Source organism: Lissotriton helveticus, chromosome 6, assembly GCF_964261635.1.
Source record: "Lissotriton helveticus chromosome 6, aLisHel1.1, whole genome shotgun sequence".
Lineage (NCBI taxonomy): Eukaryota > Metazoa > Chordata > Amphibia > Caudata > Salamandridae > Lissotriton > Lissotriton helveticus.
Genome location: NC_136067.1, coordinates 288,360,839 through 288,505,017, shown reverse-complemented (window position 1 = coordinate 288,505,017; position 144,179 = coordinate 288,360,839).

Here is a 144,179-nt window from a genome sequence, read left to right as displayed (position 1 = left end):
AGTGTTCTCAGGCCTGCACCCATTTTGCCTAGCTTTCATCCATTATGCCAAGGGGTACTCAGTGGTGCATGGGCCTAGTCTTTCTGTTGGATTTCTTGAATTTAAACATCATTGAGGGCATGGATGGCATGGGATAGTGGTGATTTTTATGTGTTTTTCAATTTTTGGGGGTGTTGTTGGGGACTGGGCATGTGGGTGGGAGCCATTTTGAGTGCTGGTACAGGCAGGGCCTGGCCATGTGCTGGGGGTGCAAGGGGCCATTTTTAAGGCAGGCACTGTTCTCAGGCCTGCACCCATTTTGCCTAGCTTTCATCCATTTTTTCCTAAGGGTACTCAGTTGTGCATGGGCCTAGTCTTTCTGTGGGGTGTCTTGAATTTAAACATCATTGAGGGCATGGATGGCATGGGATTGTGTTGATTTTTATTGTGTTTTTCTATTTTTGGGGGTGTTGTTGGGGACTGGGCAAGTGAGTGTGGGCCATTTTGAGTGCTGGTACAGGCAGGGCCGGGCCATGTGCTGGGGGGCAAGGGCCATTTTGAAGACAGGCAGTGTTCTCAGGCCTGCACCCATTTTGCCTAGCTTTCATCCATTATGCCCAGGGGTACTCAGTGGTGCATGGGCCTAGTCTTTCTGTGGGGTGTCTTGAATTTAAACATCATTGAGGGCATGGATGGCATGGGATTGTGGTGATTTTTATGTGTTATTCGATTTTGGGGGTGTTGTTGGGGACTGGGCATGTGGGTGGGGGCCATTTTGAGTGCTGGTACAGGCAGGGCCTGGCCATGTGCTGGGGGATGGAGGGCAAGGGGCCATTTTTAAGGCAGGCAGTGCTCTCAGGCCTGCACCCATTTTGCCTAGCTTTCATCCATTATGCCCAAGGGTACTCAGTGGTGCATGGGCCTAGTCTTTCTGTGGGGTGTCTTGAATTTAAACATCATTGAGGGCATGGATGGCATGAGATTGTGTTGATTGTTATGTGTTTTTCAATTTTTGGGGGTGTTGTTGGGGACTGGGCATGTGGGTGGGGGCCATTTTGAGTGCTGGTACAGGCAGGGACGGCCATGTGCTGGGGGGCAAGGGGCCATTTTTAAGGAAGGCAGTGTTCTCAGGCCTGCACCCATTTTGCCTAGCTTTCATCCATTATGCCCAAGGGTACTCAGTGGTGCATGGGCCTAGTCTTTCTGTGGGGTGTCTTGAATTTAAACATCATTGAGGGCATGGATGGCATGGGATTGTGTTGATTGTTATGTGTTTTTCAATTTTTGGGGGTGTTGTTGGGGACTGGGCATGTGGGTGGGGGCCATTTTGAGTGCTGGTACAGGCAGGGACGGGCCATGTGCTGGGGGGCAAGGGGCCATTTTGAAGGCAGGCAGTGTCCTCAGGCCTGCACCAATTTTGCCTAGCTTTCATCCATTATGCCCAGGGGTACTCAGTGGTGCATGGGCCTAGTCTTTTGTGGGGTGTCTTGAATTTAAACATCATTGAGAGCATGGATGGCATGGGTTGTGTTGATTGTTATGTGTTTTTCAATTTTTGGGGGTGTTGTTGGGGACTGGGCATGTGGGTGGGGGCCATTTTGAGTGCTGGTACAGGCAGGGACGGGCCATGTGCTGGGGGGCAAGGGGCCATTTTTAAGGCAGGCAGTGTTCTCAGGCCTGCACCCATTTTGCCTAGCTTTCATCCATTATGCCCAAGGGTACTCAGTGGTGCATGGGCCTAGTCTTTCTGTGGGGTGTCTTGAATTTAAACATCATTGAGGGCATGGATGGCATGGGATTGTGTTGATTGTTATGTGTTTTTCAATTTTTGGGGGTGTTGTTGGGGACTGGGCATGTGGGTGGGGGCCATTTTGAGTGCTGGTACAGGCAGGGACGGGCCATGTGCTGGGGGGCAAGGGGCCATTTTGAAGGCAGGCAGTGTCCTCAGGCCTGCACCAATTTTGCCTAGCTTTCATCCATTATGCCCAGGGGTACTCAGTGGTGCATGGGCCTAGTCTTTTGTGGGGTGTCTTGAATTTAAACATCATTGAGAGCATGGATGGCATGGGATTGTGTTGAATTTTTAAGTGTTTTTCGATTTTTGGGGGTGTTGTTGGAGACTGGGCATGTGGGTGGGGGCCATTTTGAGTGCTGGTACAGGCAGGGACGGGCCATGTGCTGGGGGCAAGGGCCATTTTGAAGGCAGGCAGTGTTCTCAAGCCTGCACCCATTTTGCCTAGCTTTCATCCATTATGCCCAATGGGTACTCAGTGGTGCATGGGCCTAGTCTTTCTGTGGGGTGTCTTGAATTTAAACATCATTGGGGGCATGGATGGCATGGGATTGTGTTGATTTTTATGTGTTTTTCGATTTTTGGGGGTGTTGTTGGGGACTGGCCATGTGGGTGGGGGCCATTTTGAGTGCTGGTACAGGCCGGGCCTGACCATGTGCTGGGGGCAAGGGCCATTTTGAAGGCAGGCAGTGTTCTCAGGCCTGCACCCATTTTGCCTAGCTTTCATCCATTATGCCCAGGGGTACTCAGTGGTGCATGGGCCTAGTCTTTCTGTTGGGTTTCTTGAATGTAAACATCATTGAGGGCATGGATGGCATGGGATAGTGGTGATTATTATGTGTTTTTCGATTTTTGGGGGTGTTGTTGGGGACTGGGCATGTGGGTGGGGGCCATTTTGAGTGCTGGTACAGGCAGGGCCTGGCCATGTGCTTGGGGGGCAAGGGGCCATTTTTAAGGCAGGCAGTGTTCTCAGGCCTGCACCCATTTTGCCTAGCTTTCATCCATTTTGCCTAAGGGTACTCAGTGGTGCATGGGCCTAGTCTTTCTGTGGGGTGTCTTGAATTTAAACATCATTGAGGGCATGGATGGCATGGGATTGTGTTGATTTTTATGTGTTTTTCGATTTTTGGGGGTGTTGTTGGGGACTGGGCATGTGGGTGGGGGCCATTTTGAGTGCTGGTACAGGCAGGGACGGGCCATGTGCTGGGGGGCAAGGGGCCATTTTGAAGGCAGGCAGTGTTCTCAGGCCTGCACCCATTTTGCCTAGCTTTCATCCATTATGCCCAGGGGTACTCAGTGGTGCATGGGCCTAGTCTTTCTGTGGGGTGTCTTGAATTTAAACATCATTGAGGGCATGAATGGCATGGGATTGTGTTGATTTTTAAGTGTTTTTCGATTTTTGGGGGTGTTGTTGGGGACTGGCCATGTGGGTGGGGGCCATTTTGAGTGCTGGTACAGGCAGGGCCTGGCCATGTGCTGGGTGGCAAAGGGCCATTTTGAAGGCAGGCAGTGTTCTCAGGCCTGCACCCATTTTGCCTAGCTTTCATCCATTATGCCCAGGGGTACTCAGTGGTGCATGGGCCTAGTCTTTCTGTGGGGTGAATTGAATTTAAACATCATTGAGGGCATGGATGGCATGGGATTGTGTTGAATTTTTAAGTGTTTTTCGATTTTTGGGGGTGTTGTTGGGGACTGGGCATGTGGGTGGGGGACATTTTGAGTGCTGGTACAGGCAGGGACGGGCCATGTGCTGGGGGCAAGGGCCGTTTTGAAAGCAGGCAGTGTTCTCAAGCCTGCACCCATTTTGCCTAGCTTTCATCCATTATGCCCAATGGGTACTCAGTGGTGCATGGGCCTAATCTTTCTGTGGGGTGTCTTGAATTTAAACATCATTGGGGGCATGGATGGCATGGGATTGTGTTGATTTTTATGTGTTTTTCGATTTTTGGGGGTGTTGTTGGGGACTGGCCATGTGGGTGGGGGCCATTTTGAGTGCTGGTACAGGCAGGGCCTGGCCATGTGCTGGGGGCAAGGGCCATTTTGAAGGCAGGCAGTGTTCTCAGGCCTGCACCCATTTTGCCTAGCTTTCATCCATTATGCCAAGGGGTACTCAGTGGTGCATGGGCCTAGTCTTTCTGTTGGATTTCTTGAATTTAAACATCATTGAGGGCATGGATGGCATGGGATAGTGGTGATTTTTATGTGTTTTTCAATTTTTGGGGGTGTTGTTGGGGACTGGGCATGTGGGTGGGAGCCATTTTGAGTGCTGGTACAGGCAGGGCCTGGCCATGTGCTGGGGGTGCAAGGGGCCATTTTTAAGGCTGGCACTGTTCTCAGGCCTGCACCCATTTTGCCTAGCTTTCATCCATTTTTTCCTAAGGGTACTCAGTTGTGCATGGGCCTAGTCTTTCTGTGGGGTGTCTTGAATTTAAACATCATTGAGGGCATGGATGGCATGGGATTGTGTTGATTTTTATTGTGTTTTTCTATTTTTGGGGGTGTTGTTGGGGACTGGGCAAGTGAGTGTGGGCCATTTTGAGTGCTGGTACAGGCAGGGCCGGGCCATGTGCTGGGGGGCAAGGGCCATTTTGAAGACAGGCAGTGTTCTCAGGCCTGCACCCATTTTGCCTAGCTTTCATCCATTATGCCCAGGGGTACTCAGTGGTGCATGGGCCTAGTCTTTCTGTGGGGTGTCTTGAATTTAAACATCATTGAGGGCATGGATGGCATGGGATTGTGGTGATTTTTATGTGTTATTCGATTTTGGGGGTGTTGTTGGGGACTGGGCATGTGGGTGGGGGCCATTTTGAGTGCTGGTACAGGCAGGGCCTGGCCATGTGCTGGGGGATGGAGGGCAAGGGGCCATTTTTAAGGCAAGCAGTGCTCTCAGGCCTGCACCCATTTTGCCTAGCTTTCATCCATTATGCCCAAGGGTACTCAGTGGTGCATGGGCCTAGTCTTTCTGTGGGGTGTCTTGAATTTAAACATCATTGAGGGCATGGATGGCATGAGATTGTGTTGATTGTTATGTGTTTTTCAATTTTTGGGGGTGTTGTTGGGGACTGGGCATGTGGGTGGGGGCCATTTTGAGTGCTGGTACAGGCAGGGACGGGCCATGTGCTGGGGGGCAAGGGGCCATTTTTAAGGCAGGCAGTGTTCTCAGGCCTGCACCCATTTTGCCTAGCTTTCATCCATTATGCCCAAGGGTACTCAGTGGTGCATGGGCCTAGTCTTTCTGTGGGGTGTCTTGAATTTAAACATCATTGAGGGCATGGATGGCATGGGATTGTGTTGATTGTTATGTGTTTTTCAATTTTTGGGGGTGTTGTTGGGGACTGGGCATGTGGGTGGGGGCCATTTTGAGTGCTGGTACAGGCAGGGACGGGCCATGTGCTGGGGGGCAAGGGGCCATTTTGAAGGCAGGCAGTGTCCTCAGGCCTGCACCAATTTTGCCTAGCTTTCATCCATTATGCCCAGGGGTACTCAGTGGTGCATGGGCCTAGTCTTTTGTGGGGTGTCTTGAATTTAAACATCATTGAGAGCATGGATGGCATGGGATTGTGTTGATTGTTATGTGTTTTTCAATTTTTGGGGGTGTTGTTGGGGACTGGGCATGTGGGTGGGGGCCATTTTGAGTGCTGGTACAGGCAGGGACGGGCCATGTGCTGGGGGGCAAGGGGCCATTTTTAAGGCAGGCAGTGTTCTCAGGCCTGCACCCATTTTGCCTAGCTTTCATCCATTATGCCCAAGGGTACTCAGTGGTGCATGGGCCTAGTCTTTCTGTGGGGTGTCTTGAATTTAAACATCATTGAGGGCATGGATGGCATGGGATTGTGTTGATTGTTATGTGTTTTTCAATTTTTGGGGGTGTTGTTGGGGACTGGGCATGTGGGTGGGGGCCATTTTGAGTGCTGGTACAGGCAGGGACGGGCCATGTGCTGGGGGGCAAGGGGCCATTTTGAAGGCAGGCAGTGTCCTCAGGCCTGCACCAATTTTGCCTAGCTTTCATCCATTATGCCCAGGGGTACTCAGTGGTGCATGGGCCTAGTCTTTTGTGGGGTGTCTTGAATTTAAACATCATTGAGAGCATGGATGGCATGGGATTGTGTTGAATTTTTAAGTGTTTTTCGATTTTTGGGGGTGTTGTTGGAGACTGGGCATGTGGGTGGGGGCCATTTTGAGTGCTGGTACAGGCAGGGACGGGCCATGTGCTGGGGGCAAGGGCCATTTTGAAGGCAGGCAGTGTTCTCAAGCCTGCACCCATTTTGCCTAGCTTTCATCCATTATGCCCAATGGGTACTCAGTGGTGCATGGGCCTAGTCTTTCTGTGGGGTGTCTTGAATTTAAACATCATTGGGGGCATGGATGGCATGGGATTGTGTTGATTTTTATGTGTTTTTCGATTTTTGGGGGTGTTGTTGGGGACTGGCCATGTGGGTGGGGGCCATTTTGAGTGCTGGTACAGGCCGGGCCTGACCATGTGCTGGGGGCAAGGGCCATTTTGAAGGCAGGCAGTGTTCTCAGGCCTGCACCCATTTTGCCTAGCTTTCATCCATTATGCCCAGGGGTACTCAGTGGTGCATGGGCCTAGTCTTTCTGTTGGGTTTCTTGAATGTAAACATCATTGAGGGCATGGATGGCATGGGATAGTGGTGATTATTATGTGTTTTTCGATTTTTGGGGGTGTTGTTGGGGACTGGGCATGTGGGTGGGGGCCATTTTGAGTGCTGGTACAGGCAGGGCCTGGCCATGTGCTTGGGGGGCAAGGGGCCATTTTTAAGGCAGGCAGTGTTCTCAGGCCTGCACCCATTTTGCCTAGCTTTCATCCATTTTGCCTAAGGGTACTCAGTGGTGCATGGGCCTAGTCTTTCTGTGGGGTGTCTTGAATTTAAACATCATTGAGGGCATGGATGGCATGGGATTGTGTTGATTTTTATTGTGCTTTTCGATTTTTGGGGGTGTTGTTGGGGACTGGGCAAGTGGGTGTGGGCCATTTTGAGTGCTGGTACAGGCAGGGCCGGGCCATGTGCTGGGGGGCAAGGGCCATTTTTAAGGCAGGCAGTGTTCTCAGGCCTGCACTTATGTTGCCTAGCTTTCATCCATTATGCCCAGGGGTACTCAGTGGTGCATGGGCCTAGTCTTTCTGTGGGGTGTCTTGAATTTAAACATCATTGAGGGCATGGATGGCATGGGATTGTGTTGATTTTTATGTGTTTTTCGATTTTTGGGGGTGTTGTTGGGGACTGGGCATGTGGGTGGGGGCCATTTTGAGTGCTGGTACAGGCAGGGACGGGCCATGTGCTGGGGGGCAAGGGGCCATTTTGAAGGCAGGCAGTGTTCTCAGGCCTGCACCCATTTTGCCTAGCTTTCATCCATTATGCCCAGGGGTACTCAGTGGTGCATGGGCCTAGTCTTTCTGTGGGGTGTCTTGAATTTAAACATCATTGAGGGCATGAATGGCATGGGATTGTGTTGATTTTTAAGTGTTTTTCGATTTTTGGGGGTGTTGTTGGGGACTGGCCATGTGGGTAGGGGCCATTTTGAGTGCTGGTACAGGCAGGGCCTGGCCATGTGCTGGGTGGCAAAGGGCCATTTTGAAGGCAGGCAGTGTTCTCAGGCCTGCACCCATTTTGCCTAGCTTTCATCCATTATGCCCAGGGGTACTCAGTGGTGCATGGGCCTAGTCTTTCTGTGGGGTGAATTGAATTTAAACATCATTGAGGGCATGGATGGCATGGGATTGTGTTGAATTTTTAAGTGTTTTTCGATTTTTGGGGGTGTTGTTGGGGACTGGGCATGTGGGTGGGGGACATTTTGAGTGCTGGTACAGGCAGGGACGGGCCATGTGCTGGGGGCAAGGGCCGTTTTGAAGGCAGGCAGTGTTCTCAAGCCTGCACCCATTTTGCCTAGCTTTCATCCATTATGCCCAATGGGTACTCAGTGGTGCATGGGCCTAATCTTTCTGTGGGGTGTCTTGAATTTAAACATCATTGGGGGCATGGGATTGTGTTGATTTTTATGTGTTTTTCGATTTTTGGGGTTGTTGTTGGGGACTGGCCATGTGGGTGGGGGCCATTTTGAGTGCTGGTACAGGCAGGGCCTGGCCATGTGCTGGGGGCAAGGGCCATTTTGAAGGCAGGCAGTGTTCTCAGGCCTGCACCCATTTTGCCTAGCTTTCATCCATTATGCCAAGGGGTACTCAGTGGTGCATGGGCCTAGTCTTTCTGTTGGGTTTCTTGAATTTAAACATCATTGAGGGCATGGATGGCATGGGAAAGTGGTGATTTTTATGTGTTTTTCGATTTTTGGGGGTGTTGTTGGGGACTGAGCATGTGGGTGGGGGCCATTTTGAGTGCTGGTACAGGCAGGGCCTGGCCATGTGCTGGGGGGGCAAGGGGCCATTTTTAAGGCAGGCACTGTTCTCAGGCCTGCACCCATTTTGCCTAGCTTTCATCCATTTTGCCTAAGGGTACTCAGTTGTGCATGGGCCTAGTCTTTCTGTGGGGTGTCTTGAATTTAAACATCATTGAGGGCATGGATGGCATGGGATTGTGTTGATTTTTATTGTGTTTTTCGATTTTTGGGGGTGTTGTTGGGGACTGGGCAAGTGAGTGTGGGCCATTTTGAGTGCTGGTACAGGCAGGGCCGGGCCATGTGCTGGGGGGCAAGGGCCATTTTGAAGACAGGCAGTGTTCTCAGGCCTGCACCCATTTTGCCTAGCTTTCATCCATTATGCCCAGGGGTACTCAGTGGTGCATGGGCCTAGTCTTTCTGTGGGGTGTCTTGAATTTAAACATCATTGAGGGCATGGATGGCATGGGATTGTGGTGATTTTTATGTGTTATTCGATTTTGGGGGTGTTGTTGGGGACTGGGCATGTGGGTGGGGGCCATTTTGAGTGCTGGTACAGGCAGGGCCTGGCCATGTGCTGGGGGATGGAGGGCAAGGGGCCATTTTTAAGGCAGGCAGTGCTCTCAGGCCTGCACCCATTTTGCCTAGCTTTCATCCATTATGCCCAAGGGTACTCAGTGGTGCATGGGCCTAGTCTTTCTGTGGGGTGTCTTGAATTTAAACATCATTGAGGGCATGGATGGCATGGGATTGTGTTGATTGTTATGTGTTTTTCAATTTTTGGGGGTGTTGTTGGGGACTGGGCATGTGGGTGGGGGCCATTTTGAGTGCTGGTACAGGCAGGGACGGGCCATGTGCTGGGGGGCAAGGGGCCATTTTTAAGGCAGGCAGTGTTCTCAGGCCTGCACCCATTTTGCCTAGCTTTCATCCATTATGCCCAAGGGTACTCAGTGGTGCATGGGCCTAGTCTTTCTGTGGGGTGTCTTGAATTTAAACTTCATTGAGGGCATGGATGGCATGGGATTGTGTTGATTGTTATGTGTTTTTCAATTTTTGGGGGTGTTGTTGGGGACTGGGCATGTGGGTGGGGGCCATTTTGAGTGCTGGTACAGGCAGGGACGGGCCATGTGCTGGGGGGCAAGGGGCCATTTTGAAGGCAGGCAGTGTCCTCAGGCCTGCACCAATTTTGCCTAGCTTTCATCCATTATGCCCAAGGGTACTCAGTGGTGCATGGGCCTAGTCTTTCTGTGGGGTGTCTTGAATTTAAACATCATTGAGGGCATGGATGGCATGGGATTGTGTTGAATTTTTAAGTGTTTTTCGATTTTTGGGGGTGTTGTTGGGGACTGGCCATGTGGGTGGGGGCCATTTTGAGTGCTGGTACAGGCAGGGCCTGGCCATGTGCTGGGGGCAAGGGCCATTTTGAAGGCAGGCAGTGTTCTCAGGCCTGCACCCATTTTGCCTAGCTTTCTTCCATTATGCCCAGGGGTACTCAGTGGTGCATGGGCCTAGTCTTTCTGTGGGGTGTCTTGAATTTAAACATCATTGAGGGCATGGATGGCATGGGATTGTGGTGATTTTTATGTGTTATTCGATTTTGGGGGTGTTGTTGGGGACTGGGCATGTGGGTGGGGGCCATTTTGAGTGCTGGTACAGGCAGGGCCTGGCCATGTGCTGGGGGATGGAGGGCAAGGGGCCATTTTTAAGGCAGGCAGTGCTCTCAGGCCTGCACCCATTTTGCCTAGCTTTCATCCATTATGCCCAGGGGTACTCAGTGGTGCATGGGCCTAGTCTTTTGTGGGGTGTCTTGAATTTAAACATCATTGAGAGCATGGATGGCATGGGATTGTGTTGATTGTTATGTGTTTTTCAATTTTTGGGGGTGTTGTTGGGGACTGGGCATGTGGGTGGGGGCCATTTTGAGTGCTGGTACAGGCAGGGACGGGCCATGTGCTGGGGGGCAAGGGGCCATTTTTAAGGCAGGCAGTGTTCTCAGGCCTGCACCCATTTTGCCTAGCTTTCATCCATTATGCCCAAGGGTACTCAGTGGTGCATGGGCCTAGTCTTTTGTGGGGTGTCTTGAATTTAAACATCATTGAGAGCATGGATGGCATGGGATTGTGTTGATTGTTATGTGTTTTTCAATTTTTGGGGGTGTTGTTGGGGACTGGGCATGTGGGTGGGGGCCATTTTGAGTGCTGGTACAGGCAGGGACGGGCCATGTGCTGGGGGGCAAGGGGCCATTTTTAAGGCAGGCAGTGTTCTCAGGCCTGCACCCATTTTGCCTAGCTTTCATCCATTATGCCCAAGGGTACTCAGTGGTGCATGGGCCTAGTCTTTCTGTGGGGTGTCTTGAATTTAAACATCATTGAGGGCATGGATGGCATGGGATTGTGTTGATTGTTATGTGTTTTTCAATTTTTGGGGGTGTTGTTGGGGACTGGGCATGTGGGTGGGGGCCATTTTGAGTGCTGGTACAGGCAGGGACGGGCCATGTGCTGGGGGGCAAGGGGCCATTTTGAAGGCAGGCAGTGTCCTCAGGCCTGCACCAATTTTGCCTAGCTTTCATCCATTATGCCCAGGGGTACTCAGTGGTGCATGGGCCTAGTCTTTTGTGGGGTGTCTTGAATTTAAACATCATTGAGAGCATGGATGGCATGGGATTGTGTTGAATTTTTAAGTGTTTTTCGATTTTTGGGGGTGTTGTTGGAGACTGGGCATGTGGGTGGGGGCCATTTTGAGTGCTGGTACAGGCAGGGACGGGCCATGTGCTGGGGGCAAGGGCCATTTTGAAGGCAGGCAGTGTTCTCAAGCCTGCACCCATTTTGCCTAGCTTTCATCCATTATGCCCAATGGGTACTCAGTGGTGCATGTGCCTAGTCTTTCTGTGGGGTGTCTTGAATTTAAACATCATTGGGGGCATGGATGGCATGGGATTGTGTTGATTTTTATGTGTTTTTCGATTTTTGGGGGTGTTGTTGGGGACTGGCCATGTGGGTGGGGGCCATTTTGAGTGCTGGTACAGGCCGGGCCTGACCATGTGCTGGGGGCAAGGGCCATTTTGAAGGCAGGCAGTGTTCTCAGGCCTGCACCCATTTTGCCTAGCTTTCATCCATTATGCCCAGGGGTACTCAGTGGTGCATGGGCCTAGTCTTTCTGTTGGGTTTCTTGAATGTAAACATCATTGAGGGCATGGATGGCATGGGATAGTGGTGATTATTATGTGTTTTTCGATTTTTGGGGGTGTTGTTGGGGACTGGGCATGTGGGTGGGGGCCATTTTGAGTGCTGGTACAGGCAGGGCCTGGCCATGTGCTTGGGGGGCAAGGGGCCATTTTTAAGGCAGGCAGTGTTCTCAGGCCTGCACCCATTTTGCCTAGCTTTCATCCATTTTGCCTAAGGGTACTCAGTGGTGCATGGGCCTAGTCTTTCTGTGGGGTGTCTTGAATTTAAACATCATTGAGGGCATGGATGGCATGGGATTGTGTTGATTTTTATTGTGCTTTTCGATTTTTGGGGGTGTTGTTGGGGACTGGGCAAGTGGGTGTGGGCCATTTTGAGTGCTGGTACAGGCAGGGCCGGGCCATGTGCTGGGGGGCAAGGGCCATTTTTAAGGCAGGCAGTGTTCTCAGGCCTGCACTTATGTTGCCTAGCTTTCATCCATTATGCCCAGGGGTACTCAGTGGTGCATGGGCCTAGTCTTTCTGTGGGGTGTCTTGAATTTAAACATCATTGAGGGCATGGATGGCATGGGATTGTGTTGATTTTTATGTGTTTTTCGATTTTTGGGGGTGTTGTTGGGGACTGGGCATGTGGGTGGGGGCCATTTTGAGTGCTGGTACAGGCAGGGACGGGCCATGTGCTGGGGGGCAAGGGGCCATTTTGAAGGCAGGCAGTGTTCTCAGGCCTGCACCCATTTTGCCTAGCTTTCATCCATTATGCCCAGGGGTACTCAGTGGTGCATGGGCCTAGTCTTTCTGTGGGGTGTCTTGAATTTAAACATCATTGAGGGCATGAATGGCATGGGATTGTGTTGATTTTTAAGTGTTTTTCGATTTTTGGGGGTGTTGTTGGGGACTGGCCATGTGGGTAGGGGCCATTTTGAGTGCTGGTACAGGCAGGGCCTGGCCATGTGCTGGGTGGCAAAGGGCCATTTTGAAGGCAGGCAGTGTTCTCAGGCCTGCACCCATTTTGCCTAGCTTTCATCCATTATGCCCAGGGGTACTCAGTGGTGCATGGGCCTAGTCTTTCTGTGGGGTGAATTGAATTTAAACATCATTGAGGGCATGGATGGCATGGGATTGTGTTGAATTTTTAAGTGTTTTTCGATTTTTGGGGGTGTTGTTGGGGACTGGGCATGTGGGTGGGGGACATTTTGAGTGCTGGTACAGGCAGGGACGGGCCATGTGCTGGGGGCAAGGGCCGTTTTGAAGGCAGGCAGTGTTCTCAAGCCTGCACCCATTTTGCCTAGCTTTCATCCATTATGCCCAATGGGTACTCAGTGGTGCATGGGCCTAATCTTTCTGTGGGGTGTCTTGAATTTAAACATCATTGGGGGCATGGGATTGTGTTGATTTTTATGTGTTTTTCGATTTTTGGGGTTGTTGTTGGGGACTGGCCATGTGGGTGGGGGGCATTTTGAGTGCTGGTACAGGCAGGGCCTGGCCATGTGCTGGGGGCAAGGGCCATTTTGAAGGCAGGCAGTGTTCTCAGGCCTGCACCCATTTTGCCTAGCTTTCATCCATTATGCCAAGGGGTACTCAGTGGTGCATGGGCCTAGTCTTTCTGTTGGGTTTCTTGAATTTAAACATCATTGAGGGCATGGATGGCATGGGAAAGTGGTGATTTTTATGTGTTTTTCGATTTTTGGGGGTGTTGTTGGGGACTGAGCATGTGGGTGGGGGCCATTTTGAGTGCTGGTACAGGCAGGGCCTGGCCATGTGCTGGGGGGGCAAGGGGCCATTTTTAAGGCAGGCACTGTTCTCAGGCCTGCACCCATTTTGCCTAGCTTTCATCCATTTTGCCTAAGGGTACTCAGTTGTGCATGGGCCTAGTCTTTCTGTGGGGTGTCTTGAATTTAAACATCATTGAGGGCATGGATGGCATGGGATTGTGTTGATTTTTATTGTGTTTTTCGATTTTTGGGGGTGTTGTTGGGGACTGGGCAAGTGAGTGTGGGCCATTTTGAGTGCTGGTACAGGCAGGGCCGGGCCATGTGCTGGGGGGCAAGGGCCATTTTGAAGACAGGCAGTGTTCTCAGGCCTGCACCCATTTTGCCTAGCTTTCATCCATTATGCCCAGGGGTACTCAGTGGTGCATGGGCCTAGTCTTTCTGTGGGGTGTCTTGAATTTAAACATCATTGAGGGCATGGATGGCATGGGATTGTGGTGATTTTTATGTGTTATTCGATTTTGGGGGTGTTGTTGGGGACTGGGCATGTGGGTGGGGGCCATTTTGAGTGCTGGTACAGGCAGGGCCTGGCCATGTGCTGGGGGATGGAGGGCAAGGGGCCATTTTTAAGGCAGGCAGTGCTCTCAGGCCTGCACCCATTTTGCCTAGCTTTCATCCATTATGCCCAAGGGTACTCAGTGGTGCATGGGCCTAGTCTTTCTGTGGGGTGTCTTGAATTTAAACATCATTGAGGGCATGGATGGCATGGGATTGTGTTGATTGTTATGTGTTTTTCAATTTTTGGGGGTGTTGTTGGGGACTGGGCATGTGGGTGGGGGCCATTTTGAGTGCTGGTACAGGCAGGGACGGGCCATGTGCTGGGGGGCAAGGGGCCATTTTTAAGGCAGGCAGTGTTCTCAGGCCTGCACCCATTTTGCCTAGCTTTCATCCATTATGCCCAAGGGTACTCAGTGGTGCATGGGCCTAGTCTTTCTGTGGGGTGTCTTGAATTTAAACTTCATTGAGGGCATGGATGGCATGGGATTGTGTTGATTGTTATGTGTTTTTCAATTTTTGGGGGTGTTGTTGGGGACTGGGCATGTGGGTGGGGGCCATTTTGAGTGCTGGTACAGGCAGGGACGGGCCATGTGCTGGGGGGCAAGGGGCCATTTTGAAGGCAGGCAGTGTCCTCAGGCCTGCACCAATTTTGCCTAGCTTTCATCCATTATGCCCAAGGGTACTCAGTGGTGCATGGGCCTAGTCTTTCTGTGGGGTGTCTTGAATTTAAACATCATTGAGGGCATGGATGGCATGGGATTGTGTTGAATTTTTAAGTGTTTTTCGATTTTTGGGGGTGTTGTTGGGGACTGGCCATGTGGGTGGGGGCCATTTTGAGTGCTGGTACAGGCAGGGCCTGGCCATGTGCTGGGGGCAAGGGCCATTTTGAAGGCAGGCAGTGTTCTCAGGCCTGCACCCATTTTGCCTAGCTTTCATCCATTATGCCCAGGGGTACTCAGTGGTGCATGGGCCTAGTCTTTCTGTTGGGTTTCTTGAATTTAAACATCATTGAAGGCATGGATGGCATGGGATAGTGGTGATTGTTATGTGTTTTTCGATTTTTGGGGGTGTTGTTGGGGACTGGGCATGTGGGTGGGGGCCATTTTGAGTGCAGGTACAGGCAGGGCCTGGCCATGTGCTGGGGGGGCAAGGGGCCATTTTTAAGGCAGGCAGTGTTCTCAGGCCTGCACCCATTTTGCCTAGCTTTCATCCATTTTGCCTAAGGGTACTCAGTGGTGCATGGGCCTAGTCTTTCTGTGGGGTGTCTTGAATTTAAACATCATTGAGGGCATGGATGGCATGGGATTGTGTTGATTTTTATTGTGTTTTTCGATTTTTGGGGGTGTTGTTGGGGACTGGGCAAGTGGGTGTGGGCCATTTTGAGTGCTGGTACAGGCAGGGCCGGGCCATGTGCTGGGGGGCAAGGGCCATTTTGAAGGCAGGCAGTGTTCTCAGGCCTGCACCCATTTTGCCTAGCTTTCATCCATTATGCCCAGGGGTACTCAGTGGTGCATGGGCCTAGTCTTTCTGTGGGGTGTCTTGAATTTAAACATCATTGAGGGCATGGATGGCATGGGATTGTGGTGATTTTTATGTGTTATTCGATTCTTGGGGGTGTTGTTGGGGACTGGGCATGTGGGTGGGGGCCATTTTGAGTGCTGGTACAGGCAGGGCCTGGCCATGTGCTGGGGGGTGGGAGGGCAAGGGGCCATTTTTAAGGCAGGCAGTGTTCTCAGGCCTGCACCCATTTTGCCTAGCTTTCATCCATTATGCCCAAGGGTACTCAGTGGTGCATGGGCCTAGTCTTTCTGTGGGGTGTCTTGAATTTAAACATCATTGAGGGCATTGATGGCATGGGATTGTGTTGATTGTTATGTGTTTTTCAATTTTTGGGGGTGTTGTTGGGGACTGGGCATGTGGGTGGGGGCCATTTTGAGTGCTGGTACAGGCAGGGACGGGCCATGTGCTGGGGGGCAAGGGGCCATTTTGAAGGAAGGCAGTGTTCTCAGGCCTGCACCATTTTGCCTAGCTTTCATCCATTATGCCCAGGGGTACTCAGTGGTGCATGGGCCTAGTCTTTCTGTGGGGTGTCTTGAATTTAAACATAATTGGGGGCATGGATGGCATGGGATTGTGGTGATTTTTATGTTTTTTCGATTTTTGGGGGTGTTGTTGGGGACTGGCCATGTGGGTGGGGGCCATTTTGAGTGCTGGTACAGGCAGGGCCTGGCCATGTGCTGGGGGCAAGGGCCATTTTGAAGGCAGGCAGTGTTCTCAGGCCTGCACCCATTTTGCCTAGCTTTCAACCATTATGCCCAGGGGTACTCAGTGGTGCATGGGCTTAGTCTTTCTGTGGGGTGTCTTGAATTTAAACTTGATTGAGGGCATGGATGGCATGGGATTGTGGTGATTTTTATGTGTTTTCGACTTTTTGGGGTGTATAACTGATGTTCCTCTGTCTTCCATTGCTTTTAAGTGCACAAGAGAACCACCAGTGCCAGGAAGAAGTCCTGCAGTGGTGTGTGCAGCATAACGTGACGCGACGTCACGTGTGGCCACAGACAAGACAACTCTGCAACTCGTGCAACTGCGGCCTGCTGTTCTGACCTCTGAAGAAGATGGGCCCAAAGAAAGGTGGCCGTAGCGCCTCAGCGAAGAAAGTTGCCAGTGCCACTGCCAGTAAGAAGGAGCAGAAGAAGCAAGTGGCACCACCTACCAAGGAGACGGGTGTGCCCACCGACACCTTTTTTGGGAGAAAAAAACTACGCAGCAGCAGCGGTGTCCGCCGGGGACCAAGCTGGAAGCAGCAAGTCCGCCTCATTGGGGTCAGTGCCACCACGCCAAGTTAGGCCCAAGCCCATGAGTGCCGCAAAGGCAGCCACTTTGGTAGTTCAATCACCATCGACCAGTGATGTTGGCTCATCACAAGAAAGTACCATCCAATTAACGCCGGGTGTAACTCAGCTGGCGAGTGTTCAACAATCACAGCCGCAACGACAACCACAAGTGCAACTAGTACAAGCACAAGTACATGAACAAGGAAAGGCGCAAGTACATGGGCAAGGAGAGGCGCAAGTACATGGGCAAGGAGAGGCGCAAGTACATGGGCAAGGAGAGGCACAAGTACATGGGCAAGGAGAGGCACAAGTACATGGGCAAGGAGAGGCGCAAGTACATGCACAAGGAGAGGCGCAAGTAGAGGTGCATGGAGAGGTGCCACTAGAGGTTCATGGAGCGGCACAACTGCCTACAACGCTTGTTCCTCTATAAGTAGGGGCACATCAGGAAATTGATATTCAAGTGGAAGAATCATCCCAGGAATCCACTCCTCCTGAGGATGATCCATTGCTTTCCAGATCCCCAGCAAGAAAAAGGTTAAGGAGGGCTGCTACTACTACAAGTTCTTCTTCAAGCCCCCTTCATTCTGATGACCTTGATCCTGATTGGAACCCCCCAATGCAGTCTGACAGTGAGGCACGCCATGAGCCGACAAAGGTAGCTAAGCCTAAAAGGAAGGTTCCCGCAAGGCTTTGACTTATGGTTCCTGACGATGAACAAGAAGTGGTGCCTTCTGCTTCTGATGAAGAGTCTGACGATGACCCAGTCATCACAGACGTCACTCCAGCCACAGCGGACATGCAGCAGACAAACATTTTAACCCTAGCCCAAATGGCTGCTGAGCAGGATGTGGGCGGCGCGGCACTGGTGGTACCACCACCAACGCAGTTAACTACAACACCAACACGACCTACAGCTTCCATATTTGCTCGTCAGAAGGGCCGGCAGGGACCTCCATCCAGCTCGACCCCATGACCTCAAGTAGTGGTGCTGTAAGTCAACCACAGAAACAAATTCAGCCACGCCCAACCTACACTTCATCTGGCATTGGAAGTCAAAGTAGCTCCTGCACCACCAGCAGACATCTCCAGTCCCCAGTTTGGGACTTCTTTACTGTTAGCAAAAAGGCAGAAAACATGGTTGTTTGTTCGATTTGTAAAGTATCAGTTAGTCGGGGTAAGCTTGGTACCAACTATGGTACCGGAGGCCAGAGAGGTCATCTCAAAAAACACCACCCTATCCAGTGGTATAAGCACCTAAGTGACATCGATGAAGCCAAAACAAATCCAAATGTATCCCTTGATATTGCATCTGATGATGATGAGAGGCTGATCGTGCAGGGGGGTAGTGAAGAAGCGACAGACATTTCTGGTACACCCAGTACCCCTGGCAGCAGCACTGCAGTGGTAGCGCCCACACCCTCTACCCCTGCAACATGTATGAGGCACACTAAGAGTCTGGGAGAGACACCAATGCAAAAAAGTAAATCAATGAGCCTAACTGGTTTGAACTCTGCATCATCATCATCATCATCACGTAAAACGGTCCAACGCACCATTAGCAGCATGTTTTGGTCGGAGCCGCCATTTGAACGCAACCACCCAACGGTGCGTCTGTATAACGCAAAGCTGGCTAAAATGCTAGCGCTGGACCTTCTCCCTTTCTCTTTCGTGGAAAGGGTGGGTTTTCGTGAATTGGTGGCAACAGTCTGCCCTAAATTGAAGGTTCCTAGCCGGTACTATTTTGCAAGGGTTGCTGTTCCAGCACTACATCAAGATGTGCTGGAGGTGATTGGCGCAGCTATTCTGAAGAGTGCTGTTCACACTATCCACATGACAACAGACATGTGGACCAGTTGCCAAGCCCTTGATTACATGTGCGTCACTGCACACTGGGTCTCTTTTGCAGGGGTCGAAAAACAGTTAAAACACAAAGATGTTGACACAGAGGAAGTTTTTCAAGCTACTCGCAAACATGCAACAGTAGGCATGTTTGCCATGGAGAAATCTCACACTGCACCTAGCCTTTTGGATGAGTTTAACAGGAAGGTCAAAGAATGGCTGCATCCAAGAAACCGCACAGTTGGTTATGTTTCCACGGATAATGGCAGTAATATAGTTAATGCCATGGACAACGGTGGCTATTTCAGAGTGCCGTGTTTGGCGCACAGTATTAACATCGTGGTGCAATCTTCTTGAAAGCAGAAGAGCCAGTTGTCAAAGTACTGACCACCTGCCGAAAAATCGGCACCCATTTCAACCATTCTTTTAAGGCCCGGAAGCAGCTGAGGGGCCTTCAATATGAACGTAAACTGCCAGTCAAAGGACTAATCCAGGAGGTGGCAACACGTTGGAACTCAACCTTTTACATGCTTGAGCGTCTGTCTGAGCAGTGGGAGGTAATACATGAGTTTGTCTTTAAACTGGGTGCTGCTCACAAAGACTTGATGCTAGAGTTGGAGGAATGGAAGCTAATTGCAATCCTGACAGACATGCTTCGTCCTTTTGAGCTCTTCACGCGTGAAGTCAGCAGGGAGGACTGTCTTTGACCAAAGCTATCCCATTGTTGCGCATGCTAGAGCACCAACTGAAGGAGGTGTCTTCCACGTTCCGAGATGATGGTGAAAAGCGAGAAGCATATGGTTTGGCGCAGAAGTTATTATGGCGCCTCCTTGACAATGAAAGGCTTAAAAAGATACATACAGAACAACATTACATTTGTGCCACTATTCTTGATCCACGGTACAAAAAGGCACTGCCCACCAATACTTTCTTTCCTTTTTCTGAAGCAGAAGTTTCAAAGTACAAACATTGGCTAGCTGTGTCAGCCACTCGGTTCGAAAAAGACCGGCAGAACCTTCAAGGAGGCAGCACAAGTACAACTGAATCAGCAGGCCATCCAGCGTCAAGTTCCACTTCTCAATCCTTGGCCGAAGGGAGTCACTTTCCCTCACAGCCGTTAACGACACCAGCAACCATATCATCATCCTCACCTGCACCAGGCTGCAAACCAATATTGTCGGAAGGGGATTGGCTAACTCAGCAAGGGTTATCTCGGTCCACTGATGAAAAGGTCGCAGATGGTACGCAAAGTGGATGAACCCTGGAGAACCTTGAGTCGGGGGTGCAGGCCTATCTGGATGACCCAACAGAGGTCTGTCATAATGAGAACCTATTGGGATATTGGTATACGAAAAGCTCAAAATGGCGACTGATCACCAACCTGGCTCTAAATTATTTGTCTTGCCCACTCGCAAGCGTGTCTTCTGAATGTGTTTTCAGTGCTGCTGGTGCCATTGTTACTTCAAAAAGGACCCGCGTTTTGCCCAAAAATGTGGAGAGGTTAACAATAATCAAGATGAATCAGCACTTCATACCACCCGATTACAAAATACGTGAATGCACGCAGGAGGAAGAGGACACCGACTTAGGTGACGACGACGACGGAAGTTCTTCTCGGTCACCAGACCTACTCCCGTCTCAATTCATAGACTTGGAGGACGAGCTCTGCTTCCCTGACAACGAGGACTGAAAATTACTTCCTTTTTTTACGTACTTATTCACTTTTATTCCTGTGTGTCTTTCTTTGTTTTGCTACTTTTACTACAACAAAACTCTAATCAACTAATCACAATAAGTCCATCATCAGCACTGTCTTCATCTTATTTTCCGTATTTATTTGAAGGTACCGCAGTCTGCATTCAGATGTTCACAAGTTCACAACTCAATCATGCTCCTCTATCCTCCTCCTCCAGACTCCCCCTATCCATTTCCCTCAAGGTAGATGGATGGATTATGGAGAAAAAACAAACTTTGTCTTCGTAGATGAGTCCCCTCAAGTGGGACTAAAATAACTGACTGACTACATGCTTGCTGATTGTTGACAGACCTACTTCTGAAATTTACAGGAGAGGCTGCCCTGTGGGCCCTCACTTTCCGAAGAAGATGCGGACATAAAGTAGAACAGGTAATGAATAATGAGAAGATGGCATGCAGTGGACAGCAATGACTGTCTGTCTCTGTTGAAACCAATTGCTGTTTGTTTTTTGTGAACAGCGCAATTTGCCATTTTTTCAATATACCAGTATTGCAGGTTTTTGGCTTTATTTGGGGGTGTTCTAGATTTGCGGTGCTGGGTCGGGGGGTCTGGGAGCACTGCTGGCACAGTCTAATGTTGATAGCATTTGTTTTTCGGAAATTCATGGTGGAAAAGGGGAGTTAGTGCCTAGCTGCACAGCGAATTTGGACTGAATTCCAGGTTGGCCCGAAATTTGCTAAGTCTCACTTTTTAAGGTTTTGCTTTTTGGCTGTTCGGGGGTCTTCTACTTGTTTCCGCCTGGGTTGACGGGTCTGGGGGCATTGCTGGGAAGGTCTAATACCGGATAAAAGTGTTTTGGAGAAAATCAGAGTTGAAAAAGTTTTTGCCTTTTTGCTCACTATCATGTTTTCAGGGGCCTGCTTGGAGGGGTTCCTGGTGTTTGGGGGTGGGTTTTGGGGTCTTGGAGCCACGCTGGGTATGGATACTTTTGATTGCAAGAGGTTTGAAGCAAATCCATGGTGGCAAAGGGGAGTTAGGGCCTAGCTGCAGAGCGCGTGCTGAGTGATTTTGGAAATTTGACTGAAAATTTCTAAGTCCCCACTTTTGTATATTTGCTTTTTGCCTGTTTGGGGGTCTTCTACTTGTTTCTGCCTGGGTTGACGGGTCTGGGGCCATTGCTGGGAAGGTCTAATACCGGATAAAAGTGTTTTTGAGAAAATCGGAGTTGAAAAGGTTTTTGCCTTTTTGCTCACTTGCATGTTTTCGGGGGGCCTGTTTGGGGGGGTTCCTGGTGTTTGGGGGTGGGTTTTGGGGTCTGGGAGCACTTCTGGCACAGTCTAATTTTGATTGCATTTGTTTTTCAGGAAATCCATGGTGGAAAACGGGAGTTATGGCCTAGCTGCACAGCGCGCTTGGAGTGATTTTGGAATGAGGCCTAAATATTTCTAAGTGTGAGCTTTTACGGTTTTGCTTTTGGCTTTTTGGGGCTCTTCTACTTGTGTCCGCCTGGGTTGACGGGTCTGGGGGCATTGCTGGGAAGGTCTAATACCGGATAAAAGTGTTTTGGAGAAAATCAGAGTTGAAAAAGTTTTTGCCTTTTTGCTCACTATCATGTTTTCGGGGGCCTGCTTGGGGGGGTTCCTGGTGTTTGGGGGTGAGTTTTGGGGTCTTGGAGCCACGCTGGGTATGGATACTTTTGATTGCCAGAGGTTTGAAGCAAATCCATGGTGGCAAAGGGGAGTTAGGGCCTAGCTGCAGAGCGCGCGCGGAGTGATTTTGGAAATTTGCCTGAAAATTTCTAAGTCCCTACTTTTGTATATTTGCTTTTTGCCTGTTTGGGGGTCTTCTACTTGTTTCTGCCTGGGTTGACGGGTCTGGGGCCATTGCTGGGAAGGTCTAATACCGGATAAAAGTGTTTTTGAGAAAATCGGAGTTGAAAATGTTTTTGCCTTTTTGCTCACTTGCATGTTTTCGGGGGGCCTGTTTGGGGAGGTTCCTGGTGTTTGGGGGTGGGTTTTGGGGTCTGGGAGCACTGCTGGCACAGTCTAATTTTGATTGCATTTGTTTTTCAGGAAATCCATGGTGGAAAACGGGAGTTATGGCCTAGCTGCACAGCGCGCTTGGAGTGATTTTGGAATGAGGCCTAAATATTTCTAAGTGTGAGCTTTTACGGTTTTGCTTTTGGCTTTTTGGGGCTCTTCTACTTGTTTCCGCCTGGGTTGACGGGTCTGGGGGCATTGCTGGGAAGGTCTAATACCGGATAAAAGTGTTTTGGAGAAAATCAGAGTTGAAAAAGTTTTTGCCTTTTTGCTCACTATCATGTTTTCGGGGGCCTGCTTGGGGGGTTCCTGGTGTTTGGGGGTGAGTTTTGGGGTCTTGGAGCCACGCTGGGTATGGATACTTTTGATTGCCAGAGGTTTGAAGCAAATCCATGGTGGCAAAGGCGAGTTAGGGCCTAGCTGCAGAGCGCGCGCGGAGTGATTTTGGAAATTTGCCTGAAAATTTCTAAGTCCCCACTTTTGTATATTTGCTTTTGCCTGTTTGGGGGTCTTCTACTTGTTTCCGCCTGGGTTGACGGGTCTGGGGCCATTGCTGGGAAGGTCTAATACCGGATACAAGTGTTTTGGATAAAATACATGGTTACAAAGTTTTTCACTTTTTAGCGTTTTCTCTCACTTTCGTGTTTTCGGGGGCCTGCTTAGGGGGGTTCCTGGTGTTTGGGGGTGGGTTTTGGGGTCTGGGAGCACTGCTGGGTATGGATACTTTTGATTTCAAGAGGTTTGAAGCAAATCCATGGTGGCAAAGGGAAGTTAGGGCCTGCATGTGTTTGGGGGTGTTCGAGATTTTGTCAACTGGGTTCTGGGGTCTACTCTTGGAGCACTTGTCGAGAAATGTCTAATTTTGGTTGCAAGTGGTTTGAAGTACATCCATGGTGGGAAAGGGGGCGTTTGGGACTACTTTACTTTCAAAGTACGTTTTGTCACCATTTTCCACTATGCTTCAGACAGGTAGCAGTATCGCACGTTTTTGGGGTCTGATTGGGGGTATTCTACATTTTAGCGTCTGTGTTTAAGGGTCTGGGAGCACTGCTGGGAAGGTCTAATTTTGTTCTAAAATCTTAGTTTACACTACACCTAGCTTGAGGGGAAAGATCCACAAAATTCGCCCATACTTATTTATCCTTCAAAAGGAGACTCAGAGTACGCCCTTTCGAAACTATTGTACTGTCGATTCTGAAACTGAAAGTGTGACTTTTTGCACTACACAGCGTATGTACCGTATATTTTTTTCTCTGTGGTGTTTCAATATCACTTCCTGTTTTTCCATCAACATTGCAGGGCGGCTTTCACCCTGTGCAATGGAACAAAGGATGAAGTCAGGCTTCACATTAGCGACCCGCAATTCAGCATCCGCCAGGCAGGCAGTGGACAGGGTGTCTTCTGGTCACCAACATTAATCGACGGAGCGTCAGATGGAACGGAGGAGTACCGCAAATAAGAGGAATGGCTTGATGCATGCAACTTCCCAAATTCAACAGGACAAATACAACAACATACAGTAACAGTATCCATTCATTTCTACTTATCTTTTAAATAATGTTATTGCTGTGAACTTCTTTGAGTTTGACTCTGCATTTCTTTGCTCTCTGCTTCTAAATTCATCCCTCCAGCCATTGTATACTTTTACTTTGCTATTTTTCAAACTAATTTAATGAACAAAGTGTTTCTCTGAGTGCAGAGATGGGCAAGTGAAAACGCATACATACTGCAACCCTGTACTGTCGCATTCTTTCATTCATTAGAAAGTTCTACTTAGTTAAAGTAACCTAACCATCCATGTAGCAATCAACTTCATGCCTGCAAAAGTGCAAGCACTTCCTTTATGCCCCTTTATGGATATCTTCGTATACAAAGATTTGTTTATCTTCATTTGTTGTTTGTCCATGCTGTGTTTTTTTTTCCTCTCTCACAACAAAACTTTCCCAAAAAACCCCATTCCCATCCAATTTCCAAACCCTAACCCTCTTCCCCCGGGTTGTGTGGTTTTCATTGATGTGTGAGTAAATGACAGCAATAATTCCACACACTTGCTGGGGAGGATAAGGTCATAGCAACTGAAAATGAATTACATTTCAAGGTTGGTGAAGGAATCGAAGGATATAATCTTAGTCAGCTTGACACAGATCCATGACTATTGGCAAATCAAAGCAGATTTTCATGGGCGCCATGAAATAGATTGATCATAAAAAACATCCTCCTCCTGCTGTGTCCTTCACCTTCAGTACTATTTCTTGTAGTAGTAGCCAATGTCAAATTCTACGCAAGTAGTAGTTATACTTTCAATACTTTGGCATTTGTAAGGCTACATTTTGGCACTGTTCTAGTGTACTGTCACGTGCTATAGTATCTATCGTATCGTTCTAATGCTCCGCTAAGGCCAATCAAGGTTTCAATTTCTTTTTTTTCACATGCTGCAACTGCCACTGTGTACCACCACTAGTACCACCGCAATGATGCCATTTCAACCGCCAAGGATTGCCAACCTTAATCGCCATTTGCCATGCAGCCAGCCCTGTGCCTAGCCCTAATTTCAAACACGAATTACAGGTAAGATAGGCGTTTGGGGGAGCAAGAATAATGGAGTAGTATGAGAGATGAGAGACTGGCGGTAGTACTAGTAAAGTCCTAGGACAATTGAATTCACTTACTCTGTGACAGGCACTTACTTTTGTAAACATTTGGGCAATTACTTACACAATTTGAATCAAGAAGCCACTTAAGTTTCCAGAAAACAAACTTACAGTTAACACCCCCCCTCCTGCCTCAACTGCAGTAAAAACACGTATGCTATGTTTAAGCTGAAAGTAATAATTATTTATATCCCTAACAAAAATAAACTATCCGCAAGACCCGCCCCACCCCCACTCCCTAACCCCAAAGAATGTCTGTGAAATAAAAAGTCCCCAAAGTCCAAAAAACCCAACTCCTAATTCCCACCCCCCAAAAGTCTTTAAAAAAGGGGCAAGGGACAGTCTCTCCTTCTCTAATGCTGCCGGCGGCGTACTTTCTGGGCCAGGTGGTCATGCTCCTTGCGCAGGTTCTTGAGCAGGATTCTTAGCTTCTTCAGCTCCTGCTCAAGGTAGGACATCCTGAGTGTTAGGCGGTGCACGCGTGCCTTGCACCTGCTGTGGGGGGCAGCTGATTTTTTGGCTGCTTGGCGGTGGCGGGTGGCTGCGGTACCACGGCTCCGTACCGCTGGAGGCCTGCGCTGATTGGCTGACCCAGGGAGCACGGAGGAGGATGCAGCTGTCCCTGTAGATGTCGTGGTGGTCTGCGACTGCGTTTCCTCCTCCTCCTGGGCCACCAGCCACCGATATTCGGCGACAGTCGCCTCCAGTTTCCTTTGCCAGGCCCGTCTAGCCAGCTCCTTCCGTGACAGTTTGGAAGGAGCATCTACATGAAGAAAGAAAAACATAGTCTGTAACCAATGCTCTTTAAGATTAACACAAAATAATTCAGCAGAAAGTTGTGTCACAGTAGAACTAGAAACTTGCAAGCACAGTACATAACATTTGTGGCCTGTATCTATCTAACCTCCCACTTCTTCAGCCTTGCTCTAACATTAGTGTACACCAGTCTTATTCTTCTTCTTCTCTCTTGTTTAGCGAAATTGGTACGTAAACTTCTGGAAGCCGGTATAGTGCCAGCGGGGTCAACTTGCACCCGAGAAAAACAGACGCACGCCATGATGACACAGGCTTGCGTTACTGTACCAGTCCAGTACATGCAGGTGGTGAAGCTCTTACTTTTCTATTACGGGTGGCACTGAGAATACTCTGTCAGAAGGGCTACTGCTTAATTAATTTAACTTTCACCCTACAGTGCCAATGACTACTAGAAAAGGAAAATGAAGAAGATAAATAATATGATTATCTATCCCTTCACAGGATATGTATTTGATTACATATAGGATGACTTTAGATGATTTCTTTTTTATTGAGTGAACACTGATAGGCCGCACATGAATGACAGAGTTGTACTAAAATTATTAACAGAGGTAGTGAGTGGCCCCCGTAATCGCCGGATATATGCTGTGCTAGCAATACAAAGTACTGCTACTATTCATGGTAGTATTCGGAAAAATTACAACTTCTTTTTCTTGCCTTTCCTACACTGGAACGGACCTGCGGGTGCGGTGTTACATGCTCTTCAAAGTAACACTTAGTTCATCCAGTGACCGTCTACTCTCTCTACATACACATATGCTATCTATGAGTCAGATAGTACCATGATCCAGGAATCCATCCATTCAAAGTAAATGTCAATCATTCTTCTTAATGTCTCAAGTGGACAAACCTTACTTTTTCCCACGGGAAAACAACATTTTCATTTTATTTTGTAAACTGCAAGCCATGCATCCGTGCTTGACTTGCATTTGAATTTCAACCAAAGGATATATTGCGCACACATACAGTTTCTGTTTCACCCACCCAGGCAGTCCTCTTTCCTTTCTCCTTCCACCCATCCTTGCTTCATCCTCCAAGCGGCCATGCATCCTATTCCCAGCCACGGGCAGCAATCAAACACGTATCATTCTTTGCCAGTCATCTTTTAACTCGCTCCTCCTTCCACACTTACTTACACCCTTCTTTCCCTTTTCGTTCATCCCATCCATCAAGTTCATCTCTGATCTGACTTGGATTCTGGAAAAAACTTTCACAGCTGAGTTGAAGTCAATTTAGAGGAGGCTACTACCTGGTTGATAAAAACTTAGGGGCATATTACCAAGCAATAGCGATAATTATCGCTATTGCTTGGTTAGAGACAATATTTTACCGCAAAGCAGCGGCGATTTTTATCGCAGATAAACCTTGGTATTACCAAGGTTTATCGCAAATGCGATAAAAAACGGCCGCAATGCATGAATATCGCTGAAAAGTCCGCGATATTCATGCATTACCGAGCTAATGCTCTTAGCCATGTTATCCACCTCCCATTGGATAACATGGCTAAGAACTGCTCAGAGCAGGTGTTAGCTTTTGGAGATATTCGCGCTTCACGCGAATATCTCCAAAAGTTGGTAATAGGAGATAGCGATGTTAGCGACTGTTTCCAGTCGCTAACATCTTGGCACGCCCACTTTGCATGTCATTAGTGATAAATATCACTGACATGCAAAGTGGGGCCCAAGATGGTCGCTATCTCCTACTAGCTGTCGCTAACTGGTGTTAGAGACAGCTAGGTAATAGGGAGATAATTTTATCTCCGCTTTCTTGGCTTTTAAAGCCAAAAAAGCGGAGATAAACCCCCTTGATAATATGCCCCTTAGTTCTAAATTTGTAAGTCTTCTTAACAGTATAGTATACTTGTCCTGTACAACATATACACCCGTGCAGAGAGCACACTCTGCAGTCTGCTATCTCAATAAGTAAGGAATATAATAGCTTACCACTGTCCGCCACTGCTGTGGCATCCCCCACAGCAGCTTCCGCTGGCTGTTGCACCGCCTCCTCCCCAGGAGTGTCCACCTCCGCTCTGGCCCCGGCGGTGGATGGCCACCGGTGGATGGTTGTGCCGATGTTCCGCCTAAAAAATACATTTTAGATTCTTAGATGCCATACACACCACTCCCTAGTATTTTGTCTAGGAATGAAAAAATGTCACTACGACTACACAAACAAATGTAATAATTTGTGACTGTCTAGTCAACTCAAAACTAAAAATTGCACTTTTTTTCAGGGAAGGGTGTTGCTTGCCTTGCTACAGTTTTTGGCACAACTGATGAATGCTTGCTTTTTAACATGCACCGTTTTTCTCATAACAGACAGAAGCTTCCCTTCTAAGAACAAGAGCAACATCAGATCATCATCATCACTAGGACGGAGTCAGCAACGATTCAGCACCACAAAGAAGATTTGAAGTTCCAACCAGGTAAGGGCTCACCCACAATTAATGTGTGAAATCACTAAGCACTTTTCCATTTTCAATCCACCGTTTATGTTGTATGATGAACTTGATTTTAATAAATGTTTTTACTTTTAATAAAGCTTTAAAACGTACATAGACTATGTGGTTTTTATAGTCATGAGTGAGTGAGCGAAAGGGTTTCAATTTGCAAGCATGAGTCCGTGGCTCTGACAGTTCTGGACTCTGACTGCGTAGTCTTATGTCCTGGGTTGGATAATCATCATTGGGGATCAATCATCGATTATTTAGGGAGCTAAATGACTCTGTCACACTAGCTAGTCAGTAAGGAGATGGGGGGGTTCAAATTTTGTTATGACTGAGGTATGTGGAAAGTCTAACTGCGCCTATTACAATTGATAAACAATGCACTATTTAGGGTCCATAGTTCTGTTTCTGCAGAATTATCCCTGCAACAATAGTAGTATGCAGTGCTTAATTTGTGCCGGTGCTTTCCGGTGCTTAGCACCAGCACTTATTTACCAGGGCCGGGTCTACTACACGTCTGCAACTCTGCAAGTCATATCAATGTAAATGGCAGTACAAAAAATGTAATTACCTCACTGACTCAGTGCATCACATTAGTGGTTCCGACCGTCCACTCCCACTCATTATTTATTTACTGCATGAATGAATCCAATATGCAGCAGTCAGATTAGATCGGATTGTGAGTGACGTGACGCCGGTCACAACGCACTTTTAGAAATTGCTTCCTTTAGTTTGGCGGCGGCCCTTTCCGGTGGGCGGGACACTGATTAGGCAGAGGTAGGGGGCTGGATTTGGTTCTGCGGGGGTTGGGCGGCAGGCACTGCGTGTAGATTTTTCCCAAAATGCAATGCCCCGGCACACCCACACGCACCGGTCCCTGCCCCGAGTGATTGGTGCAGATCTGGGTTGATGTGGTTAGCCCGCCTGGCCCGACGAGTCGAAGTCGTAGTGCAGGCAGCAGCTGCATCAGCAGCCTGGCCTACACCGCCTACCGAATGTAAAGGCAGACGGGCAAATGCTCGGCCGCACACCACCACGAGGGCAGTCAGTCATGGTAAGTAACAGCCATAAATATTGTAATAAACAATTACATTACCAACACTGGGGATGTTTTGGGTCGTGGACTTGCTGGGTGTCGTAACATACATAACGTTCACCGACATCGGGTGGTAGCTCCAGCTCGGCACCACATGAAGTCCGGGGTTAAGTAAGTTAGAGCGGGCTGCGCGGCCCTGCAGATCACCGGGCCCTGCCCTCCTCCTTCCAGCCTTCTCCTGGGACTGGCAGTGGCATTTAACTGGTCAGGTGCCCCTTGCCCTGCGCCGGAGGCATGATTGCTCAGGGCAGGCCTTGGACACGTCACTCGGTTGTTCACTTCACAGTTCACTTAATACGCATGAACTGTTAAGTGAGTGAACCACCGAGTGACGTGTCCAAGGCCTGCCATGAGCAATCATGCCTCCAGTGCCGGGCACCGTGTTTTTGACTGTGTGATTGGTTGTTATGCGACTTGGAAGTAGCCACAATATGGACAAATGACATGCCTTTGAAAGATCAACTTCAGACGGACCACGCTGAGCAGCTCGTCAACATCTGAGAGGTTCCCCTCTCCCCACCCTTCCAAACAAAACCATCTCGGGACACTGAGGGGCTACTACAATGTGTTTGAAACATGCGCTCCTCGATGCAGGGAATGGCGGGATTCATTCTGCCCTTTAGCATGGCATATCTCATTTCCATTTTAGTTTTCTTTTGTGATAAGCCACCCTTTTCCAGCCCTTTTTTGACATACGGTATGTTTTCTGTGTCACACCAAGATGTATGGACAGAAATCTTTCAAAAGGAAAACAAATTTTTATCATCTTTGTGAGTTTAAAACAACATTTTTTATGTGAATTATGTTTTATAGAGAGTGTGAAAGACTCGTGCTTGTAACTATTTTGTATGTTTTTCCTGTGCCATGTTGTCTTCTTCCCCCCGCCTCCATACTAGGAAATAGCATTAAAAGGCTGATTGTTTGAACCTTGTGCCACCTTGCAGATTCACAAGCAGTGGCTTCTTTGGGGCTTTCACACGTATACAATTGTAAACATGCAGCCACCAGGCGGCTGGTGACATTTGAAAGTGGTGAGGTGTAGAATGATTTGCATACTGCACCATAGCGAGCGAGCGAACCCGAACAACCTAAGGTTTTTTTTTTTTTTAAAAAGAGTGGACAAATGGTGCATTTTCAAGCAAATTTGAGAAAGCAGGAAGGTTAATCCATACCGAAAACATCTTGCCACGTAGTAGCTGCTAATTGTGCTTCGCCTTCAACCATTACACTGCACATTCATTTGTCTTAGCCTCACCCATCTTCCTGTAATGGTAACGGAGTAAAATTGTTGGTGCCCATGTGTCAACTTGTGCATTTACAAAAGTGAGGCCTACATTTTAAAACTAATAACAAAAATGTACTTAAGATTGGTGACAATTTATGTTAACTGCAAGCCAGCCGGTCTCGCAAGAAATCTAATGATCAGATAAATGCAATGGTTTGAAAATAATGATAGCCATGTTAATCCCACGCAGAGGGTAACAATCACAACTATCTCCTTACCAAAACGTACTAATTTCCAAGTGCGATGGCTCACATCCATCACTGTGCCTGCCACAGTTATGTGCTTTAGCTGAATTAATTGGTGCACCAACTGTAAACACAGACCACAGGTAGCCGAGAGCCTTACTGTGTGTGTGTTTGGTGGTTACATTGTTATTTTGGCTGCACTTTACATAGTGATGCCGCTTTCACAAAGATGCCCCCCTCAACAAAGTGTGGCCATTCTTGAAATAATCCTTCCTGCTCCTCGTCCCTTGGGGGGCTGTAACCTTGCCATCTGATGATGGCGATAAATTAACATTTATGACAATAGCATGTCAGTGCTTCAAGGGGAATAACACGGTGGGTGAACTTAGGTGAAAGTCTGCAATTTCAAGACATAAGTGCAGTTTTTGGTGGGTTTAGGGAACATTTGGGCTTTTTTACTTGAAAATACAACTTTTGTGTTTGATGGTGAAATGTCTATTTTCATAAACCGGCAAGCCAGAGTTTCAGACAAAGCGCCCGAGCTTCAAAACTATATTTCAGAATTCTGTTAAGAGCGGATATTTCAGGAATGAAGTCTGCATGGTTCAGAAGGGTCATTACTGAATGATGTGACTTGTTTCACGACTTGTGGGAAGGCGGTCATCATCTACAATGGGAATACTTTCTCTGATAACTCCTCTGCTGGGTGTGACGTAAGCTGTATGAGTCGATGTGTATCCTCTCTCCTCTCCGAGGAGCCCCCCCAGTGTGTGTGTGACAGGCAAGGTGGCAGCAGCTGACCCACAGCAGGGCCTGTGTGACAGAACTGCTGTGCAATTACTGGACACGACCTGCAGCTAAATGAGTATGGGTAAAACACATTAATTAGCAGTACATGACAGCATTAATCTGGAAAATGAACTGGCAAATAGTACATATTACAGCACAATATGGCTCGAAGAGCACCCTTAGATGCAATTTAAATAAAATGTATAGACGGGGAGCGGGCTGTTTTCAAGGACATATTTCAAAAATAGTGAAAAAGCAAAAATTGGAAAACCTCTTATTTAAACACCATTTTACAGGAGTCTGTATGTGGGTTCTCCCGAACGTGCTTAGTGACAACTGTCCGATTAGAAACACATTAGCGAGCACAGAGCAGAGCACCATTCTCAATCTCATAGGCATTCTGATGTGTCTGCATCTGCACTGTCGTGCGTGTTTCCGCTCCGTATGCCATGAAGGACATGGTGCATGGCTTTAAGCTAATCAGATAGTTAAAAAAAACGTGGCCTGAAGAGAAATGAGGGAAGCAAAAACAAGAAACTATTCAAACTGAGCCTCCATATTGTAGTCCATAAAAACGACAGATTTATCCCAAATCGGTGACTGGGGTGAATGATTTATTCTGCATTTCGTCCATAATCTGTTCATTTTTAGGTCTCGCCTCTCAATGCGCATGCGCATTGAGCAGAGCGAGACTATAGGGCTTTAAACAAACTTTACCCAACTGGCGATTTGGTGCTGTGCCCGTGCGGTTTTAGGTCAATGCGCAAGCGCATTGACCTAAAATGCGCGTGCACATCATCAAATCGCCATCTGTTCCCTCAGCCGCAATCCTCCCACACCCCTGCTCCGCCCCCTCCCCTGCCTGCCGTGTCGCATTTCTCCTCCCCCCTCCCCACAGCAATGCCCTCCATCTTGGCTCGCTGTTCTTTTAAAAACTACTCGCATTGTCACTGGCAGGACTGGTACAATCCTGGAAATTGCCAGATATCTCCGTTTGCAGAGATTCAGTATTGGAGGCCCTCACCTGTAACAATCTCAACTCCTTAATCCGCTCTCCCTCCTCCTACACCCCTGCTCCGCCCCCTCCCCTGCCTGCCGTGTCGCATTTCTCCTCCCCCTCCCCACAGCAATGCCCTCCGTCTTGGCTCGCTGTTCTTTTAAAACTCCTTAATCCGCTCTCCCTCCTCCCACACCCCCGCTCCGCCCCCACATCATGCTTTACCTACAACAAGCAATCTGAAATCTTGTCAATGTGAAGACTACTTCATAACTGATCAACTTTATGGGAAATATAAAATCGCCTGGGGAGACTTATACAGTCTAACGCCTGAAACCGAATACCGAGACGTTTTCACAGAACTGTGTTAGGCTTGAAAAAGCGATAATGTAGGGACACGGGAAACACATGCCTGTCTTAGGATTTATGACTACTCATAAGGAAAATTGATGAAAAGAATAAAATCATATGTGATATTTACGTACAAAGCTCTATCTTTTTAAATTGCAAGACATGTGTTTACATTTGAGTGCCAGCACGTGCCAACATTCATTAGCTGAAAACTCCTTTCTTCAAATATAGGTTTCATAGATGTCCCACCAGAAGCAGTCCTGGCAACAAGTAGCACTGCAGTGCTGATCAGAACATCTTGTAATATGAATGCATCGTCATCATACACCAGTAGTATTACACATGCCCACCAGGAAATGGATGCTTACCAGTTCCCTCCTTACCGGACACCTCAAACTTGGTGCAATACTACATTACATGTGTAAGCTTAATTTCTCCTCCCCCTCCCCACAGCAATGCCCTCCGTGTTGGCTCGCTGTTCTTTTAAAAACTACTCGCATTGTCTGAGATAAATGAACGAGCGTTGCTGCTGACCCCTCTAAACCTGCCAATTAGCAGCCCAGCTTGTGTTCGATTAGCTCCCGCTCAGTAGGCATCTCTTCACGGACCGCCAAGACCTCCCGGGCTCCCTTAGGCTGCCTGGAATCTGAGTGGCGCTCGTTAACATCGCATCCCTAATTACTGCTCAGGAGGCAGAGAGCCTCTTTGATATGCCGCACTCTGCTATTGGTCAATGCGACCTGCGTGTTGTCAAGCAAACTAGGAGCAGCGTTAGCTAACGTATGCTCAGAGAGTCAGAGTAGCTCCACTTTACGACTCCATTTTTGTTGTTGTTATTTTAAGGTTAAGGAATACAAGAAAAATAGCCGCTGCTACAAATCACTGAACCCCTACTACACCAGTTGCTCAAAGCTACCAGCTTACTCAGGGCTTTAAGTGGGATGTAAAAACTGGGGGGGCGGGTGTTTCTCAAAGGGGCGTGGGCAATGTAATTAAGTAAGCTACAAATCTGTGCTTAGCATAGTGTGCCGCCCGACTTGTATTTTGCAGTTTCTGTCATTACATCCAGATATATGATGCAACAAGTAACATCAAGTCAGGACTATTGCCTTTGTCAATGGTTGTTAGTCACCATCACTCTCCCCTCCCTTCTCTTTTTCCCCTCACTCCTCACTCTCCCATCACTTTCCCCTCCCCCTCTATCCCCACTCTACCCTCCCTCTCACCACTCTCCTCCCTCTCACCACTCTCCTCCCTCTCACCACTCTCCCCTCTCACAACTCTCCTCTCTCCTGTCTCCTCTCTCCTCTCTCTCTACCCCCTCTCTTCACTCTCCTCTCCCCTCCCCTCCCCTCTACCATCTCTCTCCACACTCTTCCTTCTCTCTCCTCTACCCTCTCTCCTCTCTCTCCACACTCTCCTCCCTTTCTCCCCTCTTTCCTCACTCTCCCTTCTTTACCCTCCCCTCTCCCATCTCTCCTCAAGGTACACACGATTGTCAATGAGCACTAACACAGCATCATTTATACCATTTCGGCATTAGTCAACACCACTAGTTTTTCCCTGTTGCTCTCATCTTCATCTCCCCCATGGTTACTCCTTTCCCAGGTCTATCTCCATTGCTCTGCCTTCCACCTCTCATGCCTCTCTCCCAAACTCATCTTCTCCCTTTCTATGCTCAACTCTCTCCCTTTCTATAATCTCAGACTCCCTCTCCTGCTTCTCTCTTGGGCTCCCTGTCCATACTTCTCGCCCCTGATACACTCTGTCTCCCTCTCCATGCTTCTGTCCCCTGCTGCACTCTCAGGCTCCCTGTCCGTGCATCTCACCCTTGCTTCACTCTTGGGCTCCCTCTCCGTGCTTCTCTTCCTTGCTGCACTCTCTGCTCCCTCTCTGTGCTTCTCTCCCCTGCTGCACTCTCGTGCTCTCTAGAGATGTGGCCTAATGACCAGAGCTGCCATCTAAGTCACGTAAATACAAACATGTTGCATTCCAAATGCTATAGGTGTCACATTCGAGAAAGTTATAACTATTGGCATTGTAAATGACAAAGCTATCCATTTAGCTATTTTAAAAACCAACACATAAATAAAATATTTGTAATTTACAAGATCAATAGCTCCAACTTTTCTAATGCGAGACCTATTGCATTTCCAATGCTTGTTTATCCTCAGTTTACAGCGTGTCACACAGTGAGTAGAGCATGGCGCAGCGCTCCGAGAGGCTTAAAGCACTTGTCTCATCAGACAGGCGGCCTCCAGTATTAGCATCAGAGTGCAGGAGTTAGCTATAAATCTTAATCTCGGAAGGTGCACAGTTACCCGCCCATGTGCGTGCACAGTACCCTCGGGAGGAGCACACCCGCCCAAGTGCGTGCACCGTGTAGAGTACTCTCGAACGTGTACACCCACGGGTGTGCATGCAGAGAACTCTCGGGAGGTGTGCGCCAACCCATGTATGTGCAGAGCAGTCACAGCTTGCATTTCACGGAGGGTAGGGGGTTAACATAAAAAAACTAACCTGAGCCCGGTTCCGCGCTGCCTCTGCGTCCAGTTCCTGGGCCGGTCCGGACTACGGAGCAGGAACAGGTCTGGGCCGGTAAGGAGCAGTTACAACTTACAAGCGGACGGTGTCTCACTCTCAGGCCAATCCCGACGCTGCATTAGCAGCGCCAGGATTGGCTAGGGCATGGATACAGCCCGCCCACTAGGATACCAGGGGGCTGCGATGGACTCTTGGGATCCCCCTTCTCTCGCTCTCGGAAGGTATACTAGTGGTTGACTGACTGCGCATGCACGGGTTGGTCATAAAAATGACCAGCCCATTCTCGATCATGCTCACTACGCGCCGCTGTCAGTGACAGTCTGACTGTCACTCAAACAGGGTTGAGTGCTGCCGGCCCCGGCCCCGCCCCCACCCCATTCAGCGGCCAATTGCCGCGCGGGTGTCCCAGCAGTGATAGAGAGTAGGTTGAGATTAAATTCAGAATTGCTTCATTTGCATTTGCTTCTGGCTAGTGGGGCAACGCCCCAGCGCCCCCAATGGACGCACCGCCGCCGCCAGCCACTGTTTGTTGTCAGCCCTGTATAATCGGAAGAGGGACTGAAAAAGTCCGGCTGCCATCTGTCCTGACATTATGATGACCAACTTGAATTGACTATTTCTAATACAGAGGAGGTGTGGTTTCCTCTGTGAAACTACTGTGAAGCATAAGTTATCAGGTCAACTACATAACCAGAAAGCCCCAGATTTTTAGAAAAGTTTCAAACTCTGTTAACTTTTTCTCTAGAATTGACGGTTTGTATGCCTGTAAAGTGATAAAATGGTAACTGAATATAATTTATAGTAAGATGTATAGATAGCTATAAATTTCAATTTGACAGAATACATTTTGTTGCAGTCGGCTTGAGTAATTCAAAATCTTAGTTGATGTCCACATTCATATATGCATTGAATATTTGTCTTTTTACTTATCTTTACTTAGTTATTGAAGTGGAAGGCTGGTGAAGTGTTGACGAGGCTCTGCGAGACTCTAGATACTTAAAGTGCTGAGGTTGAGGGTGATTTGTCCCATGCAAAACATTAAAGCTTCTTCTAGTACCCCTAATAAAGTCCACATACCGAGTTGTGTTGCATGTGCAAGTCCACTGGCACTGCCCGGGCCAGGTCAGGAGGAGAAGGCTAGAAGAAGGGCAGTGGCCATGCAGGGCCTTTAACTTTACTTAACCCCGGACTTTAGCAGCACAGCTGCATGGCCTAGTCTCCAACAAATTGAGAGCTCAGGCTTTGATTTCATCCTCCCAAATGCTGGGAAGGGTAGTTTCTGTCCAAAGTCCTGAGCATACTTTAGCTTGTATAGTTATAAGAAGCTGTGCCTTTAAACTGTACCTGGATCTGGGAAACTGCAGTCTGCCCAGCAAACTTGGATTTAATGGTAAGGCCAGTGCCGATTTCTGCTCTTTATGTCAAGTTGTCTCTCGAATATGTCAGGAAGCCACTCATATATTCCAGGGTACTGCTCACTTACCTTTTGCTCTAGTCCATTTATAATATTATGGCTTCACTTCAGTGAGGAAGATACTTTGTCTAGATGTTGACTTATGCTGGCAATACTGTGTTTTTGCTTGTTTTATATTAACTTCCCATTAATTTTCTTCTTGTTTGTGGGTTTGCCTATATAGTTTTATTTTACTTTTGTTAGGGCGATTTGTTTGACAACTGCTGGAATTCAGGTACTCTCCTTGGTCAAAAAGGGCTGGATGGAATAAGCCTCAAACAGTTTTTCTACAAATCTTAAAAACGTATACCTTTTGACAATTTATTTTTTAATTTGACTTGGTCTTTGTGTTACCCTTTGGGAATATTGTGTTAGTTAGTTTGCATTTGCCAATGTTGTTTGCTAGGCCTTGTCACTGCCATAGCTGACGGGTTGTTAACTCAATTCAAACGCAGCAGTCTTTTTTTGAAGAATATAAAAATGGCTGACTAATTTTAAGTCCTAGGGTGAATAGGGTTCCTGTGCACGTTCTTGTTGGATATGCAATTGGCTTGAGAACACCATGTGGTCTGAGCCCACAGTCACCACTTTGCAAATGACATTTCGGGATTAGCTCAGCACCATGAGAAAACTCTCAGCAGTCAACTGCTGCTTGATAACTCAGTTTCCTTCTCGAAGCTGTTATTCCGTATTTTCTCCTTAGAGGAGAGTCAACCAATAGCAGTTATTTATAGTGGGAGCCTGGGCTGCCTCACACGCACCATACTTGTACCCTTTTCAGAAGCACCAGCAAGCCTACCGTGCACGATTTAGGTTGTCTGCGTCACACCTCACTCATCAAGCATACAGATTTTATTCTGATCTTGTTCTGCACTACCTACTAAAAAAAGAAATTGCTGTGTCCCATTTTCCTCTGCGTGTAAAATGTTTGTGCATCGCTACCGCCAAAGAATGTATGTATTCTGTGGCAGCAAAAATTGCGCAAAATATATATAGTTTCATTTTTTTCCATACTTTTTATAATACAGGAGAGTTCTAGAAGTTTTCACATCAGTCAATCCGCGTCCCATGGCTCCGGCTTTCAGACATTTTAAAAATTTGTGCCCATTAGATGCGCGCAGCTTGGGGGCTCCAGACATCGCAAGATTAAGGCCAGAGCCAGCGACGCTAGATGAGTTAAAGGCAACCCTTCTAATGTAACTTCGAGATACCCCGATCAGCTCTCCATTCTTCTGCAGGAGAAACCCGTGAGAATGTGATCTTGGGCAGGCCCTGAGTACCTACAACTTTAAAACTCACTGTTGCACACATTCATTTATTATGAACCAGAAAATATAACCTTCAACAAATTCTATAAAAATGAGCAATGGAGAGCTAGGTCCCACCAGCCAGTTGTTTAAAAGAGAATACAGTTGATGGGGTCTTCATTTGCGAAAAGGTGAAACGTCGTTTTAGTGCTGGACTGTCGGTAAAAATGTTTTTATGCATGTTTCTTTCTGTGTAAAGTACATCTAACTTTTACAAGTGGCAGTTGAGGATGTGGGTGGAGCCAGTGGAGGAAGTGGGTGGAGCCAGGACAAGTGGGTGTGTCCTCCGACAAACGCTTGAGCACCTGGACTTCATATTTTACAAATTAAGCACTGGTAGTATGGATTGTCCTCCTCTCCAATCAAAAAGTAAACTAGTATCTTATTCTTTCTTGGTGGTCATTGAAAGTTTCTTGTTGGGAATTGTCAAAGCATAAACATTTACAAGACTTCATAAGACATTATGGATAACCCAGAGGACTGCACTCAGTGCATAGAGCTATTGATGAATAGAATGGGAGTTTCAGTTAACAGCTTTTGCCAACTGTGCAAGCTTAGTTAGCTACACAGACAGACTAATAATAATAATCTAGTAGTACCACAGGGAGTCATAGTAGAGGCAGGATAAGAATTTAGAAACAGTCTACAAGACGATGTAGGATAAATCGAATGAGGAACGTTAGTAAAAAATAGGTACTCTAAAAGGTAGGGAAGTATAATTATTAATATTAACATGAAAACTTACTGGGGCCAGCAGAGGAGCCCTCGCCTGACCGATCCTGGCCTTCCTGGTCCTCAGCCACCGGCGCCGCTACCTCCTCCTCCTCTGTCCTCTTGCCCCTGGGGGGAGCTGATGTACAACATGAAAGAAAGACCCAAACATGGATGATTGTTGTCAACCAAATCAAACATTTCAAAAGAACAATAACAAATTATTTCGGGGAAATAGCAAATAGACAATATTTGCAATACATTTATTGAGCTATCTGGTGTGGTCTACTAGGATATTAGTATTGCTGGATTCGCGGACCGTCGACTTGGAAAGTTATGTAACTCACTAAACCAACTACAAAAAGGTTCGACTAGGACTGGCAGGAAGCACTCCGCAGCACGCGAAGTGACAAAGTCCATCGTGATTGCAGACCAGTGAGAACACTAAAGTAAGTTTCCTACTACATAACCAGTCATTAAAATACTCAAACTATCAATCCACCACCACTCTTATTAGTGGCAGGTGTACAAAGGAAGGACTGGACTTGAGTCTCTAGGGGCAGATTTACAAGTCCCTTGCGGCTCTTTTGCTCTGTCGTTGCGTGACTTTTGTGACGCAGCGGCAGCGCAAAAGAGGCGCCATGGTGCCGGGTATATTAACAACGTGACGCATCTGGGAGGTGCATCACGTTGTAAAGCCCTGCGCCATCAGGGGGCGTTCCGGCGCAAGGGAGGGCGTTCCTGCGCAGGAACGCATCCTAAAAGTGGCTGAGTGAAATCTACAAGATTTCCCTCAGTCACTTTTAGGCCAATGCTGCGCCACTCGAAACCCTGGGGCTGCTTGAAGCAGACGTACGGCTTGACGCAGCATTGGGGACATAGGGCACCCAAGAGCATTGCTGGAGCCGCGTCGTGGTTGCAACGCAACTCCAGCAATGCGCTGACTTTAGGACACAGATGCGTGACGCTTCTGTGTTGTTTTTGCCCCATGGTGCGCCGCATTGTAAATGCAGCGCACCATGGGTGTTGGAGGCGTGGCGCACAATTACTGGTGTATCCCTGCTAATTTGCAGGGATGCGCCAGTAATTGTAAATCTGCCCCTTGGTGTCTAGCATTACGCAGTTCTGTAAAGTACACTCATACATAATTACTCAGGCCAATGAAATCAACACAAAAAATCGAAAACAGTAGCACTGCCACTGAGCAGGAGAGCAGTGCATCTGAAATGCAATCACAGAACATTTTGAAACATAATTTAGCTACAATGTAATCGGCAGCATTATTGCTCTTTGGAAAAAAAAAGAATTTGCAATATGATAACACTTAGAGCTGGAGAAAACAGAGTAGTGATTAAATAGCTACTACTACTCACCAAGCCCGAGGATCTAGACGCCTAGCAGGTCGAGCAGGTCGCGTTCACGGTCCAGGAGGTCGGACCACCGGTGAGTGGCCTGGTTGTAGGTGCGCTGGACCCGAGAGTGTTGATACATGGCCCGGCACACCTTCTCCCACCTCTTCCGACGCTCTCGGAGCCCGTACCCGCCAGAGATCCTGCCGCGATGGTCTTGGGGAGGCGGCGCTGGACATAAAAAAACAGTGCGGCCACCTCCTCCGTGCTAAAGATCTCCCGGACGGTGACGTTCTCCCCCCGCAATCGCCCACATGGGAGCCGGGTACGGGGTGCGGGACCCTTCCCCTTCGCCTTCCTGGCTCCCTTTGCCATGGTCCTGTACAGCAGGAAGAAAAAAAAGGAAAGAATAGGGAAAAAGTAAAGTAAATTTTGTTTAAAAAAAAGTAGCTTTAAAAGTAACGAAAAGTTGAAAAAAACACAAAATATAGATCTAGAAAAAAAGAGGGATAGATATAGAGTAGAAAAGATAAAAAAAGTCCAAAGAAACAAAGGATTGAACAGATGAAAGGAGGATTAGAAAGCATGCACAGAACCATAGCAATGAATGAAAAACAAGATGGCCGCGCCCATTGAGGACCGCGTGGGTAAGTTCGCACGATATTTTCCGTGCGAGCACGCGAAAACGCCTGCGAATACGTAATCGCTCGCCGCATATGACGCGAGCATGCAACTAGCAGCCGGAAACGGAAACACGTCACGCAAACAAGATGGCCGCGCCCATACATGACTGCATGGGCAACCTCGGGGTCGATGCGCTGCAAGCGGTCCGCGAATAAGCAAAAAACCATGCGAACACGCAAAATAAAGGAAATTCGCACTAATTTACGGATCACAAGTTCGATTTCGCACGAATTCACGCCCCGCAAATCTTGGGAAATGGCAGAAAAACGAATTTTGGAAAACTGAAAGCACTTAGCAGGTGCAAAAGTTCAAGCTAATTTGCAACCATTCCCTGTAGTGCTTCCTGAGGGGACCCTCCAGAGTTCAGTTGCCTACTTGCAACTATTCTCTGACCCTGCTCTGACCCTCAAAGCACGGTCAGAGAACATTTACAAGTATGGCACAATGCTCCTGTAAAAAAAATTAAACTGCAACAGGAAGCACTTACAGCTAAGGAAGCAGGTGCCAGACTTGAAGCTCAAATTCAGTGACACATTAACCAGCCCCAAATTAATTCATCTCAGTTGGGCAGGTGTGCTTTCCCCCCATAATCTACAGTGGTGAACCAGAGGGTGCTGTGATGAACCAGAGGGTGGCAGCAGGGGTGAACCAGAGGGTGCTGTGATGAACCAGAGGGTGGCAGTGGTGAGTGCTGAACCAGAGGGTGGCAGCAGGGGTGAACCAGAGGGTGTTGTGATGAACCAGAGGGTGGCAGTGGTGAGTGCTGAACCAGAGGGTGGCAGCAGGGGTGAACCAGAGGGTGCTGTGATGAACCAGAGGGTAGCAGTGGTGAGTGCTAAACCAGAGGGTGGCAGCAGGGGTGAACCAGAGGGCGCTGTGATGAACCAGAGGGTGGCAGTGGTGAGTGCTGAACCAGAGGGTGGCAGCAGGGGTGAACCAGAGGGCGCTGTGATGAACCAGAGGGTGGCAGTGGTGAGTGCCGAACCAGAGGGTGGCAGCAGGGGTGAACCAGAGGGCGCTGTGATGAACCAGAGGGTGGCAGTGGTGAGTGCTGAACCAGAGGGTGGCAGCAGGGGTGAACCAGAGGGCGCTGTGATGAACCAGAGGGTGGCAGTGGTGAGTGCTGAACCAGAGGGTGGCAGAAGGGGTGAACCAGAGGGCGCTGTGATGAACCAGAGGGTGGCACTGGTGAACCAGAGGGTGCTGTGATGAACCAGAGGGTGGCAGTGGTGAACCAGAGGGTGGCAGTGGTGAACCAGAGGGTGGCAGTGGTGAGTGCTGAACCAGAGATTGGCAGCAGGGGTGAACCAGAGGGCGCTGTGATGAACCAGAGGGTGGCACTGGTGAACCAGAGGGTGCTGTGATGAACCAGAGGGTGGCAGTGGTGAACCAGAGGGTGGCAGTGGTGAACCAGAGGGTGGCAGTGGTGAACCAGAGGGAGGCAGTGGTGAGTGCTGAACCAGAGGGTGGCAGCAGGGGTGAATCAGAGGGCGCTGTGATGAACCAGAGGGTGGCAGTGGAGAGTGCTGAACCTGAGGGTGGCAGGGGTGAACCAGAGGGTGTCAGTGGTGAACCAGAGGGTGCTGTGATGAAACCAGAGGGTGAATTAAACAAATAGCGACGTGGTTTGAATTATAGGTTCAGTGGCGCTTAGGATTCAGATTTGCACTAATATCATACATTTTCAAATATTCGTACGGTGCTCAAAGGTATGGAAAACCACACAAATTCCATAAATCAAGAGACTAGTCTCTCGCCAAAGAAATTATATAACTCCCAAGCACACGTAATTTATATCCATTTGTTTAAACTGATCAGAACAATACATTTATCTTGAACAGAATTCTTGTCTTTGTTTTTAATTCTGATTTGTCTCCAAACAGCACAGCAGCCAACGCGTTTCGTCGCTACAGATAGTGGTTCCGCGACTTTCTCAAGGCTGCATAAAATAGATATACATAATTGTATAGTATTTCATCAACTTTTTTTGTACATTAATTATCCCCAAGTACAATAGTGCGTACCGTAAAGCCCAGATCATTCACCCATTGCCGTGTTTCAAAAGGTTGGTCAACCATCCATCAACTTTCATGTATTTGAATGGATTCAATTTCGAACATTGCACTTCAAACTCATGTACATTCTCAATCAAGAAGAAGAAACGATATTATAATAAGAAAAATAAAGGATGGATAGGGTGGTAATAGTGGTTCCACAGTGGTTCACAACATCTCAACCTTATTCACCTAGGAGAGCCAATGCAACAGATTTGTAGAAAGAATTATTAAGTGAAGTGTTGGTGTATGTTAACTCGTCAAAAAAGGGGTCCCAGTTATCCAGCCCAAAAAATTAACATGCATAAGTCGAGAGAGGAAAGCGGCATAGAGAGTTGTCAATGTAGAAAAACTACTTATTGTTAGTTAATAGTAAATGGAAACAACGATACCTAAAAGTCTCTGTTTTAGTGCTCTGTAGAAATAAGAATTATAAATAATAGTCATATCTAAAATGTAGGAGTCTTTAGTAATAAGGTCATCAAAAGTCTGAAATTAGAAACACCTACTTTATATGCGGTGATAATTCCAACCCACACGTGGGTTCCAATTATAGAATTTCGTTCCTGTATCAGTATTCTCGTAATACGTGTTAAGTTCTCTTCCTTTATTTCTGTAGCAAAAAATTATCGCATTAGCTATTCTATCTGACATCCGAAATCGTGCTCTTTAAATAATGTATTTAATCATCAGAAATCGACTCCTATATCTATACATACTCTTATTTTATAATTAGTTTCGAAAGGCACACGAATCAGGTAACTTAACGCTCTGTTTGTATCAAGCGTTTATCCGTGACTACTACCTGAGGGTTAGTTGCGTCCCCAAATATATACAATAAGTAATATCGTAGAACGGAGACAAGGGGGATTTGTCTAGCGTTCTCAGATTGTTTCAATAGTAATAAATCTGCCACCCCCTCTGTTATATGCAAACAATAAAGTTTTAAACCCACGCGAGAGTCGGGCGACTTGATATACAAAGTCGGTTACGTATCCAAATAAGTTCACTAGGTAAAACTCGAGTACTTTACCTATTCGTACAGCTAGAGTGGCGCTGCTCCAAAGTGCTTCTTCGCCATGTGTGTTTGGCGTCCGCGGCACCAGTATGAGCCGCTTCTAAGGCTTACGGACTATCCTCTAACATAGTCCCCTATTGGGTAAGCGTTTGTGAGCAAAAATAAACAAGGGACTTTGTGAACAAAATCAAAAAGGGACTAAGTATGAATTTTCAAATGCCATCTTGGAGGAAGTTCCTCAATCTGATGGTTAGGATTAGGTCAATACTATCTGCTGTTAATGGCTAAAAACATTAGCATATATTTTGTAATTAATTACAATCTTTATATAGAAATAAATATATAAAATTGAGTAACAAAGTATATGTTTAAGTTCCGATGTGTTCCAAGAGTATTATCCATTAAATATGTGTCACGTAAGTGAGAGTCTGTTGCAACTAAAATGGCTCCTTGTAAGCGAGCAAGGGAAATATCTGGAACCAAAACCTTCCATCCATATTTAAGATTTAACAGTCGTAAATTTGCAGAGACAAAGGTCAGCATATACAGATATAAGATACATTGTATCTTAATGTTAGCAACACTTCATTTATATATTACATATTTAGCAACTGCATTTGGACATCATCATGTATTCAATATGTACAGTACCACTCATCTGTCATCACCCAAGAAGTAGTGCAGCTCATGATCAATATTTAAGCCGCATTCTATGCTACGCATTTTCAATATCCACGTTGCTTCTCTTCTGCGTAGCATAAGTTCCCTATTTCCCCCTCTTGGGTGTCTTGGTATGTGATCTATCCCATAGTATTCAAAACGTCTGTTAGTCGTTTGTGATGTACAGATTGACATGTGTGCAGCTAAGGGATATCTCATGTCCCCAAACTTCACTGCCCTGATGTGTTCACAAATTCGTTCTCGTAAAGTCCTGATTGTACTGCCAATATATTTTTTCTTACATTTACATTCCACAGCATATACAACAAATTTCGTGAGACAGTTAATATTATTCCTAATCTCATATCTCTTCATGTTAGGACCTTCAAAGTGTGTAACTTTGTGTTTGGCCCATTTGCATGGCTTACACTGGTTGCAGCTATGAAAGCCTCTGCCATGTTCTGTCAACCAATTAGTGTTTTGTAGTGTAATAGGGTAGCTAGGACTCAAAATGTTTCTAAGTGTACGTGCCCTCATATAGGTTATTGCTGGCTTTTTGGATACATATTTCTCCAAGCACTTATCTGCCTGGAGTAGATGCCAATGTTTGTTAAGGATCCTACTCATAACTTTGGACAGGTCATTGTATCCAGTGATTAGCCTGATTTCATACACCGTCTTGTCTTTTCTAGGGGAATCCTTTAAAGTCTCATCTCGTTTGATTTTATCAATCCTAGATTCTGCCTTTTTAAGTCCAGTTAGATTATAGCCCCTTTTGAGGAATCTTTTTATGGTCCCTTTTTTCTGGTCCTCAAAATCTATTTCAGTGCTGCAATTTCGCCTTATTCTCATCAATTCCCCATAGGGGATCGCTTTTATTTGGTGCGGTGGATGCGCACTGGTTGCATGCAGCAGGGAGTTACAGGCTGTTTCTTTTCTGAAAGTCCTACTCTCAATTTTGTTCCCTTTAATAAAGAGTTCTACGTCTAAAAAGGAAATGTTATCCTTACTGTAGGAAGACGTAAAGGAAATATCTAGATCGTTCTTGTTCATGTATTCAATAAAACCAATAAGTTTATCCTCAGAGCCCGTCCATATCATTATGCAGTCGTCTATGTATCTTCCCCAGTACAGGATAGAGTCATTCCATGTCTGGCCCTCTGGACCCCAGATTCTTCTCTCCTCCAACCAACCCATAAAAAGGTTGGCATACGAGGGAGAGAACCTGGAGCCCATCGCCACTCCTTGTTTCTGCCTGTACCATTTTTCTTTAAAAAGAAAGACATTATTGTCCAAAATTACTTCTACCATCTCAATCAACATTTCTGAATGTCTGAGTGCACCAGCTGCTCTCTTGTTGAGCATACTATTCAGTGCTCGTAGACCATGTTCTCTCTTAATACTTGTGTACAAGGCTGTCACATCTAATGTGACAAGATACATGTTTTCATCCCAGACCAGATCAGATAATATACTCAAGATGTGCTTTGTATCCCTTATGTAAGAGGGTAAGTTTTTAACTAAAGGATTGATGAACACATCTACGTATTCTGATAGTCGTTCTGTAGGGCCCCCCATACCCGAAATGATCGGTCTGCCAGGGGGGAATTTCATAGCCTTATGTACCTTAGGTAGCGTATAGATACATGGATACCTTGGCTTGTTGGGTGTAAGATAGATCAATTCATCATTATCTAATAATCCCAAACCATGCCATCGCTTAAGTTGTTTCGTTATGTATTCCGTTAATGCCCACATTGGATTCCCAGTCAATGGTTCATAGCATAGAGGGTTATTAATTTGAGAAAGTAACTCAGTATCATAATCCTTAACATTCATTAATACCATGTTACCCCCCTTATCTGCCTCTCGTATAATCAGATTTTTGTTGTTATGTAAATCTTTAAGTGCTTGTCTTTCTCTCTGTCAGGTTATCATTTCTGTATCTTGTTTTATTCTGTTTATCTTCATATTTGTCTAAATCTGCTAGTACTGATTTATGAAATAGTTCTAAATTGTTACCTGATGTCAGTGTGGGACACCACTTAGATTTCTCTTTCAAGTTACTAGATATACCATAGTCATCACTAATGCCCAAATCTCTCATAACCATTTCAGTAGTAATCATTTCATCCTCACATTCAGTTAAAGATAATAACAGTTTTGTGTCCAAAATGTTCTGTATACTTATTTCATCAGACAATATTAGGCCCAAATTCTTATGCATTTCTTTATTACTGGTTGCCATTCATACTTAGTCCCTTTTTGATTTTGTTCACAAAGTCCCTTGTTTATTTTTGATCACAAACGCTTACCCAATAGGGGACTATGTTAGAGGATAGTCCGTAAGCCTTAGAAGCGGCTCATACTGGTGCCGCGGACACCAAACACACATGGCGAAGAAGCACTTTGGAGCAGCGCCACTCTAGCTGTACGAATAGGTAAAGTACTCGAGTTTTACCTAGTGAACTTATTTGGATACGTAACCGACTTTTGTATATCAAGTCGCCCGACTCTCGAGTGGGTTTAAAACTTTATTGTTTGCATATAACAGAGGGGGTGGCAGATTTATTACTATTGAAACAATCTGAGAACGCTAGACGAATCCCCCTTGTCTCCATTCTACGATATTACTTATTGTATATATTTGGGGACGCAACTAACCCTCAGGTAGTAGTCACGGATAAACGCTTGATACAAACAGAGCGTTAAGTTACCTGATTCGTGTGCCTGTCGAAACTAATTATAAAATAAGAGTATGTATAGATATAGGAGTCGATTTCTGATAGATTAAATACATTATTTAAAGAGCACGATTTCGGATGTCAGATAGAATAGCTAATGCGATAATTTTTTGCTACAGAAATAAAGGAAGAGAACTTAACACATATTACGAGAATACTGATACAGGAACGAAATTCTATAATTGGAACCCACGTGTGTGTTGGAATTATCACCGTATATAAAGTAGGTGTTTCTAATTTCAGACTTTTGATGACCTTATTACTAAAGACTCTTACATTTTAGATATGACTATTATTTATAATTCTTATTTCTACAGAGCACTAAAACAGAGACTTTTAGGTATCGTTGTTTCCATTTACTATTAACTAACAATAAGTAGTTTTTCTACATTGACAACTCTCTATGCCGCTTTCCACTCTCGACTTATGCATGTTAATTTTTTTGGCTGGATAACTGGGACTCAAAAAACAAAAAGGATGTGTGGAGGGTCAGGGGGAAAGTTTAATGACCTGTCTGCTCGCTCCCCAGTCTTACATATACAAAACACACGAGAGCAGATCAAGTCAAGGGAATGTGTGTGTCTGTAGTATCAACGCGCAACACCAATGGTGAGACGTGAAACAAGGGTACCAAAACATGAAACCTCTTGGCGGCACGTGGCTGATAAAATTCCCATCAGACCACCCATGTGGTGGAGTTTACGTCATGTGGGAGTTTCATAATCATGCCATCCAAAAACCAACCAATCAGTGTCGGTACAGGCAAAAAAATCACAGATCTGTGATCATAATGTGTATCCTAAAAGTGATGCAAACTGAAAAAGAAGGGAGTAACAGTGCTCAAAATAATTAAAATTGGCTACCCAGACTTCAGAGGATGTACTAGGAGTCCGAGTGTCAAGGAATAAAAACACGCTAGGTAGTGAGACTACCCTATGGCGCTAGATAATGTGGTCAAATTGTGGTCGACATGTTTCAGCCGTCAGGGCATCTAGCCCGGCTTTCTTCAGGACCTCTATATAACAATTCTTACTCCTGCAACACCAAATAAGACGTCACAGTGAAGAAGTGACAAACATGTACTAAAAAAGTTACAACCATATCTAGAAAACTTAGAATACTTAAGCATCCACTCAAGAGGAAGTAATATTTCTTCTTCCTATCAAAGAGAACAAGAGAGAAAAATGTTAAAGTCACACCAAGTCCCACAACAACACCATAGTGTTCACACGCAGAGACAAACCAGACACACCTGCATGAATAATTTACATTCTGCATACGGGACAAGCATATTAGCTTAATCACATTGAGGCATTTCCTCAACAGTGATACTCACCCAGCTTTGTGTGGGTGATGGCCTCACCTCACCCGGCAACCGCTCGGGAGTATGAGGCCCCGCTCTAAAATGTAGAAAGAGACACAGTAAGTGCACAACTTTACCATGTCCAACCAATAGTTCTACATACAAAATCCAACAGACATACGATAGTAACCACTCTGTCAAAACTGAACCTGAACTCACATCAGAGCATACAAACAGGTTGTTGGAGTCATATTGGCAGGACAAGAAACAAACCCTCTTGTATACCATTAGGTAAATTTGCCCGAGGTACTACATTAACAGAAATAACAATAGCCTTATAGTAAACTAGTGGGACTACCTTAATGATGGACACGTTGTCACCCACCCATGATAGTCGCCTGAGCTGATTTCAAGGTTCAAAATGCTCAATATATACAGTGGTGTACATATATATATATATAATAATGGATGGGATATAAGGCCACCTCCCAACAAGGAATAACGGGGACTGGAGGCCACACAGGCTCCCACCACTGAGCCTAGCTTGATTTCCTGTTGCTGACTCATTAGTAAACGACACAGAACAGGTTGCATCGCAAAAAGAAAGGAGAACAGCGCCCCAACCCACCTACCTCTCCGTCGGTGCCTCAGAGTAATAACGAGCGGAAGTGGAGGTAGGCTGCGGCGGAAGCCTGTTCCCTTAAATACACGCCCCAAATGGGGCACACAGATCCCCAACAATATCTCACCCCGGCAAGCTCTCTCAGACGCCATTGAAGCGCACGGACACGGAAGGAAGACCGCTGTCTTCTCGCGCATGCGCGGGAGTAGGCAACTAACACTGCTCACTCGCGCATGCGCATACAATATTGCCCGTGGAATCCTTTACCAATATTAGGAGTTGTTATTGTGTGCAATTAGTACGGTTGGTACACGGCCAAAGGAGTTGGCCTTCTCCCAATTAATACGTATAGTAAATAGCTACCAGTGAAAGATACAAGCTGGTGCTTACACCATATGTAGCCGTCGTAGGGGACAGATCTATACTTCTAAAGGAGATAAACCTTTACTGCTAAATTGCAAGTGTAGATAACAAAGTGGAGTGGCTGAGCCACATCATCACTAGAATGAAAAAGAATAGTAATGTCACAAGTAAAGAAACATATCCCTGCCTCACTTGAATGAGGGATTCGGGAATGATGTCTGTCAATAGAATGGATTTATTATTAAATGCCCGCTTCACTCAGGGAGATATCTGAAGGGAATAACTGGTAATGGCCATTTGTTTGGAGGAATAACATTGTTCACTTCTTGTCTATAGCCAAAAGCAAAAGTTGTAGGCACATATAACATCCCTTAATTCTTATGTGTAGAATGAAAGGATGACAGAACCCTAATATGTGCAATGATGGAGAACAGGTAACAGCTGACAGAGGGGCAAACATTCACAGTTAAGTTGGATGAGCTTAGAAGGTGCAAAACTTGCTACCAAATTTAATGGACCCGCAACCAAAGGCTGCACTAAATACTCAAAAAACAAAAAGGATGTGTGGAGGGTCAGGGGGAAAGTTTAATGACCTGTCTGCTCGCTCCCCAGTCTTACATATACAAAACACACGAGAGCAGATCAAGTCAAGGGAATGTGTGTGTCTGTAGTATCAACGCGCAACACCAATGGTGAGACGTGAAACAAGGGTACCAAAACATGAAACCTCTTGGCGGCACGTGGCTGATAAAATTCCCATTGGGGCGTGTATTTAAGGGAACAGGCTTCCGCCGCAGCCTACCTCCACTTCCGCTCGTTATTACTCTGAGGCACCGACGGAGAGGTAGGTGGGTTGGGGCGCTGTTCTCCTTTCTTTTTGCGATGCAACCTGTTCTGTGTCGTTTACTAATGAGTCAGCAACAGGAAATCAAGCTAGGCTCAGTGGTGGGAGCCTGTGTGGCCTCCAGTCCCCGTTATTCCTTGTTGGGAGGTGGCCTTATATCCCATCCATTATTATATATATATATATGTACACCACTGTATATATTGAGCATTTTGAACCTTGAAATCAGCTCAGGCGACTATCATGGGTGGGTGACAACGTGTCCATCATTAAGGTAGTCCCACTAGTTTACTATAAGGCTATTGTTATTTCTGTTAATGTAGTACCTCGGGCAAATTTACCTAATGGTATACAAGAGGGTTTGTTTCTTGTCCTGCCAATATGACTCCAACAACCTGTTTGTATGCTCTGATGTGAGTTCAGGTTCAGTTTTGACAGAGTGGTTACTATCGTATGTCTGTTGGATTTTGTATGTAGAACTATTGGTTGGACATGGTAAAGTTGTGCACTTACTGTGTCTCTTTCTACATTTTAGAGCGGGGCCTCATACTCCCGAGCGGTTGCCGGGTGAGGTGAGGCCATCACCCACACAAAGCTGGGTGAGTATCACTGTTGAGGAAATGCCTCAATGTGATTAAGCTAATATGCTTGTCCCGTATGCAGAATGTAAATTATTCATGCAGGTGTGTCTGGTTTGTCTCTGCGTGTGAACACTATGGTGTTGTTGTGGGACTTGGTGTGACTTTAACATTTTTCTCTCTTGTTCTCTTTGATAGGAAGAAGAAATATTACTTCCTCTTGAGTGGATGCTTAAGTATTCTAAGTTTTCTAGATATGGTTGTAACTTTTTTAGTACATGTTTGTCACTTCTTCACTGTGACGTCTTATTTGGTGTTGCAGGAGTAAGAATTGTTATATAGAGGTCCTGAAGAAAGCCGGGCTAGATGCCCTGACGGCTGAAACATGTCGACCACAATTTGACCACATTATCTAGCGCCATAGGGTAGTCTCACTACCTAGCGTGTTTTTATTCCTTGACACTCGGACTCCTAGTACATCCTCTGAAGTCTGGGTAGCCAATTTTAATTATTTTGAGCACTGTTACTCCCTTCTTTTTCAGTTTGCATCACTTTTAGGATACACATTATGATCACAGATCTGTGATTTTTTTGCCTGTACCGACACTGATTGGTTGGTTTTTGGATGGCATGATTATGAAACTCCCACATGACGTAAACTCCACCACATGGGTGGTCTGATGGGAATTTTATCAGCCACGTGCCGCCAAGAGGTTTCATGTTTTGGTACCCTTGTTTCACGTCTCACCATTGGTGTTGCGCGTTGATACTACAGACACACACATTCCCTTGACTTGATCTGCTCTCGTGTGTTTTGTATATGTAAGACTGGGGAGCGAGCAGACAGGTCATTAAACTTTCCCCCTGACCCTCCACACATCCTTTTTGTTTTTTGAGTATTTAGTGCAGCCTTTGGTTGCGGGTCCATTAAATTTGGTAGCAAGTTTTGCACCTTCTAAGCTCATCCAACTTAACTGTGAATGTTTGCCCCTCTGTCAGCTGTTACCTGTTCTCCATCATTGCACATATTAGGGTTCTGTCATCCTTTCATTCTACACATAAGAATTAAGGGATGTTATATGTGCCTACAACTTTTGCTTTTGGCTATAGACAAGAAGTGAACAATGTTATTCCTCCAAACAAATGGCCATTACCAGTTATTCCCTTCAGATATCTCCCTGAGTGAAGCGGGCATTTAATAATAAATCCATTCTATTGACAGACATCATTCCCGAATCCCTCATTCAAGTGAGGCAGGGATATGTTTCTTTACTTGTGACATTACTATTCTTTTTCATTCTAGTGATGATGTGGCTCAGCCACTCCACTTTGTTATCTACACTTGCAATTTAGCAGTAAAGGTTTATCTCCTTTAGAAGTATAGATCTGTCCCCTACGACGGCTACATATGGTGTAAGCACCAGCTTGTATCTTTCACTGGTAGCTATTTACTATACGTATTAATTGGGAGAAGGCCAACTCCTTTGGCCGTGTACCAACCGTACTAATTGCACACAATAACAACTCCTAATATTGGTAAAGGATTCCACGGGCAATATTGTATGCGCATGCGCGAGTGAGCAGTGTTAGTTGCCTACTCCCGCGCATGCGCGAGAAGACAGCGGTCTTCCTTCCGTGTCCGTGCGCTTCAATGGCGTCTGAGAGAGCTTGCCGGGGTGAGATATTGTTGGGGATCTGTGTGCCCCATTTGGGGCGTGTATTTAAGGGAACAGGCTTCCGCCGCAGCCTACCTCCACTTCCGCTCGTTATTACTCTGAGGCACCGACGGAGAGGTAGGTGGGTTGGGGCGCTGTTCTCCTTTCTTTTTGCGATGCAACCTGTTCTGTGTCGTTTACTAATGAGTCAGCAACAGGAAATCAAGCTAGGCTCAGTGGTGGGAGCCTGTGTGGCCTCCAGTCCCCGTTATTCCTTGTTGGGAGGTGGCCTTATATCCCATCCATTATTATATATATATATATGTACACCACTGTATATATTGAGCATTTTGAACCTTGAAATCAGCTCAGGCGACTATCATGGGTGGGTGACAACGTGTCCATCATTAAGGTAGTCCCACTAGTTTACTATAAGGCTATTGTTATTTCTGTTAATGTAGTACCTCGGGCAAATTTACCTAATGGTATACAAGAGGGTTTGTTTCTTGTCCTGCCAATATGACTCCAACAACCTGTTTGTATGCTCTGATGTGAGTTCAGGTTCAGTTTTGACAGAGTGGTTACTATCGTATGTCTGTTGGATTTTGTATGTAGAACTATTGGTTGGACATGGTAAAGTTGTGCACTTACTGTGTCTCTTTCTACATTTTAGAGCGGGGCCTCATACTCCCGAGCGGTTGCCGGGTGAGGTGAGGCCATCACCCACACAAAGCTGGGTGAGTATCACTGTTGAGGAAATGCCTCAATGTGATTAAGCTAATATGCTTGTCCCGTATGCAGAATGTAAATTATTCATGCAGGTGTGTCTGGTTTGTCTCTGCGTGTGAACACTATGGTGTTGTTGTGGGACTTGGTGTGACTTTAACATTTTTCTCTCTTGTTCTCTTTGATAGGAAGAAGAAATATTACTTCCTCTTGAGTGGATGCTTAAGTATTCTAAGTTTTCTAGATATGGTTGTAACTTTTTTAGTACATGTTTGTCACTTCTTCACTGTGACGTCTTATTTGGTGTTGCAGGAGTAAGAATTGTTATATAGAGGTCCTGAAGAAAGCCGGGCTAGATGCCCTGACGGCTGAAACATGTCGACCACAATTTGACCACATTATCTAGCGCCATAGGGTAGTCTCACTACCTAGCGTGTTTTTATTCCTTGACACTCGGACTCCTAGTACATCCTCTGAAGTCTGGGTAGCCAATTTTAATTATTTTGAGCACTGTTACTCCCTTCTTTTTCAGTTTGCATCACTTTTAGGATACACATTATGATCACAGATCTGTGATTTTTTTGCCTGTACCGACACTGATTGGTTGGTTTTTGGATGGCATGATTATGAAACTCCCACATGACGTAAACTCCACCACATGGGTGGTCTGATGGGAATTTTATCAGCCACGTGCCGCCAAGAGGTTTCATGTTTTGGTACCCTTGTTTCACGTCTCACCATTGGTGTTGCGCGTGGATAACTGGGACCCCTTTTTTGACGAGTTAACATACACCAACACTTCACTTAATAATTCTTTCTACAAATCTGTTGCATTGGCTCTCCTAGGTGAATAAGGTTGAGATGTTGTGAACCACTGTGGAACCACTTTTACCACCCTATCCATCCTTTATTTTTCTTATTATAATATTGTTTCTTCTTCTTGATTGAGAACGTACATGAGTTTGAAGTGCAATGTTCGAAATTGAATCCATTCAAATACAAGTCAAGTCAAGTCAAAAAGGCTTTATTTCGATGAAAAGTTATCATAAAAGCTGCACATAAATCAAATACATCAAGTTTAAAAGCAAAAAGCAAACATGAACATACAGAAAGAGTTTGACCCAATAAAAAAAGTTAGTTAAAAGTTTACACATTTTCAAAAAAGTTCATTTAGCAGTTGGTTTAAAAAAAAGAATTAAACAGTTAATTTTAGCCTTTTAGTTCGAATTGACCAAGCCCATGATAGAAATTTAGCTAGGGCGCAAGCATAGGTGGCACGACTGTCAGACATTAATATCCGAATTGCGGCCATGTGGCTCCTAGTGCCCAACTGCCGGCATAGATTTTTGAGCCAAGCCCTCCTGGGAAGGGCATACTCTCCGCACTCAAACATAAAATGTGCCACTGTCTCTGGTTTACATAGGCATACTGGGCAAAGTTCTGCAGTCTGTGCAGGGGATTTCCAACTTGAGGTAAAATGGTACAAAGGAAGAGTTCCTGCTCTAAATTTGAAGTACAGAGCCCTATCAAAGGGTTTTTCTATGATATCAAGGTACACTTCCCGTTTGGGTTGGTCCTTAAACTTCAAGAAGTCCTCCGTAAGTCTGCCCATAGTAGTGCTAGTGTTCCTTTGTAGGAAAATCCAGTCCCAATAAAGTTTCTTAAGGGTTGACTTCGGGGGTGAGGATCTGTTGGCCCACGCTTCATTTAAGCCCAGATTTAATAGCAATGTCTTAATATCTCTCAGCCATTTAATTTTATGCCACCCTGGTAATGACATGATTTCTGCTAGACCTTGCGCGTATTTGCCAAGTTCCTCCACACGCCACAGTCATGCCCATAGCAAAAGTGGACGGAGTCTTGCAAGATCATCAATTGGGCGACATCCTAGGTCCAACATTAGCGGGACCGTGGGGGTACCCTGAGGGAGTGACATAATCGCTCTACAAAATTTCTTCTCTGATCTTGGTAAATCGTCAGTGATGGATGAGCCCCAAAGTTCAGCCCCATAAAGAGCAGAACTAACCCCTTTAGCCGAATAGATCTCAAGGACTACAGCTATTGGTCTTATTGTGCAGGAGCGTTCTTCTTTTAAAAGAGCTCCTGTTGTCCTCTTGTGGGTTAACAACATTTTGTCCAAATGTGGGGACCATTCCATTTTGTGTGAAAGGCGAATACCAAGATAGTCGAAGACTTCTACCCTCTCCAGGGGTTCAGCGTTCAGGGTAGGGGAGCGGACTGGTTTTTTAGGAGGATTCAACACAAGGTATTTTGTCTTGCTTGTGTTGATTACCAGGCCTCGTTTGGAGCAGAAGGATTGAAAGTTATTTAAGAGCCTTTGGAGGCCTATTGGGGTTTTTGATATTAAAAGCGTATCATCCGCGAAGAGGAGGGTAGGTATGCGTTCGCCAGCCAGGGATGGTTCATCTGAAGGATGTTCCCGGAGATGCTCAACCACCCTATTTATGTAAAGGGAGAAAAGGGTGGGAGCTAACACACATCCCTGGCGGACACCTCTCTCAACCGGGATGCTGCTTGTTTTTTCCCCCCCTGGGCCCCACCTAATCTGGGCAAAGCTATTTTCATGTAGCCTAATGAGTAGTGATAGCAAGTAGTGGGGCAACCCCATGTCAGCCAATACACTCCATAGGGTCTCCCTAGGTACAAGGTCAAAGGCAGTCTTTAAATCGATAAACGCGAGATAAAGACTGCCCTTGCCTATAACCACGACTTTCCAATACACCATCATTAATCTAAAAGCTTGTTCGATTGTCCCGGTGCCCACTCTAAAACCCGCCTGGTAGTCAGAGAGGATTTTATTTTCATCTACCCAGTCTAGTATTCTGACCAGTAGGACCTTTCCAACTACTTTTTGGCTAATGTCTAGCAGGCTAATGGGCCTATAATTTGATGGATCATCTCTGGGGCCTTTTTTATAAATAGGGACCACCTCCGCCCCTTTCCACGAAGAGGGGATAGGAGCACCCCTACAGATGGAGACAAGTAGGGAGTGAATCAGTTTTCCCCACTTCGGGATGTCAAATCTCAAAAGGTCACCAGGGATGCCGTCCGGGCCTGCAGCTTTTTGGGGGATGATAGTGCCTATTGCATATTCCACTTCTTTAATTGTGAAGTCAAAATCTTTAGGATGGGTACCCCAAATTGGAGGGAACGATACTGGAACCATAACCCCCCCTTCAGAATCACTGGAAGGGATGGGAGTAGAGTGAACATCTTGGCGGGTATAGAGCTTTGAGAAATGGTTAACCCACGCCTGACTTGGGATATTACAAGTGATCAAGTCACTATCTGGCCTATTTCTAGCTCTTATGGTGTCCCAAAAACATTTTGAATCTTTCTTGGAGCTAGCTTCTTTGAGGGTAGACCAATAGGCGTCTTCCCACTCCTTTTTCGCCTGTACCAGTGTTCTCTTGTGCTCCTTCCTGGCTATCTGTATCAGGGTTTGAGATTTGCCTTTAACAGCCTCAATTAGGCGAGACTTAGCTTTCCTACATGCTGTGGTATACCAGTCATACATCCCCTTGGTTTTATGTTGGGACATATTCCTCCCTGCAGAGCCCTTTACCCAGAAAGCTTCGCCTATATCCTTGACAGCTGCTTCAAAGATGGGTGTTGCCTTATCTGCTAGCGAGGCTAAGTTAATGTTATCAAGCTCTGTTTGTGAGGCCATAAGAACCTCGTCTATGCTGGAAAGTTTGTCAGCATTACTGGCAACTTTATTCCACTTTATGCGTCTTCCACAGGAGGAGACAGTAATCTTGTGTATGGATGGTGCTAACAATGCGCCATTGGGCCAGAGGTTCGTGATAGATAGGGAAAGCGAGTTATGATCGCTTTCCACAGTTGGTGTAACTACCATATCTTCGACCAAACTCCAAAGTTTTAAGTCCAATAGAATATAGTCAATCCTCGAGGTGTGACCAACTCTGTTGAACGTAGGAGCACCCATCCGGTCAGAAGACGTACGGCCATTGGTGGCTCTTAGCCCAAACTCTAAAGTCAGTGCATTTAACTGCACTGCACTACGAGTCCAACGCTTAATCGGAGGGATGGAGAGTATGGGGATACCCCATCTACTATCTTCTTCACCCAGGTCAGGGATACCATCTAAAGGAAGTGGCTCGTAGGTGCAATTAAAATCGCCTGCTACTAGTGTATGATTAGCTTCCTTTTGGTCCCTAAGCTGCACCTCAAGATCAGATATTACAGATGAGGTGCACCCATTTTTTGTGCCTCTAGCATAGACGTTATAAAGAGCTAGAGACAAACCTCTACCAGGGTTGGACAATAGAATACCTAAGGTATCTGGGCTGTTTATCTGCTTAGATGTTATTCGGCAGTTAAGAAAAATGCTTACCCAGATAATGAGGCCCCCCGAGGGACGCCCCTTCCCATGTCTCGGTTTCTCAGCTGGGACAAAATAGGTTACGAACCCAACCCGGTGGAGTGGTTCAGTGCTCCAGGTCTCCTGGAATATGCAGATCTTATGTGCTTCAACCAAATCACTCCACTCGGGCAGACCCAATTTCCTATGGATGCCCGCGAGATTCCAGCTAAGGATTTTTATTTTCTCCTTGGTGGTTTCTCCTCTAATGCCAATAATGTCGATGTCAGTTGGAGGATCTAAACGTTCCCTCTCTAGGACAGAAGATGTTAACTGAATCTGGTTAGTGGCCATCGTAGTTGGAGGATCAGGGCATATCGAATATGATGTAATTTGAAAGCCCTCCTCCTCACCCCTATTGAGGTCCAGATTTAAGAAGGAAGTTTCATCAAAGGTGAGTCAGTCTACCTCATCAAGAGCACATAATCTATTCCAATGGGTAAACTGGGATACAAAGGGGTCAAATAGAGGAGGTGGTCCTTGCCATGGTTGCTGCCACTGATGAGCGGTGTGTTGTGGAGCGTGTGAATACCCTCTATTAATTGGATAATTCAATCTAGGGGGATGTTGCCTTGGTGGCATGGGCAGAAAATAGGACAGAGGAAGTGGATGAATTTGGGTAGCTGGTCCACTACTAGGTGCATTACATATATAGTTCACTACCCCTGTATCCCTGAAATTGACAGTTACAACATCTCCTGCTATAGTCTTGGTATTTCTGCCCACCCACTCTCCTCTTCTGACTGCAAGTATATCACCACGCATATGAATGGGTAATGGTTTGTGCAGCTGAAGCCGCTGTGCACACTTATTTTTCAATTCAACAAAGGTTTCTCTTCTACCCTCCTTCAGTGGCGGTACGCCCGTCAGTACAACCACAAAGGGTGAAACTTCCGGTGGCAAATTAATTGTCTTAAAGCGAGCCGGCCTCGTTTTTGAATCTTGAGTCTTGTTTGAGGAGATAGCTGATGTCAAATTAGTGTCCAAACTTTTAGAGCCCTTTTCTGGTTGGTTAGGCACTTTTTTAGGACCAGAAGTTGTTGATAACTCCGGGTTAGGGCCAGTAACGCTAGGAGTTGGGGGAGATCCAGCAGCTTTATCCTCCTTTTGAGACAGAGGTTGCATTGCTGCTCTTGAATTATCGGGTAAAGTTTTGGCCTTTGTGGTGGGATCTTTTAAAAATTTGCCACTAGTAGTATTTCCCGGGGGTACATCTTCTTTTGTTTTCCCGTGCGTCTGCATGGGCACATTTCCATTTGCCATGTTGGACCATTTTGTGTTGAATAATGATGTTAATCTGTCAATTTTAGACATTAAGGGCTTAATATGGGCCATTAACGTTACTTCAAGGTCCGATTTTAGATCTGCTACCATATTTTCAACCCAACAAGGTATGCCTGATGCAGAATTTGGGGCGGGTGACACTAAGTTATGGTTCCTAGTGTTTTTTATAGGCTTTTTCTTTGTTTTAGGATCGTGCTTAGTAGAACCTATATTTCCTAGTTCTGGTGGTCCACTGGCTAACGTTCCATCTACTCTTAGGGGAACTGAGTCAGATAACAAGTTTAGGAAGTTTCCCTGAGGTTCGATTAGAGGCTGACCGCATGGAAGATCAACAAAAGAGGCGGTGACTCCAAGGCTTATATCTAGGTCGCCAGTAGCATCTTGTGAGGGTCCTACAAAATCAACTGCCGCCTCTTGGGTATCGGCCAGAAATATTGTTGGCGGCAAAGATAACCTCCTTTCAGTACTGGCAATAGCAGAAGATACTGCCCCAATGGTTTGTTGTAGCATGATGTCGATTGCTGTAAGGGCAGGGACCGGTTGCGGGACAGAATCGTTTTGTCTCGTTTTGGAACGTAGAACAGGCACTCTGCCAGGTTTCGAACCCTTCCTCATGTTTGTAGCAGGGCAATAGGGTAGTATCCAGATGTGAGTAAATTAGAAAGTCTTAGGATCCTCACCTTTATTTCTCGTTGCTCCACAGGAAAGAGATGTGGCCCGGCTCGGGCTCCTCTGGCCGCTGAGGGCCGTAGAGGGCCCGCCCTTTGCCCGGGCTTCGCTCCGCGCTTTGCTCCGCGCGCGTCCCGCTAGCGCATCAGTAGCTGATTCTAAATAGCGGGAGGGGGCGGGAAGAGCACCAGCTGCGGCGAGTTAGGAAACGCTGCGCCCGCTGGTCCTCGCAGTCCCTGGAGCTGTCGGTCTCCCTCGACGGTCACCTCCCAATCAGGCAATCCGGCAAAGTGTATGCCTCGAGCGGCTCCCGCGAAGCGGGGGCCGCGAGGCGTGGGGCGTGAAGCAGGCACAGAAACAAATTCACCCACAGGCAGCAAGCAGTAGCTCCGTATGAAGGCACACCACAAAGTTCTCCCAGCCCTTTGCTCTTAAAGTCCAGGCGGGAGGGGGCGGGAAGAGGACCAGCTGCGGCGAGTTAGGAAACGCTGCGCCCGCTGGTCCTCGCAGTCCCTGGAGCTGTCGGTCTCCCTCGACGGTCACCTCCCAATCAGGCAATCCGGCAAAGTGTATGCCTCGAGCGGCTCCCGCGAAGCGGGGGCCGCGAGGCGTGGGGCGTGAAGCAGGCACAGAAACAAATTCACCCACAGGCAGCAAGCAGTAGCTCCGTATGAAGGCACACCACGAAGTTCTCCCAGCCCTTTGCTCTTAAAGTCCAGGCGGGAGGGGGCGGGAAGAGGACCAGCTGCGGCGAGTTAGGAAACGCTGCGCCCGCTGGTCCTCGCAGTCCCTGGAGCTGTCGGTCTCCCTCGACGGTCACCTCCCAATCAGGCAATCCGGCAAAGTGTATGCCTCGAGCGGCCCCCGCAAAGCGGGGGCCGCGAGTTGTGGGGCGTGAAGCAGGCACAGAAACAAATTCACCCACAGGCAGCAAGCAGTAGCTCCGTATGAAGGCACACCACGAAGTTCTCCCAGCCCTTTGCTCTTAAAGTCCAGGCGGGAGGGGGCGGGAAGAGGACCAGCTGCGGCGAGTTAGGAAACGCTGCGCCCGCTGGTCCTCGCAGTCCCTGGAGCTGTCGGTCTCCCTCGACGGTCACCTCCCAATCAGGCAATCCGGCAAAGTGTATGCCTCGAGCGGCTCCCGCGAAGCGGGGGCCGTGAGGCGTGGGGCGTGAAGCAGGCACAGAAACAAATTCACCCACAGGCAGCAAGCAGTAGCTCCGTATGAAGGCACACCACGAAGTTCTCCCAGCCCTTTGCTCTTAAAGTCCAGGCGGGAGGGGGCGGGAAGAGGACCAGCTGCGGCGAGTTAGGAAACGCTGCGCCCGCTGGTCCTCGCAGTCCCTGGAGCTGTCGGTCTCCCTCGACGGTCACCTCCCAATCAGGCAATCCGGCAAAGTGTATGCCTCGAGCGGCTCCCGCGAAGCGGGGGCCGCGAGGTGTGGGGCGTGAAGCAGGCACAGAAACAAATTCACCCACAGGCAGCAAGCAGTAGCTCCGTATGAAGGCAAATACATGAAAGTTGATGGATGGTTGACCAACCTTTTGAAACACGGCAATGGGTGAATGATCTGGGCTATACGGTACGCACTATTGTACTTGGGGATAATTAATGTACAAAAAAAGTTGATGAAATACTATACAATTATGTATATCTATTTTATGCAGCCTTGAGAAAGTCGCGGAACCACTATCTGTAGCGACGAAACGCGTTGGCTGCTGTGCTGTTTGGAGACAAATCAGAATTAAAAACAAAGACAAGAATTCTGACTTACAATTGGATCTATGACTTGCGTGTTTTTTCTGTTCAAGATAAATGTATTGTTCTGATCAGTTTAAACAAATGGATATAAATTACGTGTGCTTGGGAGTTATATAATTTCTTTGAACTAGAGGGTGGCAGTGGTGAACCAGAGGGTGGCAGTGATGAACCAGAGGGTGGCAGTGGTGAGTGCTGAACCAGAGGGTGGCAGCAGGGGTGAACCAGAGGGCGCTGTGATGAACCAGAGGGTGGCAGTGGTGAGTGATGAACCAGAGGGTGGCAGGGGTGAACCAGAGGGTGGAAGTGATGAACCAGAGGGTGGCAGTGGTGAACCAGAGGGTGGCAGTGATGAACCAGAGGATGGCACTGGTGAACCAGAGGGTGCTGTGATGAACCAGAGGGTGGCAGTGGTGAAGCAGAGGGTGGCAATAATGAACCAGAGGGTGGCAGTGATGATCCTGAAGATGGCAGTGGCGAACCAGAGGGTGGCAGTAATGAACCAGAGGGTGGCAGTGGTGAACCAGAGGGTGGCAGTGGTGAACCAGAGGGTGCTGTGCCCATACATGACCGCATGGGTAACTTCGCCTTGCAAGCGGCTCGCGAACACGCAAAAAGCCCCACAAACACGCAAAAAGCCCCGCGAACACGCAAAAAAACAAAAATTCGCAATTTCGCACGAATTCGCGAATTATGCGGATCGCGAATTCGCTTTCGCACGATTTCACAGACCGCGATTTCGCATATTTCGCCCATACTTATTTATCTGCTGTGGTGTTAAATTCTGTGCCTATAGAGAAATCCCTGGAGTCAAACTATATATATCTTCACACCATCCTTCCATTCATTATGTTCATTAATTACAGCATGCATCCACTGACCCTATAGAGCCCACAATAATCCCAAGTATATTCTCAAACTAAAATGTAATGCTTACACTATTTTATTAATGTAAATTATTTTTTGTCTCAAAATTTAACATTTCGGAAATGATTCCGAAAGATACAGACATTCACTGTATTAAAAATCTTTAACACAATTTATACATTCCACTGTGCATGGTCATAAAATACAAAAAAACACATTAATAAACACAATAATAATAATGCATCAAATATAACACCCCACTAGGAAAACAGTTATAATCGTCTGATTAAACATCAGTCTGATCCAAAAGCATTTGTGTACTTTAAATGGAACCATTTGTACAGGAATATCCCTTGTATCTTAGAGTCCCTTGGCTTTTTTTGGATTCCTTGTTTTAGCACAGGCATCGTTGCGTTTCGGTGGTTGAAACCAATAGATATAGGGCCACCTTATTAAGGACAAAATATCATATGGGGTCACTTCTTTTATTGGACAAAGTTATATTTATACACATAAACAAATGAAAAAAGGAAGTCAGCTATATGTACAACCTTACATTTTAGCATTAATCATGAGCCACCTCGTTTCCCTACCCTCCACTTTGGTCTATCCTCGATCATATTAAATCCTAGGTATGGGTTTAGAAAGAGGGGGACACATTTCTACTACCTATACACAATGACATTTACCTTCTAAAACTCCTCTTATAGCTGCCATTGAATTTCGACATGAGGATAAAAAGAGCTACATAAAGTGCATTATATTTTAGTTTGGAGTATAACAGGAATTCAGACAGGTTTACCAATCATTACACCCCAACGATCATGCACCTTTCATTTCTTCTCATCGTATATTCTGTGGTCTCTTGTACTGACCTTGAAAAATACCTAGCCGTTACGCTGTTGGAGACGACCCTGATGTGGTCTTGTTGGGTGATGTTCTTAGGTTAAAATTCCATTTCTACTGCAGGAGGAGAAATGTAATATATATATGTAGTTCAGTGTTGAATTTTGTGTCATGATGGGGGATTGTGTGTTGTGGATTAAATATATATGGTATGAGTGGAATTATGTTGTGGGGTTATGTGGCTTGATGTGAATTTGTTTAGTGTAGAATGGAATTGTATGAAGTTGAATTGTGTGGCATGGACCTGTGTGGCGTTGATTGAAATTATGTTGAGTGTAATTATGTGGCGTGGTGTGGAGTGTATTAATGTTTATTGTTATGTGGGATAGAGTGTGTTTATGTGGGGTGTATTTATGTGTATTGAGTAGAGTATATTTATTTATTTATTTATTTGAAGGTTTTATATAGCGCGAACCAGACTCTTGCGAGTATCAGAGCGCTTTACATGACAGGTAGAAATATATACAGAATATATAAAGATATAATAAGTCACGCAATAATCAAGTACAAGATACATCTAGAACAAGACAATGTGGTGCGATGCTAGTGCAAAATGGCAAAGATATAATTGAAGAAAGAATATAAGCGGGGAGGAGCCAAGCTCGCGAGCGTAATGGTCGCCTTTTAGCTCGGCTCCGTCAGCCCACCGGCCTGACTCGTATATCCTGCTGCATATCCTGCCCAGAGACGACACATTTCCGAAGAAATAGGAACGCAACATTTTGCTCTTACTCACCGTTTGTCCTGGAGGCTCCGGCGAGCTGTGGATCCGAAGTTGTGCCCCCCCGAAGGAGCCGGGGCCTCCGTGGGGCTGGGACCGGGGCCTCGCCTATGGGATCCGGCCTGGCGTTGTTGTGACCGTCGGCCCTGGCCGAGAGAGTGAGCCGCTGGTGAGAGCCGTTGTGCGAACATCCCGGTGACCCTGATCCGGGCCTGCCTTGGTGGCCGAGAGGCTAGTGAGGGGCGCGGTGCTCCGGGGACTGATCGTGTGAAGGGGTCCCCCCGCCGCTGCTCCGTCCGGTGACCCTGGACCCTCGCGCTCCGACTCTACTCGTGGGGAGTGCAGGCGATAATACAGGCGAGCCCCCGCGTTGAGCGGTTCTCCTTTTTGCACCAAGGCCGGCATTGTTGGGACCCCCGGGACATCTGTAAAGGCCCGCATTTGTGAACTGTCCCGAGAGTCGCGGAGGGTGGTGAGGAGGCTGAACTTACAAAATGGTTGCCGACGATCTGGGCTGTAGATCTCCTCGTGATGGCGGACTTAGGTTGCTGGACTGCACGGGGGCCCGGACGTGTGCACGTGTATCTACGATTGGAGACGTTCTTGATGCCTTGCGATCCTGGCACGCGTCCCTGGCCCCCGGTGCCCCTGGAAACTCGTTGCGATCCGCCGCCATCTTGGGTGGACGCTTCTTCACGGCCCCCTCTTGCCCCAGTGATGCCGCTGCCTCGCCCCCCTCGGTTGCTACGAGGGTTGCTACCGCTGTTCGTCGACGGATTTGTAGGCCGATGGCTTTGGAACCTCCTGCTCTTTGATGGTTGGAGTTTGGGGACCTGGTTATCGTGCGGAGGCCCGATCCTCCCCGGATGCCTGAGAAAAATGGTGGACTGCTGCCTGTTCCCGCCTTGACGAGGTCGCATTTCTATTTTGCAGGAAAACCGACGCTTTTCCGAACTGTGGAACTGAACTCCTGTCTTTTACTGCCCGTGTTGCTATTGCTGAGACATTTGAACTACTTATTTGAACTTTTGTTCACTTGCAGATTGATTGACCTCCCTGGTCTGCGTCTTGATCGTAATTTCTTTCCAATGTGTGCTTGCCTCGCATCGTGTTGCTCACTTCACATTGTCATGTGGTGGGTGGGAATTGTGGTTAGGAAAGGATTGGGGTGAGATGCACGACTCCCGGTGGATTATTGATGCACGGATTCGTGGCGCAGTTGTTTATATTCATGGCGCTGTGGGAGACCACCCCCTGTAAGTTCTATGGCGCTTGAGATCTTGTCGTTCTGGGTCACACGTAATATGATTATGGTTAGGCGGAGGCTGTGGCCGACCGGATTTGTTTTTGCCCTCTTGCTCCTCCCTCCCATTTATTTCTTTTGTTTTCATCTCCTTCTTTTTGTCTCTTTATTCCTCTTCTCTCTTTTTCCACTACATTTCGGGTTCCGGTTTAGGGCGACAGGCACGCTGTCTGGAGGGTAGGCCGTGGCCTTCTACAGGGGTGCAGGGTGGGATGGGTGGGTTGGGTCTTCTTGGATGTTTTATTTTCCTCAGTTCTATGGCCCTTTTGTGTCTCTTTATTGGAGTGCCGTGTCTGTTCTTGCCTTCCGTGGTGTGATTGGGGTGGGGTCTGTAACGTCGCTGTTCTTCTTCTTGTAGCTCTGCTGCTTTCCATCGCGACTCCCATACCCTCCTCGTTGCTGTTGTTCCTGCTCTCTTCTGTATTCCTCGCTACGGGACGCTTGTTTCGGCGCGGCACTCTTCTTTAGTCTGTGTTTTCCTTTCCCTTTCTTCCTTCCCTCTCCTCTCTCTCCCCCCCCCTTTTCTTTTTCACCCAAGGTCAGTATGACGGGCTAGTCTTGGTGCAGTCGCTATTCCGGCCCCTTTGTCCTGGTTCCGATGTGTTATTGGGTGGTGGGTGTGCACAGTTGATATTAACTGCATATTGATTTGTATTCGCCGCACCTGTTTTTCATACCGATGTAAGCAGTGCTGACACTCCTGAACTGTGGCCTTTTACCCCCTATTTTTTGTTGCCAATGGTTTGTTTGGGGAATCCGGATTCTTCTATGTTGTCGCTGAGCCTGTCATGCTCCTTATTGCTATATTATAAAATTAACCTTCTTTGCTCCTGTTTGCTGGCCGTCTAGATCTTTTTTCCTCCCCCCCTTTTTAAGATTGTATTGCTCATGCTCCTTTATGATTGCTTCTGTACTGTTTACTCTGGATTTTTTGACCGCTTTTCGTATTGTGGCCGGCCAGTATGGTTGTAGGCCCAGATTTGTATATCCTTTTTGTACAAATAAAGGTTTAAAAAAAAATATAAAAAAAATAAATAAAGAATATAAGCGAGGAAATGCAAGTAATAAAGTACAGCGAATAGAACAGAGAGTTCACGTGCATTGAGCCATGAGGATAGCTTTTACTTCTCTTTTTAAGGAAGCCGGGGAAGGGTTCATTCTAGTTTCACTGGGTAGAGCGTTCCAAGTCCTTGGAGCCATACCGGAGAAGGACCGGTTGTACGTTTTTTTCTTTGCAATAATTAGATGGAGTTGAATTATGTGGTGTTCAGTGGTATTAGATGTTGCGTGGTGTGCAATTGTGTGGCACTGAATTGTGTGGTGTGGAATTGTAGGGAGGTGTTTGCAATTATGTAGAATGGTGTGACGTAGAACTTTGGGGAGTGGAATTATGTGGCATGGTGCGGAGTAGAATTATATGGAGGTTACTTTTGTGGCATAGTGTGATGTGGTATTATGTGGTATGTTACAATGTTGAACTTTGTGGAGTGTAGTTATGTGTGTTGGAGTTGAAGGAATGTATGCAGAGTGTAAATATGTGGTGTGAGGTATAATTATGTAGGTTGGAGTTGAATTATGTGTAGTGGAATTATCTGGAGTTGAATTGTGTTGTGTGGAGTGTCATATGGTTTGGAGTGGGATTGTGTTGCATGGAGTGGTATTATGTGAAGTGGAATTATGTGGCATACAGCAGAGTGGAAATATGTGGAGTTTAATATATTGGATTGTGATTATGTGGCGTGAAAGTGGAATGATGTGGAGTGGAATTGTGTGTAGTTGAATTGTGTGGCGTGGAATTATGAGATGTTTAAATGAGTTGTGTGTAGTGGTAAAATGCAGGGTGGATGTGTATGTTATGGCAGCTCTTTCCAACTGCAACCTGTGCTAGGAACAAGGGCCCACAGTCTTCAGACGAACAGAGGATATGTGCTGTAAAATTGACTTACATCATTGTGGGGAGCATAAACATTATGCTCCACTCCCAGACGCACAGCATAACCGGATATTTTATCCACTGATTTTTTACTCCTTCCTATTTATCAACTTTTAGTCCATATTTTTACACAATATTCGTCCTTCTTCATAATTTCCACATCATATCCCATTTGCCTCTTTGGAAGCTTCACATATTTTCACGTGTCCATCCAGACGTTCGTCAAAAAATACGCTCCAAGTGCAACCAAGAGTTCCGAGCAGCATGATTTTTATTAAAAGCCCAATGCATTTCGGGCTGCGTCACCAGCCCTTCGTCAGGGGTCGCTACAAAATAACCAATAGAAGAGAACCTATCAGTCATGGGTATTACATCAGATCAATATCATCATTCTTTTAGTGCGTGTTAACATACAGTTGAGATAGCAATACAAACAAATGACTTGAAGTCCAGTGCAAAAATTACGTGAGTTACCTTCCTCTCTTCCCACCAGTTCTTTACATTATTATACAAATCCCTTCTATCGACCAAAACACGCTAACTTCTCTTTAAACATCCCTCTGTTCGAGCACGTTCGTATCTCTAACCTCTCACCACCCTCCCAAACAACATCAACGTTTAACCAAGTTGTTGCACGCTAACAAACGTTATTAAAGATACCCGTATTCTCAACCTTCTAAATAACCCGGAGGATCTACTTTGTGACTACAAACTAACGGAAAATTGTCTTAAGCTCCTACTTATCCTCTAAAGTTCAGTTTTTGCCCCTGTTGTAAAATTGACTTTGCCATCCAGTGGAACCCTATATTGATAGCAGTTTTCTCTAAATAATTGATTGCCTTGTATATAAACCGGTTAGAAGGTTTTCTTAAAAAAAGAGAACCATTGCTTGTTCTGGCATCACACATATAGCGCTTGAGACAAAGGCAATCAAGCAATAAATGCATCAAGTCCAGGGAGTGAAAGCATGCAATTCAAGATGAGTTGCGCTTCAGTTGCACTTCGGGGTGACTCAAATTTGCATACTCGTTTTATCACTCAAGTTTTCTTAAATTGTTAGGAGACATTTTTTTTTTAATAGTGCAGAGTTCCGTAAAGGGGATGGCTTATTGAGCTCAAGCTGTGAAACAGAAGGATACAGATGGAGAGCCCCTTCTTTTGGGGACAATGTTAGGAGGAATTCCAAGCTCGATACGAGAGAGAAAACATCTTTTCTTTTTTCCCAGATCATGGAGGCCGCCATGCCAACAACAATTTCTCCGGTAGAGGACAGGCTTGCAATGTGAAATCAGCAACCATGTTAGCACACACACCCTGGTCTACTCCATGGCCAAAATCATAAGGGGTTAAGTAACAGCCACTTGTGGCAAGATCACACACACAACCTCCCTTTCTTTAAAAAAGAAAAAACAGCTGCAGCTTCTAATCAGTCATGCAAGGTGGTGGCTGCCTGACTCACGGGCGAGTTCCGGCTCCAGCACAGATGTTGTATGGTTCAAACTGTCACAATTGGTGGCAGCCACAAGTGTGTGAGGGATGGTCAAATACTGTAGCGTTTGTTCAGGTGCCTGGATATTGAATGGTCTGTTTGTTTGAACGCCACTGGGTCGCTCTGCGAGATCCCGCCACTCAAGACTGCCGGCAGAGAGTATTAAGATATACGTTCATATAGCTGTCATAAATTAACAGATACTGAGAACCAAACAGCTGATAGCATTCATCGGCAAAAAATACGAATAATATTCTGCCTTTGCACGAGCTTCCATCTGTGGCTCTGTAGCTTATGTAACAAGCTATGATGGATGGAGGGGCCACGCAGTGATGAGGGAAGGGGTGGGGGGATGGCTCAAGCAGTGAAGCTGTCTGACTTTGATGTCAAATAAATAAAAGTAAACAGGTGCCCTTGGAAAACAGCATACGACATTGTAGTGTAGTTCCTATATTCCCAAAAGACTGTGCGCATTGGAATAACATAAACGATAGTTTAGACGTAGGACTGAGGTCGACTAGGTCTCTATTGAATATGTTAGACTTAATTATGAATGCCAGCTAGCTCAGAGGTCACTAGAAGCTTTCTCGAATTCACAAGAAGGGATTAGTTTCTGACAACCGCATAAACATGACAACTTGCTCCCCTAGAACAAGGAGTATATCTCCAGAGTCGCGGAAACAATAGATGGCTATTTCACTCAGTCAATCGTGCATGCTTAGTTTCACCAGAAGTGCAGAGAAATAGAGAGACCGGCGTTTTCAATAAAAGTGGTTATTTATTGAGCAGTCTTCTTTCTCATGCAAGAGAAGTGAATTGCTATAATTGCAATACTTGTCATAAAGTAAAGTGCGTACAGTAAAAGGAGTATCATGAAATAATACTGTAAAAGCATTTATATGGTTTCTAAGCCATAAGATACTTAAAACGGATAAAATACATACAATGATAAAAGTTGACTAAACGTACTCAACTGGTGCTTCTAAGATACGCCTACCCCTGTGTACCTAACCTAAGCCTAGTACATGGGACGGAGTAGAATGAGTTGTAGTTTGAGTTAAGATAGTTTTTGCCAAGAATCTGAATCAAGAATTCTCCAAGGGTCTAATCAGCTCCGTACCTTGGTTATAGAATGAAGGAGGTCTTGTATCTCTCGCTCAGGACTCGATCTCCCAGCAACACGCAAGGGTGACAGGGAAACACTGGAGCTAGATTTCTCGGCAGGAGAAAAGACAGTGTCTCTCTCAGTGCGTCAATGGGAGGGTCGGCTTCCTTCGGCACTCGCTTCAGCAGGGCGTCGGGCAAGTAGATAGCCGGTCTGCTCCAAACCACCATGTGTGTTTCTAGGGCAGATGTTGGTATATTTATACCTGGAAGGTGCCGAGTTTGACGTAAGGTTTGACATAAGACGTCACTAAGAACTCGCAGTTCTTTCAGGACTCCAGGAGTTCTAGGACAAATCAATACAGAAGCAGGGGGAATTCCCGGGCTGCTGGAGGCTTGGTTTGTTTAAGAACACGTTGTGCTTTCTAGGAGTCTATGGGAGTAGCCTTGCCGTATTTGGGCTGCATTGGCTATGACTTAATATGGGTATGATTCTTATGCCTTTATAAGGATATGATTTGATATAACCACATAAGGGCATAGGCATAAATCGGGGATATTTAAATAGGGTCCTAGATTCGTCTACAACACCCACTCCACGTATAATGCCCATCATTACTAAATACTAAGCGATTTTAAACATTTCTATGCATGTGTTTTCCAGCCCACCCCAAAATACATAAAATGTAATTGAAATGGTATATACACGAAAAATGAGTATTATACTGTACGTTTTCAAGCAGTGGTATCATTCAGAAAATATATTTTTGTACATTGTAATCTTGACTGAATGAATCACGAAATTTACATTTATGAAATGGCTCTTAATACAGAAGAGAAGGTCGAGGCCATTTCATCACATATTCATACAAGACTGTACATGTGCTAGAGACTAAGTCAAAATATTGTCTCTAGAGTTTCTAAAAAGAGAAATCTTGTTCTCTAAGAATAGTTCTACTTTAAGCAGAGTATCATGTGCCAAAAAAAGGTCAATATTTTGGGAACGTGGAAAAATATAATTTCGCTTTCAGGGAAAGAAAAAAAAATAGTTCCAGTGCTTATTGTAGAAGTTCTGTTTATCAAAACTGAAGGCCGAATTTAGAGTTCAGGGAACGCTGTGTGCTCGTGATTTTAAAAGTTATTCTCATTGTTAGGAGAGAACATTAACTCAGATAGGCTGGCAAAGAATTCGTCTACAACAGTAAGTGAAAGTTGGACCAAGTCCGAAAAAGTAGAAATAGTGCATATGTGAGAAGCATTGCTGTCATCGGTGTCTAGATCAGCAATGGTCACAGAAGGTTGTACCTGTGTGCCGCTTTCATCTCGTACCTCACTGCCACCTAATCGTAATGGTGAGGTCTCAACGAATGCCGTCATCAGAATAGGTAGCCGCTGGACACAACACGTTGCATGAGCCGTTACCGAACCAAGCAAAGTATCGATATCCATAAGTACTGCTGATGGGAGTGTGAGACAGACGTCTAACACGCATTCTTCTCCGCAGAGCAGGCATCGTAGAACAGGTAGGATGCAATCTTGCCAGATTGGTCTGAATGAAAGAAACCAGGTGGTATTCAGATCTCTTAGCCGAGCCAAGCCGAGGACTTTAGTAATACGGTCTCGGTATCGCATTGCTAGGATCGTCTCTTCCATTGTAGCCTGAGTTTTGTCTGTGACTTGACTTGCCATATTGGAGCAGAAGGAACAAAAATAAAATTCCTGCTACGAGTCCCATGATGAGAGGCAGGCCGCCGAACACAGAGTGCACAAAATTCGGGAAGATGTTCAGGACTGCTTCAAAGGGTGCGAACAGTCCCGAAAAAATTGTCTTAAATACATGTGCGATGCCACTGGTATCTGACATGTTTAAGATTTGACTTAGCATTTCTACGAAATGCACGGGGCAATTTGTCGATAATAATGCATGTATCTCTGCTGCTGTCCTTGAGACTTGCAGATCATACGTTTCTCTAGACGAGGTTAAAGGCACAGTTGTTTGTAAAAGAATAGACTTCATTCTGCTTAAAGTATCAATTCGAATACAAGAGATATTCAATGAAGGCCATATTGCTGCCTCCTTGTCTGGTTTGCTGTTTGGATACAATACTTGCATACAGCAAGTGACCCTGGATGTAACACTCACGGGATAGGCCGTTCTTCCTGGCACCATGCCACAACAGCTGCGGTCACTTATTATAACGTAACTGCCGTTGGAAAGTTGTCTGAAAAAAGGCTCTATCTGTGTAGCAGAGGTGCCGTGCATGTGGCATGAAAGGTTATTTGATGAACCTTCGCAGGCTCCATGCAAGTTAATGCCTTGACACAGAAGTGTACCGCTTAGTGAATTTTTACAGTCGTTACCACTAAGAAATACCTCTTTCTTCCCCTCACTATAACATCTATGTGTGAAAGGTAAATTCCAGGTTGTCTTGATGTATCCTTTCCCCAACCTTTCATACAGGCCCGCCGGTATATGCTTTTGGCAATATTGAAACTAAAAAGTCGTTATCGGAATTGTAATGGTGCCATGTATTATCCATTCAATGACAGGCTTTTCGGAGACTGTCAATGGTAATCTTTCTAGTTTTTCAATGCTCAGCACCGCATAGTCTGCCCCTCTTTGTGCCAAAGAGATTTGTTTTTCTGTAAGGTTAAAGATAGAAAATAATGACGTTGTGTTGATTAGACGCCATGGCAGGTAGCCTGAACCAAGATTTTATAACGTCCAGCCTAACTGTACAATAGAACCTAATTGGGACTGGCCATGTTGTAACATTAGCATATCCTGTTCTATTATATCAATAGCAGATGATACAATGCTGTCCAGTGAATAAATTCTGGAGGACAGAGTCGTTAACCCATTGTCCACTACAGACAGTGTTTTTTCCAAAGATTTGCGTTATTTTCCAAGCTTCGTTGTAAGCCGCATATATACGGGCGTATATGAAACGTTTTTGGCGCTGTTTGTGAGGTCCCAATAGGAAATCTCGTAAGTCAGCACCTTCTTTAAGTAAAGTCAAGTGTTGCTTAATTTCAGGTAGTGTGGATTTTTGTAGCCATTCGAGGCATAGTTTTCCTACACTGTATCTTGTTATTATCCCTGGATGTTGTCTCTGGGAATATCTTGGGTCTGGCCTGTTCTGTTTGAAACCCTGTGTTTTGTTCAGGAATCTATCTTGACAGTTATTAGTGTCTGTGGGCCAGATCAAACATTTTTTCCAATCAGGATTAGTTCTGTTTTGTTGTAAAATATGGGATACGTCTATCTCCACATCTGTAGTGCTATTACTATCAGGTATGGGCTTTGGAATAGACGGTTTGTTTAAGTCCTTTATCTTGGCTAGGCCAAGACAGGTTGTTTGTTGAATGGTGTCATTCAGGAACATTATTTGTTCTGGCATCATGCAGGCTCTGAATAATGATTGTAAACCTTGTACCTGCCAGTCTTTTGTACCCCAGACAGTTTCTGTCTCAATGTTCTTTTTCCAAAATTCAAAACCAAATGTAGACAATTTTTCATAAAATTTTGCAGAATAAATCAGTTTAGTATTTGTCAACATGTTTTTTACTCCTGTCTTATTCATAATTTTAAAATAAAACGTTTCTGGATCAGTGTGATTAAACCCTGAAAAGTATGGGAATTTTTCATAAACTGTTTTAGAGCTGCCTTTTGGCGGTGTTGGACAATGTTCCCATTGATTATAAGTAAAAACATTTCTAGGATTAGCAGATTTACGCAAATAGTGATGCCCATAATGATTAAAGCAATACATTTCTTCATACACTATTGAACCTTCTAAATAATCATGTTCTGTAAATGTTGCTGACATTTCTAAATCTGACTTCATATTATTAATATTTTCAAAGTCCCAATCATCAGAGAAAGTACTAGGTGATACAAAGTCACTTAAAGAAATCTTGAACTGATGTGGATATTTCAAGTGTTCAACCGGGCCATAGATGTCGTAATCAGTAGCGTCCCATGCTACACCACGAGGTATTGGAATGACTGTGATGTTCACTGATGATAGTTCTCTTTTTTCAATGTGAGAAGATCTGTGAGGCTTTAGAACCAAGTTGATGTTCTAACTTGCTGTGTCCATTGTACTGTATTTTCCATCAATCATTCTTCCCAAGCTTAAAACTAAAATGAGCCAGAGCAGGAAGAAAAGTACACCTAACACAATCCATAATTCAATCCATGGTGAGATCAGATATGTTTCTCCAAGTTGATGAAAGAGTTCTGTAATTTTGTCTTCGAAAGTTTTGTTTGCTGGCTTGTCTTCATGTTCACTTGGATCATCAGAAAAGTCATTGAAATTGATCAAGTAGCCAGATGCAGTTCTGTCAATTGTTGGAATAGCTTCCGGATTTTCATTAATCTTTGGATCTTCCTTTTTCATTCTAGTATAGTCTGAGGCTACATCATTGTAGACTGGTGTTTCTTGACGAACTGTTGCAATTTGGGTTTCAAGAGGCACAAGTTCCATTGCTTTGTTGCATAGTCCTTTTTTATTCACTGCAGGTTTATCAACTGTGATTAGTCTTTCAGTTTGAACCTCTTGGATTGTAGCAAGGTTTGGTCTTCTGCTACTACTTGGGAGTCCACTGGGCCTACTACTTATTATTGGCCACATGATTGTGGTTTTACCAGGTCGATTGATACAACTCTGTTCTCCTTTTTACCAGCAAGGGGCGGTAGTACTACTGATCTTGTTCCGCTGATAGATAAGACAGGTACTGCTTTTCTGTAAGAAGGCCCAAATTCCTTCTTCACCGCGATCTTTTCTCAGACCAGATCCCCAATCTTTGGAATCCAGACAGGTCTTGCTGGGACAGGTGGTTGTTCTTCAGTGGCCGTTGGATTTAGCTTTGTGTTACTTAGACTTCTTCTTGTTTAGTTTAAGTCCTGTAAAACAGCCAAACGATCTTTGATATCAAAAGTTTTTTGTTCCATCACTGAAGTCTGACTATCAAGATCTTCGATTATCATTCTTGTACCAAACAAAAGTTCATACGGAGTGATTCCCCCCAGAGAATGTCTTGGCAGATTATTAAGACTACTTTGGACACTTATTAGATGTTTGACCCACCCATCACCCGAACCTACTTCCCTCGCTGTTATAGATTGCTTTATGTCACGTTTTTTTCTCTCCACTACCGCATTTCCCCCAGGATGGAATGGACTAGAGTACCGCAATGCAATGCCCAGGCTGGCCCTGGCCTCCTTGTAAGCTCGAGAGCTAAACGCAGGACCCTGGTCAGAGTGTAGCATGCCAATTGCATATGTGCCGATGAAGACTCGCAAATCTTTTATAACAGTTCTGGCGTCAGTCGAGCGCTGGGGCCACATCCAAATGAATATAGTCTTAATATTTATGGGATCTCATTTTTCCGTGTGGACGTCTGCGTGTAGATAGCCTAATGCTGTCTAATAGAGGTGTCTGGGCTGGTATCTGGTCCGGTTCACAACTGCGATCTCTATTGCAGTCTTGACAATACTTTGCAAAGTTATACATTTGCACGCTCATCCCCGGCCACCAGTATTGTGATTGCAATTCTATTAGAGATTTCAAGATCTCTTGGTGCCTCAGACCCATTCCCATGAGTGCTTCTTGAATCAAGTAAGCCCTCCGGTTCGTGTTTGGAATTACTCTGTCCCCTACTCCAGGGATTTCATCAAAAGGAACGGAGTTCGCATCAATTGTGTATGTATTATCGAGTGGATAATTTAGAGGTAATGCCGCATAGTCGCCTTTTAATGAGGCTTTTACTGCCAGCATAGTTTCTCCATCTATTTGTTTTTTAGAATGCTTTTTTGTAGTTACGGAAGCCGGTTGAACAGCTGCCGTTGTGGCTCCATTAGCCAATGAATTCCCTGCAACGTGAACGCCATCACGTCGAAGACTGCGTATATATCACGTGAGTCTTTCGTAGTTCTTTCTGTAAAAGAACTACCTGTTCTCATAGTTTTTTATGTTTTATTGTGACACCTTTTGCATCTTTGAAACCGTTTTGAACCCAGTTCTGCAAGTATTTATTGTAAGACTGGTCGCAGTAATACGAATCGCACACTATTAGTGTGTGGAATTCGCGATCAGCATTTTCAAGCGCCATCTTAAAAGCTTTTAGTTCAGCTCGCTGAGCTGTATAATTTTTGAGTGATTCAGTTTTAGTGACCATTGGTCTGAATTTACCTATGCGCCAGCGACCTTTAACAATCGCGCATGCTGCATTGTAAACTTGTTTATCCACAACGTAATGTTGTGCAGATGAGTCTGTGTAGATTACACAGGCGTAATGTTCGAGATGCAGAATTTCGATCGGCAGAGGACATTCATGTTCGTATTCTAGATGTTCTAGTTTTTTCATTTTGGGATGAAATGCGTGTATCATGTCTGTTAGAGCAAGAGAATTAACCCATTGGATCCATTCTGGATCTAATGCCATAGCATTTGGAATGCTCGGTCTTGTTACTGCTTCAAGGGCTGATACTGCTGTTAAAACAGATATGCTCTTCCCTTGAGCTAGGGCTCTTTCTTTTGCTATAGCAGTTTGAACGGCAGTTCTACTTTTTTCAGTAGAACTGAATTTCATTTCAGCTTGTGTGTACAAGTGTGATTTATAAGCTATTGGTACCGTTTCTCCCTCATTAGAGGTCAGGTACGTGAATCGGCATCTTCCTGGTTGCGTTCGTTTGCGCGTGTTTGCAGTTTTGTTTTAGTTAACATGTCTGTTTGTATTGATCGTAAAATTTCTGTGTGTTTCTGTGTCCAATTAATTGGTTTGAAATCAGGTTTTATTATTTCGTAGAGAGGTTTAACCCTCTCTGCGTAGTTTAGAATGTAAGTTCTTCCGAAATTCAGGAAACCTAGAATTGATTGTAAGTTCTTCAGCGTTTTTGGAGCTTGGAGTACTGCACACTTCTCTAAGAAGTTGTCTGCTAGGCTTTTGCCTTCACTTGATAACTCATATCCTAAAAATAGGACTGCGAGGTGGGCAATTCGTAATTTTTTAAAGTTGAATTTGTACCCTTCAGATGCGAACCCAAGTATAATGGTGTTCACTCTTTTCAAGTGTGTCTCCAGGTCATCGTCTGTGAGATAGATGTCATCGACATAAGATAATGCCTCATCATCATACATTTGTAGTAACTCTGTTACCCTGGCTGAAAATATTCCTGGGCTGTTCTGGAATCCCTGGGGGAGACGACAAAATTGCTCTGGGCCCCCATACTGGAGAAAGCGGTCAAATACCTGCTTTCTGGTGCAATGTTTTGACAGAAGAAACCATTTGAAATATCTAATGTCGTTTTATATTTTTTGCGCACGATGATATTCATTAGTACTGTACTGTGTGAGTTTTGTACTGCAAATGTTCTTCAACAAGAGTTTAGGTGTCTGTAGTCCAAAACTAGACGATATGAATCGTCTGGTTTGGAGACAGGAAACAAAAGATTGTTCATTTGTGAGGTGCATGTTTCAATCACCCCATAGTATACAAGTTGATCTAAGATCTCCCTGGCTTGTTTTTTAGCTTCTTGCTTAACAGGATACTGCCTCTGTGCAGTAGATTGATTTTTTAACTGTATTTTATGGTGTGGAGAATCCTCATCCCGTCCTATATGATTTTTATATAATGCAGGTGCTTGGGCCACTGCCCATTTTCTAGCATATGTGTATTTTTTATGAATTGGAATGTGATTTGAGCAGGTAGGCATAATCATTTCTTCGCCATGTGGGCACTCCCTAACAAACTCTGGTGGCCAGTCTTTCTCAGCTAGAAGGATATCATAGCCTTTAGATAGATTCTCCCAAAAGAGACCTCTTATTTTCCTAGTTTTGTCCCCTTCTATACGCAATGTTATTTCATATAATTTATGGGGCACACTAACTCTGGTGTCTGCAGTTTCCACCTGAATGTATTCATTCGTGTCCACTGTCTCTAGAAGATTCATCAGGATCTTGCGAGCTATGGTCACTTCTGCTGCGCTGTCTAGCATCGTTTGGGCCCATTCTCCGTTCTTGAGATGTGTCCTCAGAATCCTCGGCATGTTTTATTTTAATACTAGCTACCTTCTTTTTGGGAAATTGTAAGTTTTTTACTTTGATGAGCAGGTTCCTTGTCTTTGGACTTGACGCGCTCTTCCTTATGTTCTGACCGTCCTCTTCTTTCCGATTTCTGTGAGGAAGTCTGAAAAGATCGAGAGGGACGTGCATCATTATCTTGATATCTGTTAGGTTTTCTCAAATTGTCCCTATTTCTAAGATTGTATCTTTTTTCAGAGGGCTCCCGTTGTGGAGACGTGCCCCCCCGTTCTGGAGATCTATCTCTCCGTTGAGGAGACTTTCCTCTGGATTGATACTGTTTTCTCTGGGGTAGTTTTTTTATTACCCTCCCACTTCTTTTTTGGAGTAATGAGATTATTTTTAATAAAGGTTTTTTCAGGATTTTCAGTTAGTTGTGGTTTTAGTGGTTTCCCACCCAAACTATCTCTACCTAGTTCTTCATAGGATTTTTCAATTATTCTGGCGAGTTCAAAAGGTTGTTCTGCTATATCTGTTTCTTTCACGCCACAGATGCTGCTTCTCCTTTTATGTTGGCTAGTAGTATAGCCGAGACTTGCTTAAAGTCTTTCAGTAACTTCATACCTAGATTTAAAGCAGGCTCTGGACTGTATTCATTTTGAATCTGTCTTAGTAGGTCTGGTATAACCGCCATAGACGGAACACCATGTGTTTTTGTGTATATTCCCCAAATGTGGTGCGATCCCCATTGGTAGAAAGATTGTCAGAATTCTGTGTTTTTCATGAGGTGTACTATCAGGGAATACAGCCTCGTTTTGAGTAATTTTCTGAGCTAACCAGAACGGAATTTGTTCCCGTTTTGCGGGTAATTTGCCAATGACTGATTGTGTAGTCTGTGGTGTAATTTTATTTGTGTTCCCCTGGTGTGGGGTGTGCTGTGGAATTTTTATTGCTGGTTGGACTGTTAAAGTCCGCATGAAATATTGGACCAATTGTCTATGTATTTTGATTCATTGTTTTAGCTGAACTAAGAGTTCTCCGTTTGACATGTCTTCTATGTCAGGATGTGGTGTATAGCTGGCTAGCTGGCTAGAACCCGCCATGTGGCTCCTGGTCTACCTAGGGGACCGAGCCTGGTAATGTGATTCTGATGTTTTAGGGCACCATTAAACCAGAGCTCATGCTCCTGGTAAGTTAGTGGAATTTCAATGTCCTCGAAAGGAACATATTCCGTTGGAGGTTCCTCTGTTTTGTAGTAGTGGAACTCGCGTGTCACAGCATTTGCTGCTGGAAGATTTATCCACGAATAGAATACCTCTGTCTGCCGATATTCATGTGCCTCTACCACAAATATTACTGTACCACCTCTTGGTGATACTCCATTTTCTATAAGTTTCATAGTTAGGGTTTTCCTTATATTTACCGGGATGAGTATTGCATCCGGGTCATTTTGTTGGAGACTGGTGTCTTCCGCTAAAAGTTGAGTTGCTATTCTAGCTCTCTCCCTTTCGTCTTCACTTTCCAGCATTTTTTGCTGACAGAAAGTTTGCAGAACATGTTTCAAGGAAACAAAGATTAAGTGCACAATATTTTGGAACACTGTATCCTTCAACGTTGACTAAACCAAAAACCAATACATAGGATTTTCCTCCTACTAAGTTTTGGCGGATATTAACCTTTTACCCACTCCAGACGTCTATTGGAGTTTTTACGGGAAAAGGGGTCTGTGTGAAAAGCACGACTGAGTTACTCTAGTATCTAGCGTTAAATTATCGCCTTACCAAACATTGGGCGCCATGTATTGTAGTTCCTATATTCCCAATAGGCTCTGCGCATTGGAATAATATAAACAATAGTTTAGACGTAGGACTGAGGTCGACTAGGTCTCTATTGAATATGTTAGACTTAATTATGAATGCCAGCTAGCTCAGAGGTCACTAGAAGCTTTCTCGAATTCACAAGAAGGAATTCGTTTCTGACAATGGCATAAACATGACAACTTTGCTCCCCTAGAACAAGGAGTATATCTCCAGAGTCGCGGAAACAATAGATGGCTATTTCACTCAGTCAATCGTGCATGCTTAGTTTCACCAGAAGTGCAGAGAAATAGAGAGACGGGCGTTTTCAATAAAAGTGGTTATTTATTGAGCAGTCTTCTTTCTCATGCAAGAGAAGTGAGTTGCTATAATTGCAATACTTGTCATAAAGTAAAGTGCGTACAGTAAAAGGAGTATTATGAAATAATACTGTAAAAGCATTTATATGGTTTCTAAGCCATAAGATACTTAAAACGGATAAAATACATACAATGATAAAAGTTGACTAAACGTACTCAACTGGTGCTTCTAAGATACGCCTACCCCTGTGAGTTGTAGTTTGAGTTAAGTTTGAGTTAAGATAGTTTTTGCCAAGAATCTGAATCAAGAATTCTCTAAGGGTCTAATCAGCTCCGTACCTTGGTTATAGAATGAAGGAGGTCTTGTATCTCTTTCTCAGGATTCGATCTCCCAGCAACCCGCAAGGGTGACAGGGAAACACTGGAGCTGGATTTCTCGGCAGGAGAAAAGACAGCGTCTCTCTCAGTGCGTCAATGGGAGGGTCGGCTTCCTTCGGCACTCGCTTCAGCAGGGCGTCGGGCAAGTAGATAGCCGGTCTGCTCCAAACCACCGTGTGTGTTGCTAGGGCAGATGTTGGTATATTTATACCTGGAAGGTGCTGAGTTTGACGTAAGATTGGACATAAGACGTCACTAAAAACTCGCAGTTCTTTCAGGACTCCAGGAGTTCTAGGACAAATCAATACAGAAGCAGGGGGATATCCCAGGCTGCTGGAGGCTTGGTTTGTTTAAGAACGCGTTGTGCTTTCTAGGAGTCTATGGGAGTAACCTTGCCGTATTTGGGCTGCATTGGCTATGGCTTAATATGGGTATGATTCTTATGCCTTTATAAGGATATGATTTGATATGACCACATAAGGGCATAAATCGGGGATATTTAAATAGGGTCCTAGATTCGTCTACAACAACATTAGACCTCAGTCTTGGGATACGTAGCAAATGTGACGAGATAAGAATAAGATTTACATACCAGTTTACAGAAATGGAACGGAGCCTCGGGCGGGTGAAAACGCGCTTGATCGTGTTAAATGCTGTTGAACAAAGAAAAAAGTAGTTTCTAAAGCAGTTTCTAAAATGGGAGCAGTGGATGGATAGTAGTAATTGGTCCATGTGCAGGGGGAGGGGTAAACACAGAAGGAGACATGGCACATGCATGCCATACAAAAATGGGGAGAACAAATAGGAGAGAGACAATGGAGCCAGCAAATGGGAAGCCTATGTGCGGGCCAAAGCCCACAAAATATATAGAACATGTTTCTTCGAGACAACTCATGCGCTGTCTAGCCAAGACCTAAAAAGTAGCAGCCTTTGCCTTCTAGACCTTGGATGATGGTGATGAGCAGAAGAACCTAAGGAGTGTGTGGAGGTGTAACAGGCAAAGAGTTGTTTAGAGGAAGGAACTTGTTTGGCCAGATGCGCAAACCTATTTTATGGTCGCAAGCACTCCAAGTTGGTTTTCCTATGCAACAATCTCACTTTAGGAATCAGTAAACTTATGCTGCCTCCTATATTGGTATTGGAACACCATATCGATTCACTATTTGGAAGAGGCATGTTGTAGGCATCCCTTGCAAATAGCAAATCAGGATGAGATGTCTCACTTTTATTCAACCATAATCTAGTTCAAAACATTGAAAAGTTACTGATTCCAGCATTGTGATGGTAATCCATTTGCAAAAGGGAAGGGTTTCTGTTGGAGCTGGTTCCCCTTCGTAAATTAAAATAAACATTTTTTGGGGAAGGAGGAACTTATTTTATAGATAAAACCCTGAATCCTTTATGGAAAACGGGTTATATTTAAAAAGATGTTTACTTTATTTAAAGGCAACCTTATACATAGTGGTTGCTTGACCCTAGCAGAAAACCATCCATTGATGTCCACCAATCAGAGTAAATTGCAATTTGCTACCTACCTTGTTACTATACATGAGGTAGGCTGGATTACATCCACTCCAAGTCAGAAGTTGATGAACTGAACTATTCATATATCGGGCAGTTTGTACCTTTCTTTATGGGTCACAAAAATACTGGCAGCACATTATGTTCATTTTTTTGTGACCAGTAATTTTTACAGCTGGCTTTAAAACAGATACACAGACTCTTAAAGATTGCCCATTTGTAAACTGGAAACTGGAAATAAGGGTTCTATAAAGAAGCTACAACAACAGATGAGCTGTTGCACTGTGAACTAGTTAAACATGAATAACGGCATTAAAAGGAATCCCTAAACACAGGGCACTGGTGTAATAAAGAGATGAACCCATAACAGCATTAAGAATCTAATAGTGAGAGTGCTCAGAAAGAAAGGGCAAAATCATTTCTGAACTTTCAGATGCAAATGAAAAGACAACACTAGGCTTTTAAATGATAATTTAACCTAAAAATTAAATTCCAAATGTTTATTCGTTCGTATGGGAGAGGGGCACAGGCCTAGCATTAGGTCACTAAGGCGACCCGGATGACACAACCTTACTTTTGTCAAAAATGTATTTTAAGCAATTGAGCACCACCCTGGCAGTGACTAGAGTAAGACAGCTATGGTAGATAGGATGCTGCTGGGATCCAGGTCTGATTAAAACGTGTCTTGGTGTCTTCAGCATAACACACACAGGACAGGTAAATAACCTCTTGAGCCAGGCTAAAAGGAACCAGGATAAAGTCTATAAAGTAGGACGTTGGGGCACAACACATGCCAGTTTCTTCGAATGTGACTGATGAGGTATTATAACATCCATCTGGCTGTGATCCAATAGAAAATAATAGATTAAGTACAAAACCTTTCCTCCAGTTCCAGTCAAATGCCCTCTGTTTATCAGACCAACGTGTGAGACAGGATCGAAGACAGCCAACAAATTGAGAAGGATCAGAACCACTATGCCGCCCAGATCCAATATCATACAAAGTTCATTTGGAAATACCAACACAACTTCTGCCCCAAGGTGGGGGCCGAAATTCTGTTTGAGTCTAATGGGGCATTCTCTGCATGGAAGGAAGCAGCTGGATATTGACCAAATATCTGCTACATTAGAATATAAAGGCAGTAAGGAGACCGGTCTGTAATTTACTGAATGTAGACACATCTAATATTGCTGTAGTCAGCAGTGGGACCTTACAGGGGAAACATCCTTTACAACGCAACTTTTACCACGCACTACCATTACGACGCAACTCTAACAACGCAAGTTATTACAACGCATTGCGCTGGGGGGCGCTCTAGGATAGGGAAAAGTTTAATTTACTATCCAACACCTTCCCTACTATCCACGGGGACTGGAGTTGGAATAGTAAATTAAAATATTCACTATCCAGCGCCCCCCAACGCAAGTCGTTGTAACGACTTGCGTTGTAAAACCTGCGTTGTAAAGGCATGCGTGGTAAAAGCATTCATTGAAACGTCATACATCCCATTACAGACCTTTTTGCATTCACTGGAGATCAGAGTGGTATAGCTCCAAGACAATGCTGGAGGCTGTTAACCATAAACTGTTGACAAAGAGTAAACTTTAGTAGAAGGTGTTGTGGCACAGATGTCATTTTCACAAATCTGTCTGTTGCAGAGCAAGAAGAACTGTTTAGAAGGAAAAGAAGCATAGATGGTTTGGTTTGTATCCATAAGAGAGGTCAAAAGAGATTTACCCACAGAAGAAGATAGAAGGTGCTTCTTTTGTGCATATAGACCAGAGTTCTTTGGGGCTGCTACACCATCTCGGGGTGCGGGGGCGCGCACTCCACCCTTAAATCTCACCTTAGATTTATGCCCACTGTCCCAATCGATGGGGAAAGACGTGCCCACCATACTTTTGAACTTTTGAAAGAAATCCACGAGCAGTTTGCTTTCGGTTTCACAGCACAGGAGAATCCCTGCTTCCCACTGCAGCTGAAACATTTCAGTTCTCGGAATTAACCATCCCGGGACCGTTCACAGCAAGGAGGCAAAGTTTCTCTTTAAATTGCGTAAGCATAAGCATGCGATACACTCACGGTTTTATTTCAAAATTACAAAAGTGTATATTTTTGTAGCAATTTTTCATGTTTGTTTAATACATCATGTACTCTGCAGGTTGGTTTGTCAACTCACTTCATAGGAATTCATATTTTTGGCAGTTAATAACTTTTTTGACTCTGAGCAGTTTGCTGTAAGCCATGGGTAAACAGCAGTCAGTGGGCAGACGCTCAAATGACTACGAAATTATAATGGGGTTGGGGTGCAGAACCTTTCACTTCCTCAAATTAACATCGGGTTTTTCATGGGAAAGATTCGCCATGCATAACTCCGAAACCACTAAATTAAAAGTCCATCAGATGTTAATGGTGAAGCAGCTTTTTTACCATTTAGTTTTAATTCAGTTCTTGGTTTGGCGAATTTTCACTTAGATCTTTTGGAGATGTGAGCAAAAATGTAATTCTCCTCTGCATGTGCCCGTACTGTGTTTATATCAGATATGGTTCACCATCACTAGAAAAACAAGTATTATAGATCTCTCCTCCGTGGTCTACAGCATATTGCGAGTGACGAGGAGCAGGCACCTCACTGTTTGCAATTTACACCTGGTTGTAGTGACAGCTTGTAGTTCTGTTTCTCTTTGGTTCATAAAATCCTGTGGGCCCTCTGGATCCGGGCACCTGGCAGCTCTCCAAGTGCCCTGTTTGTAATTGTGATCTGGGCCCTGGGTCCACTCACTCCTCCACAGTTCACAGCACATGGTGGAGAATAATTTTAAGACCGATATTTCTGAATAATAGGCTGAAAACAAATGGCTTAGGGGACAAATTAATGGCAGTTGGCTCATGCTACTGTGCGGTGTCACAGCCGAAGTTCCCTCACATGACAGAGTGTAATCAATTAAGCGACTACCATTTTATTTTTACTAAGTGAATGGAATTCAAGTGGAAATGGTGCTGGGAGTCACAGAAGGCAAATAAAAGAAAGCGAGAGCCATGAAGGAGGCCGTTCTAGTCAGTGACAAGGTTAACCAGCCACATGCATCATTGTTCCATTTTGCGATTCCTTAATTGCGAAAATTAAGGAATCGCAATTAAGGAATTGCAAAATGCAATTCATTAAGAAATTCGCAAAAAAATTGCGATTTGTTAAAATTCCTTAATTGCGATTCTCTAATTGAGAATCGCAATTAAGGAATTTCTACCAATTCATTCCTATGGGCCTAGAGGCCCATAGGAATGAATGGGAGGGCATTCTCAATTTGCAATTCATCATTGTGAATTCGCAATTTGAGAATGCAATTTCAAGGGTGCAGGGGTGTCCAAATGACACCCTGTTGCACCCCTGAAATTTGCTTTTGGATACATCTTACACACACACATGCCCCAAGGGCATGTGTGTGTGTAACATGTAACAAAAAAAAATGCATTTAAAAGCATTTTTCTAGATTTTTGCAAATTACCATGAAGGTCAACTTCATGGTAATTTGCATTTCTAATTTGCCAATTCGCAATTTCTAAAAGTATGATGAATTGCATTTAAGGAATCTCAAATTGAGATTCTTTAAATGCATTCGCAATTTCAAAAATCGCAATTGTGAGATTTCCTAAATTGCGAATGTCTGAAAAAGGTCGGTGCATCCCAAATCAGGAAATTGCATTCGCAAACGGCCGAAAAATGCCATTCGCGCCGTTTGCGAATGCAATTTACCTTGATGCATGTGGGCGAACATCCTTTGAGCTTGGGACCTTGAACCTAAATATTCGATATATTCATTTTTAGCATTTACATTTACAGATTGTCCCATGCCCATTTTGTGCCAGCAGCAATGGGCAGTTATGTAAATTGCAAGTGTGGCTAGTTCGCACAATTTGCCGCTGTCGCATTTTGCTCCCAAAAAAACACTTCATCATGATCCCCCAGCAAAATGCTTGGCAGGTTGGGTGTCTCCAGTCTTGCGAAAAGGCAGAAGAGAGTGCTTGATGATGGGAAACTTTGGCAGCCTTTCCATGCCCATGTCGAATGGAAGACTTTCTAGCAATGTACGCAACTTATGCCTCATATTTATTTCTCACTTTCGGACCTCTGTAAAGCGCCACTTGTCGCCTGACTCAATAATGTCTGCACTTTATGCGGCATACAATTTTATAGCAAGACAATCGGAAGTATAAAGGCAATGGACACAAAGAGCAGCATGATTAACATTGCAGCACAAAGGCGGCTGTGGCGACTGGGCCGAGGATTCTGGAGCAAAGGGCGATCATATGAACAGTGCTTCCAACCAGTCCATTCCTGATCTGACTATACATGTGGGCAGGGCTTCCTTTACATCGGGGGTGGCAGGTGGTTGCCCCCAGTACTTATTTTTAGGGACCAAGAAATATTTTTCAGTATCCAACTTTGGCCAATGGCAAGAGAGAGGAAAGCAGAATAGGGGAAAAGAAAATGGCCAAGAAAGCTGTGAAAACAGAGACAAAGGGATAAAGCAGAGATGAAAAACCACCTGCAAGAATGAGACGGAGGCAGGAAAAATAGGGTGGAGGAAGAAGGAGGCATGTGTGTTGGTTCGTTCAAGACCCGGCAGTCCTGATATACAGCTGCCCTGGCAACAGCCAGCACTGGCAGCAGTGACAGATAAATAAAGTTTTGGCCCCTGCGCTTTAAAAAAACATGAATTAAGCACTGCCTTTGGCATCCACCATAAACCCATTCAGCCTCTAACAATCTTTTCTACTCTCGTCCTAGACCCACTCTCTGGAGGCTCACACATCAGTTGGGGCTGGTGCAGGTAGGCACGGTGAAGTGAAGCGGGGGGCTGAATAGGTTTTATTTATTTAATTTGACCTATTTTGTCGTCTATCGACTTCCCCGCTACGCCTCCCCGCCACGCCACCTCACCGCGCTTACCTGCGCCGGCCTCTGCTGCATTTACATGCACTGTAATGCTTCCAGTTCACTGTGCAGCTAGACGCAGATCCATTTGATCACCACAAAGTCTGTCAGACAACATTGCTCTGAAGTAAAGTAGGCAATATCACTACATTTTTATTAGTTATATTTTTTGAAACATAAGCCGGTCATGTGTCCTAAACCCCCACTCAGGGCACAAGTCCTAAAAAAACAAGTCGGGGGACTAATAAGAATAAGCAATGCGCATTGGTGTCACATGACATCACAGGAAGGGATGTAACCACCCTGTGAGCTCCTTCTTTTTAAAGGGAATGTGCTAAGCTTTCCTTCCTTGCTTGCTATGGCCACCTCCTTTGATAGTTACCCACGTTTTATTAGGACAAAACCTTCAATTGCATTGGTAACGCTCAACAATTTGAGAAGGTGGAACAACAAGTCTGGGACTTAGTGGCTCACTTTCATTCAAAATGTTTATGAAGAGGTCAGTAGGTATTTGCCTGACTTGAGGGTAATTACCTTGAAGGTGACTAGGCTGCTCCAGATAACACTGTCCTATTATGACTCAACTGCATAAGTTAAACCCTAGTAAAAACAATTTGCGCACATTATATCTAGGAAAATTTTGATTTGAACTGTGTAATAAGCCTCAGTCATTTAATTACACCCACTCACAAACCTGCAGTTTACTAAACACTCTTACTGTGTTTAACATTATTTGCCGGATATGGCTTGGGATATGCGAATGGCGGTCAATTATGTAATGTACCAGGTTCCAGAAATGTCTGTCAGGTGGTGGGGGGCCCACCATCTAAAAAATTCAGCTGGGCTGACTCAACCTAAAAAAGTTTGAAGAACTTTGATATAGAGGGTCAGAGAACTCCTTAACAATTTTTAAGACCTCATAGAAGAAATGCGTTGTTTTCTACCAGGCACAATGAATTAAGTAGTAAGCATGCTATCCTACCTCTGTGTATAGCCTTTTATTGCTATAACATATTTAGATTTCACCTCCCTGGAATAGTTCCAGGACCAGGCTCATTCTAATGGCTTGCAGACGCGACTAGCTTTGGCTGGTTCATTTGTATATCACAGACCTGTGGGTCTGGAGCGGTGCTTAAATGAGGGCTTAGAGGGCTCCATTCAGCCAAAGCTGAGGTGACCCATATATTGAAATGGTCATGATTCTACGGTGCTTTCATAAGTGCATAAGACAGGTTGTTTGCATTAATTTTAGAATAATTATGGGTTAACAGTTGTATGGAAGACCAATGAGGGTTTGTTACTAGCTTACAATATTCCACTGAGAACAGAATAATTGTGTGAGCCAACCATGTGAACGGTAAACCAGTCAGGTCAGAAACAAATTAATCTGAGTGAAGAATGAGATCAAGTGGATGAACCACCACTATATGAAGGCACAGAGACCACGAGATGAAGACCCAGAGTAACCTATTAGCCTGCTAGCAGGGGTGGGGGAAGGGGGAGGGTGGAGGTACTTCTCTCCAAACTTTGAAGGCACCAAAAGCCAGACATTGTTAAAGCTTTAAGGGCCATGGGCGTAATAAGGCGGGAAAATTAAATGTACAATTCATTAAAGACACCTGCACTAAGATGCCTGAAAATGCCTGGCAACACCCTAAATACCTATACTAAGCATTATGGATCTCAATTAGTTCATTCATGGAGAGGGTTACCAATTCAAGTAAGCAACCTCTAACCCTTAACCATATCTGTCCTGTAATCAATGATTAAGATTTTATAATTAGGTGTATTGGCTAAATGGGTCTCTGGTAAGGAAGTCTCTTTTATTGAATTTTCAGTCAGAAAAAATATTTGCTTTTGTGAATAACACATTTGAAAATGTAATTACTGTATTTAAATAGAGACCTTTCATTGAACTGAGTGGCTCTTAGCACGAAACAAGAAGGTTTTATTGAGACTGCTCGGACCACATCAGTGCTTAATTTGAGCCGATGGGTTCCAGTGCTCAGCACCAGCACTTAATTGTCAACACCAGCAGTTGTGACAGTTTGCCATAAGGTGGCACTGTCTGGCTAATTTAGAGATGACCACAGCAAAAGTTAATCATTAATTCAATATACATTAAAAATGACTATTATCTGCCACCCAAGTCATTCTTATAGCCTCGGGGGCCTGTAATAGCCCGAATTGTCCCACTCTTAGGAGTGTGATGGCTAGTAGTTGTGTTTGTACTGTCATTTGCAGCAGTAGCAGGGGCAATGTGTGGTGTAAACTTCCATGACCTGCTGACAAGGGCACTGGCACATGTTTTATTACAAATTCAGCACTGGAGGTCTAACTCTCAAAAAGGATCTATCCTCCAACCCTTGTGTAAATATGGACTCAGAAACAAACCAAGCAGCAATCACCCAATAACACATTTTAAATCTTTTAACTCAGTGGTAAGTGAAGGAACAGACTATTATGTTTCATTAAACATGATTCATACCTCAGTGTCCCCCCTGGACAATATATTAGGAATATCAATTTCGAGAAATAAAGCAATAATCACAAAAAGCAAGGCATAAAACATTTTATGTGCTATATAGATTACTCACAGGCCTTTGAGAGGGTAAACGAAAACATGCTTTTGACCAAATTGCTAACTTGGGGATTCGATTTAAGTTTATTATGCCTACTGATTGCACTTCACACTAATTCCTGGGTGCATGTACAGAGGGTGTTTGCACCCCATCGCCTGATTCATTACTTGATGTACTTGGTATCAGGTGTAAAGTTGGAAATATAGCAGGCTCATCAGTCACCAGAATGGGGCCAATGATTTCAACACAACTGTTCTCTTCTTAGTATAATTCCAGAATAGTATAAGGCCTTATTGGTCTAGTCTGTTGCCATGCTAAATAGCATTGAGCACATACTGCTTTTTGATGTGGTTGGTTAAAATGTTTCTGTTTTATTGACCCCGCGATGTGGTGCACGATCACAGCACGTGTGTGCCTTCTAGCCCAAGAACTGTAACATGTGCCCTGTATGACAGTCGAAAGACTTGCTTGTCAGGGATACGTTTATGAACTTAGGTCTCCTATTTTGGGGAGCCTCCAGTCAGCAGATTTATCTTCAGTAGTGGCAGAGTCATTTTTTGTTGGGGAACAACCTTTAAAACGCAACTTTTAGCACGCAGTGATATTACAACGCAGACTTTAAAATGAAAACCATTACAACGCATTACACTGGGGGGCGCTCTAGTATAGGGAATAGTTTTAATTTACTATCCAACACCTTCCCTAGTGTCCACGGGGACTGGTGCTGGAATAGTAAATTAAACTATTCACTATCCAACAACCCCAGTGTAATGCGTTGTAATGGAATGCGTTTTAAAACTTGCGTTGTTACAGCATGCGTGGTAAAAGCATGCGTTGTAACAATGTACATCCTTTTTTGTTTGACAATTTTTGTTGTAGTTTCCTGAATGTTCTGCAACAAATCCATTATGAATCAGGGTCAGGTGAATTTGTCTTTGACTCCGCCACCCTTCCAGGGAGATCAAGATCAGGTGCATACATTGGTACTCAAAAAGGATTTCATATCAGTTGTGACCGCCTAATACTGACCTAGGAAGTTTTTTTAGTACTCTGTGGACCCCGTTATGGCCATGTAGCCATGTAAATGCTGTACCTAGTACTCTAGTGGTCGAAGCATGCTTAGGCGCACCACTTGTATCACTGGCTCACTCTACAACACTGTTTCATTCTAGACGGAACAGGTGCGTGTATAGCAGTCATACTCCCAGAGAAGACATAGAATCCATGAACACCTTTGCAGCAAATGCATGACAGTTGGCTTAATGGAAGGACTTGCTACTATGCACTGCAAGTCTTTTATGACCGATTGAACGTTAAACCAAAAGAAATCTGGAACATGAATCTACCATGACCAATATGTTTTTGTGCTTGTTGACACTCGTGGGCCTACTAACAAACTGCATTTTGCAGTAAATTTAGAAGTACTACTATAGGACTACTAAAGTCCTACAAAATGCTATTTACAAACCTACAAGTGTAAATCTCCACCTCCAAATCTCCTATTTTTTATGTGGGGAGATCCTCACACATGTAATCTTACTACTTAGGGCCCAATTGCGATGTCTGTCCAACATCGCTCTGGAAATGGAAAGGAACAACCTCCTGTCGTCGGTTCCAGCCCAGCTATTAAAAAGCAGATGTGCAGCTCATCGATGCACCCCATGGCAAGCCCTGCTGCGGGCCCCCAAAGACAGTTTCCCAACGCCTTTCTGTGTCAGAAAGTCCGGCACAGAAAGGCAGTGGGAAACTGCCCTCGTAATCCCTCGGCTGGAAATAGCCGGCAGAGGGATTGCTGAAGGTCTTTCTAGCTCCTGTTTGTAATAATTTCCGACCAACTCCATCAAAATGAGTCGGTCGGAAATTATTACAAACAGGAGATTACGATGCAGTAAGGCTGGCTCCAACCGTGGATATTCTTACTACTGAATGGAATGGGGTTTGGTTGAAGTAAAGAGGGTTTAGAGAGAGTTAGGGAAAGGTTTAGGGAGGGACATGTATCCACCAACAAAAGAGTAAGCCCATTGCTACTTGGCTTGTCTATAGAACTTCTAAAGTTTCTATAACCAAAAAGGGATCCAAAACAGTAGTAAATTGGGAGCTGAAGTTAGTCCATCACTACACATGGCCATCCACTGGTACGGCAACACCTCTCATAGAAAATAACGGATGCATGGAGTTCAAGAAAAACCCGTAGGAAATGTTATGGTATAGCATTTATTGAGCACACTGTTACCCGTGGGTGTCCTGGCACTATGTGAAAACTTCCCTTAAGGATTGAAACCAGATTCATGCGAGTCCACAAACAACCAAGTTTTTAAGGCTTTTCGAAAAGCCAGAAGGTTCGACATACCTCTCAAATACAGAGGAAGCTGATTCCAGGCTCTCCGCTGCATTAACTACAAAGCTTTTGCCCCTCCATGTGGCTTTTTTTGCAAATGGCACATAGACCAGTTTGGCATCAGATGAGCGTAGTGGTCTATTTGGAGTATACCAGTACAGCCGCTCTTTTATGTAGGCCGGTCCTGCTCCGTAGAGTGCCTTATGAACCAGACACAACGCCTTGAACCAGGTACGCTTCCTAACTGGCATCAAGTGCAATTTCCGTATCTCTTTCACTATTGAGGCGTATTTTGGGATGCCCAACACCAGTCTGGCAGCAGCATTCTGAATGTTAAAATGCAGACTATTGCAGTAGTCCAGCCTCGACATGGTGAGGGAAGTGATAACTATTTTTTGGCATTCTGTGGGTAAAAATTACAGAATTTTCTTACAGGACCTGAGCACAAAAGACGTGGCCGAGGTTACTGCATTTATCTGGTCTTTAAAATTGAGCTTCTGGTCCACCCACACACCAAGATTTTTAACCTTCTTGTTCGGGGTGGGGAAAGGGCCCAGAGTATCCGGCCACCACTCCAGTGTTCAGAAATTAGGATCATTGCCAAAACATAGTACCTCAATCTTGCTAGAGTTTAATTTAAGGCAGTTTTGGGCCATCCAACACCCTACAGCGTTCATACACTCTTTAAAACGGACGCCGTGCCTTTTGCCTCCGATGGAAGAAGAGACACCACAATTTGCGTATCATCCGCATAAATAGTCAGACTAAACCCAAATGAGCGAATAAGAGGCACCAGAGAGGATACATATATATTAAATAGTGTCGGACTCAGTGAGGACCCCTGCGGGACCCCACATGGCAATGAAAAAGGGTCTGATACAAATTCCCCCAGCGCCACCTTTTGACTCCGGTTCAACAAGAACGATCCTAAGAGTCTCCCTGCTGTCCCCGTATACCAATCTCCTGCAGCCAGTCCATCAACAAATCGTGATGGACCACGTCGAAAGGTGCAGACAGATCTAGCATAATCAGACCTGCCTTGCCACCTTGATCTAAAATAGTCCGAATCTCTTCGGTGGATTTCAAAAGTGCCACTTCAGTACTATGGCCCCCTCGAAAGCCATACTGCGTTTGGCCCAGAGCTTGCGTGAGTTCCAGAAATTGGCTAAGCTGCGTATTTATATGTCTCTCGACAATTTTAGCCGGAATCGGAAGTCTGGATATTGGCCTGAAATTATTAGGATCTTAAGTGTCAAGGTTCGGTTTCTGTAGTAAGGGCAGAATGGACGTTTTTTTCCTGTCCAAAAGGTAATAGCCTTCTCTGTATATTGTATTGAAAATGGCTGTCAAGACTCGAGCGACAGGCTCTGCTGCTAACTTTAAAACTGCTATCGGACAGGGATCCGAAGGGGATCCAGATTTCACCTGCATCAGGAGGTTAGCAGTTTCGGGGATAGTAAACTGAGCAAAATTGTCCAATGACCCTTTCTTATCTAGATACAGATTATCTCCCGGGCCCGCCATGGTTTTCGGAATTACAATGGTGAAAGCGGAAAAGATGGTATCCACTTTCGCATAAAAGAAACTGGCTAAAGTTTCACAGAGCACCTAACTAGGTGTAATTGTAATAGCCACTGGATTGGCCAGACTGGTGACTGTATTGAATAGTCCCCTAGCAGAGTTAGTAGCTCTATTGATCTTCATGGAGTAAAATAGTAGCTTTGCCTGATGAATCTCCTGTTTATATATGGCAAGACCTCATTTATACTCCTCCTTATCACTATCCTTGTACTCCGTTCTCCATCTTCTCTCCAGATGTTTACAGCTTAATTTCCTTTCCCTGAGTTCCTGTGTGTACCAAGGAGCGGAGGGTTGCCTTCTAGTAGGATAGAACTTTTGTATAGGAGCAAGCTTGTTCCTGCTGTTTCTAGCCAGCAATTGTAGGAACCTGTAATGTAATAATGTTAAATTCAATTATTTAAAATAATTGCAAATATATAATAATAATAATAATAATAATAAGGGAGTTTTATAAAGCGCCCGGTTACGCTCATATGGCGTGTCCCTGCGCTATATCTTTATCATTTACTGTTATAATTAAATTACTTAGAATTAATTCTGCAGATCACTTATAATAATTTTTTTTTTAGTTCATAAAAAGTTTATTGATCAAATAAAGGGTGTCATTACAATGACGAAAAAACAATAAAAGGGAAAATGATAGCAAGCAAGTAAAACAAGGCAATGCAGTAAAACAGTAATTACAGACAACTCCAAATGAGCAAAAATGACATACAAGGAATTTGAATGCATCAAATAATAGCATAAACATAATACAGTGGATAATGAAGAAAGGGGAACGTATAGGTCAATCAAGGAGGTTTAGCGACTTCCTGCTGAGTAGGGCATAAGTGAAATGAACGTTTAGCACATACGTCGAGGTATAAGGTGATAGGAAGCCAAAGGTCCAAACGTTTTGTTGCCAAATGAATAGGGAATACAACAGCAGTATCTAGTCTATGATTATGGCAAACATTAAACCACCATGCCCTGAAAGAAATGTGTGAGAAATTCTTCCAATTAGCTGTAATCTGTTGAAAAGCAACAGCAATCAGTAAATCAACAATCTTAACATTAAGCGCCAAATCAACCCAACAGGGGGAAGTACTTCCTAAGAAGATGTGGGCAAAAGATAAGGGAATGTGAGTGTGAGAGATCAAGTTGATTTGGGACCAAATTTGTAGCCAAAAAGCATGAACAATTTTACAAGAGAATAGCATGTGAAATAAGGTAGCATGTGGGGCAGAGCAGGACCAACAAATGTCCGGTACTACAGAAAATTGCTTACGCAGAGTATGTGGGGTAAAGAGCAATCTATTGTATATGAAGAAGAGAGTTTGAGTGATGTTCGCTGCCCTAGATGATTTGCGGAGTTTGGTCCAAATCTTATCCCACAAAACAATAGGCCAAGAAGTATCAAAATCATATTCCCATTGTTCTTCCACCTTGGATTTCGGCCTGACAGAGTCTACAGTATGAAGGTGCTTGTAAATGGTAGAAGCTTTGGAAGCTGTGTGTAGAAAGGAATAGAGTTGTGAAGCAAGGGTAGGAGAGGAATGATGAGATGGGAGCTGTACGAAATTAGTGTACTGTGCCATGACTGCCACATGAAGTGACGAATAATGTCGAGCAAAAGAAGCAGGCAAGTTGAAAGAGAGACTGAGAGCTGGGAAGGATAGAAAAGTGGAGTTAGAGAAGAGCTGCGAGATCCAGATAAGACCCTTCTGCCTCCAGGATTTCCAGTAAAAGGGTTTATTGTTAATCAATAGAAATTTATTATGCCAAATGGTGGAATTGCGAAACTCGGTGAGTGTAACAGGAGGAGCAGGGATGGAGGAAAGGAGCAGTTTAGTAGTGAATTTAATTATAGGGGTAGATAGGGTGGTTTGCGTGAGAAAGAAAGGTATTCGGCAAAAGAGAAGGGAGAAAGGGAGAGACGCTCAAGCGATACCCATAAAGGAGAGATGGCATCTGGGTCACACAACCATAAAGAAGCTTGCGCAGAAGGAAAGCCTCGTGATATGCAGGGAAGTCTGGAAAATTAACACCCCCTTCTAACTTAGGACGGATTAGTCTTAGAATGGACATTCTGGGCTTCTTTTTGTTCCAAAGGAAGGTAGAAAGGAGTGAGTTGATCTTTCGAAAAAATTTGGCTGGGACGTTAACTGGAATATTGGATATGGTATAGAGAACTATGGGGGACAGCATCATCTTAATAGTGTCAAGGCGTCCCCACCAAGAAAAATAAAGAGGATGCCATTTTGTGGTTAAATCGGTAAGTTTTTGGATACATTTAGTAAGGCAAAGGGAAACCGTGCTTGTAATTAGGGGAGTGAAATGTAAACCTAAATATTTGATATGAGAGGGACTCCAAGTAAAATTGGAAGCAGCAAAATCAGGTTTAAAGGTAAATTTTGTTAAGGGTAGAATTTCACATTTGTCATTGTTCAATTTATAACCAGAGATCAGAGAATAATTATGGACTTCCTGGAGAAAGGCGGGCACAGAAATAGTAGGATTAGACATAAAAATCAAAATGTCATCTGCATAAGCAGCAAGTTTGATATGACAATGAGGAGTCTGAAAGCCAGAAATGTCCGGGTTTTGACGAAGTTTAGAGAGGAAGGGTTCTAAGGCCAAATTGAAAAGAAACGGAGAAAGGGGGCAACCTTGACGGACCCCTCTGGCTAAATGAAAAAAGGAAGAAATTAAACCATTAGCGCAAACTGCAGCTCTAGGGTTAAAATAAAGGAAGGAAATAAGTGAAATAAATTTGGGACCAAAACCAAACCATTTCAATGTGTGGAAAAGATATGGCCATTCAACCCTGTCGAATGCTTTTTCAGCATCTAATGCAATTGCTGCTAGTGAGTGTTGGATGCGTGAAGATTTAGATAAAACATTAAAGAAAAGTCTGGTATTGTCAGATATAAAACGACCTTTGACAAACCCAGACTGTTTCGGGCCGAGCAGATCTGGCAAAAAAGGATCTAACCTCGCCGCAAGTGCTTTGAGGAATAACTTATAATCTATATTAACCAATGATATGGGTCTATAATTTTTGCAATGTCTAGCATCCTTCCCCTCTTTAGGAATAAGACAGATGTAAGCATCTGATGTAAGCATCAGAAAAGGTGCCAGACGATGTGCCCAAGGTAACAAAGGAGTCAATAAGGGAGTGTAACTTAGGTAAAAGAAAATTGGAAAATTGAAGATAAAACTCAACAGTGAAACCATCTGGTCCTGGAGCTTTGTCTTTTTTGAGATGTCGTAAGGCTGTAAGTAGTTCCTGCTGGGAAATGTCGGATTCTAAAGAGGTTAGGTCGAGGGGGAAAGTGGGAGGTGTGCGAATGTCAGCGAATGTCAGAGAAAAAAGTGGATAGGGTGGAAGCTGTGGGGTGAGTATCAGAAGCGTAAAGATCAGCATAAAAGCGAGAAAATTCAGACAAAATATCATCGTCTTTATGTTTGAGAACAGAGTCATTGTCAAAGATAGCTTCAATATTTAACTTATTATGCTTAACCTTCAAATAATTAGTCAAAAGTTTCCCTGCCTTATTCTTGCCCCCATAAAACTTCGCACTAGACTTCAACAAAAATAAGGAAGCATCTTCAGTAGACTGCTTATTAAATTTCAGTTTAGCATCTACAAGGGCGGTCAAACTGTCTTGTGAGTGGGAGGTGTAATAGGAGTGTTCCAGTCTCTTGATGTTGCGAAGGAGGTCCCCATTAAAGTTGCTAGCAAGTTTCCGTTTCTTAGCTACAAAGCCAATTATAAAATCCCTTGCTGTAGCTTTGAAAGCATCCCAAATAGTATGTCTGGGAATATCAGGGGTCTCATTCAACCGAAAAAATTCGGCAGAAAAATTAGAAAAGGAAGCAGTACATTTGGGATCCAAAAGAAGGGAGTTATTAAAACGCCAACGTCTGGGCCCCATAGATTTAGGTAAAATATCAATATTGATTGAGACAGGAGCATGATCAGAAAGTAAAATGGGTCCAATTTCCGCGTTAGTGAGGGATTGGGAGATGTGGTGAGAGACAAAAATGTAATCAATCCGGGATTGGGATTGGTGAACGGGTGAATAAAAGGTGAATTCCCTAGTAGTTGAGTTACATAAGCGCCAAGCGTCAATAACCTTATGTTGTAAAACCGCCTGAGTAAAAAGCTTATGCGGTTTGTTAGTGACAAAGGGGACCTTAGAATGTCAGTCCAAAAAAGGATCAAGAGGCTGGTTACAATCTCCAGCCAGGATGAAGTTATCATCCAAATATTTGGTAATGGACGAAGCCATGGTGTGCCAAAAAGTAGGATCACCACCTGTGGGAGCGTATACATTTAAAAGAGAGAGTGGAACACCCCTTAAAGAGAGTTTGACATAAACCCATCTACCATCAGGATCAAATTCTGTATCAACTAAAGAAAAGGAAATGGACTTGCGACACAAGATTATCACACCATTACGTTTCCCATCTCCAGGAGCATAAAAAACTTCGCCTAGCCAACCTCTTTTAAGTTTAAGAGATTCAGCCTAAGACAAAGGAGTTTCTTGTAAGAAAGCAAAATCAACATTCAATTTAGCAAGATGAGTTAAAATTCTTTGACGCTTAATAGGAGAGTGAAGACCTTTAACATTCCATGTAAAAATTTTAACAGACATCAAACAAGAAGAGACAGATACCAGTCACAGATACAAAAGAGCAAATAGGAGCGATCAAAGGGAGTGAAAGCCCATAATGAGGAGTAAAGAGAGATATTGGGAAAAAAAGACACAGGGAGAAAAAAAGAAAATAAACAAAGAAGTGCACCGCAAGAAGAAAAAATAAGGAAATAGGTGTAAGAAAGAGAGAGGAGAGACATCAAAATTGTGAAATAAAAAGATGGGAGGCATGATCCACAATAAACATGTAAGAGATAAATGATCAAGAGAGTGTACTGATAAAGAGACAAATGAGAAAGAACAGAGAACGACATCAAGGAAAAAGGAAGAACGAGGTAAAGGAAAAGAAGAAGCAAAAGTGAAAATGTGAAAAAGAATAAAGATCAATAAAGAGAAAAACATACCTACAGACTGGGGTAGGTAATTGAAGAGGATCAGGAACAAAAATGAGGACGAAGGGAGGGAGGGGTGGAACCACATTGAACAGGCCGGACCTCCAAGGTCAGCGAGACGCACAACCGGAGGAACCCACGAAACGAAGTAATAGGTCTGCGAAAAATATGGGGAAATGGATATGTTAGAAGAACAAACAATGGACAATGAAAAATGATAAAAAACCAGCAGAGTCAAAGTGAACATGTCAATGAATAACAATAAAATCTACAGCACTATCAAACTATCAAAATAGAGGTAACGAGAAAAGAGAAAATAAGAAAGAAGGAGTACAGAGAGGCAAGAGAACAAAAGAGGATGAACCAGAAAAGTTACATCAGTGCCAAAAGAGCATAATTATAGAGAAAAGAGCAACAAGCAAAAAGAATGCAGAGGAAACAGGTGAGAACAGCGAAAAGGCATGAAAACAGAAGAATCAAGGAGGAAAAGAAGAGGAAGGCTCAGAGAGATCCATAGCAGTTGTTCTGCAGGAGTTCAGGAAACTGCGAAGACGAACTGGATCTTTGTAGGTCGTCGTTTTATTGTTGTAGGTGACCCTAAAAAGGCATGGATGAAAGAGACCATATCTGGCCCCGATGGCACGAAGATCAGGTCTCATGTCCAAAAAGGCTTTGCGTCGAGCAGCTGTGGCTTTGGCGTAGTCCTGCGCAAAAAATAACGAAGAACCAGACCAGGTAAGCCAAGGGGAGGCTCTAGCTGCTGGAAGGACCTTCAGGAGGTCCGTATATTCTAGAAAGTACATGATAACTCCCCTCGGTCTCGATGCAGGTTTAGAAGGTGAAAAAAGTCTGCCCAGTCTGTGCGCACGCTGGATATTGAGTGCGGTATCTTCCGGTAGGTGTAATAGCTTTGGTAAAAAGGACCTGAAAAAGGTGATGGGGTCATTCCCCTCGCTTCCCTCCGCAAGGCCGTAGACACGCAGATTATTGCGTCGATTACGATTCTCAAGTTCCTCCACCTGACGTTGAAGAGATAGGACCTGTGAAGACAAATGCGATGTTTTGGAGGAAGACTCTTGAAGTGAAGAAACACTTTGTTCTACTGAGGTGACCCTTGCCTTCATTTGCGACCAATTGTCTGTGAGCACTTGCAACTTGGCGTTGGTGTCTTCCATAAAGGGGCGCAGAGCCCTGATTTCCTCCAATAATAGTTCCACAGAAACGGGGGATAACGATTTAGGCGGAGAGGGAGGGTCCTTTTTTAGTCGCTTAGACGTAGCCTTTCCAGAGGTTGGTAGAGAGGATTCCATTGTAGAAGATGTATCAGGAGCAAAATACTGCCGGGATGCCTCAAATTGAGAAAATTTTGAAAAAATCGTAGAGTTTTTAATTAGAGTGCGACTCAAGGTGGTAGAGGCTAAGTGTTGCTCAGTTCTGCCCATACGGGAGCGATAGAAACAAATATTGAGGAGGCAGTGCTGGAGGGAGCAGAATACTGGCACCAATGAAGGGTTAAAACCGCAATGTCACTGATAAACCCTGGCAAATGATGTAAAAAAAGAAAAAAATAGAGGAGGCTCAAGAAAATGCCATCTACAATAGCCTGCAGGCACAATGCACATGTAGTTGACAAGGCGTTCAGAGAGTAAAAAAGAAGAAAAAATTGCGAGGAATCCTAAAATGGCCGCCAGGCATCCATAAGGAGATTGCTGTAAATAAGGAAGCAACCAAAATCTTTGCGTTGTAGGAAATGACCCTGTGGGAATGCCCAGATGAAGAGAGTCATAAAGGAGCCAAAATGAAGCACAAGAAGGCAAGATGGGGCATAATGAAGAGGAAGCAGCCAGGAGCCTCGATACCTCAGGTGAAGACTAAATGGCGGTCGCGGCCGCTGGAAGCCGCGACCGTACTTACCGGTTAAGGAGAAGGGAGGGCCTCAACGGTAGGGAAAACGGACCGAAAACATGCCCGCCACCTTCCGATATTCGGAACCGGGTCCAGAGAAGGTGAGGCTCGCCGTGAAGCGCAGGTTCCTGCAGCCGATGCGGAGCGCTCACGAAGAGGCCGCCATGCTCTTCGGGTGCCAAGCCACGCCCCCCTTATAATAATTATTAATGTATAATAAAAAAGATATTTCGAATTTAGATGAGAATTCATTTCTTCATTTAAACTTCAAAACAAATGTATTCACTTTTATATATTTAAATTATTTAAAGATTTATTCCAAAATGAAGTTAATATTGCTGTAATATTTTTTTTATTTTGTTCTATATTTAAATCAAACGTATACATTTAATTTAAAATTCACATTTAACTTAAAAATACATTTACTTATTGTTTTGAAGTTAAATAAACGTTTATACTTTTCCCTATACTTTACCATAGAGACTACCACAGTTGGAGTGGTGATCTCCTTATGGTAAATAAGGTTATTAAACTTTATAATATATTAGCAAAAATATTTCAGTTTTTTGGAAAGGGACTGCTCTCAATACCACACGTCTTTTAACTGTGGCTCTGAACATAACTTAGATATCTTTTTATTCAAGGTCCCATTATTCCTTTCCACTTTACCCGCTGACTCTGGTGTCATATAGATATGCTTTGCCTACACAGTGTGTTAAGTTAGCATGAGCTTAGTAGGAGTTTAAACGCCATTTTACCTTTCTGCTGCTTCTGCACACGGCACATATTGTTATTATAGCTTTGAGCCTAGTAGAATGTTTTGCTTCACACGAGAACAATATGTTGTTGCTTTGGTATCAGCTTTGCTTGGTGAGCTGGGTCTGTACAGTGAGTGCAGAGGCCTTCAAGGATATCTCAACACAGTGGTTGTTGTGAGGTCTGATCTTCGCACGTTCTAGACATAACATACATGCAGCTGCGACCAAACTCTGGCTTTAGGCATGTTTAATATTGCAACGCACAGAGAATACACACACTTGATGATGCTTCGTATGCAGAGAGCTGGTGGCAGATTATGTGATCCCTTACCACTAGGATCAGAGGTATGGGGCCGCCCTGCTAATACCCAAAGAGACCTTCTCAGATATAATATAATATACTAGCAAGGGAGGGTGCGATTTAGGTGCAATTTAGCCTTCTTCCCTCCAGCATTTTAACATGCTTTCTCCCTTTGTGTTCTATGGACTAGTAACTATGCTGATTACTTTGTTGCTTATAATATGTTTGCTTGTATTAGCTAAGATACTGCGCTTGAGAACACTGCATTAGAAAATAAACATTTCAAATGTGCACGTGTCCTCATTTACTTCTTGTTCTGGATTGATATGATTGTATAACGAAAGAGTGTTCATGTGTTCCACGTTACCTGAGGTGTTCTAAGTTCATGTTCTGGTTTGTCTAAACATTGGAAGTGTGTAAGAACCAATGAGACACTGTTGCTAGTCTGGCAGGGGATTTTGGGTACTAAGGTGAGTTTTGGCACACCCTAATTCACTGAGGTCCCAAGTCTCTATGCACAGTTCTGTGTGAGAACGGAATCCCTGCGACATTGCGGTGCGCAATCATTTGCAGACTTATAATGTCCCCGTGGATGGCATGGCCGTAATAATGGTGGTGAGTGCAGAGGTGGCTTACCCGTACAAAATGTTTTACTTGTGGGTGACCTTCCCAGCTGTGAACGCAAATACTACTGTGTCTGACACGTACACTCCCACTGCTGTGCCGCAGGAATATGTTCTGTATAGGGCACAGGAAATTCCGATAGATGCTTGGCAGCACCGAGTTTGGTTTAATGGCACCCTACCCCACTCTTTGACAGCTCCGAGGTTAGGTCCTTTGTCCATTCCAGGCGCCACTTGGCCTGTTTTGGCTGGATTTACACCTCATCCTCAGCACGGGCGTGTTCCGTTGCTGAGTTAAGACGACTTCATGTAGTCGCAATTAGCGTGATTAGGTCGTTAGTGCAATACATTACCCGTAATCTCCCGGGCGGGGCCCCAGGTGGTGCGGCGCTTTCTGCCGGACAGGGCGGATTGAAGCTTAGTCCTGTAATGGTCAACGCTGTGATGGGTGAGCGCCCCCAGGATAAGGATGATTTTCCTTTCTGGCTTGCAGAAAAGTTTGACCAGCTGGAAGCAGTATTTCCTAACACGACTCCTGGTGAAAACACAGGATTCTGACAATTAGCATGCCAAAAGACTCGACCCCAGAAATTGGTGACTGTGAGTCGTGGGGAAAGACCTTTGCGGCAGTCTATGGGAGGTGCTACGGCACTCCATCTATGACTGTCCTTCCGACGGTCATTAAACGTGCTCAGGATGAACATGGACCTGAGGCGGCGGATGAATTGGGTATGTGCCTGTGTGGCTCCTTTGATGTAGTTTCAGATCTCAGACTTGCGAATGTCAAGCGAGATGCGGTGAACTTTCAGGTGTCCAATGCTTTGCTGGCGGTGCCCGATGCCGACAAACCCCGACAGTTACCGAGGATTATTGTGGCGGCTTATAAAACCGTGGGCCGCAATAGCGTGGGTCTCGAGCCGTTTTCCACTAAAGAGAAAAAGCAACCCCAAGGGCAGAGGGTCTGAAACTGACGAACAGCCCAAGACCAAGAAACTAAATTGGCCGAAAAAACAAAAACAGGGTAAACAACAACAGCAGAAACAGGAGTCTCGTCCTGCTTCTCCATTGCCTGCGCCCACAGAACATATTTATGACTTGCGCAATCGCGCGACGATAAAATCACCTTATCGTTTTCAGGTTTCTGATCAACGCTCTCCTCGCTCTTTTCAGGAATCATTAGCCTCATCGACCGGTAGTGGAGGAGGCGGTAGAGGTCGGGGTGGCCAGCAGGGACGCGACCAGCCCCGCCCAAAGGACGGTAAAGGCAAGCAGGACGATTCTACACCGAAGAGACCCCAGTTTCAGAAAAAGAAAGTCGCCGCTTTAACAGCGAAATATGGCACAGATAGTGAGAACGCAGCTTCGGAATCAGACATGGGCTCTGACCTTGAGAATTGGGGATGAGGTTCTAATTACAGCACACCTTACAGTAAAGAATTTTAGTCTTGGCTAAAGTAGTATGCCATCAGTAGAAAAATTCAACTATTACACTTAAAAAGATTTCCCAGCATGTAAATCGCCGGCGATTTACATGCTGGGAAATCTTTTTAAGAAATTATGAACACTAATAAAGAATGACCTGATGAAATATGAAGAGGATTCTCTCTAAAATTATTGTGGATTGTTTGGATTCCTGTTTACCTATTTTTTGCTAAATTGTATCGGTGCTAGTGTAATAGTTGAATTTTTCTACTGATGGCATACTACTTTAGCCAAGACTAAAATTCTTTACTGTAAGGTGTGCTGTAATTAGAACCTCATCCCCAATTCTCATAGTTTGGTTTCACAGTTTTGTGTACCTGTAGCACCTTGAGGTAGTAGGTGCTTTGAGGCTCTTTAGCACCCAAACTTTATATGAATCTTTATAAAATGTCACGCTTCACATTATCTATAGAAGAACATCATGCTTGATTGAATAGTGCGGACATTTCCTTTGTGAACACTACTGCCTAACTCTTCTATATGGGCTCTGACCTTGCTGGACAGCGCGGCGGAGATTACCATAGTGCGAGAGGCCCTGCGTCCGCTACTAAAGGTGACAGCGACTGACCGTTATGTTGTTGCGGAGACAGCTGACACTAGAGTAGCTCCCCCTGATAGACTTTATGAAATAGTCCTTTTAGTTGAAGGTGACATACAACGTACCATAAAAGGGGTATTTTGGGAAAATCTTACGACTACCTATGACATTTTGTTAGCGGAGGCTGACTGGCCCCCGCCTTTTGTGCTCGCAGCTCCGAGAGGGGAGGAAGTAATCCTCCCTAGTTTTGCACACTCTGTCTCGAGGGAGCATGCGCTGAATTTTGCAGAAGAGTGGGCTAAAGCCCTCGCGCCGGCTCTGTACCGTACGCACTGTGGTTGGGATACATTTTCCCCACACCACGAGATTCCTTTACGATCTAGGCCTCAGCCTCAACCTCAAAATCCCATTAGACGCGAAGCTAAGGCTTCCGTTGCGGAAATGCTTGAACAATTGGAATATCTAATTGTGATTGAAACATGTGTGTCACCGATGAATAACCCTCTTTTTACTGTGACCAAGCCTGACGGATCATATCGTTTGGTATTGGATTACCGGCATTTAAACTCGCATTGCCGTACCTGTGCTGTACAGAATACTCACGGCTCTGCCTTAGTGGATAGTCTTGTGCGTAAGCGGTTTAAAACCACGCTTGACATATCCAACGGTTTTTATGCCCACCCTTTGGATGGTCTGAGTTCCCAATGGACCAGTTTTACGTGCGGCGGTGAACAAAAACTGTTCAAACGTTTACCAATGGGCTATAAGAATAGTCCGGGCGTATTTGCTGCCCGCATTGTCTCTCTCTTGGAGAGAATAGACCCAGATGCTTGTTCGTATGTGGATGACATTTATCTCATGGACGACGAACTTTGGGCGCATCTGTGTCGCGTTGACCGCATAATTTGTAGCTTTGCGGACTTCGGTTACAAATTTTACTTTGCAAAGTCTCACATTGCAGAGTATACAGTGTTGTACCTGGGCTACGAGCTCAACAATGAAGGACGAGGATTGGCTCCTCACTTCTTGGAGAAATGCGCACAACTGCGCGCTCCGACAACTCTGAAGTCTTTGTTAGGATTTTGGAATTTCGGGAGGACATACATTCCTGAATATGCCCAGCGTATCAAGCCTTTGTATGCCTTGATACAACCTACTTTTTCCAAATCGTGCTGGCTGCCAGAACACTCAGCTATTCTGCAATCTTTGCAGGATGATCTGCTAGAATCAAAATTCTTACTGACTCGTGATAACCACACCAACCTGGTGATAAGAATCATCCCTGGGGCGGTGGGTTTTACTTACCTTACTTTTAACGAAGGAGACACAGTACCTATTGCTTACAAGTCACACTTGAACACGTCGGCTGAAAAGCGATTTTTCACTGTGGGGAAAGTTTTAACAGCGGTGCAGATGGCGATTCTTAAGGAACATGCTCTGTCACAGGGAAAACGCATGTTGGTTGTTACCCTGTTTCCTGCACTAGAAGCAGTTACGAAAGCCAGTGTACCAAATTCTAAAGCTTTGCACCCTCGGTGGATACAATGGGCAGCATCATTGACGTCTCCGGATGTCACGTTTATTTTTGATGCCTCCTTACAGTCGCAGGAGTTTTTGCAATATGAATTCGTTCATCCTGCACCTTTGGTTATGGGGCCTTCGGAGGATTTCCATTGCATCATATAGACTGATGGTTCAGCGCAAGTTGCGTATGGATCTAAGCACGCATACATTTCTGCTTGCGCCATTGTGGTAGGTGCCATGGTGAATGATGAGTTCAAGTCCAGAGTCGTGCATACGCAGACTCTAGGGGACTGCACTGCACAATTGGCAGAGCTTCGTGCTCTGATGCTTGCATTGGAGTACGCTGATCCTAGTGTGATGACTCTTATTGTGAGTGATTCTTACTACTGTGTCCAGTCTTACAATGAAAACTTGTTCTTTTGGATTCAGAATGATTTTCGTGATTCCAAGGGTAGCACAATAAAACATAAAATTATTTGGGTCCGAGTGGCTGAGCTTTAACAGCAGTTGCCACTCGTGTTTGTAATTCATACTCTTGGTCATCAGCGCGTGGGAGTTCACGCTGTTGGCAATTTGCTTGCCGATGAGGCAGCAAAATCAGCAGTATCGACATATTTAGTTGCAGCAGTTACACGGTCCAAAAGAAAGATTGATGATGATATCTTGGCAGCTGTTGCTGCGACTGAAAGGGGAAGTAAATATCCTTAGGGGTTCCCTTCGAAGTATTCATACCACTTAAGTCCCGATAAGGTTCCTTATGTGAAAATAACTGACGTTGGGGAGAGATTGATTCCCAACGCGAATCGCAGGCACACATTGCTCACAGCGGCCCATGAAGGAGTTGCGTCTGCGCATGCGGGCGTTTCAGCCACTGTGGCTCAGTTACAACAGCGTTTCTGGTGGCGGGGACTGTACAAACAGACGCGTGATTATGTCCTTCAATGTGTTGGTGTTCAACTGGTTTACATCTTTTCTTGAGGGCCGCCGACAAACGGTCTGGGCCTCCCCGAGCTCCGCTGAAATGCCGCCATTGGGAGTCGGAGTTCCGCAGGGATCTGTGTTGAGCCCGACTCTTTTTAACATCTTTATGACCCCTCTGGCGGCACTAGTGGAGTCTTTTGGGGCCCAGATCGTGTCCTACGTGGAAGACACTCAATTGCTCTTCACGTGTGGGAAAGATCAGGCTTTTGATGGAGAGAGTATTCGGGGCTGCCTAGGGATGGTCTTTAACTGGTTTCAGCAGAACAGCCTCAAAGCCAATTCCAACAAATCAGAGGTGCTGTTTTTTGGTTGTTCCTTAGACCCCGACTGGCTGGCCTGGTGGCCAATGGATATGTGTCCCCCTGCCCAGGCATCGCAGGTGGCAAAAAATCTGGGAGTGAAGATTGATAATAATCTGACGCTGAGATCACATATTCTTGGTTTGATGGGCACATGCTTCGGCATTCTTAAGATGCTCCGGAAGTTCCTGCCTTTGCTCACAGAAGAGCATAGAAAGATCACTGTGCAAGCCTTAATTGGCTCCAGACTGGACTATGCCAATGTCCTTTATTTAGGTCTTCCGGGCTATCTTGTTCAGCGGCTGCAGGTTGTGCAGAACTCTGCGGCTCGCGCCATTTTTGGCCTCCATAGGCGAGTGAGAGCGTCCGGTTTGGTGCAGTCGCTTCATTGGCTGCCCATCCGGAAGCGGATCATGTTTAAAACATTGACCCTGGCGCACAAAGCGCTTTTCGGCTCCGGAGCTAAGTACTTACAGCGCAGGCTTGTCTTTTATCGCCCGGCCCGATCTCTGCGCTCGGAATCTCTGTTTTTGGCTGTGGTTCCTCGAGTGAGGAAGGCCCGTACCGGGGGGCGCTCCTTTAGTTTGAGGGCCCCTCAGTTGTGGAACACCTTGCCTCTGGCCTTGCGGCGCTCATCCAATCTGCTCCTGTTCAGGAAGAGCCTTAAGACCTGGCTTTTTAACCTTTAGGATGTCTTTTTTTCTTTCCCTGTTAGTGTCTGTTTTATGGTGTTATGTTTTTTATACTGAGCTGCCTAAATAAAGCGCCGGGACACTCTTTTTGAGTAGCCGTGCGCTATAGAAATAAAATTTAACATAACATAACATAACATAACATAACATAACATAACATGTGACATTTTCCAGCAGATTAGGGTTTCAAATGCTGTGCTTCCGCCCCAGACACAGTTGTTCATTTCTAATAAACCACTTGGTTGTGTTTATTTAGATCACTGCGGTCCTTTTTCTTCTGATACTGCATATAAGTTTATCTTAGTCGCAGTTGATTCATGCACACGCTTTGTGTGGTTGTGGCCTCACCGCAGCGCTGATTCACGGACTGTCATAAGAGATTTGCATGTCTTTGTAGGGATTTTTGCCTGTGGTACCTTCCATTCGGATCAGGGTCCTGCTTTTGCCTCTAAGGCGTATAAGGATGCCATGGCTTCGTTGGGGGTCCAAGTCAAGTTTTCGTCTCCATACAGACCTGAGGGTAATAGTGTTGTGGAATGAATGAACCGTGACTTAAAGCAATCTTTGACAGCTTGAGTTATATGTACTGGCAAGAACTGGCTGGCCCACCTCAATGGCTTGCAGCGTGCACTTAATAATCTCCCTAGAAGGTCTCTGGGTGGGCAGACCCCATACGAAATGCTCTTTGGTATCAAGATGTATGTACCGGATCTTGACGGTCTAGACTCGGCAGCGGTTGCTGCCTCATTTGACGTAGAAGAACATTGCAATGTTTTACAGACTCTACAAGAGACGAGAGGCAATCTTGCAAAGGAACATTTGCCATCCACCTCGTATGATGCTTTGCAGATCCCAGTAGTTGGCTGGCTATCCCAAGTTGGAGAATTGGTTCGGGAGAAGATCGAAAACAAGAAAGAATTTGGTCCCTCTTATCGAGCACCGGTTCCAGTACTTGGTGTGAAGGGCCTAGAACAGTCATTTTACCACCACTTCCAGGTCGTAAGGAAAACAAGTATATCTCCATTGACAATGTCAAGATACACAGAGTGGCCAATTCTTCTTAGTATGACACCGGCAGTCTCACGTCCTTCGATTGTGAGTAATTCTGTATTGGCAACGGCTGCGAATCCTGAGCCCGAGGTTGCCCTCGAGATGCCTGCAATTTCCAGTCCTTTATTGAGTACATTGCCTGGTACTCACCTTGATGAAACTGACTAGACTTACCCAACTGACTTATCGATGCCTGATTTACAAACTCGCTTGGCCACAGATCCAGATTTTCTTTTGACACTGTTTCACACACATCGAAAAAGCCTTCAAGGGTTGCAGTTTATGCAAGGCTGTTTATAAAACAATTTTTGATTCCCCCTTGGACATATATTTGGCTGGTGCTTTTTGCGATTTACCTTTTTATGTCAATTGGTTTTGTGTTTTATTTTTTCCGTATCGTCAATGGACACTTTGTCGAAGAGAGAACATGCATTCGACATCTCAACGGAACATTGGCACCCCATTCCTCCTCACACACTGCACACATATTGAAGAGAGACTTGGCTTTTGTTAACAGCACTGCTTGGCCTGTCCTGGATGGGATAGTATGGGATGCTGTTAAATTTCAAATCCATGGCCCCACTGAGGTTATAAATGTCCCTAATGAGTTAACATGGGGGATGTAGTTAAACAAAACATACGTTCTGATGATTGGGATGTTCAGGCCGTAGAAGCATTGTTTTCTAATTTGAAATAATATGCTGCTTTTGATGCTGAGGATTTGTATTTAGAGTCTGCTAATTACGGTGATTTATATTGTTATCAACATTTTGGCAATAACTACCTGCATCAAACTAATACCAGGAGGAACACTGTAAATTATACATAATGGGAACATTGTCCGGCTCCAGTACAAGGCAGTTCTGGAATAAACCGCAATGGATCGCACACCGCTAGCCCCTCCTCTGGATCGCCCCTAAGGAGTCTGGTACGTATAGTTCATGAGTGGTTCACCTCAGTAGGTGCAAGTGAGTACTTGTTGTTGTGAAGATCTCTAGACCCGAGACATGGCCCGGATTTCGGGATATCTTCCCTCATCAGTAGAGAACGTATTTCGGGTGGAAAAGAAGGCCGCCAAGCAACCGTCACAGGCCTTGATGCCTAACTGGCACGCAGGTGTGTCATCCAGAAGCTCGTCAGCTTAAAGGCTCAAGGGAGCCCATTTGTAGAATCAACCGCAATGGATCGCACACCGCTAGCCCCTCCTCTGGATCGCCCCTAAGGATTCTGGTACGTATAGTTCATGAGTGGTTCACCTCAGTAGGTGCAAGTGAGTACTTGTTTTTGTGAAAATCTCTAGATTCGAGACATGGCCCGGGTTTCGGGATATCCTCCCTCATCAGTAGAGAACGTATTTGGGGTGGAAAAGAAGGCCGCCAAGCAACCGTCACAGGCCTTGATGCCTAACCGGCACGCAGGTGCGTCATCCAGAAGCTCGTCAGCTTAAAGGCTCAAGGGAGCCCATTTGTAGAATCAACCGCATTGGATCGCACACCGCTAGCCCCTCCTCTGGATCGCCCCTAAGGATTCTGGTACGTATAGTTCATGAGTGGTTCACCTCAGTAGGTGCAAGTGAGTACTTGTTGTTGTGAAGATCTCTAGACCCGAGACATGGCCCGGGTTTCGGGATATCTTCCCTCATCAGTAGAGAACTTATTTGGGGTGGAAAAGAAGGCCGCCAAGCAACCGTCATAGGTCTTGGTGCCTAACCGGCACGCAGGTGCGTCATCCAGAAGCTCGTCAGCTTAAAGGCTCAAGGGAGCCCATTTGTAGAATCAACCGCAATGGATCACACACCGCTAGCCCCTCCTCTAGATCGCCCCTAAGGATTCTGGTACGTATAGTTCATGAGTGGTTCACCTCAGTAGGTGCAAGTGAGTACTTGTTGTTGTGAAGATCTCTAGACCCGAGACATGGCCCGGGTTTCGGGATATCTTCCCTCATCAGTAGAGAACGTATTTGGGGTGGAAAAGAAGGCCGCCAAGCAACCGTCACAGGCCTTGATGCCTAACTGGCACGCAGGTGCGTCATCCAGAAGCTCGTCAGCTTAAAGGCTCAAGGGAGCCCATTTGTAGAATCAACCGCAATGGATCGCACACCGCTAGCCCTTCCTCTGGATCGCCCCTAAGGATTCTGGTACGTAGAGTTCATGAGTGGGTCACCTCAGTAGGTGCAAGTGAGTACTTGTTGTTGTGAAGATCTCTAGACCCGAGACATGGCCCGGGTTTCGGGATATCTTCCCTCATAAGTAAAGAACGTATTTCAGGTGGAAAAGAAGGCCGCCAAGCAACCGTTACAGGCCTTGATGCCTAACCGGCACGCAGGTGCGTCATCCAGAAGCTCGTCAGCTTAAAGGCTCAAGGGAGCCCATTTGTAGAATCAACCGCAATGGATCGCACACCGCTAGCCCCTCCTCTGGATCGCCCCTAAGGATTCTGGTACGTATAGTTCATGAGTGGTTCAACCTCAGTAGGTGCAAGTGAGTACTTGTTGTTGTGAAGATCTCTAGACCCGAGACATGGCCCGGGTTTCGGGATATCTTCCCTCATCAGAAGAGAACGTATTTGGGGTGGAAAAGAAGGCCGCCAAGCAACCGTCACAGGCCTTGATGCCTAACCGGCACGCTGGAGACGCACCTGCGAAGCCTGTTAGGCAACGAGGCCTGTGACGGTTACTTGGCGGCCTTCTTCTCCACCTCAGATACGTTCTCTACTGATGAGGGAAGATATCCCAAAACCCGGGCCATGTCTCGGGTCTAGAGATTCTTGGGAACAACAAATACATACTTGCACCTACTCAGGTGAACCACTCACGAACTTTACAGTCATTCTTCGAACTTCACGCACTTCATGTACCAGAGTGCCTAGGGGCGATCCGTAGGAGGGGCTAGCGGTGTGCGATCCATTGCGGTGGTTTTTTCTATTCGGTCTCCCTTCAGCCTTTTAAGCTGACGAGCTTCTGGAGACGCACCTGCGAAGCCTGTTAGGCAACGAGGCCTGTGACGGTTACTTGGAGGCCTTCTTCTCCACCCCAGATACGTTCTCTACTGATGAGGGAAGATATCCCGAAACCCGGGCCATGTCTCGGGTCTAGAGATTCTTGGGAACAACAAGTACATACTTGCACCTACTCAGGTGAACCACTCACGAACTTTACAGTCATTCTTCGAACTTCACGCACTTCATGTACCAGAGTGCCTAGGGGCGATCCGGAGGAGGGGCTAGCGTTGTGCGATCCATTGCAGTGGTTTCTACAAGGCAGTTCTGCTTCCTTTTTGAAAAAGGACACTTATTTCACCGATTTTAATCAGTCAAATCTCAATGCATTTTATTTTAAAATGACCGAAAAGTCCACGTCCAAAGTTAGACTTACCGATACCAAATTATTTTACTCTAAGTCCTTTCTTGACCAATTGACTGTTGAAGGCTACGAGTTGTGGAAGGAAACAGTTGTCCTTAAGTCTGTTTGGGGTTCTAAAAGTTGGCAGGTGCAAGGCACTGAGGCTTTGCACCGTGCATGTCTCATCCCAATCCATATGTTGTTTTTAAATTCTACCATTTCACAGACAACATGCTTTGGATTGGCTACCTCTAAAAAATTAAATGCTCCTTCTTTCCCTGATTTAGAAGAATATTCAGGTTGCGGTAATACTACAAAATTTTCAATCAGAGAGTTGCGAACTCTCTTGCTAAATTCTTCTTTTAACATATCCAGTTTGGATCCCCAAGGCTGGTTGCTCTGGCACAGAAGTGCCCACTCGTGCCAGCATCGTTTTCTGGGTTTGGCTCAAGGCTTTACAGAGGTCAGGGTAGATCCCCGCTTTGAAAGTGACCATTCTGTAACTACCTATTCTGTAGGCAAATTATGTCAGAATTGGCTCAAACATTCTACGTTGGTGTCAGTTAAACTGCATTTATCTAAACTGACTGACGATGTTGATCTGAATGATTTCATAAAAGGCCCGGCTAAAGGTAGATCTAAAAGATGGATATATGCTGTTTATAACGAATTCTGGAAAACTTCCCAGATTGGGCGGCTACCCGCCTTAGGGCTATAGATCAAGCTAATTTAGAAAAGTGCTTTACGTTTGTAGATAATAGCATTAACACGCTTTCTTCCCGCATTTACACATTGGACAATATAGTGTCATCTGTTGTTGATATTTTGCAAGATGAAGTGTCTTTATTGTACCATGGTCAGAATCAATTGCGTTCTATTATGCAGTTTCCATGGACCCTGCAGACGCTTAAGGCCGGAAAAGTGCCATGGCATTACATGAATAACTCTTCTCTATTTGCCCCGTTTAATTTGACTGATAAGCAACGTTTACTTTCAATGAAGGATGCTTCTTTTTCCATGTTACACATTGAACGTTTAGAGTCCTTACCATTTTCTGTGGCAAAGCCCACTACTGCAACGTGGCTTATCCACGGCTTAATAACTCTACCGTTTCCTCTATTCGAGTTTAAAAATTGTATGAAGTATTTTGCCATTGGTAGATACGAGCCTCTTGGTAGCTCCTATCTCCATGAAGTCTGGCCGCTTCCTTTTACATATAGATGCCTTAGGGAGGGCAAGGAAGTTTATCTGAATGGTGAAGAATGCACTGAAACACCGGATCATTCATTAATGTGTAGACATATCCAATTACATGGCTCCTGTAATCAAGGCAAGCCTAATTTAGCCTGTGTTTTGAAAGGTACCCCCGTGCCCGCTATCGTTCCCACATTCACATCACTGGCAAATGGGAGTTATTTACTATTAAACAATGAGGATTGCTGTGGGTTAATAAAAGGCATTGCTTATGTCGTTAACGTCAGTGAGCGTGTGGTTTGCTGTAAAAATGTGATGTATCCACCCACGCATGGGAAGCTGGATGTTTCCATCTTGCCGAGGATTCCGACCTTGAAAGCAGAGTTCAATAAGATGAGTCGCATAAGAGCTCTATTGTCCCAAAAAGAAGTTGCCCTCACATCTGCTTGTGAAACATTTGTCCTTCACGTAGCTAACACCCGCACAGAGATGCATGCTTTATTAAATACAGGCCTGCCATTGCATTTCGGTGAGTTAATTCACACAATCTTTAATGCGTCCTCCACAACTGGGCTGACACACTCTTTTAAAGTGATTAGCAGCGGCCTTGTGACTTCGTTTCAAAATATATTTGGGGTCATTCCTGCTTTGTTTCATTCGATCTTTTCCAGCCTATTTGGTGGATTTCCCATTTTACTGGCGCTGGCAGCCTGCATTCTTTTTCTGTTTTGTTTCATTCAAAATGGATGCACATCCTGTGTTCCAAGACGAGCTGTCGCGACTGGCACTGTTTCGCAACAGAATGCTTGAATACTATGGAGCGCTGCCAATCGCCACCTTAAGTACAGCTTATGGATTATCGTTTCAATTATCCTATTTTATATGTGTCCAGCATGTCTTTCATTGCCTGAGTTGCGATTTCGACTGGGCCCTGGATTTGTGTCTCTGTAATACGGTGTCTCCTGATGTGGATTATAACCAGCTCATGAGCCCCTTAGTTGCTCATGAATTGTTTTGTTCTGATGGAGGGATTATGGCCTTTGCAGCGATGCATGGAATACTGGGTCGTTTGAATGTGTTCGCAGCGGCGTAAGGTTTCTTGGCACACAGCTTCATCGAGAACCCACCGAGTTGCCCTCTGATGGTACTAGAGGCTCCGGTAATTGAAGAGCATTTATGTTCTTACCCGCTATTAAATTGGATGGCTGAACTATTTTCGGTTGAGAACAGTGACTTCCTATTGGAAGCTGTTGCTGCTTATTTTGAATATTCAATGTTAGGATGAAGTCTGTCGTCACCTTTATTGACATTGAACACTCTTTATTATTTTTTTTTGGGGCATATCCGAATTTTTTTTACACCCCAGGCCTATTGACTTTGCTTAAGGCGAAGACTAGATTTTCTTGGTTATGAGATTTTGGTTTTTTGGGAGAAGAATTTTAATTTTTTCACTTACACAAATTTAAACTGACTCGTTCTTGAACTCTGCATTTAAAAAATATGCCCCTTATCTTATCTTATCTTATCTTATCCGTGCTCGGATCAAGGGAGGGTGTAATATAGATATGCTTTGCCTACACACTGTGTTAAGTTAGCATGAGCTTATTAGGAGTTTAAACGCCATTTTACCTTTCTGCTGCTTCTGCACACGGCACATATTGTTATTATAGCTTTGATTCTAGTAGAATGTTTTGCTTCACACGAGAATAATATGTTGTTGCTTTGGTATCAGCTTTGCTTGGTGAGCTGTGTCTGTACAGTGAGTGCCGAGGCCTTCAAGGATATCTCAACACAGTGGTTGTTGTGAGGTCTAATCTTCGCACGTTCTAGACATAACATACATGCAGCTGCGGCCAAACTCTGGCTTTAGGCGCGTTTAATATTGCAAAGCACAGAGAATACACACACTTGATGATGCTTCGCATGCAGAGAGCTGGTGGAAGATGATGTGATCCCTTACCACTAGGATCAGAGATATGGGGCCGCCCTGCTAAAACCCAAAGAGACCTTCTTAGACATAATATAATATACTAGCAAGGGAGGGTGAGATTTAGGTGCAATTTAGCCTTCTCCCCTCTAGCATTTGAACATGCTTTCTCCCTTTGTGTTGTATGGACTAGTAACTATGCTGATTACTTTGTTGCTTATAATATGTTTGCTTGTATTAGCTAAGATAGTCTGGTAGGGGATTTTGGGTCCTAAGGTGAGTTTTGGCACACACTAATTCACTGAGGTTCCAAGTCTCTATGCACAGTTCTGTGTGAGAACGGAATCCCTGCGACACTGGGTGACAGACACAGTAGAATTGCTTATCTATTTATAGTGCCTTACAAATTCTCTGCACTACTCAAGGCACAAAACGTGCCCCTTGATCACTGCTAATTCGGCTTGGTACCCTAAACCTAGGAATTCAGTCTCTGGATACCCCTAGGGGTGATTAGCTGCTCTTACAAATACTGATTGATTGATTAGCTCCTTTTCTAGCACTGAATAACACGCATGTGCCACTGGATTGGCATTATCTTTGGCCTATAGAGAAAGGCAAAGGCACATACCAATGTGTTGCAGAAGCTCATGTGATGCTGTCCTTACCAATGTGGACTGGTCTTAGATACAACCTGGCAAATTTGGGGAGTGTGAATTTTGGTCTGGCCACACACCCAGTGCTGTTTCTCTACACCACCTCAGGATCTTTTTTACATTGTTTCATGATTCAGAGTTGCTTTTTATTCTCCAGGAATTATTCTGCAATTGAGATAAATATTCTAACATTGGTGCAGGCAATATATCAGCTTCCACAACATACTTGGCAACATCAGTGTTTTTAAACATAGCAGCATTTTTAGTAACTGAATCGGGAAGGGCATTTCCCCTTAAGACATCATTATGAAGGAGTTGGTGAGCAGCACAAATTGCCATTGTTACTACCCTGGACAGTTGCAAATAATTTTTAAAGATTCAGTAGATACTGCCTGTTTTTTTAGGAGTACTTGTTGAGGCCAAGAAGCCTCTTTGCATCCAAAGGAGCCCAAAGTCATGCGTTACTCCAAATGCATCCTTTGAGTCCATGTACACAACAACAGTCTTTTCTTGGCTAGGGTGCAAGCCTGAGTGAACACAGCGAGTGAGACTATTTCAGCTGATTTCACTGTGGGCAAATTACATCTGTTCAACACTTGATATATCAAGCAAACAGTGAAATCAGCAACTAGATTGTGTTCATCATTTCTGAAACAGGAATCAACAACAAAATATTAATTCACATTTATTCAAGGGCACATCAGTTAATTGAATGGATGTATGACGTTACAACGCATACTTTTACATCGCATGCCTTTACAACGCGGTATTTACAACGAATACCATTACAACTCATAGTGCTTTTGGGTGTTGGATAGTGATTTATTTAATTTACTATTCCAACTCCAGTCCCCGTGGATAGTAGGGAAGGTGTTGGATAGTAAATTAAATATATTCCCTATGCTAGAGCGCCCCCCAGCGCAATGCGTTGTAATGGTTTGCGTTGTAAAAGTTGCGTCGTAAAGGCACTGCGTGGTAAAAGTTGCGTTGTAAAGGTTGTACACCTAATTGAATACATGGCTCAGTGATCTGTGCAGTAGTTAAGGTACAATCGTGAACATCCATCTTCTCTGGAAGGCATCAGAGAAGTGTGGTTCAAAGTGGGACAGCGAACTAAAGAATATGAGAGGGAGACAACAAAAATATTTCATGTCAGGACAACCATGCCAAAGAGAGCTTGTGAGTTTTTGTTAGGTGAGCAGCAACCACAGACCGAAAACAAGTTGGCAGTTCTGCAGCAACTGGATGCAAAGTTGAGAAGTAGTAGGCTATGGGCTTTTTCTGACCCCATGGCTTTCAACCAGCATCCCAAGTGCAAATTCATTTAGTTCATGACAATAGAAAGTAAAAGGCTTAACATAATTAGGAAATCCTCAGATGGGCGCAGAAGTAGAAGCTTGCTTTATTTTAACAAATGCATTTCTAGTCTTCACCAGACCACTGCACAGGTTCAGGGGTGTCTTTTCAAAGAAATTCTAGTAAAGGCTCTGCAAATTCAGTCACCTGCAGCTGCCTTCAGTAGCATCACCCCTTCACAGGACCTCTGCTACAAGGTCTTGGAATCTTCTGCAACAAGATCACCCGTGCCACCCAACTTCCCATCTCAGCATACAAACTGACCATGACCACATGGCCAACCATCGCCATGAATTAAACTACCACTACCATGACGTCCATCCATCCACTCTGGAGCCCTGTGAGACCCCTGCCCCAGGCATGCCTTCACTAATATAGCTCCTACTAATCGGCAAACATCTAAGACACATCCTCAATGCCTCCACCACCTCATCCATCTTCCCGGATGATTGGAAGCACACCACTGCTTAAGAAGTACTCCACAAACACAGCCACCATTGTCACCTATAGATCAATTTCCCTCCTACAATAGCTGGCCACGGTTTTAGAGAGCTCAGCAACAAACAGCTCCTCAGCTCTTCAACGTAACGCAGTCTCTGGCTTCAGACTTAACCACAGTACAGAAGCAGCTCTCTTCCACGCCACAGACGATGCCTGCATTATCCTGGACAGAGATGATATGGCAGCCCTATTTCTCCTGTGCCTCTCAGCAGCATTCAATGCAGTCTCACACCTCATCAGACGCCTACACGAGATCTGCATCCAAGGGCCCTGTTCTCTGGTGGATCTGCTCCTTCTGGTATGTTACACCTACAACGCAACTTTTACGTAGCATTCCGTTACAACGCAGATTTTACAACGCGGGATCCATTACATCGGATGTCATTACAATGCATGACATTACATCGCAGATGCTATTACAACGCATACTATTACATCGTAAGTATTGGTAAGTATTTAATTTTTTTTTATTTCATTTAATATTATTTAATTGATTTAATTATTATTAATTATAAAAAAAAATATTTATTTTTGTTTTTAAATATTATAAATTAAATATATTAATTTAAGTGATTTTTTAAATAAGTATGAGTATAGGAGTATATGTTTTGGGGTACTGAGGTATATGTTTTGGGGTGTTTGGGTATTTATAGGTTTTAGGGCAGGGTTTGGGTTTTGAGGTACAGGGGTGTTTTTAGGTTTTAGGGTAGGGTTTGGGTTTTGGGGTACAGGGGTGTTTTTAGGTTTTAGGGTAGGGTTTGGGTTTTGGGGTACAGGGGTGTTTTTAGGTTTTAGGGTAGGGTTTGCGTTTTGGGGTACAGGGGTGTTTTTAGGTTTTAGGGCAGGGTTTGGGTTTTGGGGTACAGGGGTGTTTTTAGGTTTTAGGGCAGGGTTTGGGTTTTGGGGTACAGGGGTGCTTTTAGGTTTTAGGGCAGGGTTTGGGTTTTGGGGTACAGGGGTGTTTTTAGGTTTTAGGGCAGGGTTTGGGTTTTGGGGTACAGGGGTGTTTTTAGGTTTTAGGGCAGGGTTTGGGTTTTGGGGTACAGGAGTGCTTTTAGGTTTTAGGGCAGGGTTTGGGTTTTGGGGTACAGGGGTGTTTTTAGGTTTTAGAGCAGGGTTTGGGTTTTGGGGTACAGGGGTGTTTTTAGGTTTTAGGGTAGGGTTTGGGTTTTGGGGTACAGGGGTGTTTTTAGGTTTTAGGGCAGGGTTTGGGTTTTGGGGTACAGGGGTGTTTTTAGGTTTTAGGGTAGGGTTTGGGTTTTGGGGTACAGGGGTGTTTTTAGGTTTTAGGGCAGGGTTTGGGTTTTGGGGTACAGGGGTGTTTTTAGGTTTTAGGGCAGGGTTTGGGTTTTGGGGTACAGGGGTGTTTTTAGGTTTTAGGGTAGGGTTTGGGTTTTGAGGTACAGGGGTGTTTTTAGGTTTTAGGGCAGGGTTTGGGTTTAGGGATAATTAAATTATATTTACCATTTTAAAATTAATTGAAATATATTTAATAAATTAAATTAATTATTTTACATTAATAACATTTTTTATTAAATTAATTAAATTAAATAAATTAATATTATTAATTTAATTTAATTTCATTATAAAAAATATGTACATTAAACTAATTACTTTTTTTAATTAAATTAAATTAATTACAATTTTTATTATATTTACATTTATTAAATAGATATTATTTTATTAAATTAAATTAATGACAATTTTTAAATGTCTTTTAATTAAATTATTTAAAAAAAATTATTTACAATAAACTAAATAACATTTTTAACAAAAAATTCAACTTACCTATACTTACGATGTAATGCCATGCGTTGTAATAGCATCTGCGATGTAATGCCATGCATTGTAATGACATCCGTTGTAATGGATCCCGCGTTGTAAAATCTGCGTTGTAACGGAATGCGTTGTAATACAACGCGTTGTACTGACACCAATCCGCTCCTTCTTAATGGATAGAACACAAGTTGTCAGCCTTGCACCACCTGCTCTCTGGTGGATCTGCTCCTTCTTAGTGGATAGAACGCAAGTTGTCACCATACTTCGTGGAAGTCCGCAAACTCATCTGTGGAGTACCTTAAGGTTCACCCTGTAGTCCGACCCTCTTCAGCGTATGTATGGCTCCTGCGGAAAATGTCATGCTTGTTCCAACATCAACATCTTCTCCTATGTAGATGACATGCAACTCATATTCACCCTCTCAGACAAGACCCTCCAACTTAAGGAACAAGTTCACTGCCTGTCTCAAACTCAACCCTAACAAGACAGAAGTATTGATTTTTTTGGCAAGAACACCTCACCATGAAACTTCACCTGGTGGCCGGCCGCCCTTGGACCAACCCTCTCAACAAGGCCAGCAACATCAGGATCATCATTGACAGAAATTTGGGTATGACCGCACAAGTCACAGTGACCTGCTTTCAGACTCTGACAACACTGAGGAAATTTTTCAAATGGTTTTCAAACAAGAAAAAAACCAATACTCACAACCTTGTCACCAGCAAGCTGGTCGGTGGCAACACCCTCTACACAGGAGCCACCAAGCAACTCACCAAAAGACTGCAAACCAGTCAGAACACGGCAGCCATACTCATCATCGGCCTCCCACACAGAACACACATCACACCACACCTCAGGGAACTTCACTGCTCCCAATATGCAAAATCACACATTTATATTCCTTACTCACACAACACAGGACCTGCCTACCTGAACAATCCCATCACCTTCTACCAATCCTGCCGGGCTTCTACTCAACACATCCCAAGATTAGACAGAAACAGAACAGGGCCTTCTCATACATCGCTCCTAAAGTTTGGAACATAGTCTTAATACACACCAGAGCCTCTGCAAGAAGATGAAGACCTAGTTTTTCAAATAAACCCTTGCCCGGGGCAAGGCATGGCATACACACCTGCTCAGCTTCAGGATACCCTTATATAACATATATTAACATAACATAACATAAAATAACAGCGTAACCCAAAATCTTGTTTCCTCATTACACGGCCATTCACAAAAAGATATGCAGCTGAGAAACATTTACAGGGTGGGGCAATCTATATCTTCAGCTCTTTCAGGGGACAGGTTAACCTTACCAGGAAAAATCTTGTGGCTAAGCAATTGCACTGATGGACAGCAAAACTATCTTTTTAATTTTTTTGGCATTCCAAGAAAGTTGTGACCCTTCTGAATGTGAGCGAGAAGAGATACTGATGTTCTTCATGTAAAGAAATACAGAAGAAAGAGGAACAAAAGTCAGTCAGTCAGTCAATTAGGCTTTATTTCGATATGATGCATATCTTAAAAAGCAATACATGTACATAAAAAAAATAAAAGGAGCCAATGCCTAGATAATAAGCATACAATTCATACTACAAGTGGCGCGAATAATTTACATAAAAACAGTCTAAAATACATATTAAACAAGATACAAAAGCCTAGTTGATCTAATGCGCCATGCCCAGCCTAGGAATTTCGCCAAGCCACATGCAAACAGGGGCCGCGGGTCCGTTTTCAAAATTCGTAGGGCCTCCTTATGGTATCTGGTCCCAAGCTCTCTACAGAGTGGTTTCAACCATCTGCGGCGGGGAACTACGTAGGCCGAGCATTCAAACAACAGGTGGGGGACTGACTCTGTCCTATTGTCACAAAAGGGGCAGAAGGGAATTGTCTGTGCCGGGACCTTCCACCTAGAAGTCAGTTTCCTAACTGGAAGTAGGCCTACCCTAAATTTGAAGTATAGAGCCCTGTCCCAGGGTTTTAAGATAATATCCAGACACCTCCTTAACCAAAAGGAAATCCACAGTGGTCCTACACAAATTAGCATTACTGCTTCTGCCGTCAATCACCCAACTCCAGTATAACTTCTTCAAGACTGACTTGGGGGGGGCAGTTCTAGTATTCCAAGCGTCTTCAAGGCCCAGGTCTACAAGAAGGCGCTTGACTTCCCCTAACCAGCGGACCTTAGACCAGCCAGGCGTTGATAGAACCTCTTTTAAACCTTCTGCATAACTGGACATTTCTGGGACTCTCCAGATACGCGCCCACAAAAGAAGAGGACAGAGCCTCGCCTGGTCACTAATGGGCCGCGTACCCATATCTAGGAGAAGAGGTAAAGTTTGCGTACTGTAGGGGAGCCCCATTAAGTCCTTATGAAATTTGTTTTCTGAGCGGGACAGCTGATCCACATTCTGTACACCTCAGAGTTCAGCCCCATAGAGAGCTGCACTGACTCCTCTTGCCCTATAGATGTCAAGTACCGGTGCAATGGGTTTGAGGGATGAAGCACACTGTTCATTAAGGAGGGCCCCCACCACCCTCTTGTGGGTCAGCAGCATCTTTTGATGATGACATTTCCACCCTCTCGAGTGCAACTGAATCTAGGGTAGGTGGTTTGACGGTCTTCTTCGGGGCGTTTAGGACCAGGTACCTGGTCTTCCCTGTGTTAATAACTAGTCCCCTTAGGTCACAGAAGGACTTAAAGCTAGTTAGAAGACTCTGCAGGCCTGCTGGGGTTTTGGGGATCAGGAGGGTGTCATCTGCAAATAAGAGGGTAGGTATTCTCCTGCCAGCCAGGGATGGTGCATCTCCAGGATGTTGTAGCAGATGCTCCACCACTCCGTTGACATACAATGAAAACAGAGTGGGAGCTAAAACACAGCCCTGGCGGACACCTTCGTGATGTTTTTTGTCCCTGGTTACCCCACCTGATCTGCGCGAAGTTGTCAGCATGCAGCTTTATCAGCATGCTAACCACTTGGATGCTAAGCTGCCTGCTGCACTTCAATGTAATTTCCATTGAAATGAATGGGCACTCCATGACGAGTTACCCTTGTCATTAGCATCCAAGTGCCACTAGATGCTAATGACAAGGGTAACTCGTCATGGAGTGCCCATTCATTTCAATGGAAATTACATTGAAGTGCAGCAGGCAGCTTAGCATCTTAATAAATATGGGGGAACTCCCAGTGCATCGATCACACTCCAGAGTTGGCTACGTGGGACCAGGTCAAAGGCAGTCCGTAGATCTATGAATGCAAGGTACAGACTGCCTTTGCCCAGTACAACCACTTTCCAATAAAGCATCATAAGCCAGAATGATTGCTCTATAGTCCCCATACCTGATCTGAAGCCAGCCTGGAAGTCGGAAAGGATATGCTTCTCCTCTACCCACTGCAAGACCCTTCCTAAAACCACTTTACCTGCCACCTTCTGTGTGGAGTCCAAAAGGCTTATAGGGCGATAGTTAGCTGGGTCGTCCCGACTCCCTTTCTTACAGATTGGGACGACCTCAGCGCCCTTCCATGAATCCGGGAGAGCTGCACCAGCCAAGCCAGCATTCAGTAAGGAAGTAATAAGTCTCCCCCACTCATCTGGATTAATGCGGAGCAAGTCTACTGGGAGGCCGTCCGGGCCCGCTGCCTTATTGGGGACAAGACACTTAATCGCCCCCACCACTTCCTTAGATGTAAACAGGAGTTCCTCATTAAGCTCAATGCAATCTATGGGGTACTGTTCAGTCGGAGTTACCTCAATACCCGGTACCATTGTATAGAGCTGGGAGAAGTGGTCGAACCACGCGCCCGCCGCTATATTACATGTTATAAGTGAGTCCACGGGTTTGTCCCTAGCTCTTATTAAGTCCCAAAATCCCTTTGAGTCCTTCCTTAAGCTTGCCACCTTTAGGTCATACCAAAACTGATTCTCCTGCTCAACCTTGGCCTTAGATATTACCCTTCTATAATTTCCCCTTGCAATGCTAATCAGGCCTCCATCCTTGGCTTTCACCGCCTTGATTAGATCCTTTTTGGCATCACGAGAGGCAGGGGAGAACCAACCAAAAAATTACTTAAGCCATTGCTAAAAAAACCAAACTTAGACAGGAATGAGCTTAAGAACTATCGACCGATTGCCAATTTGCCCATCTTGGCCAAAGTTGTCGAAAAGGCCTTAAACGCCCAACTGTCAGCCTTCATAGAACTCCATCATTTATTGGACGATTCTCAGTTTGGTTTTCGCCAACATCATGGGACGGAGACGGCCCTGATCAAGGCCACAGAGGATATCCGAATTATTCGTGATGCGGGTGGCACTGCGGTCTTGATATTGTTGGATCTTTCAGCAGCATTCGACACGGTCGATCATGCTATTTTGATCGACCGTGTCGAAGATCTGGGGATTAAGCATAAGGCCAAGGCCCTACTGGCATCCTTCCTTGCCGGAAGGACTCAGGTGGTCACCATAGGGCCTTTTCAGTCTACCACCCTGTCCCTGCCATGCGGTGTACCCCAAGGCTCATCCCTGAGTCCGACACTTTTTAATATATACGTGTCGGACCTTGCCAATACCATCAGAGCTCATGGGATGAGCCTCACTTCCTATGCTGACGATACCCAGTTGGTCTTGGCCATCAGAAATGACGGGCCAAAAGTGGCTGATAACTTCAATCTGGGCATGCAGGCTATAGGAAGTTGGATGGCCGCCAACTGCCTCAAATTGAATTCGGATAAGTCTGAGGTGGTCATCTTTGGACACTTATCCCCAGATTGGTCCTCCCGCTGGTGGCCACAGTCCATGGGTTCACCGCCCACCCCAGTCAGCAAGGTGAGAAACCTGGGCGTCATGGTTGATGACAGGCTCACTTTTCTTCCTCATGCAAATCAGATCGCCTCCTCCGCATTTTATAAACTACGAATCATCAAAAAAATCCTCCCTTTTCTCCCTACCTCAGCTGGCAAAACTTTGATCACGTCCTTGGTCTTATCCACCTTCGACTATTGTAATGCTCTATTCCTGAATGCCCAAGAGAGAGTCCTCAATAAGCTGCAGACTATTCAAAATGCTGCTGCCCGACTGTTGGGTAACATCCCCAAATTCCAATCAGTCTCGAGCACTATCAAAGAGTTGCATTGGCTCTCCATTAGGAACAGAACTAAGTTTAAGGCTCTGTGCATCGTCTACAAGGCACTGCATAACCAGGGACCAGCCTTTCTGACTCAACAACTTATCCCCTACCGGCCCGCTAGGTCCCTACGATCCTCTGATCTCCTCCAGTTGGAAGTACCCCGTACCAAACTGGTCTCATGGGGCGACAGAAGATTTCTTGTTTCAGCACCCAAGCTCTGGAACTCCTTGCCGCTAATCATAAAGAACAGTCCCTCCCTGTGGTCCTTTCGAAAACAACTTAAAACTTGGTTATTTAACCAATAGGTAGATCCTCCTTTAGGGCTGAATTTAGCAGATATCAGCGCCGAGATGCCCATGGGCCTTCGTAGCGCTTTACAAATGTTTAAATAAATAAAAAATAAATAAAATAAACCAGCATTGCCCTTGGGTCCACCTCTTACGTTGCCCCTTGTGCCTGCAGGACGGACTAAAAACAGTTCACCTAAGGCGTTGATGGTTTGGGCAAACAGAGCGGGAACCTCATGCACGCTGAGTGCGGGGGAGTCTAAACGGGGCATGATATTAGACATTATGGATTTTACTTCCAAGATCTTCCCCTCATTGCCAGCAATGATCTTCCATTTCAGGCGCTTACCATAGTTGGAAGGGCATACTTCATGAGTTGTTTTCCATACATGTGGGATTGGAGCTGGGGTCACACCCGCCCACAAAGGGGACAGAGACAGAGATAGAAGATTGTGGTCGCTGTCAGTGGACGGCAAAACCACCATGTCTAACAAATGGGCCCAAAGTCTATAGTTCAAGAGAATAAAGTCAATTTGTGAAGAGTGGCCTACTCTGTTAAACGTATGGGCCCCGGTAGGGTCTGAGTTTGATCTACCGTTGGTTGCCCTAAGACCATGTTCCAGGCAAAGGGCGTTAAGATCAATGGCACTTTGGGTCCAGCTTCTAATTGGGGATAATGTGAGGGGGGGGATACCTCTCCTTGCATCATCCTCCCGGGTACCCAATATGTCCTCCACAGCAAGGGGTTCAAATGTACAATTGAAGTCCCCAGCCAGTATGACAAGGGAGTCAGCACCACTAGATCTAAGTTCCTCATCAATGCCCGTAAGGGACAATGTGGATGTGCCACCCCTTGTTCCTCTGACATAGATATTAAAGACTTCGAGCACCCTCCCCCCACATGGCCCTCTCACTGTTATTCTCTGTAAATCAGGTGACTTGGTGGCTATACACCTGATAGAGAATCCCAGGGAAATACTTGCCCAAATTAGTAGGCCGCCAGAGGGACGGCCCTTCCCACCAGGCGATTGTATTGCAGAAACAAAGTAGGTAGTATAACCCACCTTGTGACGAGGTTCCAAGCACCAAGTTTCCTGAAACAAGCAAATCCCGAATGATTCAACAAATGAATTCCATTCAGGTATGCCAGTATTCCGTGCAAGACCCGCTATATTCCAACTGACCACCATCAGGGCTACACCGCCAGCTCCTCCCCGCCCTAAGGCTAGTTTGCTCACAAGGGGGTCATGCACAATGCTAGGGGCCTCCTCCGAGACCAAGGATAAAGCTTCCCCCCCAGACGCCTCCAAAGGGGACCGTGCATGCTCAAGATCTTCAGCACCAACCACAGACAGGTGACCCACAGACATAGCGGGAACAAAGAGTGTACAAATAGGTGGCCTCACCAGTTCCCCTCTAAGGGTTGAGCTATCACTTGAAATCTCCCCGGATGCCTCAGCATGCTTCTCTCGTAAAGGGCAGATAGCATGTCAATAGCTATGCCACAACCGACCCTGCGGCTGGTACGGACTATTGCAAAATAGGCTAAATTGGGAGATATTACCACAAGCCTGCCTGCCACCCCGGTCCTCCCACACAGGTGTTCCAACTGGCCTAACTGATAAGTTTGGGGGATTAAAGAAGCTGAGGTCGCGTGTACCTATTACTCCACCACTACCTGATGAACTGTGCTCCCTAGCGGGAAAACAACAGACATAGCTGGCAACCTTTGGTCCTCAAAATGTACTATGATGCAATCCCCGCTTATATTTTTTGGCCTAGTACCGATCCAACCAACTCTCCTTACATGAATTACCCGCCCATCCCAGGAATCCGGCAAAGGTCTATTTTCCTTAAGCCAGTATAAGGCCTTATTCAGCAATTCCACAAAAGTCTCGTGTTTACCTGGACTAAGTTCGGGCACCCCAGTCAGCACTGCCACAAAGGGCTGGCAGTTGGGAGGTAAATTAGCATTTGGGGCCATCCCACCCTTAGGACCCCTGCCTGACTGCAAGGCATGGGCCTGTACTGGTTTATCTATTTTAGGGGTAGTACTCTCCGGGGCATTACTAGTGGCTAGAGTGTTAGTGCTTGCACTGCCAGGAGTGCCGGTAGCCCTGGGACATGCCGTCTTTTTGGCTGGAATAGTATTAGCCTTAGAAGTCTTCAAATTGACTACGGCATTAGGTGCCATCGGCCCGGGCTTCTTGGCTACCCCTGGACGAGCCACAGGGTTAGAAGCAGAAACAATCACCACAGGCACCACAGGAGCGGGCCCGGCTATAGTGTTGGCTATAGTAATGGGACCTTGTGGGGCTATGGGGGTCTCCCTGCTATCAGAGCCCCCCCAGTCCCCTCCTCCCTAATTCTTAACTGCAACTTAATACACGATTTTAGGGACAAGAAGTTGTCTAGGGTTGTCTGCTCTAATTTATCCACCCGCTCTGACAGCCCTTGGATCCTCTCTAACACAGGGAGAAATAGTAATTTCATCATTTTCTCTATGTTTGCAATGGAGAGAGAGTCTGGGGGTGAAGTCCCTACAGGATCAATAATCTGGTCTGTACAGACATTGGCCACTGGCCCTCCAGGTCGGTCCCCCCTTCACTCCCAGTAGGGTGCTGGTGTCCCGTCCCGCTACCTTATGGGAACCACCTGTCCTAGTGCCAAACCCCCGGGGTCTCTTATATGGTTTTACCAATCTACCTTTCCGTGGGCTAGCCATTCTTTTTCGTTTAATTGGGACTGAATGTATTTGTGCCTGTACAACGAGTGCCGGTAGGAGGGGTATATTCACATGGGTAGGAGTTATAGCCAGGGGCGGTGTGGGGGCAACTAACTCACTAACCGGAGGGTCTGGGGCAGCATTAATTTCAGCTAGCTGGGCTTCAGCCGTCAGACTCTCCAACCTATCTATGCTAGCTCTTAGAGCGGCCACCCGGGGGTGATCCAAGGGAGGTGAGGCAGGGATCAATGGGTCAAGAGGTCGCACTGGGGATGGTACCAAAGCTATCGGACCCAGCGATGACCGTTTATCAACAAGGGGTTCTCGAGAAAGGCGCCGCTCTGTCATAGCGATCTCCTTTTCGATGACAGTGGCCACACGAGTGATAAACTGATCCATGGTGCCGACCACTCCCCCCTCTTCTACCCTACCCCCCCTTCTCAAGCTTTTGCCTGATCGAGTTGCCATTGACATGGCAGGGATGACAAAGGTGTGGACGCAGAACCTGCAATAAGAATCTTAGTCCTGGGACGGTTGGGGACAATCAATAACCCTGGGTACCTTGCAACCAATTGGCAGTTATCAGGGGGGTAGCCCAGCCCAGCCACGAACAGCCCCGGACGGCCACAGACGGCCCGCCCTTTGCCCGGGCATAGCCCGGCGTCCCGCGCAGCGGGATTGTGGGCTAGTTATATAAGGCGTGTGACGGCAGGGGGGCGGGGCTATCAGGGGGTGTTGACCTGCTGCTACGGGCCACGCAGGGACTCTTGGTCATCCGAGTCCCTGCAACGCTCCTCGCCTGAAGCTGATGGACTTCCCCCTCAAAGCATCTGGTCCTCGGTAGCGCCTTCAAACACCACGAAGTGGCACCCGCGGAGCGGGTGCGGCGAGGCGCTGCAGCGGTCCCTCCACACAAAGCACCAGGGCAGAACAGGAATCAACAGACGGTGTCCCTCACGCAAGTAAGTCCGGTGAGCAATCAGCAGAGTAGGCGTCCCACAGGGGTCCAGAAGGGAAGCGCTTTTCACAAGTTTACCGGCAGGGGGGCGGGGCTATCAGGGGGCGTTGACCAGCTGCTACGGGCCACGCAGGGATTCTTGGTCATCCGAGTCCCTGCAACACTCCTCGCCTGAAGCCGATGGACTTCCCCCTCAAAGCACCTGGTCCTCGGTAGTGCCTTCAAACACCACGAAGCGGCACCCGCGGAGCGGGTGCGGCAAGGCAATGCAGCGGCCCCTCCACACAAAGCACCAGGGCAGAACAGGAATCAACAGACGGTGTCCCTCACGCAAGTAAGTCCGGTGAGCAATCAGCAGAGTAGGCGTCCCCAGGAACAAAAGTCAACCATGGGTGCTGGCAGGGATGCAGACAGCAATAGTATGGAGTTTGGGACCAATACGAAGCTCAAGATAACCATATTATTTATAGCCCTAAGATCCTGTCTGAATGTGTACACATTGGCTTTCCCCACCTTGCATACTGGGAGAATTTGGGGTGTTAAATGTACTAACGATAGGTATTTGCTTAATCAAATTGCTGTGACAGGACGAATACCTTCCTCTGCCTTGGGCTTTAATAAGTACTAAGGTATTTTGGATAGCATTTTCGATGAGCCGACCTCTATCTTTGCAGGTTCCATCAAGAAGATGAATTCCACATCATTGGTCCCTGTGGACCACAGCATGGATGGTACCTGTGAAAGTAATTCTGATAAATCAAGGGAAACAACAAAACTCTTGTCTCCTCTGAGCCATTCAAGCTTTCTCATGAGTCATACAAGCTTTCACATAATAATGCAAGTACCTTACCCTCTTGCCTCTGAAGTGCATCCAAGAACTCTTCATCTGGGAACAAAACACAATGCAGTTCAATTTGCAGAGAATATCCCTGAAGTGAGGCTAAGTAAAACAAAAAGGACTGTTTGCCACTAATAGGTCCTACAGAAATGAATAATAGAGGGTCCGTAATGTGGTTGGAGATTCATTGATTAAAAATATCAGCTGCGTCAACAGACAAGCCTGAGAGAGGTAAAGAAGTAAATTCAAAAGTGCCGAATGACTTGCGCCCATATCACTAAAGCAAATGGTGTGTTTACCATTGATGGTGCTGTTTACATAAGGGCTTGTTTGGTCTACAAGTATTAAAATATTCATATCACAGTTGGAATCCCTCCCACTGCCCTAAAATTGAGGGTAGGAATTCTAAACCATTTGGTGATACCCAGGTTGGTTCTGGCGCATGAGAAACAGTGTTGGGGCACGCTCACTTCCAGTGCACTGGCTGACCACAATCAAAACAAGATCCCCCTAACCACAGAGCTTCTCCTGTTTCCCTTCAATTTCCACTTCAAATTATCCCATCTCCTTGACTTCTTTGCCCCCACCCCTTTGTGTAGCTCCTCACCTCACTCCTTTAATCGCTTGCTGCATGTTTTGCAGTATCACTAACATCAATTTTGATTCAGCGTTCTCTTTCTTTTTCTCTTGTGAAGTAACACAGGGGTATAAAGCATATATGCACTAGGAATAATAGTTTTCTCACTTCCTCCCAGAAGTGGTTTAAAATATAGCATTAAAAAATCATATGGCATAAGTTGGCCTCCATGCGAACTCTATGTCAAACTTTTGTGGAGAAAAGGTACGGCTCTGAATTGTTCCTCTCAAAATTAGAAACAAATGATAGAAAGACATCAACTCACTGCTATTGGATTAGTTTATAGGCATTTAACCCATGCAAAGATTACTTTCCAAATGGCTGTGCTCACTAAGGTAGGCAAACCCTGTTCCTTGTCCCCCCAAAAATTGGTTTCTTCTTCTTGGCAGCAGTATTGATCACATCGAGCAAGACAAAGTGGCCACATAATGTTTCAGGGTAGATTTGTTTGGGTCCTTTGTGAATCAATGTTTTGATGTCCATCTTGAATCTTAAGCATAAAAGTGTGGTGAACCTTTTCACCTTATAATTCAGTTGGGAATGAAATGAATACACTTGATGCCATAGGAGGTCAGCAGCAATCAGAATTATGATTTAAACCAGGACTATGGCCACTGCTGCTCACTAATAGCCATTTCCTCTGTTATGTAATCCCACTCCAGGCTCCATTAAGCATTCATCTAGTCCATATTAAAAAATAATTCATAAGGTTATAAATGGATACTTATTACAGTGGTGATTTTCTGAAATAATTGCATTATATCCCTGCAAGATACATTATACTGAGGCGTTTTCAGAAAGAAGTTGCAAGGACACACTCATTTGTCAAAGTCTTCTTCTCACCAGTATTATTAGATCCATGAAAACTTTGTGCTGGTTCCTTTTACCTTCAAAGGCAACTCAAGTGTCATCTGTTGTTGAAGTGTTGGAAGATCTAAGGAACATATATTACTCTTAAGTGGGAACATACAACAAGACAAGGAAGAAGTGAACATAACAACGGTCTATCCCTTATTAGCAGTTCGAGCTGGACTGTTCCCATCGGGAGCAGGGTCAAGACTGATTTGTATACGGTTGGGTTTAAACTGGAATGGCATGTGGAGCAGAGAAAAGATGGCTTTAGGCCCAGATCTCTATACTGGGGTAAATGTTTGACATTGTTTACCATTCTCTCCATCAATTATTCTTTTTACCACTTATGAGGTTACATGATCGAGGCTGGTATGATGGAAAGCAAAATAAGATAACATTATTTAAAGCATAATATCTAAGAGACAGTTTGCAGTAGTGTGGGTTTGGAAAATGTGCCATCGTTTAATAAAATAGACAAACTGCTCACAGGGAAAATGGATACAAGGAGATGTCGTATGATTTATAGCTAAACATTGATGTGTAAGGGTAATGGCACAAGAAAATATTTTTAAATCATTTAAATGGTGGCATGTGGTCCATCGAGTATCTGGGTTGAGGGGTGATTCACAAATGTTTTTGAGCTAGAGAACATTTTGAGAAAACGTTTATAAACATAAATTCACAAAATCAGAAAAGTGGATTTTTACATATGGAAGGTGCACATTCAAATGGTCAATTAAACCTGGATGTTGGAATTGTTTCATGGGTGGGATTTAGGGTGTTTCTGGTGGAGTATCCAGCTAAAACTGCTAATTACTGTCACTATCCTAGGTTTGTAGATATTCACATAATTATTGCAGTTAAAATCCTGCTCATGGGAAAAAGGAGTAAACCTCCTCTTGTAAGAAAATAAGTGAGAGGAGTTTATCTACAAGGAGACACAAAGATAGACATGTGCAAATGCCAATTTGAGGCACGTATACCTGTTTCAAACTTTTCTACCTATTAGAAAATCTGCTTTCAGAAATTGTGTGCATCAAAGTTATCATGGCATATTACGACTGCTGTACATTTCCTAGAGTGCTCTTGCAGTCTTTTATGTATTACTAAAAAGGTGGAAATCTCCTCTAAACTGATGTTAAATACCACCTTAGGATTCTAGAATTTGTTTAGTTTGTACTATTGGGTGCATGAAGCACTGTACATCTATCCAATAAACTCCATTGCCTTTCATTTTTTTCCTATCACACTGTGGTTCTAAAATCCATTTGGAAGGAATATTGATCTGAATGGAACTCGCATTTTCCTATTTTGGTGACCAGCTAGGTATTCTTCTTGTTAGACGTGTTACACCTACTGCCACCTGATACAACCCCTGTATATTGTAATATATGGTGACCAAATCCGTTCTCCACCTCCTTCTTGATAATGAAAACATCCCTAAGCTGTCAAGTGCTTCAACCACTCATTCCTACAAATAATGCAGCCTTGTATCTGGCTCCTAGAGCCTGGAATGTACTCCCCCTTCACTTTAGGTTCGCCAGCTCAGTCCTAGAATTCAGGAAGAAACTAAAAACTCAGCTCTTCACATTGACCCTGGCAGTAGTGGTGGCTCCTCCACTAAAGCGGAGGAGCGTCGACCCACTGCTTTTCAGCAGTGTAAAAAAGAAAAAAAGAAATGATAACACAATAGTATTATCATTTTGATTTTCCCTGCTGAGGCAGTTTTGCGGGGCGGGCTGGGCTGCTCTGCTCACAGAGCAGGGGGAGGATTGATGGGCACTCTGCAAGTATGCATGATGTTTTGGACAGCTGTCGTGGGCCGGCCAAATGGTCATGCACAATTAGTACGTTCTCAATCAGGCTGTATTGCACAGCCTGGGTGAAAAACATGCACAGACTCCCACTCCCTGTCTGAGCGCCGAACCACGGTGCTCAGACGACGCTCAGACCAATCACTAACAGCAGCATTGTGATTGGCTTAGGGGAGCCTGTGTGCTTCCTGCTTCCCTTTCGGCTTAATTCGCCAGGAAGAGACATGGAGAGATGACGGAGGAGAGAAGGGGCTGTGCAGAGGTAAGTGTAGTTTTTTCCCCTCATATCCCCACCTGCCATGCCACCCCGATCCGTGCCAGCCACATCTGCTAGGCAGGGCAGCGGGCAATACCTTTTCTGATTAGCACTAGGATACCTTCATGGGTGACGTGTATTTAACCAGTATAACTGACATAACATGACATGATGACATAACATGACATAACATATGAGACATACACAAGAGTATCACTGTTCTAGTTACTGATATCCCTTTTCTGAAATAGGGTGTCAAAAATGGAGTGAAATTTTCCAAACATGGCCATACTAGGGCTCTCCATAGGGTCAAATTGCACATCTTGCCTCGCGTCATGACTACTCACCCAAAAGAAAATCCCAAACAGTATCAGAAGCAGCGGCATAGGACGTTCCCCCATGTTCAACTTGCTTCCGATGAGCGAGCTAGGTTTTCTGCTAGGATACCACTCTGAAATGCCTTCTAGGCCCCTTGTTTACCCTGCATCTGGTCTGTGGCTCATGGCAAGCCATATATGCCACCCTACAGTGTGTCAACAAAACAACCCACCTCCTCTTGTGTGCAGATTCATCCTTGCATAAGTCCCAAGGGATCGGTTTTTTAAGTACTTTCCATGTCTCACCAAAACAGAACACTGGGGTCAAATCCCGAAGCTTAGATGGTAACAACCTTCCCAGGAAATATACCTCTCTGTTCTGAGCATCATAGGCAAGCCACACCTTTTCTCACATGATTGTTCTCGACCACATCAATTATGGGGATCACCTGGTGATTTGCATTGACAAATACAGTGCTATGCTGGTAATCTCCCTAAGCCCAAAAATCACTTACAGTGAATAATAAAGGACAGATGTATGAGATCTGTGAATGAAGGCAATCCCCAGGGAACAGCTTTACCGCCCAAACCCACACATTTCAACAACAGGTGCCCCTCTTTTTTAATGCCTTCAAACAAGCATGAGAATGTGGGACATGAACTCGCTGATGGCATGCAATGAGTAAGACACTTGGCCACTCTCCACTAACTCGATTGTAAGATTCTGACACGGTTGCTACAGAGAGGTCCAGGCATGCTCAGTTAATTGGGCTACCCACTAACAAAATCTTTACATTACAAAACACGATTTAGCCAGCTTAGGTCTAAGTAAATAGTTGCTCTTCGTGCACAATGCCCACTTATCCAGTATAATCTTCATAAAATACTTTCTCAGTGAAAACGAGTGTGCATGGAGCTGGAAACGAATGTTTCTATATTGGTATCATCCGTACAAACCATTCCATTAGATGTTATTGGACATTCATTGAGTATGAGGGGTACAAATAGTGCTTAGTGTTATTTATGGCTGAACAACAACGGGCCTGACTGCACACAGGTGCAAATAGCAGACACTAATAACTTTGGCACACATTTATAACTGTGTCTGCTTCACGTGCGCTAATGCCATTTGAGCAAAGCTTTGCACAGACCGTTACCTCCAGGTAGTATATAGTGGTAAGTACACATGCAAACAAATGTGTGAGTGCAACTGGTGGCTGGCGCTTTAAGTGCGCCAACGCTATCAATATTATAGAAGGGGCTGCACAAGTGTTTGTGACCCTGTCTGTAATATCAAAGTGCCCCAAGGATGCGCAAAGCAGGCGCAAACGCCCTTTGCACCCCAGGGAACTTTCTGCAATATGGCCCCTGATCTACTAAGATACCCAGACTGGTCTTTGCATTAAAATACAACACTTTAGTTGAAGCAGGCAAAATTATGCATCCAAATTAAGGCATTGCGAGGCTTATTTACAATCCCCCTACACCGCTGTTGCACCACTTTTAATATGGGAAAAGGTGACGTACAGAGCTGATGTGCACAACACACATCAAATGCATGGGATCTTTCTGAAAGGTGTCTAGGCACAGGATTTTGTACTGGTACAAGGATTTGCTTTCTGCAAGGAAACCTGTTTCTGAGCCACTGAAGGAGCGAACAGGAGGAGCAGCAGACCAGTCTAAGGGGCTCATTAGGATCGCGGATTTCCCGCACCCTCCGGGCCGGCGGAAGCCACCGCCGGCCCGGAGGATGCGGGAAAACCGCCGCGGATGCTTTAAAGACCCACCGCCAAATTAGGATGGCTGGTGGGTCTTTGAATCTATCCGCCGCTTTTCCGCCGCGGTCGCCTTCCGACTGCGGCGGAAAAGCATTAACATGGCTGGCGGTGTCTATCAGACACCGCCAGCCATATTATGATGGAGTGAAAAGTATGCTTTTCCACAGCGGCTTTTCCGCCGTGGAAAAGCATACGGACCTTCACTTCAGGGGCCCGTTGCGGGCCCCCTGGGTGAAGGTGGGGTGGGGAGTGCACATGGGGGGTACCTATGGTACCCCCCCGCATTTGCGTGTACAAAGCGGCAGGCACCACGCGGTGCCTGCTGCTTTGTGCATGCAAATGCCGTGCATGCATTTTTAACATTGCGGCGGGTGCAGCTTGAAGCTCCACCCGCCGCAATGTTAAAGATAGAGGATGTGACCGCCACCCTGGCGGTCACATCCTAATCTGCACGGAGGGACCGCCGCTGCCCCTGCGGACGGTCCCTCCTACTCTTTGGTGGCGGACGGACTCAGGTCCGTCCGCCATCATAATCGGCCCCTTAGTACAATGGCTCTATGCTGTGTTTTTCCCCTTGCACAACACTTAGTCGCAAATTGGGTGCTGTTCAGCTTTGTGCGAAAAATGTGTAACTCTGCCCAAAATTGGTTGTTTCTTAGCCAGATCTTGTTTAATTTCTGGAAGGTTTTTTAATCAAGAACTCCTTCAACCGGAGTTGTACTTTTTGTGAGCATTCGGAGGTGGTGGCAGCTGGGTAAATGGGAAACTGATGAGAAAGACTACAAACAGTGCAGACTAACTCATGTTCTATGTGTTGCAGCAGTATATATAGTACTGACAAAGTGCCTTACCACAGGAATCCAGTCAGTAGTTGAAGACATGTAGCTCGACATGGTCAGCACTTATCACTTACCACCCTCGAGGTGGGGTGTGTATGACCCTCTGAACCATTTGTGCATTTAAACAGACAGACCGTGGCATCTTATGTCCCAGGGCATGCCAGCAAACATGCACACTAAGCGACAATGGCAGCGCCACGTGATACATAAATATTGCAAGAACTTTATGTCACTACCACTGCCATAAAGGGTTAACAGGAGAGTAATCTGTCTGCCATTGACACAAAGGCATGCAATGCATATGCAATGGGTTGTTGATAAACAGTAGAATCGCCTTCCACTCTGGGATGCTCTAAAATGGTTTCCTTATGTTCTGCTATCCCTAAGTGCCCAATTCTAGTATTCAAATGAGTTTGGTGGCCTACATGAGGTACTTGGTATCAAGATGTGTGCCTCCAGCAAGGCCTGCCAACTAGCCATGATGTAATGATGGCTGAATATTAAAGCACACTATTGGCATGCCCAGGCCACCAGATATGAAACAACACCTATGTAGTGATAAGGTCAATGAAGATTATAAGATACCCTGGCTTCACACACACATCAAGTACATGTGCACATAAGTGTACAGAGTGGGTGGTTGGCACCAATACCAATGTGATCATCTTGAGATACATGTGCATGCAAATGCTGTTCACGAGAGTGTAAAATAGGCACCTAGCAGAATTGTTGCATTCACACAGGAGAATACCTTTCCTGCTCAAACAAAAATTCCACGTCTAACTACAAATCATTAAAATATGTGCTGGATCTTGTATTCTCATACCAGCCCTCCCAGCAGGACATCAGATTTTGCCTCCATACATGGCAACTTAGGGTCGATTTAAAGAAAATCCACGGGGCATATTTACAATAATGTGTCAGACCGCTGAGCTGTGTCAAATTTGGAAGGGTCGCTCTCCGGCATTTTCAAAACGCAGGAAAGAGCCATATTTACAAGAATAGAGTGCACCCCTGTGTTTCCCCTAGCTCAAAAAAATGCTGCCTAGTGCCAGCACAGGCACCCTGCCGCCATGTTGCAAAAGTGCCTGCGCTGCAGGGACGATTGTTTATGTGCCGGAAGGTACACCTTCATGCACATAAACAATCAATAATGGTGATTTGCACCTTTTATGTGTCCTACAGAATACAGCACACATGGAAAGAGTAAAAAAACACAGAAAAAAATAATAATTTCTCCTCGTTGCACCATTCTAACGCCTCATATTCCATGGTGTTAGTTTTTGGCGCTGCCTCAGTCTTGTTAATCTGGGGCCTCCTTAATAAGCAATGGATGTTGCGGTGGAACGCCCACAGCACACCCATTGCATGTCCCTTTGCAGAGGACTGTGACTGAAAGGGGCATATGTACATGGATGCGTTAAGCCACGCAAAGTTTCTTAGTGCCACTTTGTAAATATGGAATATGGCGCTGTGCCACCAGAGCATCGAAAAAGTGATGCTCCGGTGGTGGTGACAGCTTCTAAATATGCCCCCGTCTGTCTGCATGCAATAACACACATGTTAATCAATCACCATCCATTAATATCCATAAAATAATAAGGGACACCTTCCTGCACATAAACAATCATGCATGGCGTTTTGCTGTTTGTATATGTGCTGCACAACGCAGCACACATAAAAGCAGTAAAAAAACAAGGAGAAATATTGCATTTCTCCTGGTTGCACACTTTTAAGACCAGGTTTTCCCTGGTCTCAATTCTGGCGCTGCCCCATATTTACCCCTTTGTAAATATGGAGCGCCGTCAAAATCAATGGGTGTTGCGGCGTAACACCCACCGCAACACCCATTGCCTACCCCTTTCACGCTAAGTATAGTATGAAAGGGGGGCTTATTTACAAGGCAGCGTCAAGCCACATTAAGTGGCTAAACGCTGACTTGTAAATAAGGCAAAGACTGTATCACCATCACAAGGTCGTTATAGTGTCAATAGGTGCTTGTAAATAAGCCCCTACGTCTCCCCTTTGTTAAATAAAAAGAACCAATAATACATATATACCATAACTCTTCAATAAGTGGCTTTGGTGCTCAAATCTATCGCCCAGATCTTATCATGTGAGGCTGCGGAGATACAAAAGAAGTGTCCATAACTGGAACTGGTGGCAGAGACACTGGTGCAGTCGTTGGGCTCTCAGGATTCTCAGGTGAATAAGTCTCACTTCTGATATCTGGAGTTACTCACTAACAATCGTTTGTCAATACTGTTTAACCCCTCCCATACTCATGCCGAGCTGAGCTCGTCATGAGCCACGGCGCTCTGGTGCTCATGACGAGCTCAGCTCGTCATGGCCCGTGGAAGGCTCAGGTGCAGGGAGAATTCCCCTCCTGTGCTGAACGTTCCACGGGAGCCAATGCACCTGTGACGAGCTCAGCTCGTCATGAGCACAGGAGCGCCGTGCCTCATGACGAGCTAAGTTCGTCATGAGCATGCGGGCGCTGTGCGCGCCCCCCTACCCCCAGCACAGCAGGTAAATAATCCCCGCAGCGAAGGGGTTAATGCTGTGAAGCTTGAACGGAATCAATAGGATTTTGGAGAACTAATTGTCATGTGTCCCAAAACTCTCCCACTAAGTCACTCAACCTCCCATACAACAAACACTATCCATTCTGAGTAACTACTGAAGACTCACCTGAACTTCACACACAAGTCCCTTATAAAAAGAAAACTTTAAAATGGAGTGTAATCATGTCTTCCTACAAGCAGGTCATCACATCACAGAATACACACATAAACGTAAACATCCTCCTAATCATTGCAACAATATATCGCCTACCAGGATACAATTCTGGATTAAATCCTTGATTTGGCCCTTCCCTTGTAAACCATAGGATCTAAAAACCTGCTGATCAATACCTTTCACATATGGGTAGTTAGTCACAACAGCAAACCTGCATTAAGCCTAATTAAAATATATGGATACGAGCTCGCGGCCGTGATGGTCGCCTTTTAGCTCGGCTCCCGCAGCCCTCCATCCTGACTGCCTATCCTGTCTTTTATCCTGTCCCGGGACGGCACACTTTTGGGGAATTGGAAACATTACGGCTTGTTTGTACTTTCCATCTGACCCCGGGGTCTTGACGTGCAGTGGCTCCGGAGTTCCGGCCTCCGAGAGATCGGGGCCTCTGCGAGACTTGGACCGGGACCTGGCCGGTGGGATCCGACGGCTCTCGGCCCCGGCCGAGAGCGAGAACCAGTGTTGTAAGCCGTTGTGCGAAGATCCCGGCGATCCTGACCCGGACCTGTCCTGCTGGTCACGTGGCAGACGTGGGTGAGAAGCCCCGGGACCTGATTCTGAGAGGGGGTCTCCCCCCGCTGCTGCTTTGTCCGGCGGCCCTGGTCCTCGAGGCCCGGACTCCGCTTGTTTGGGGCACCGGTGCTGGTGCGGGCGGAGACCCGTTTTGGGCGGACATCCTTTTGGCATCGAGGCCGCCCTTGTTGGGACCCCCGGCGCTTGTAAAGTCCTACATTTGAGAACTGTTATTTCCGGGGGTCCTCGTGGGCGGCGATTGGGCTGATCACGAAATGGCGGCTGGCCCTCTGGATCGAGAGTCACCTTGTGGCGGCGGGCCCGAGTTGCCTGATTGTGTGGGGATCGGATCTGGTGGGCGTGAGCCGACAGTCGGAGATATCCTGGAAGCCCTCAGATCCCTGTACGCTTCCCTGGCCCTGGGCGTCTCGGTGGGTCCGCCACGATCCGCCGCCATTTTGGGCGGCCGTTTCTTCTTGTCGCCCTCTTGTTTCGATGCCTCCATTGCCTCACCCCCCTCGATTGACCTGAGTGTCTCCACCGCTGATCGAAGATCGTGTAATGTGCTGGTGACTTTGGGGCGCCCTGCTTTTCAAGGTTCGGACCCCGGGGACTCGGATGCTGTACTGCGACCCTGTTCGACATTGCTGCCTGGATTTATGGGTGGACTTCCTCCTGTGCCTGCTTCGATGACTTTGCCTGAGTTTAAAAATGGGACCACCTCGCCCGCTCCAGTGGCGCAACTGAACTCCTGTTTCTCATGGCTCGTGCTTCTATTGTTGATGCATCGATACTTTCAGTTTGAACTATTGCTCACTTGTCGATCTATCTACTCCCCACGTAGCTATGCTAGTCTCCATTCCACTCGATTATCTGCTGATCTCGTATTTAGTATGTGGTTGTACATTGCCATGTGGTGGGTGGGGTTTGTCGCTCGGAAGGGTTGGGGGTGAAATGTACGACTTCTGCTTGATTCCAGGTATGCGATTTCGTTGTACACTTGTCTCTGATTGTAGAGGGGTGGGAGGTCCCCTTCTCCTAATATTTGGTGGCGCGTGATGGGGTGACATCCTGGTCTGTTTTTTGATTGTACTTGTCCGGTTGGGCGGAGGGCTGTGGCCTATCGTTTGTATTATAGCTCTTCTGCTCCTCCCTCCTGTTTTCTTTCTCTGCTTTTGTGGTCTTTTTGGCTCGTTTTTCATTCTTTCTTCTTGCTATATTTCGGGTTCTGGTTTAGGGCGACAGGCACGCTGTTTGAAGGGTAGGCCGTAGCCTTCTACAGGGGTGCAGGGTGGGACGGGTGGGTTGGGTTCTATTTTTTGTTTGTCTTCTGGTTCTATGGCCCTTTTGTATATCTTTTTCGTGAGGACGCGTCTGTCCCGACCTCCTATGGTGTGTTTCGGGTGGGGGTATGGCGTCGTTACTCCTCCTGCTACATTTTGGCTGTCTTTTCATCCGATTGCCATGCCCCGCTTGGACCGTTAATCCTTTTGTCTCCTGTCCTCTCACCATGGGGCGCCGTGTCGGCGTGTCTTTTACCTTTCTTTTTTCATATTTCACTATTCCCTTTTATTGTTTGGTTTTTCTTCCCTCCATTTTCCTTTCCCTTCCTCTTCCCCCCTCCCTACCTAGTCCCCCTTCCCTTTTTCCCTTCCTGCGTCCCAGAGGGTACTGTGACGGGCGGGTTTTCATGCATTGTCTTCCGATCCCACTGTTCTGGCTTGGTAGTGTCCCGGGTGGCGGGCGTGTTACGAGGATAACGCTCAGGGGTTGACTGTATCTCACATATCCTGATTTCTTGAATGCATTGTGTTGTCCCCCTGATATTTTGCCCCACGCCCCCTTCTTAATGTTGAGGTTGATTACGGGATATCGGATGCCTCCGTATTGCAATTGTGCCTGTCATATGTCCTCTCCCCTTATTGTAAAATTAAGCCTTCTTTACTCCTGTGTTTTAGCCCTTTAGTTTCTGTATTTCTTTTTCCCTATTGCGATTATACGGCCTCTGCTTTGTGTTGATTGATTATGTACTATTTGCCTGATGACTCCTGACTGTTTTGTACACTGCGGCCGGCCGGTATGGTTGTGGGCCTCTATTTGTCTTCTTTTGATATCAATAAAGGTTTTCAAAAAAAATAAAAATATATGGATACATTTCTACATCATTATGATCAAGGGGGGGAAAGGATCACTTGTCCTGCTTAAACCTTGGGTTTCACAAGTAGAGGAACTGGTATCTCCCAATCAAATATAACTCTCATACACGTGTATTAGGATGATTCTTTCTTAGCGGTATATACTGGGTACCCGCTTTTTCACACGTGCGTGCGTAATCATTGAGTTATTTTTTGTATTGTGCACCCTCCACCAGGAGGTATTGCCTTTGGTTTAAGGCAGTAGTGATCGTGAATAGTAGGGGAGGGGTTGTGGTGACGGTGTAGTTAAAAAATCCGGACAGCCAGACTATGAAAGTTTTAATAGGTCTGGATTCGGAATTGATTTAAAAATTAATGGTGCACTTTTTGAAATTAGGGGTTCAAGTGCATTTCATATCTAAAAAGAGGTCAACATGTTTCAGCCTTTTGTAGTCAGAGGATCTCAGGCTTTCGTCAGGACCAGTAAGAGTGAATAAATAGTGATTATAGCAAAAAATTGTGAGAAGAGAAAAGGTAAATTGACCTGATCCTTCGTTATTCAAGGTTTCATTGTACCTTGTTTTAGATGAAGAATTACTTCATCGGGGAAGGAGGCGGCTCGAGAGAGGTTACTGAGTGCCTTCTTACTCGATCTACGCCGCATGTGCTGGCGCTGCCTCTCGTCCCCCGGAACTACATTTCTACATCTTCAAATTGCTAAAAGCCCCTTAAATACAACAGAACATATGCTTGATCTACTTTTCACATACAACATTAAACATGCCAAGATTCAGATCCAGATCCAAATTTGGGCATTCTATAGCCTCCCTACATCTTCAGAACCTGAGGTGCTAACCACCCTCGCATTTTAAGTCTAAAAATATATATACATCCACAACATCTTAAAAACCTAAATGAGGTAAAGCTTGAAGAAATGTATAAGATGCCTTGGCCCATAATAGCACCCAGAACGACCCTAGGTCTTCAACTAAGACATCCTTTTTGTTCCCAACAAATAAAAAGAAGATATACAATAAACGCCTCATAGCAACTAACAAATGGTTCAACCACAATATGACTTTACTAAAAAGAAAATGTTCAAAATTAATGGTGCTAATGATATTCTAAAATGGATGAAATGGCCAATAAGATTATCAAGAGAAGTTATAAAAAAAAAGGCTCTTTGGAGATCAACCAATGGCCAATTCCATTCATTTTTTTAACCATATTTTATTGCCATGTGTGCTATAGCAAAACATACATGTGTGCGTACATTGTACTGGTTTAATCGTGGCATATTTTCCCCCAGAACCTTTTCATGACAAACTACCCCCCTCTCCCCCCTTGAATGGCCAATTCCATTCATAACCAAACAAAAGAAATTTTCAACATCTATAAATAACTGCCCAATCGGGAAGTTCTAACAACCCACATGCTGCTGCTCTGTGAAGACCTATTTCATTTTCACCTCAAAAAATATAAAGAGCCATGATGCAATTGTGCATAATCCTAAATTATATCCATGTTGGTTGACTCTCTATGATCAATTGAAGTCATCCTTGTCGTCTTTCTTGAGGAGGAAATATGTGTGTTAGACTTAAGTCTCAAAGGATCTGTTCTGGTAATGGAACCACCCCTGTGTCCTGCACAACAACTATTTATTCTTGATAATTGGCATAAACACCTTGATTGACTTCTGTCTGTCAATGAACACAGTCCCTAGCCAACTGAAATATGCAATTAACAAGTCATATTTGTATAAACCAACTGTACACTCCCAGTTTTCTATGGGACATCATTCCAATCCTCTTCTCTTCCAGCTGCCCAGATATGCCTCACTATTTAAAAGCTAGCCTTGAGGGCACTCCATTGGCTTCCAGTGGATGCCAGGCTCAAATCCAGGAGTCAGAAACATTAAGGTCTACTGAATGTGTGCATCACACAAGTATTGTTCTTATTGATTTTTTAGCATCACAGCATCTAAACATTAGTCTGGTGCTATAAAACATTGCTTTTTAAGTGTCTTTCAATAGTTACCACAACACATCAACAATTTATTTCATCAGACATAATCATATATTACACACCAACATTATCAGTGAATCAGTCTATAGGTCTTCATAAGGTTTTCTGAAGAAGTCAGAATACTTTTTTCACCCAACTGCTACCTTGTTATTCCCTTCCCGTTTTGGGTCGTGGCGACTCTGGAACCTGTGATGGAACAAGGCATGGTTGATTTCATGGAAGAACTAAAAAAACAATATTTCATGGCATCATGATAAAGTCTGAGTGCTGTGATGCTAATAAATCAATCGGAATTCGTGGCTGGTTTAAGGTTTTGCCTATTCATTAGGATTTCTTTCGAGACAGTGTACATTATCCCATAGGTCTGGTGGATAAAGTCTGACATATCTACAAAAGCTGGCCCCACATTGCATTTCCACCAAGGACCTATGCTCTTCTTAAAACACTTAATCCCGCTACACCCATACAAGCAACAAAAACATGGCACCTGAACCTTGGGTGTATTGGATCCCAGATTGGGGAACGCCGTCGACCCCCATTTCAGAGCTGAACTAGACTACGTCCAGTTCTGGAACCATCTTAGAACTGAACGCTTCAAGAAATCCACCCTTCAGAGTATTAAAGAATGCAGGTTGATTGTTTAGCTTCACCCTCCTGGACTCAAACACCAAATCATCTACTGTAATGCATTTTGATTTACTTTTACATTGAGAGAAGAAAAACATGTAGTAAAATGAGAATAAAGCTCTTAAATATGTGGCTAAAGTCCCCCCTGCCATACTTTATAAAGATATTGTAAATCACCAAAGAATTATGTGACCATATAGATGAATGAGACCGAAGTCCAAGTTCTTTTATAAGGTCATGGATCTCCAACGTGACTTGCAATATATTTTAATGTATTGCAAGAGTTATTTTATTCCTTAATACATTGCCACACCATCACATTTCCAACAAATGACTTGAATCCTTGGTGTCTTGCTCTTTCATGTTCTTTGCGGACACAAAGAATAAAAACACAATCTTTACTGTGAATTTAAAAACACCAAATAGCAGTAGGAAATGTTTTCAAAAAGATATTAGGATCAGTTTAATGTAAAACAGATTAAATAGTGCTGTGACTCAGATTGTTTTGAAACATGCAGAGATTATACATTTCCTGTAATACCTATAGCATGGAAAAATAAACATGCTGCCAGAAATATATCTCCTT